At 36.2% G+C, this 127,223-nt stretch overlaps 5 protein-coding genes and 1 long non-coding RNA gene across 9 annotated transcripts; 4 read left to right on the forward strand and 2 right to left on the reverse strand.

Annotated features, from left to right (window-relative positions):
• Positions 1 to 716: 716 nt before the first annotated feature.
• Positions 717 to 23,903, reverse strand: ttyh3a (tweety family member 3a). 2 transcript variants are annotated; one of them, XM_044099433.1, is made up of 15 exons: positions 23,019 to 23,765; positions 19,285 to 19,454; positions 17,173 to 17,284; positions 16,796 to 17,016; positions 15,427 to 15,522; positions 14,724 to 14,796; positions 13,957 to 14,032; positions 10,986 to 11,041; positions 9,758 to 9,850; positions 8,997 to 9,089; positions 7,886 to 8,022; positions 6,613 to 6,786; positions 5,060 to 5,135; positions 4,547 to 4,648; positions 2,341 to 2,474 (listed from the first exon to the last, which is right to left on the reverse strand). In XM_044099433.1, the coding sequence occupies exons 1-14, from the start codon at positions 23,142 to 23,144 to the stop codon at positions 4,568 to 4,570; spliced, it is 1,584 nt and encodes a 527-aa protein (XP_043955368.1). In that variant the 5' UTR covers positions 23,145 to 23,765; the 3' UTR covers positions 2,341 to 2,474; positions 4,547 to 4,567. The 2 variants fall into 2 exon arrangements, with proteins under 2 accessions (XP_043955369.1, XP_043955368.1); XM_044099434.1 differs by lacking the exon at positions 4,547 to 4,648 and having other exon boundaries at positions 717 to 2,474; positions 23,019 to 23,903.
• snx8a (sorting nexin 8a) lies at positions 23,852 to 35,035 on the forward strand. 2 transcript variants are annotated; one of them, XM_044099436.1, is made up of 14 exons: positions 23,852 to 23,958; positions 25,925 to 25,991; positions 26,621 to 26,748; positions 27,022 to 27,142; positions 28,158 to 28,348; positions 28,493 to 28,613; positions 29,852 to 29,988; positions 30,117 to 30,197; positions 30,305 to 30,465; positions 30,596 to 30,725; positions 30,806 to 30,874; positions 32,412 to 32,561; positions 34,210 to 34,359; positions 34,899 to 35,035. In XM_044099436.1, exons 2-14 carry the CDS (start codon positions 25,955 to 25,957, stop codon positions 34,977 to 34,979), a joined length of 1,557 nt encoding a protein of 518 aa, XP_043955371.1. In that variant the 5' UTR covers positions 23,852 to 23,958; positions 25,925 to 25,954; the 3' UTR covers positions 34,980 to 35,035. The 2 variants fall into 2 exon arrangements, with proteins under 2 accessions (XP_043955371.1, XP_043955370.1); XM_044099435.1 differs by lacking the exon at positions 23,852 to 23,958 and adding an exon at positions 25,559 to 25,660.
• Positions 35,036 to 35,136: 101 nt separating this feature from the next.
• On the reverse strand, positions 35,137 to 40,802 carry nudt1 (nudix (nucleoside diphosphate linked moiety X)-type motif 1). 2 transcript variants are annotated; one of them, XM_044099438.1, is made up of 4 exons: positions 40,646 to 40,802; positions 40,355 to 40,511; positions 38,256 to 38,401; positions 35,137 to 36,736 (listed from the first exon to the last, which is right to left on the reverse strand). In XM_044099438.1, exons 2-4 carry the CDS (start codon positions 40,504 to 40,506, stop codon positions 36,564 to 36,566), a joined length of 471 nt encoding a protein of 156 aa, XP_043955373.1. In that variant the 5' UTR covers positions 40,507 to 40,511; positions 40,646 to 40,802; the 3' UTR covers positions 35,137 to 36,563. The 2 variants fall into 2 exon arrangements, with proteins under 2 accessions (XP_043955373.1, XP_043955372.1); XM_044099437.1 differs by having other exon boundaries at positions 40,355 to 40,528.
• Positions 40,803 to 41,418: 616 nt separating this feature from the next.
• mrm2 (mitochondrial rRNA methyltransferase 2) lies at positions 41,419 to 43,923 on the forward strand. Its single transcript, XM_044099439.1, has 2 exons — positions 41,419 to 41,814; positions 42,765 to 43,923. The coding sequence occupies exons 1-2, from the start codon at positions 41,526 to 41,528 to the stop codon at positions 43,193 to 43,195; spliced, it is 720 nt and encodes a 239-aa protein (XP_043955374.1). The 5' UTR covers positions 41,419 to 41,525; the 3' UTR covers positions 43,196 to 43,923.
• A 9,137-nt stretch (positions 43,924 to 53,060) lies between these two features.
• Positions 53,061 to 55,866, forward strand: LOC122821480. Its single transcript, XM_044099440.1, has 2 exons — positions 53,061 to 53,612; positions 55,122 to 55,866. The coding sequence occupies exons 1-2, from the start codon at positions 53,434 to 53,436 to the stop codon at positions 55,780 to 55,782; spliced, it is 840 nt and encodes a 279-aa protein (XP_043955375.1). The 5' UTR covers positions 53,061 to 53,433; the 3' UTR covers positions 55,783 to 55,866.
• A 4,457-nt stretch (positions 55,867 to 60,323) lies between these two features.
• Positions 60,324 to 69,923, forward strand: LOC122821481. The gene is made up of 3 exons (XR_006369027.1): positions 60,324 to 60,564; positions 69,610 to 69,722; positions 69,853 to 69,923. It is a non-coding gene; the product is annotated as an uncharacterized LOC122821481 (long non-coding RNA).
• Positions 69,924 to 127,223: the final 57,300 nt, after the last annotated feature.

Raw genomic sequence — 127,223 nt, forward strand, 5'->3', positions numbered from 1 at the left:
TATTCTGTTTCTGTGATTGTAGCCATGACATTATCCGTCCACTGTTTATTCCCAGTGATATCTAAAGGAAATTTAGATGAACCAATAAACTAGGGTTGTTTTTGAATTGTGGCAAGAGAACCATGCAAACAGTGAAGGTCAGAACTTTAATCCAGGATAGATAACAGACCTACCAACTGCATCACTGTCAAATAAATTGACCAACTTCTGTTTTTATTTATTCCTTTGTCAAATTGTTTTTTGCTTTTTTTCTTTTTACTGCAGGCGCTTTGGTGGCTAAATTCGTCCTGAAGTATTAGAGGTAAGAATGTGGCTTCACAGAAAATTAGCAAAAAAAAAAAAAAAAGTACAACGTTGAATCAGAAGGAAGCGGAAAATTCAGAACATGAGCCTGCAGCTGTCATAATAAAAAATGTTTTTTTTTTTATTCTCTGACAGTTGTATTTGTCTAAGGGGAATAAAGGAAAACAAATGAAAATGCTTTTCTATATTCACGCATGATCAGTGTTCAGGTATACCTGGGGTAAAAGAGCTTTTTTTTTTTTTTCTTTTAACTTCCAGAGCTTTAAAGCTAACTTTAAATTCGTTTTTTAAGTTGGAAAAAGAACAAAAAGGTTCATCTGTTGCACAAGAAGATTTGAGCAGAGAAGCTTTGCTGCTCCCTGGTGTTCTGCGTCAAGATTTGCTCGCATTAACGACCCCGGCAGCCTCTGCACTTCAGTTAAAGTTCCTTTAATTTCAAAACACAGCATTCAAGCTTCAACATGACCACAACCTTTACAAGAACACATTACAAAATGATGTATAAAAAAACAAGTCTATTACACAAAAGAAGAAGAAAAAAAAGACAAATCTATTCATATTTACATATTTTTTTAAAAAGTAAAATGAAGAAATGCCTTAAAATGAATCACAGGCCTTCTAAAGAAAGGAAAAAAATAAAGATTTCAGAGTCGGAAATGTTTTGTAATCATCTTTACCTGTACATTATAAAATGATCAATACTACTACTACAAAAAAGAAAACAAAAACCCAGACTGCATCAGTGAATTATCAAAGAAAAAGAATATTTTGAAAAACTCAGGCTCATTTCTTGTTTTACAGCCACTCGGGAGCTGTTGGTTGGAAAAAAAAAACAAACAAAAAAAAAATCTAAAAAGTTACTAAGATACTAAAAGATTTGTGCTTAAGTTGTTGGCACAGTCTCAACATCACTTCTTACACAGATCACATCTTAAGAAGCAAGCAGAGGCAGCTGAAATACAAAACAACTCACTCCACATTTGAAGGTTCGTCATGCTGCAACAGATTATTTTCATAAAAAGAATTTCAATTTTTTATTTATTTTTTCACAGAAAGTTGAAGATTTCACAATCCTTTCACAGCACCCACTACTTTCTCTGAGTATTATATAAATGCTAAAACACATTTGAGGCACGGCATTGCAAATGCATTACATTTCCTCCAGAAAAGCCTCTGGAGAAAAAGCCATTTTTATCAAGTCGAAACTCCTACTGGGATGATTACTGCTGCATTCCTTTTTTGTGTGAACAGTTTGAACCACAGAGAGCATTACAGGCAGTTAAGATACAGGGAACTCCCACTTATCCTTAAACCCTTGAAGTTTAAGGGCAACTTCAAGGATAACTGTGTCTTTTTCATAGTCATCTGCTGGAAAATTAATTTACAACTTGTTGTTTCATTCAACCAAATAAAACACGCGTCAGGTCAGAGATTCACAAGTGAGCAGCAACTGCTGTGAAACGGGGCACATTGTAATATATGTATGTATATTTAAAAAAAAAATCAACTAATAAGAAGAAAGAAACAAGACTGTGGTCAAACATGCAATACCACAGAAAAACTGGTCCCAGACAACAGATTTAAGACAGAATGTCACTATAAGCCAAGTGTGTTAGTGTGTGCTGGATGTGCCACAAGTACAGTACGATTCAAGCTCCAAAAACAGTAGAGTCTTAACAAGCTAAAGTTAATCTAATCAATGGAACAAGTAGATCTCAGCTGAGTGTGAAAGATCATATCTACAGATTCCAGAGTAAACACAGAGTATGTTACAGTACTTAAACCGCCATGTTTGATATCACCATGAATTATAGCTAAAAATCATTCAAGTCCATTGGATCAGCTCAGGAGTTCAGTTGCAGCACCCTTAGTGATCCGTGCAAAGATAAACAATGGAGTGTGTATCTGTACTTCTGACTCACAGTTTGCAATCTGATGCATGTCCTCTGGTTCTGCTTCAGCCAAGCAGGAGAAAGCATGTTTGGTTCAAATAAACTGATACAGAGAAAACAAGCAGGAAGCAGAAGAAATGGGACTGATCAGTTGAGGAGAGGCTTCAGAGATGTGCAGCGTTGCAGACTGGTGGAGAGTGGAGAGACTTAATGAGCAGGAGGGTTGTTGGGATCGGGTCGACTGTTGGCCAAGTACTTTGCCCGCATGCTTGAGGTGTACTGTAAAGAAGAACCAGAAGAAAATAGGTCATTGTTTTACTCTTTATACATGCATACATAGAAAAGGTAAAAAAAAATAAAAAATTTGTCTGGTCTGAAAAAAACAAACTACAAAATCTAATGTAGGACTTTCTCATTCAACAGCAACACACTGTTTTTATAGACAGAAGGAGATTTTTGGAGCTCTTATGAATGAAAAAAATGCATGAATTTAACTAAATATTAAATATTAGATTACAGGAAAGAACTCTAAAAAAACAAAGGAAAAACAACACTAAAAAGAGAAAATCCTGCACAGACCATCTTTCATTAGGGACAACACAATCACAGAAAGATTTACAGGAGACAAATAAAAGGAACAGTCAAAATAACCCTGCTGTAGTTTGAATGGTTTTGCTTCCTGTTGCGTGTAGACCAACAGAGCCAGACATTTATATACAGGTGGAACGGATCCATGCATGTACGGATGCGAGGAAAACGAGCAAGACAGGGGCTGCATTTCACTCCTATGGAGGAAACCATCTTGGATGCATTTAGGTTTAGATGTATTTTATACCAAGTAAAAAAAAAAAAAAAAAAGAAAACACCAGAACTTCCTCTTTTCTATATCAACTTAACTGCGTAATGCAGATAATGGAAGTTACTACAACTTCATGGTCTGCATGTTTTTATTACTTGCACTACAGGAAAGAGAATGATAGAATCTTGCACACATTGTTATTGTAGTGGCACTCTAGCCAGGTCTCTATTTTAGTCTCAAGACCAGATATTTAAAGTTTTGGTTTTATCTAGATATCTGACATGCTGGACTTGTATATTTTTTCATGAAATGAAGAGAATAGCTGCAACAGTCTTTTGTGTAAAACTACTGGCTGCATTCAAATTCCTCAAATAAAAATTTTCATTTTGAAAATGTCCACATCATCACCTGGGCCCCATGTGGCGAGAATGAGAAGATGAGAGGGATGACAAAACAAAATGGAGAAACACTTCTGTGTTTCTGTGTGGATGTTTTTCTCTGTATTAGAGAAAGAGTCCTCCACCTCCACTCACTCTGCCTGCAGCTAATGCCAAGTTCATTAATGGCAAAAAAAAGTCAGACTAAAGAAAAATTTTGCTGAATTAAATGTGACTTTATGCTTTCACCCATGCATTATTTAAACAAAATAAACATAACATTAAAGTCAATCATATTGAGGACCAAAAATGCAACAATTAGATCAAGAAAAAAAATCTGTATGACATGTATATTGTGATAAAAACTGAAAATACAGTAAGTTAATGAGTACTTATATTTTTATGCAGTTAAATACTCCAACAATTTATATAGCCGATAAAAAATAAAATGTAAAATCATTATGCTATAAAAAATTTATTATTCAGTATTTCATACTTGTGGTTTACAACAGTTTTTTCTCACCTATTTAAATGACTCAACAGGGAAAAAGGTGAGGGATCTGAATAATAAAATATTCAATGAGCCACAATGAAGGCTGCAATCAATTCATAATGGGCAATGGCACAGCAAAAATACAAAATAATAAAAACAAAAACTCTGCACGATTTTAATATAATTTAAAACTTAAGGGATGATTTCCACATTGAGTTATCCAATTCTAATTTACCAGAATACCAAAATAAACATAAATCCATTCTTTTTTTCTTAAGTGGAAACGCTCATTTAGTTATTAAATTGGAGCATTTTTGGCCCTCAATAAAAGTACTCAAGAAAATAAAAGTCATAAAAATGCTGGAAGGGATTTATAATTTCACCACTGATTCATACACTACAGTGACTCGGGGAAGAATTGCAGCTTCATATGTTCCTGTTGGTTTGGGAGGGGGAGGCAAACATGCAGCCCAGGGGGGACGGGATACAAACATCAGATTAGACACCAGGTATGACAGCAGAGAAGAGAGGGTGGGGTACATGAGGGGGGAGGTTTCCATAAAATCCCACCGCTGGGACCTTAGAATGGGGTCAGCAAAGCCAGAACTCTGGGAGGTGACACAGAGGGAGGACAGGCCAGCAGGTGTGGGGAGGCGGGCGGGCGGGCGGCCATGTTCTGTACCTGTTAGTAAAGCAGATGAAGTTACCAAAACGATCTTGAACTCTCCGAGGGCTTTAACTGCCAGCAGTGACCGCTGTTACTGTCCGCGGGAGTCAAATACAACTGGATGGGTTCGCAGAGAAAGAACGACAAGAAGAGAGTACAGAGCAGATGCACAAAGCAGTGTCCAGGTCCAAGCAGACACACAGACACGAGGGAGAGCAGGGTTTCTAGAGGAGGGGTCAAGACCGGGGCGTGTCGGAGCTAAATAACTCAGGTCAACTCTGAACTCTTTACCGGAAGCGAACCGAAACAATCCTGAACACAGGAGGGAACCTTAGAGGTCTGTTTGATGAAGCTTACTTAGAAAGACAGCATGGCTCATATGTTTGATGGATGTGAATGATTCCTAAGGGCTGAGGGGCAAAATACACACCACACCTGCTTAAAGGTCACTACAGTTGCTGTTACTTATTAAGATATTGGAGGATAATGATGTGTACAAAAAAAAAAAAAAAGAAAACAAAAACTTACAGAGGGAGGAGGAGACTCGCGTCCGATCAGCGGCGTGTTTTCACAGCGAGAATTCTGGAAGTTGGAGTTCTGAGCCCTGCAAAATAACACACACACACATCAAATACACAACCTCATATGGTAACCCTTAAAAATCTGAACAACTTATTTAAAATGCAGGTCTTTGTGATATGAAAGAGGAGACAATAATGCATCAGTTCAGATTTTTTTCAATTATTGCTGCTGTCAGAAACCTTGCATCTTCAAAAATATATGTTTTCAGGAAATTAAATGTAAATCCATACTATTTAATCAAAATTGCTCTTTTAGATAGCTTAAATTAAACCTCCAACATACATGATCACTAGAGCTGATTTTTATAACAATTACAAAGTTTTGTCTGACAGTAAAAATAAAGCTTTAAAACTCAGATGAAAATGCAAACATTTTAAAATGAAAAAAGAAAGCTGCAATATTTCTCAAAGACAAATATTAATACTTTGTGTTCACATTTCTCCAACTTTAATCATCATCTCAAACTACTCAGTTTTATTTAGGTGAACAATGAAAGAATGAAAACTCTCATCTTTGTGGTAGATTGCTGAAGGCTTTGAGCCAAATCAGAGCAATATTTAGAACTGCATTGGTGAAATCCTCAGTTTCATCTAAATATAAGTAAGGCCAGAGGATGATGCAGTCACCATCACCTTTTCCAGTGGGTATTGTCTTCTTTTGGTGGCACTCAATTTTAAAATTGTGGCCCAAACCTTACAACTACAGTAGGCTTCATCAGACCATGACATATTAGCCTACAAAGGTTTGAGTGAAACTAACCAGGGCTGGATGTCTTCTTCTGAAGAAAATATTTCTTGCAAACCTAATCTTTAGTTCACAAGAATAGAGGAGATTTTTACTAAACAAATACTTGGAAATCCCTGCAGCTCCTTCCTTGCTGCTGTCGCTCTCACCAGTTTCAGTCTTGCTTTTTCATCAGTTTCAGAAAGACATCCCTTTTTTTCTTTTCGCCAATTTTAGGTGGATGACTTTGGTATTAAGATCAACAAAGTATTAGTTTAACACGATGCATATTTATGCCACAAGGTTACTACTGCTGTTTTACCCTGGAGATTTTATTTTCCATTTATGCAGAAAATATAAAGTCTTGTTATTAACATCACAAAATGTCAGTAGTGTAAATTTTTGTATACGTGCACATATGGATTTTAAAGAGAAAAGGCATTAAACTTTGCTTCCACCAAGGTTTTGTACAAAGTTAGAAACTGAAATATCCCCATCCCCCAGTTTCATTAGCATGAAGCCTCAGAGAGCTTTGGGTTTCACAACCATCACAGCTGGAGAGAAACAGCTGCATCTGCTGACTATGGGGGGAACTAAGCTTCTCTCTGGGGTCACATAAACTTCCTCTCGACAACAAGAGGAAATAAAAAAATAATAAAAAAATAAATCTTTCTTAATGTGCAGAGCTAAGAACATGGCATGCAAATACATTGTCAACCACTTCTGCTTTCAGTTACAGTCGTTTGTTGCATGGCTTTAGCCAGGTGGGACCTTACATGTACTCTGTGACCGGAGCGTTGCTGACGGTGTGGGCCGTGGCAGGAATTGACGTCTCACTCCCATAGCTGCTGCCACAGCTGTACAGGCTGGGCATGTGGACCCGGTACAGGCTGTCATGGGTCTGCCGCCCGCCGGGGCTCAGAGACTCATCTACACTGTCCTCATCGCTCCTGCAGAAACAAAAAAAAAAAATTTTATAAGACCACCAGGGGGCGCCTCTGATCTACCTCGATGATGACGATAGAGTAAAAACTTGCCACACAGTCACGTTTTCCCTCCTGCGACTTTTAGCCTTTTTAGATTAAACCCCCCACCCCCAAAAAACAAAAAAACAAGCAAGGTGCAGAATTACAAAAACATCATGTGTAAAAATATACCAATGCAGTTTATTCTGTTTCAACTAAAATGATCACAGCAAATATCTTTCGCTTCTGCTAAGATAACAATTTGGAACCAACACTATTAGAAAAATAAAAATAGTGCACATCTCCCCCCTGGAGTTCATGCCCACCACCTGCTTGACTTCCACCATACCATATTCATGACATCACTGCATTTATTATACTTCCCTAATGGATTTCATCACACATGCATGTTGGGAGTTGATTCCAAACAGCATAATTATGGCTCAAAACCCTAAAGAAATGTTGGTCTTGCTTGTAAATCCCAGTCATAACTGGCCCCTGTGCTGCGACTCCAGATGTGCTGAAATAATTAGCTTCCATGCTTCATTATGACTCGACTGCTGAACAAGCTTAGTGGGGAACACTGGAAACAACAGACTGGTAAAAGCGTAAGATTTGCTTTGTGACAGGAAGCACCAGCTGAGATAAAACTGATGAACAACCCTCCTCCTTTGATAAGGAGTAATCAGTTAATTATGTGAGGAAGCTGGAACTATTTTCCAAGTAGAAACTCTGCAGTCATTCTCCTAATGGGAGAAAGAAATCTGAATAATGTTACATTTTTACTGAAGATCAAGTGAAAGGTTGTGATAGATTTTGGTCAACATGGCCCAATTAGGTGAAGAAAGCAGCTGGAGTCTACTGGGCCAGATGAATTTTTGTCTTCAGATCATTCTGGTACAAGGCTTAAAGAAAAAAAAAAAAAAACCCTAAAAAGCCAGATTTTTTTTAAACATAAATAATTAATCAGTTTTCCTTTTGAATTATTAATCACACCATATACAACTCTGAGTATAAGTTTGGCATAAAAGCTTTTGGACGGCCACGTTTATCAAACTTTCCACAAAGGCAGTAGATATCTCACCGCTTGCCGCGCCAGGTGTGAGGCACGCTGCAGACGATGGAGCTGAACATGAGCGCAGTCACGAAGGAGAAGAGCAAGAGGTAGATGAGGCCTTCCAGTCCGTCGTAGCACAGTCCTGTCATGCCCTGAACATAGTCCTGCAAGACAAATTCAGCCTACAGTCAAATCCCTACAGGAAGCGTCAAGCTCGAACCCTGTGGGACAAATCCGACCCGCCATAACTTTTTATGTAGTCCTCCAAACTCTAAAGCACGGGTGTTCACACTTTTTGTCACGTGAACCCCAAAATGGTCACCTCAAAAATCCTCGTGGGCCAAGGAAAGTATAATTTTTAAAGACTAAAATCCCCAAAATGTAGTTTTCATTCTTAAACTTACTCAACAATAAACTAAGCATGCGTTTTTAAATTGATTTCTTTGCATGAATGGAATTGTAGATACAAAAGTTAAAATGTTTTTTTATTGTTAAATGAAAAGCATCCAGTTTGCTCATTATTTTGGGGTTAACTAAAGATAACCAAAAAAATTAAAAAATAAACTAAAATCAGTCCACCGGCCTCAAACTGCCCCCGGTCCACACCTTGAACATCCTTGCTCTAGAGAGAGATGTAAATAGCCTTTAAGATATGGTTTAAGATAACACTGTTTGCCTAAATATCATTTTATTAATAAAATTAAAGCAGTTTTATCTATATTCTGCCAGACTACATCAATGTGAAAAAAGTTAAATGTTATTTAACTTTAAGAATAACTGTTAACATTAATTCATATTTTAACAGTTTAATTGTGGTTTCATTGATAGATTTTGCTACCACCTATCCTTTTAGTGTATTCATGATTTTGATGTGGCCTGAAATGAAAACTTGATATATACATGAATATACCAAGAAAGCTGTATAAAAATGGTTTTAACTTCAAATGATTTTGGATGTGCATCCTGGGACTTATGAATTGGTACAGGACACCAAAATGTAACTAGAGCGAAAACTCAGACATCAAAGATGGGTTCCTTTATACAAGTTAGCTGCTGTAAAAACTGCCTGAACGAATCAGTTTCCTGCTCAGAGCAGGGCCACAATGAGATGGTGTCTCGGCTTGTCGTCTCTGCTCACCATGTGCAGGCTGCGACAGTCCACCAGCGCTGTGAGCTGATGAAGGCTGATCTCAGTGGTGTTCAGAACCCCCTGAATCTCTTCCAAACTTCCCTGGGAAGAAATGGAGAAAAAAAAAGAAAAACAGCATAATTGAACAGCTGAAACACCAAGAAAGTCAGAAATATCCAAAGTTAACACGATAAGCTAAGAAACCTGAGCAACATTTTTCTGTTCTTGCTTGCTAAACAACTCAAACACTCAGGAATGGAAGCATAAAAGCTGCAGATGTAAAACGGAAGAGAGTCATTTCTCTATTATTTATTCACAGCACATTTATCTGGGAACAGCCTTTCATAAATATACAGCAGTAAGAGCTGAAAAGCAGATTTTAATTCATGATAATTTTAATAGACTGCCTCCATTTTTCCTCTAGTCAACATTTTATCTCCATCTTCAGCTGGAAACAGCTTGCCTGACAAAATAATTTGAACAACCTCAGCACATTTCTCTGTGCACGTCAGTGAAGAGGGAAACATACCCCACTGTGTTCCCAACGTCAGCTCTCATTCATGCCGCCATCAACAGACTAAAAACCAGCAATAGACAATACCAACGCTGTGTGGGCAAGGCCCAGTGAAAGCCTAATGCAGCTAAATGGACATAAAGCAGGTCCCAGGTGTGCCATCAGCTGATGGTTAGGATGGACAGGTCCAGCTCCCCGTCTGCAGCTCAGTCTGATTCCTTTCACCAAGACATAGTTTCAGCCCCTCATATCTTACCCTGGTCTGTTTGTATTCTCTGGTGGCAGAGCGCAGCAGCTCAGACACGTCGTCCTGCATCTCCACTAATGCTTTATGGCTCCCTGAAAGCCTCTGAAAAAGAAAATAATTGACATAGTGAGTGACGACCATGTGCAAATAAAAGTTTTACAATTCTTAGAAATATCACTAAGAACTTTCAGCGGCCATTTCCATTTTGCTTCTATAAGTTAAAAGTAGTTAAAAGCACAAAGCCATCTATACTCTGATATATGAACACTCCGATAACAATGGATGCCCTTGACATCAGAAGCACTCAAAGGTTTTGACTTATTGATGTGGGCCAAACATATAAGATCAAGATAATCCATTTTGAGAAATAAGTCTGACATCAACAGGAAGATTCCACAGAAACACGGCAAAGCTTTGAGTTGAAGGTTTTTCTCCAAAGTTAAAATATGCAAGAACATTTCTACAGGCTGAAGCTAAACATTTTCATTTAAACTTTTAGATCAGAGCTCAGTGCAGGAGGCAGCGGATCCAATGGAGACGCCATTAGGAGGCTTAGATAAGAGGAAGATCACCCTCTAGAGAATCTAAGACTGAAAGGCATGGCAGACTTCAAAGGGAACAGGTCACAAAAAAAGAAAGGGAAAATTTTAAAATGGCAAAAACAAAATAAACAAAACAAGTGTCATGTACTCAAATAGCTCACTGGAGATCATAATAAGGAAGTAGAAGTACTGCTTTCTGTTTTTGAAAAAGCTTTGTCTTTATTCTTTTTATAAACGGAACGTCACAAAATGGAGGAAATTGTGTGTTTGGATCGATGCAACACCCAACACCTAGTAGAGATCAATAAAAGTTTTCATTTGAATCAAGTTTGTTATTTGGAGGTGCTGCATTTGTTTTTCTTCTTGATCATAAAATAAAAACTATTATTCAAGAAAATAACAAATTAATTATGCTGTTCTAGAAATGTCTTTGTACAGACTGTGCTGGTGTGCAAACAAATGTTTAATGAGTACAGTTTGCACAGACTCAATCCTATTAGCATGGATGCATGCTGTGGTGCATCAGATGAACTCCCTGAGAAAGGAACGCACTGAACTGCTGCAGAGGGATGAAAAAAAAACCTTGCTAAACAAAGTAGGTTTTGTTGTCATCCCTTAGATTTGAGCTGTAAACACATTAAGCTAATATTTCAGAGTAAACAAATTCGCAGTAGTAAAATGCAAGTGCAACAAACCTGCTGGAAGGGGTTGGTTTGCTCCGGACTGCAGCTAAGGTAGTACTGGAGGATCTCTGAGAGGAACAGAGTCAAGAACATGTTAGAGAAGCATACATTTATTCTGATTTGACTGAGACAACATAATTACCATTTTAGCAATTTCTCCATTATTGTTCAGTCCAATGACTGTCAATTGGTTGTCATTAATTTACTAAACAAGCCAATTGAAGGCATTTTTCATGGTAAATATCTGTGAAAACTGCCCATCACTACTGCTATAAGTTTAACAGAAGGTCACAAAACACAGTGGAAATTCCTGAATCTACTTCAACCCACTTCAGATAGATTTCATGCAAAGGCAGAGTTGCAGCATTGATGGAGTTTAATCTGCTTGTGCTGAAACAAAGAAGGTTTTATAAATAAAGAAATGGCATGTGAGAGGAGAGGGGGAGGTAAATGCAAAACAAATGAACAGGAAGCAGAAAAACATTAATTCAGAGACTATTTTCACCTTTAATATATTTTGAGAAAATGTTACCCAGACAAGGTTCTGTTTTCTGTCCTTAAAGTTTTGTTGAAACACAGAAAACGCCCATTCCGTTATCTTGTGACTTGTCACAGCTTGCAACAAGTCAGTACCAATATAACTATGAACGAGACAATCCTGAACTCTCAAACCTTAGAAAAGATACATAAACGTTAAATGAACTACTTCAAATCCCTGTAGCTAATACAGACCCAGTGAGAAGTGCAGGTGTAATTCCTCCTACAGCACACAGCTTTGTAAAAACACCAAAACCCGTTACATCATCAGTGCTGTTATTGCCGTTTTAAGACCAAACTTGGACTCTGCTCCGAGTACAAAGTGAACCAAAGTGGATTAGAATTATTAGAGGCTAAGACTTGCGATCACCACGCACTTCCGTCAATGAGGAATCCTTCACGTCTGACTCAGAAGTACTGCGACACAGAGCCAAGCTGTGAACACCACCGTCACCAAACTGACACATAACGTTGGTGACATTCAAACTCTCTGCTGAGTCAGGAAATTTATTTTCACCCAACACAACTGAACGCCCGTGGAATGTTTCCGACACAGGAAGGAAAAACACACGCACAGGTCTCCATTAGCTCAGCTGACGGGCAAGAACATTAGGAAGAGCAGATTCTCTGATCTCGGTGAATGTTGCTTTGGACACCTAGACCTCTTGTAACTTATTAATAGTGCTGTTAATGATAAAATAAGCAGCTAAACAGCATATTAACAATGGTCCACATAATAATCCAGTGCAAATACTCACCGACTTCTAAAACTGTGCCACTTGAGAACTTCTGAGTAGAATATATTTTCAGAAAGACATTTCTTTAAGCTAATATGTAAAATGTGTATATTTTTTGTACAGTTTTGATTTAATCACTGCTCTAATTATTCCTTTAGTAACTAGCCTTTCTTTTTAGTCTATACACGCCATGTAATGATTAATCTATTACTAAAACAGTTACCAATTATTTGGATTATTGATTTATCATGATTAATCCCTAAAAGATGGACAAATGGATGGAAAAATGGATGACGTGACAAATGGACGAACTAATAGTGAAACAGACAGATGGGAACAATCTTTAGACAATAGTATTGTCTCATCGTCTTAAATTTGTTTCCGTCTTCAGAAAACTTTATTGGCTTTTTTATGATCGGTTTGCTAATCTCTGCTGTCTTTAAATATGCGGTCATTAAAAAAAACCCATCTGGCGCTGAAGTATCAAATGAGCTGGCTGAGCAACACTGAGATTCATTGGAGTAGCTGTTTAGATGATTTGTGTTTTATTTTTAACTTCATGAAATTTTTGAAGACTGGCAATCAGAATAACTAAGGAAAGAATCAGCTAAACCACCTTCATCCCAATTGTTGAAGCAAACAAATCACAAAATGCAGATAGTTTTAGGTGTATAGAGTAAGGATTTGGGTTCTTTAACCCAGATTATAAAGCTGCAAGACAGGTAGGACAAGAGAATGTGACGTAAAATAATATTTCTTGGAACACATGTTTAACAATGTGTAGCAACAGAAAGTGCTAAATCAAATAGCGTAGTAAAACACTGCTACTATCAGGGTTTCTGATGAAAACAGAGAAAAGCGAAAGCTGATGAAGGGAAGAAAAAAATATTCTGAGTTTAACACTTGTATGGCTAAGTGTTTTGTTGCGCATTGCAAAATTATAACATAGAATTAGTCCAAAAAAAAGTGTACTCTAAAAAAATTGTCAAAAACAGGAAATTATAATAGCGAATGTAGAAAAAGTTGCATGAAGCTCAAACATAATTTCATCTTGGGCTTTAGGCAGAAAACATGTAAGAGCATAATTATAATACAGATTATTGAATAAATAGCAAATCTGTTCTTATAGCTCACTTTGCCTCAACAGCACAGTAATTACAGCCGACGTTTTAATTTCTGTTTGCTTTCATTCAGCTGCTATCATATTTTAGAAGAAAGCAGGAAAGAGCTCATTTAGCTGAGCTGATGTTCAGAAGGAACATTAAGCAATTTTATTTTAAAAACACCATTTTCATCTCCTGTCTTTGATCTCCTACTTTCCGGTGCACATTTCCCTCATACACAAACACAAGAAAACCCGGGGCTCTTTTATTGCTGTCCTGTGACATGCCTCCTGTCATGGAATGAATTGGAGACATTGCTACAGTGAGATGTGTTAGAGAGGCTTTTGTGCCATTTCCAATGGCAACCCATTCCCCCTTGACCTTTCTGCAGATGTGGCAGCAATTTTGGGGGGCTTTTTGTGGATGAAGAAAAAAGATGTCATCTTGTCTAATTACCACAGAACAATCAGGGGATTGAGAGGAAGAGATGAGATTCACCCATAATAAGACTCCCATTTAACAGATGATGGATTGTATTCCTAATTTTAAGACATGACTGCATGTTGTTTGTGTGTCTGAATCAAAATATAATAGAAGCCATCATACCTTTATCAATGACCCCATATTGGTCCACTACTGTGGTAACATATGTATCAGGAGCAAAGCAGAAGTCACTCGAGCTCTAAAAACAAGAAAATTCAGATCTGAAATTAGTCAATGATCAGCCTGAACAACACTAAAAGAAATTAATGTACATTAAAAATGCGGTAAGAAAAAGCTGGATCAATCTCAGCTGAAAATAATTTATTCATGCTAATTCAGGCACAAGAGCCAAAGATTATAAAGTGAATGCATAATTTCTTAATTTGCATAAATGAAAATCTATTTGCATCAATATTAAAACTAGACGTCCATTAAAGCTAGGTAATTGAAAACAGAAAACTGGATTCATAATGCTCTATTCTGCATTTTAGAACATTATATTCTCGCAACAAACAGCTTCCCCTTTAACACTACGCCTGCAGTTCTAATAACAGCTGCGAGGCTTCAATTACAGGCCTTAATCATTATTATTAGTCTTCAGGATTTCTGGAAAAAGCTAAGTGACCCAAAAAATGGACACAGGTGTTTATTAGAGCAACACCTATAACAAAATGTTTATGAAAAATGGCATTTGAGAAACATGTATTTATTCTGAGATTTAAAGTATAACGTCCAGGTTTATTATAGGTTTAAAGAATTTAACAGTCTATCGTTTGAGTGTTTCACTTCCCTTTCATCAAGATTCTAACAGAAAACCATATTGAACAATTACAAGTGTTAAACAGAGCAGTTCCACCAGGTAAACAAGATCATTCCCTGCAGACACTCACTGCAGAAACGGCCAGTTCCAGCCCCAGGGAGACCCAGCTGATAATAAGAGCTACGACACCAAACAACCACACCCTGTGGGAGGGAAGAGGAGGTCAGGAGAACACTTCAGCAGCATTAGACCATGAACTATTGCATCAAGAGGTACACTTCCAAATAGAGGCTTAACACAATAAAATTGATTAAATTACATGGTCAAACTGAACAGTTTCTGTGGTAATCTAACACAAGCCTCCAATTTAACAAACATAAATCTAAAATGTTTCTTGACCTTGACATCTGTGAAGTAAATACCAACACATTTCCGTTCTATTTTTAAAGAAAATAATTGTAATTATTGCTTAGGTATTTTCTTTAGGTTTCTGCAAAATTCAGGGCTACAATTTAAAAAAAAGAAGACTGAACATTTTTGTGAAAGATTTAAGAAATATTGACATTTTGACATAACATAAAGAATGAACACATAATTTTCTTTGTTAGTATTCATTTATCCAGAATTTAACATTAATTTATCTGAACTACTGTCATGCTAAGTTAGTTTTTGACAATATGAAGAAAATGCTCAAAAAAAAAAGAAAAGAAAAAAAAAAAACACTTACAAAAAGGAGCCATACAACCCCTGCAGCAGCAGAGGTCTTAGAAACTTGTTCTTTGTTAAAACAGATCAACAATGTGGGGAAACATTGACCAAATTATGACACTTACACTACAAGTATTCCCTTTGAGTTGCGAATGAGACCCAACAGAACGAGAAGGCAGATGAGAACATCAAAGAGTAGCAACGTGATGTATCCCAACCACCTGTGGAGAGAGTAATTTTTTTTTAATGCATTTTATTTTATCCTTGTATGACTGAGAAAACACATTTGTTGCATAAAACTATTCCGGCACACTAGGCAATTATCAATAAATAGTGATTGGTGCTTTTCAGATCCAATTATGCCAGTCTATAAAAATGTGCATGAAATGAATTCCTTGTGTTACTAATAAAGACAAGAATAAGATTTGAAGAATCTATCTCACTGTACAAAAAAAACAACCTAAAATCTACAAACATAGTGTTTTAATGCAAACTGTTTAATTGGCATTCAATCTTCATAGTGATGGGTAACAATCAGTTCCGGCTAAATTTAGGATTAATAAGAAAGCAACATTCAGAAAGGGAGGCTAATCTCAACAGAGGCTGTAGCCAACAATTCAAACAAAAATAAAGCAAAGCGTGAATCTCTTTAGAGGCACAGACATTTACTAACCCTATAATATATTAACAATTAGTCACTATCCATTATACAAAAGAAACAAAGAAAGTCTACGTTTTGTTTTGTGTTGAAGACGTCTTACCTTCAGTGATACTGCGACTTCAAAACCACTACACAGTCCTATTCACCCCTCAAACAGATGCTTTTTCTAATCAACAGTCCAGCCTGATAGCACTTATTTTCAGCTGTGTAGTCACATTGAAGTGCGCCATGAGTAGAAACAGAACCCTAATCTAGTAATGAGAATAGATTTAATTCCCTGTATTATAAGACAATTTTAATAAAACATACAAATTGTTGGTGAACAAAGAGCAAACTGCTGGCAGCTAAATATCAGGGACTAAATTTTCCCTTGAATGTGCAGCCGAGTGCCTACAATTACATAGCCAGTCCAAATAGTGTTATTTCTATTAACAATTTTTGCTGCACTTCCATACTTTTGGTATCATGTAAATGGCATCTGGCCAGATTTCCATTAGAGTATTTTTTATTACAAAATCTTTAAGCTTGCTGCAAGCTTAATGTTGCCTAATGATGTGGTGAAGTCATTTCTTATGATTTGTGCTGAAGTCATTTCTTATGATTTGTACTCCACATAAATTCCTTCTTTAGATTTCCAATAAACATCTAAACATAAACATTAAGAGACATTAAAAGAGTCCAACCACTCAAGATCATTTCACCAAAGCATTCAATATGAAAGGCAGATTGTGTTTCCACAGGGTTGTGCATTAATGTTTCAGTGTCTACACATAACGCTTAATAATAAAAAGATAACGTCTGCTGTTCTGTGGAGTGCACTATTACGGTCTTACCTATACCAGTCATACAGTTCGATGCTGGTGGACAAATCTTCCAGAGAAATTAGGTTGTTGTCCCAGAAAGGAACCTCTACCATCTGCCTGACCAGCTCATCCAGTTGGCCCTGCAGCTTTTGGATGATAGAGAGGTAGTCTGCATGCTGAGCATACTGGCCCTCAAGCTGTTGCAGATTTTTGTCCACTGTCTGGTTCAACGACGACGTACTATCATATACCTAGCATAAAACACATGAACATATGAGGACATGATTGTGTTCAGAGGGAAAAAATATTGGATTTCACAGCAAAGTTGAAATGAAACCACAGATGCTCAGAGCAGAAGAGTGTTGAATTATTTAGACACGTCCATATGACTGTCCTTGTGGTCTTACCAGCTTTTGGACTCCAGTGATTGTGCGGTTAGCATGGCGGAGGGAATACGTCAGTCGATTCACTCCATCGCAAGTCTCGCCATTCCCATAGAAACCAACAGCTATGCCAGCACTGAGGGGAGACAAAAAAGGAGGAGGGGAGACTGGCTAGTGAGGAGGAGGGATTGGCAAAAAAAAGACACAGAGAAGAGACAGAGAAGAAACCAAGTGTGGGGGACAGCCAGGCAGGGTGAGAGGCGTGTGAACTCTGTTTTAACCCTATCAGTTCGGACCCCCGTCAACGGGCTCCTTTCAGCCGCAGCAAAAAGACCCCATAGAGAACCATGGAAACACAGAGGAATGGACCAGCAATGGCCCAAAACCCCACGCTAAGGCTGACAAAGGCTGCACTGAGGCAGCAGATCAGCTCTCATCGGCTGTGACAGGCCTCAAACGGCTCAGGCAGCTACATGGGTAGCAATTTCTGAAGGTACAGGAACAGAAAAAGATGTACTTACTTTACACAATTGTGCAGTGGTGGCTAAATTTAGAGTTACATTATCTGTTCATTTGAAACTGATTAATATTACTGGAACTTGTCTACAATTTGCTGGCTTATAGTGACAAACTTGAATGCATTTCTTTTGTGAATTTATGAATGCAGTTTTCTGGCCGATAACTGATCTTTAAAAAGCCCAACCTGCTAATTCTGTCTTTGGCCGATAGCAATTTTTCTTTTTATAACCAACAATGTTACCCAGGTCTTCAATAATGGAGAGAAAAAAAAATGTCTAGATTTGTTGCTAGTCTGGAACAATAAAAAAAAAAAAAAAAAGTCTCTCGGTGAATTTGAAAAACCACTAAATATAGGACGAAAAGTCACCAAGTTGGCAACAGTGGGTGACCGTTAACTGCCCACTTGTAGACGTGACTTGGTGGGCAGGTCCATTAGTCATCTCTCTTTCACGGCAGAGAAAAACAGGACAGTGGCTGACTTTCAGACATTTGTGGAGTTAAACAAGACTGGTGGATAAGATTAGTTTCACATGAAAGTATCGGCCAATCTGTAATCAACCAAAATTTTTTAAAATTGTGGCTGATCATCTGTGCACCCCAATTTATATTATTATGACAATATAGCAAACAGTGTATGAGCTTGTGTCAACAAATGCATTAAGGACAAGCAAATTCCTACAATCTTGCACTAACATTTATAAACTGACAGGCCAGAGGGGAGTTGGGGGTTTTCCTTCTTCCTGTATGGCTGCTAATCTCTTCCTGTCAGTATGGTGAGTAAAAATAACATTAAAAACAAATTAGATTTCCTGATGTCATATGAACCTTCAGATCATTTCTAGTTTTGGAAAGGAGTTAGGAAAATATTTAAACAGATTTTTGCAGGTAAAGAGACAACAGACTAAATGTAAAGAAACAAAATAACCATAAGCCAAACAAAGCACTGAAACTAAACTGGTAGCGTCAATCTTTTTTTTCCTCCCCCTTCCTATTTTGGCTAGAACATTAGTGCGTGGGTACAAGCGCACAGAGACGCAGAGATTGCGATGCAGTTCTTGTACTCATTGGGTCCCTGAGCTCTTTGTGCTTGTCTGAATCAACTGCAGTGGCTCCCTGGAAGCCCATCAACAGGAGGAGGAAAACAGGAAACCAACGACGTGTTCAAGGACAGAAAACATGAGCAGATGTGAAATTCTCACACCTTTTTACCCAATTACATAAAAACACCACTAAAGTAAAGAAAATGAGTGCATAAGCAAACATATAAAGCAGATATACTTGTGAAAATGACATGCATATTCTTGCAACCAAACAATACCGTTCAGCTAAAGTTCAAGTGATGAAAACATTGCCTGGTTGAAACATTTACGTCTTAATTAGAGTAGAATCTGGCAAGATGGATTCTTTCACGATTAAGAGCTTGAGAATCTGAAAATCCGACAGCGTGTTGAAAACTTGCTGTGATCATGGGGCTATAACACACAAGCATGTGGTGACATCAAAGTGCAATGTAACACAGTGAATTGCGAGCGTGGGTGAAATGAAATGCTAATTATGCTTGGCAACTTGAATTTGTGGATTGAACCGTCGCCAGCACGGTCATGTGTTTGCACTCACCTGCACACGAGTGTTGCAATGATGACGCACCAGGCCGTGCAGCAGCAGTCGGCGTTGGGTTGTTCAGAGGTTTTGCTGCGCCGACAGCAAAGCCAAATGGAGTAGAAGAGGAGAAACAGGAGGTCCAGAATCAAACAGGCAAGGGCCAAACCCCCCAGCAACAAGATGGACTGAAGGAAAGAGGAGCAGTTTTGAGAACTTGTCTTTATGTCAATAACAAAGACGATAACTTCAGAATATGTTATGAGAATGTCTCCTATGTTTAATTATAATAATTTACATTTCTTTAGTTTTATACCAGTCCATAGTATGTTTGCAGGGTCCAGTTCAGCTTCAGATGGGAGAATGAATTGTTGCTATAACTGTGAGCTAGTCAGGTCCTGCTACAGACAGCCATGTCTAAACCAGAACACCTCTTCATTTCATAGCTGATTTCAGGTTCTTTTTATTGAATACATAATGTAGTTCAAGCCTAGTTGGTGCTCGGTTCTGGTGTCCAAAGAACATTATAGTCCCGGTCTATGTTCTCTCTGGAAAACTTTATTCTGACCTTCTTCTTAGAGAACAAATGTTTCCCTCTGCACGCCTGCAAAAAAAGTTCAACTTGTGGATTGTCTCTCCAAACTTAGAGGTATACACATTTATATCAGTTCTGCATTTACATTTTAGGGTCTTGGAGACTTCTCTAAAAATTTTGCAGCATTCTTTCAGGAATACTGCAAAATGGACTTGCTTGGTCTGGCAGAACTAGGCCTTTATAGGCAGAACTAGGCCTGTAATGAACTTCCTCCACTACAGTTGAATTGGCTGATTTCAAGTTCTCATGAAACCTCTTTAAAACTTTACCAGACTCAAAGCTTCTTTAGCATTCCTTCTTATGTCCACAGACTGCTCTTTTGATCTCACCACAGTGTTCACTTTAACTTCAAAAGGCTGAGCAACGATGTTCAACTCATATGGTGTGACATCATCTAATTTTAGCTATTCAAAGTGGGAAAAATGTGAGGATAGCCCAACTATTCCTCAAATATATCGTCTTTTTTTAATACACAAACATTACAGAAGGTTTTCAGTATAAATTTGGTTACATTACTTAAATTGATAATGATATTAAATAGCCACATGTCTAAATATATCAGAAAAAATCCTCAGGCTCTCATAAGCTGGCCTATTTTTTTTCCTGAAACCAAACAAAAACATTTACAGCTATAACAATAATAGCAGTCATGTATGTACTAGCCCTGTCATGATAGCAAATTTGCTGGATTATAAATTGTCCCAGAAATTATTGTGATAAATTATGATATTGTTGATTTGAGACCATATGAAAGTCACAAAATGGTAATGATATAGTAATGCAAATTTGCCTCTTAAAAATCAATAAACTGTCAATTTGTAAGGAACACAACAGTGGAGCTAGACGATATTTCAAATAGCCCCAAAAAATAAACAAAAACGAGCAAAAACAAAACAATGGAAATAAAAATGACTGACAACAGAAATCATAAATGAAATGATTATGAAGTTTATGTAAACAAAATTGGTCTTTAAGAAAATATCAGAATTGATGTTACGATTGATAAATTCTAAATTATAATAATAATAATTTATTGAGGGTATCGCATTTAACATTGTAGATGCTAAATGTGATACCTTGAAAAATAAACAAAACAGCTAGAGGGAAAATATGTAAAAAGAACAGGATTCCAAGATACAAAACATAAAAAAGATTTTCTTGAATGATAACTCTGGTACTCATGAGACTGTGATGACAGTATTTCCATGCTTACAGTGGAGTGATGTACAGTGATACTTGGACCTCTCAGCCAACAGCAACACTTCATACAGTATGTAGGTCAGGCAGAAGGTTTCTGTGTTTGCTGCAGACTCCTGAGGATACACATCTGTGGCAGATTTCCAAAACCTTGCGTTCTCCTGCTTGCTCCATTTTTATCCCTTCAATGACTCATTGTGACTAGCACAAAATTTTAACGACAGCTGATTTCAATACGAGAACTTATTCTGTTATTAAAAACCAAGCACGGCTAACCTTTAAAGAGCGGTGACTCTGCTCCTTTTATCTACTGTGACACACGATTTGACAGATCAGATGCAGCCAAATGACTTCTTGGCTCTTGCATGCTGCTTTGTGGTGCTCAGTGAGGAGCAGAAAACGACTAAACAAATGCACAGTGCATTTGGGCACATCTCTGACACACTGCAACACAGCACTAAGTCAAGGTTGCATCATTAAGAAGTGTTTGCATCGTAAGCAACAATGACAGCTCGGCCATCTGGACGAGTTGAAACTCTTCTTAAGCCTGCGGGGGAGAGCTGCGTTAACTGTAATTAGCAAGATGTCATCACAGAAGGTTAACAATAACAGTTTATGCGATGAGCCTGTGGCAGAGTGACACTTGCCATGATAAAACTGTGATGGGAGAGAAATCACATATTTTACCAGCTAATCTACATGTACATTTAAATACTCCACAAAAATCATACACGCTGTTCATACCACATAGCAAAGTCATCCATCATCTATCCAATAACTGGCCACAGAACAGGGCTTGTATAACACAAAGAAGTGTATCATCTTGACCATTTTCACTAAATCCTGAAGGAAATAAACAGCGCTGGCAGCAAACACCAGACACCCACATGAAGTGAAGGAGGACCAAACAACAAAACAAATTGTTTCACGCCTTAAGATTAACTTTTATTTCCAGCCCGCATACCTGTACAAGATCGAGCACATCTCCATAAAACCACCAATGTGTGTCTGGGAACTATCTTCCTGTTTCTCTGTAACCATGAGTCGCTTCTCCATTTTATGAATCATTTCTTCCTATTAAAGAGGAAACTCTGAATCTTGTGACCTCGACTCCCAGAAAACCCACAAATACTGTCTGCAATCTAGATGTAATGTAAAAGATCTTTCTGTAATCATCCTGGCTCTCATCTAAGATTATGTTTTTAATTGTTGTTTTGCTCAAAAATATTTTACTAAAGCTTTTTTAAAACAAAAACTGGATAAAGTTTCTCATTTAAAAGTATTTTCTCATTGGGGCAAAAATCTGCTGAGCTGGATGTGTCACCAATCCAGAACATTTAAAAAATGCATAGTAATTAACACCATAATGAGTCAAACAGAAACTTTAGGACTTGCTGGGAATAATTTAAATTCCAAGGAATTTGAGCAACACCAAACTTTTGCTTACAGATTTCCAAAACTAAGAAAGATTTCTTCTGAACAAATCCAGCTCTCCTTTCCCCTCCCCCAGACTTAGCTGATTACCAAGCTGTGTAGACTCCACTATAACCTTTCCCATTAGTTAAAAACGCCTTAATCTGACCGGTTCTCCCTCTTCTTTGTTTGTTGTATTTACAGAGCAACTCCATATTTTCAAATATTCATGTGTGCTGTAAAAGATGTGATTAAAACATACTATCACGCAAGTGGTTTCCTAGATACTTTCAGGATGGTTTTGAATACACACCAAATAGAGCCTGCTGGCTTGTGTCTGGAAAAGGTCAAGGCCTGGATAGAACAGGTTCACACAGATGGTAACATGGATCACATGGTGAACAGAACAAACAGGTGTAAACCTGTCACAATAAACCATTAATCTTTAATTCCAGGTCGCAAACATGAGCCTTGAACTGTACGCCAAAGAAGCCCTAATCCTACTGTTCCCAATTAAATGAGGCGAGTGTGCGAAGAGGGATTTTACCTGTTGATATGTCCAGTCTTCTGGCTGGAAATCACTGCTTGTTTGCTGAAACTTTAAGTTGAAGTGGGGAAGTCTGTGCAGCAGGTTCACCCACCAAGGTGGCGAGTAGCTGACCACGGCTGCCATAGCGATGAAGAGTCAAAGAGATTAAGGCAAAAGCAAAAAAAAAAGGGATGCTTTCAGGTGTAAACAAGAAAAATAATCCACTTCATCCAGTTTGAGTCCAAGATAGAAACGAAACGCAAAAACAGTTGATGTGTAGCATAAAAGTGCTAACGAAAGCTCACTGTGGCTGTTGAGGAAAAAAAGCACACTAAAATAACTTCATTAGTGAGATATGAAACAGCTGAACAAGCGCCAGCACGAAGAGCTAACTAAAACTGATAACTAGCCAACTATTAACCTCCCCAGTCTACCTATTTAACTGTTGCTAATACTGAACTATTAAATATAGCACCCTGTTGTAATGTAACACCAAACTCCAAAGAGCTAAAGCTCACTTAAAATATGCCTTTATTGAAAAAACAAAAGCAACCGAGTCTTCAGAGCTAGTTAAGACAGCAATGTAGGTTAGCTAGCTTTTAGCTGCTAGTTAGTTCTGTTCACCAATAGACGGAAGACAAGAAGTAGCCTCTTTTGTTCCAGTTGGCATTCTGGTCGGCACTTCTTTTCGTCCAGATTTGTCGGTTTTCCGGTCTCTTAAGTAATCTTTTCCACACTTATTCCAGCGCAGATGCCTCTCACTGTCCATTCAGACCGACTTCTTCATCCAGCTAGGAATTGAGCGCAGGAGGCTGGAGCCAACGCTGCGACTGTTCACGACAGTCCCCCAGCTGGCAGTTCAACCCAACCCCGGCCAGAACTCAACAAAACCGCATCATCATCGGTGTGAAAGGGGATCTTGTAGCGACATCTACTGGCGAGCTGGCATTCAAGCAATGTGAGGTTCATGGAGTGTCGGGATTGCCATTACTGCTTGAAATTTCAGGAAATTTTGATTAGACATTTAGCATGTATAAAATGGTTGCTATAGCGACGAAGGTATACTGCAAATCATTGTTTTTTTAATTGTAGAAATAGAGAAAAATATCAACGTTTAATTAATTTTTTAATTTTTTAATGCAATATTTCAGTTGGCCATTTCCTTCAAACATAACATTTACAATCAACCTCTTGACTTGATTGGTAATTTATGAATTTTACTCCTTACAGACATGGAAAACCAATGACATCATATGTAAATTATTGTTTCATCATCTATGCTAATACAAAAAAATTATAATAATAAAAAAATTAAAAAAATACCTTAGTTGAGCAATTGTTGAGCAAAACTGATATGCTCCTGGAATATGCCAAATTTCTCCAGAAATTCCAATTACATGCCTCAGCTAAAGAGCATATTGTTGTTGATGCCATTGAAACCTGACCAATACGATCAGTTTTTACACTATAAAGATCTCCTGAAGAAGAACGTCTGAATGACTTTTCCATTAAGTCATTTTTCCTACACTGCAAAAATTGACTTTCAGAACCACAAATTAACATCTGTAGTGTTTATTTCACCAAGAAGTGCTAGTTAAATTAGCTGGGGATTCTGACATTCATTTTTCACCTGTGCAATGTTGCCAAAACTAAAAGTACACTGTCAAAGAGTGATACAGGCGAACTCCATACATTGGTTGCTTTAAACATTTTTTTATTATTTTTATTTTATCAGGAAAACCAATGAAAATCAATAAACCTTTTTCTTATGTAATTTGTAGCAAGAGATTTCATGAGAATTAAAAGGAGACATTATATTGTTGCAATTTATATTCATTTCATTTGTTCTCTGTTAAATCCAGAATATAATCAGCAATCAACACATTGTTTTACCGGTATATGTTCCCAAAAGAATCCTACACTCCTCATACAGCAGGTTTACTAACTGTCACTAAAGTTTATAAATCTTTCAGCGTTAAAACTTTACTTTTTAAGTAAAAGGACATAGCTAGTATATCTAGCGATCTCTGTGGCAATGCTACAAACTGGTCACTGTTGATCACTGTACGTCTTTCTCCCTCTACTCAAAATGGCATTAAATACATCTATATAAGTTTTTTTTCTTGTTTTACTTGTTTTTTCCTCACTGAGTCATACCAAAAAAAAAGGGTTAGACATCAGAAAGCTTTATTCGTGAAAAAATATTCAGAATACACCTGATGTTTACAATAAGAGAACTGACCAACACTAATTAATTAAACTATTAGTTATTCTTGGTAAAGTTCACATAAAGCAGGGGTGTCAACTCTAGTCCTCAAGGACGGTGTCCTGCAGTTTTTAGATGTGCCACAGGTACAAAACACTGGAATGAAATGGCTTAATTAACTCCTTCTTGAGTAGTCAAGTTCACCAGAGCCTTGCTACTGACTTAATTGTTTTATTCAGGTGTGGTGCAGTAGAGGTACATCTAAAAGTTGCAGGACAGCGGCCCGCGAGGACTGGAGCTTGACACCTGTGATTTGCAATGAACTCTGTCTTAAAAGCTGTCGCGTCTTCAGAAAAAAAATAAATACCTACGAGGTGTACGTGAATGCAACATTTGTTATGCGGGCATACTTTTGGAGATTGAGGAAGAGATTAAATCAAATAAACCTGCGCTGGTGAGACCAGGAAATAAGAAGTTATATGTAAAACCACTCATGGTTTATATTTTTGGTAGAATGTAGACTATATCATGCAATTAGGTAATGTTTAACGAAACCGAGACATAGTCTTATATTCACGCCCCCAAAACCTTTAAAAATCCCCTCAGTGGTGTCCAGAGCGTGTAGTTGGCAACTGGCTTCACTTCATCGGGACTTAGACGTCAACCAGGGTTCACTACAACTTTAAGACGCAAATTACTTGTTTTTCCTTCTCTGCAGGAAATCACATGGAGGTGCTCTTGTGCTCACATGACAACTCGAGCTATGGCAGGAGAGATCAATGAAGGTAACGTGTGAAAACTTTTTTACTCTCTCTTGAGTCAGTGATTTCCATGTGATTTTATGTTACTTTTCTCGGTGTTTTTACGAAACTCGCGCGTCAAAACGCGAGGATTTTACTACATGCTGACATTGCGATTTGAACTCACCTCATGAGAAGATTTCACTGATCGATCGGAAACAAGTTGTTCCATCTCAAAAGCTCTCATTCATGTTCTCAATTATTCCCCCCCCCCCAAACTACTGTTGCTCCTTTCTTGATCCATGACTAGAAAGATCAGGACAAGTCGTTGTTTTTTCCCTTCATCCTGAAATCCTGTCAGGTGTGTCTTGAAGGATTTACTTAAAATGCCATATCACGCATTCTTCCTTTTTAATCTCTTTAAATATTTGCAAATTATTAATTCTCTCAATTTAAGTCCATCCTCGTCATTTTAAAATGGAGCAAATAAAAGTTATCTTCGCAGAAAAGAAAAGACAAAGTCACATGATGTGTCACTATCCTTTTTCAAAATATATTTTTTTCTTTTGTTGATGTCATTTATGCAAAGTAACCTCTTGGGTGTTGTGTAGTTAATGTAATATTTCTAATTTTGAGGAGCATGTGATACAATGTAGGTGTTGTTCCCCTTTTAGGTTCAGTTCCTGCCTATTACAGAGACGTGTATGAGGCCATCCGCTGCAGGACAGATGAGAGAATTCAAGCGGAAGTTTTTAAGCGCCTCCTGGAAAGAACCGGTCTCTCCAAGGCAGCTCTCAGCCAGGTGAGGCGTTCCTCAAGATGCTGAGAAGGCAGAAAGCTTAAGTATCTTTTGTTGGAAATTAAAGATGAAATATTTAATAGGGATGTAGCTGGGTGAATTCCCTCAAGGCGCCATTCCCCTTTTTCTGACCTTTTGTAGCATATCATTCACTTTGTGTCTTGTGAGAGCTTTGTGCACACAGGAATGCAAACCACAGTTAATGTTGGATCTCAGACTGAAAAATGTTGACCTTCTCTTTCATATTGTCTCCATCCACAATTTTTTTTCTTCCAGATTGCTGAGCATATTGAATATACAGATGGATTCCTTACTAAGCTCACCCTCTATAAAGCACTAGCTTTAATTGCTCTAGCTCAACAAGGGAAAAAACCAAGTCCCAAACTCTTCATACATGGTAAGTGATTGTGTTGCAGTGACAGCAGAATAGTAAAGGTTTCTGCTTAATGAGTAGCTTGGTGTCCAAAGATGGCCTCAGAAATGCAACATTTGTTCATGTGCAAGGTGCAAATGTCACTCTTTTATTAGTTTTCATGGAAGTTTTTCTTGACACTTTTGCCAGTAGCATAAATTCAGCAGCAATTTTCCCGCAGTTAGCAAGTGATGTGTGTTTGGGAATATATTAGAAAAAGCCTTTTTTGATACACATTTATTATTCTCCATTATTTCTTCTTATGTGGGACAAAACTGCAACATGTGCTGGGAGTCTATGGTTACAGTGGCTTACAAAAGTATTTATAGCTCTTGAACTTTTGTCCTTTACAACCTGGATCTTTTATGTACTTTATATGATTGAACAACGAAACATATTTATTGAAAAGTGGATATCTTGCACAAAAATGTTTGCGCAGAAATGTGCAAACATTTCTGTTTATATTCTGTGAAATAGCCTTCTGAAAGTAAATGCCTTTGCATAACAGACTAAATATGGAGACATTCAAAGAATATAAATATTTTCTTTTGCAGTTTGCTGTGTTTTTAAGTGTTGTGTTTTCCCTCTGTGGAATGATGATAGAGGGATATTTTTTTGGTTTTTCTAAAGGTAACTATTATGCAGACTTGACTCGGATCCATCTGCAGGCTTTACTGTTGAATCCAGTTTTGTTTTTTCAGGTGTGGGCAGAATGGCAACTTGCTTCATGCCACTTCCTGTTCTGCGCCAGAACTCTCTTTGAGTTTGCCTCAGTAAATTAAATTTTATGCACAGCTGTCTTGGAATGTCCTGGAAGGAATCATAAAAGGTCACATGGATTACTGTCAGGAGCACTGTTATAGAGACAAACTGGGGAGAAAAAAAAAAAGGTTGCTTAGGAAAAAATGGCATTCTGAATGGTTTTGAAATTCTGGTCACTCCTAAAGTATTGATTCAATCACGGAGAACAAATGTTAGCTCTGAAATGTGTGATTTACAGAGTTGCCAAAACCCCAACTCGGAGAGCCGAGGGAACTGAGCGCTCTGAGGATGCAGCCGGCTCAGGACGACGTGCTCACCATTTCACAGACATTTGAACAGCTTCTCACCAAAGACACAATCCAGGTGGAGCTGATTCCAGAGAAGAAGGGCCTGTTCCTCAAGCATGTGGAATACCAGGTCATCAGCCAGGCAAGGAAATTAAAATCTGCAACATGAATGTTGAAAATACTCCACATTTTATCAAGTAGTTTGCACAAATCCACATCAGAACAGACAAAATCAATTGTGCTCATACCTGTTTTGTAATTCAGTTTCATTGTTTTTACTGTTTAGCGTTATAAAATATCGGTATACAGGCGGTATAGTGATTTCGACGTCTTCCACGAAGTTTTGCTGCAGAAATTTGCCTACAGAGTGGTTCCGGCACTGCCACCCAAAAGGATGCTGAAGGGAGGTGGGTTTCTGTGCAAACTGCACTCTTAAGTCTCTATTGGTTTTGTTTTATTTACCAGATTTGTGTTCTGCATCAGAATTTCATAAAGTTTTTATTTGTTTTGAGATAATTTAGGTTGAAATCCCAGCTTTTAAAAGTCTTTTAATAGACAAAGGCTTGGGAGGATTTTTTTCTAGTCATTTGGTTCTTCAAAGCTTTTGTCTGACAGAGACATAAACCAGTGATGTATAAAGTTAGCTTCTTTCACTTCCTGAAGACTTAAAGCTTTAGTGGTAGATATGAGTTATTCAAAAATGATTCATGGTGTTTAGCCATGGTTTTAGAAAAATAGATTTTTTTTTTTTTATGTCTCATTCTGATAACTTTATCTCTGTTCTTCATTTGATTCTGAGACATGAAACTTTGTTTTTCAGATTTGTGAAACTTGTTAAATATTTCTGTTCATTTAAAATGAACAAATCAACACAAATGTTATATGGTTGTGCTGTGTACTTAAGGTGTTTGTGTTACTCTATGTCCCATCAGTCTGTCTGTATAGAGCACATTTCATATCCAACAAGAGGAAGGGAAGGGATTAGTAACAGATTAATCCAAATGTATACTTCTGTTCTCACTCTTTCGCCCTGCCCCCTCATTTCATGTGCACAACAAGTGCTCCTAAAAGACTGATAAGAGACATAATTTCTCAGTTAAACACTATGATGTTGTTTTGATGATTTAACTACAGTGGGTTTAATCATTTCTTGAGATTAATTCTTAAGTGAATGTTTGGATCTATACTAGTTCCAGCTGTGACGGTGCTTTAGAAGACAGGTTCTGTAATTTCTCTCAGTGTTGATATGACTGACTGTATGCCCCCGATTACTGCCCCAGCTGCTTCTCCGGGAATATTTTGTTGGTTCTTATCTACACTAAACCATTCTTATCTTTTTTTTTTTAAGACTTAAAAGGTCAGGAATAATGGTATCTCTAGCAACTCTTCTTTGTGTGTGGCCATGACAAAGAAGACTTGTAAGACTGAGTTTTGGTCTAAGAATTTTGGTCTTAACTGACCATTTTCTAGCCAACACTATATGTTATGAGATCTAAGAATCTGCTGGGGAAATATTTTACATTTAGATCAACCTTATCGGATTATGAGCACTTGACTCTTGAGTTAAACTGTTCATTATGTTGCTTTTGCACACTTTTAAAGTAAAACTCCAGATATATATATATTTTTTTTCTTTTATTCACAGTTCTAACTTCTATGTCTGAACGTGAGTTCATTGAAGGGAGAAGACGAGCTCTAATCAGATTTATTAACTTGGTGGCTCGCCACCCCCTCTTCTCCGAGGATGAGCTGGTCAAGACCTTTCTCACCTACAGTGGCTCTGTATGTTTTCAAGCATTTTCTTGCACAATAAGCACTATCTTCACAACTCATGGGAGCATAGCACATCCTGTTTGATTCACACTTTGTCCTTTTCCACTCACCCACTCGTCACCCTGCTTTGCAAACAGGATGTCCAGACCAAGCTTCGTGACACTTTCAAGAAAACGGGTGATGAGTTTATGACCAACAGGATTGCAACCCAAGCTAAGGTTTGTCATGGATATGATGTCTCCAAGCGCACTTTTTCCTACTGCCTTTACTTTCATTGAAAAACTATAAACATAACGGAGGAGATTCTGTTGGACCTCTTTTGCAGGAATATCTCCCAGCAGACATTCAGGCTCAGTTCTCAACAAGCAGAGAGCTGATTAAAAATATCCACAACAGCTTCCAGAGACTGCGGGACGGAGCTGAAAAAATGGCTGAGCGCTCAATGGAGAATTCAACTGATCTTGTCCAGTTTGGTCGAGAGCTTAGGTATTTTTTATTATGAAGGATATACAGTTAATCATCCTCTAGGATTTACTGCTTTTGCAGAAGGATTCAATCCTGAGTAGCCTGGATCCTGCAATATTTTATTCTTTTCTTATATTAATGTTTTCACCAGTGCTTTGGGCTCAGATGCATCGACTCTTCCTTCCTTGGCCTCCTCCCAAAGCAGCTGGGGAACTCTGCGTCAGTCTTTGAAAAGCCTGTCGGAGGAGTTTGCAGTTTTATCCGACAAAGCCGCTCAGCAGGTACAACCTTGAGTACATGCCCGCTGTGTTTTTCCCAAACTGAAACTTTGTGATAAATGTTGTTCTGTTTATGTCTCCAGGGCAGACGGGAACAGGACGATGTTGTGGAAAAACTGAACTTCTTTCTAGATTTGCTGCAGTCATACAGAGTGAGCAAACTTAACTTTCGTTTCTTTTGTGCCGAGTTAGGAATGTGGTTTGTCTACATTGTGAAAAATTCCTTTAGTCCAGGATATTGTAGACGTAAGTAAGGGCATTCAGGAGTCAGTTACCATAATGCACAGAGAGTAAGATATCAGCAGTGATCCTAATAAAGAAATCATTGGTGTATCGATCTTCCATTTCCCCTCCAAAATTAAACTGTTCTACAGTAACAAACATTTGCATGTTGAAAGCATAGCAGACAATTACCACTGAAGTAACCATGTTAATATTACCATTGGACATGCAGGAAAGCTGAAATTGTGAAGCCTCTCAACAGCTAAATCTTACTTAGCTCCTTCCAAAAATGAAACACTGTTTCATTGTTTGGAGAGAACACTTGAACTTCCTTTGATCCTGTAAAATGAGATGTGTCTTTATCTTTATTTTTGTAGCAGACCCATTTAGGTAAAAACTGACTGGTATTTAAGCCAAGTTACTCCACTGCATGGTGCTTCCACTGTGGATATGATGCTCATTTTGTAATACACTCAATATAATTTTTTTTGTGTAATCAATTTGGAATTGCAACTCAAAAATGTATATATTTGTTTTTCCAAACTTTAACACATTATTTCTTAAGGCAGTAGTTCCCAAAGATTTTCTTCTGCCTCAGAAAGGAAATTTTCTGTAGAAGAAGAAGTCTTACAACTTAGTTCGGAAATATGAAGAATACAGAGGATTATCACATGTAGAACACAATCAGAAGTTGTTGGACATACCTCTGGTTTTGGCCATTGTTGTGACCTTAATAAACAGCTTCAGTCTAGTCTTTTTTAAATTTAATTTTGGAGAGTTTCTGGAATATCTTAGTTGTTTAATTTTCTCACATTTATGCCCAATTGTTTTTATATAGTTCTGCAGAATGTTGTGTAACACAACTGACACATTAGTCAACCTCGAATCATCTTTTCTTACCTCTGTAAATTGTCTTTTACTAAAAGATACAAATGTCAAAAATCCCAAATGATAACTTTATCTCAAGTTCAGCTGTTCTGTACATAAATACAAGTGTTAACTCAAGAAGACTGATTGCTGAAGTTGAATCGTAATTTTTAACAAAGTATTTGTTCAAAGGTGCGCACAGTTACGCAACATGATTACTGCACTTTTTTTATTTTATTCCTCAACTCACACACATATTTACATGTTTGTCAGTTGCATTGTCATGATAAAGGTGATAAGAGTTTGAAAATTATTTCCCATTATCTCCTCCTAAAATCTTTAACAGCCCAGAGTGTGTTATTATTATTTTTTAAGTTTCTCCTTTTAAGAACAGAACTTTTATTTGTGGGAATGACTTTCAACTAGATGGATTTATAAAATTGCATCTCTTGTTTGTCAAAGTACTTTAAGTTATCCATACTTTTGTCCCAATGCTTTTCCTGTCACTCGTCTGTTATATAATGTGGTGAAGTGCATCACCCTGCCACTTTCAGTCAATCAGTAAGAGCTGCTGCCTGTTTTTTTTCTTTTTCCCTCTAGAATCTCTGCGAGCGTCATGAAAAGGGCGTGCTTCACGAGCACCAAAAAGCGCTGCACAAGTACAGCATGATGAAAAGGCAGATGATGAGTGCCACTGTTCAGTCCAAAGAGCAGGCTTCTGTAGAGCAGCTCGAATCACGAATCGTTCAGGTGATTGTTCTTTCAGTTTCATTTGTTTGCCTAATTATAAAACTTTCTTTGCAAAAGCTGCTTCATCTCAGTCGTGACATAAGCTATTAAAATGGCAGTAAAAGCACTGTCATGGTGAAAGGTGACCCGTCACACATTTAATGGTGCTGTTAGGAAGCAAAGCCAGGATTCAGAGCTGGGGCAGGCTGCTGTGATGTGGACTTCAGGCCTTTTAACTCCTAAGACCCTTTTCATGCACAAAAACACTCACTCAGACTGGCTAATCCTCAAAAAGTATAGTCTCCCCTCTTTAAACCCTTTGAAAACATTTAATTTAATGTGGTAAATCGCAGACTAAAAACAAATTTTCAGACACTGGTACAAAGCTGAGTCCATGTTAAGAAGGTAATTAACTTACTTTATGCTTTAATTTTCTTGGTGTTTTTTTTAATCTTCTGAATGCAGCCAGTGTGTGTTTGCCATTTAAACACATTTTTCAGTTAATTTCCCTTACAAATAGCATTTTAGGGGAAACAAATGTGCAATTTTGATATGTAAAATGGTTGTTTCCTATGTTTTGGCATTTCTTCACTTATCAAATGCTTTAGCATTTTATTAATCTGTTTCAGTAGCGACATAACATAAGCACTCAACATTTCTTATGTTTTCTAGAAACATTACATCTTGGCCAACAAATATTAGATTCTATGGTTTTCTATCAAAAACTGTGATACCATGGTTATTTACGCAGGTATTTATACATTTGACTGTGTGGAGTGGAGATGTGCAATGTTCTACTCAAAAATGGACTCAGCCTCTAAAATCCTGTGAAATCTCCCAAACTCTTGACTGGATTTTACTCCAGAATCCTATCCAGGCACTGCTGCCATAATCCCTGTTGCTTGTCTACCCATTTTTTTTCCTTCCATTCAACTTTTCCTTAACAGAGCACTCTGCAAATGGCCAGCTTCTTTACTAATTAACTTTGTGCCGTATCATTTTTGTAGAAGATTGCCTGCTCAGCAACTGTCGAGTCAGCTGACTTTGTGATTTCTGAAGGCCATAATATTCCTACATTACAAATAGTACTGTTTTTTGGACTCCTGGTGGGTTTTAGGAGCTCCATTTTTGCATGTTATTACCCTTTTTACTAAAAGTCACCTATCAAATATGAAAATATTTTTGTCTTGAAGGAATATGTTAAAAAGAGAACATTTCAGTATTTTTAGACGTACCAATCCTACCGTACTGTAAAAATGACATTGAACATCGAGGATATTCTTTCCTCACTGTTGTGTAATGAAAAACTTTAGGGAAAGGTAAGGCTATTTACACAGCACCAATATTACATTAAGGGATTCAAAGTGCTTTACAGGAAATAAAAAAGCAAAATGAAAGATAAAACACATTTAAGTCTTTAATTCTAAACAAGGCAGGAAGTTGCAAAAAGTAATACATTCAGTCAAATAAAAATAAAAAAGGCAAGCGTTTCACAAGCAAAGTACAGGTCCAGACACTGCATTCCAAGAGTAATTGTCTGGGGAACGCGTTTTATGAAAGAACTTTCTTTTTTTAACAAAAAGATAATGGCTTCCTCTTGTTTGCATCTTTTTAATTATTATTTGACATTAATCATCAGTTTTCTGTTTTGGCATAATTCTTTTAATAGCAAGAAAGTGCCATCCAGACCATGGAGCTCCGCAACTATTTCTCCCTGTTCTGCCTTCATCAAGAGACGCAGCTTATCTTCACCTACCTTCCAATCACCGCCAACATTCTTGGTGCTTTCGTTAACTCGCAGGTCCAAGGACACAGAGAGGTAAGGCTGTATGGAAATGGGTTTTCCTCCAGCTCGCCTTGATGTCGACTCAGCACCTCTTCAGTGGGAATGGGAAATATAGTTTTAGATTGGCTCCTAACGTCTAACAAAAGATCTAATACTGAAGGATGTGTGACTGGATTAGAGCTACCGTATATTTCCCATGAAAAGGTGCATATCACATACAGCAGGGGTGCCCAAAGTCGGTCCTCTACGGCCGGCATCCTGCATGTTTTAGTTCTCACCCTGGTTTAACACACCTGGATCAGATGATGGCTCATTAGAAGGCCTAAGAACATTGACATACTGAAAAGGTTGTTGGGAGAGAACTAAAATGTGCAGGATGCCGGCCCTCGAGGACTGACTGGTACTCCTGACATAAAGCATGTCCTCTTTCTGCTTTTATATACATATATAAGTCAGTCTTTTTGTTATATTTAAGTCTGGTCGAATTTTGGGATTGTTTTTTTTTTTTTTTTTTTAAATATTCATTTTACATAAAGACAAACTTTTTTTGTTTTGTTTGTTTTCCTTATCAGATGGGTGATGTGTGGAATGAACTCCAACCTAAGCTTGGGTGTCTCTTTGGCAGTAATAATGGACTGAAGCCTCCAATATGAAAATGCATGCAAAGCAGAAGATAAACACTCCAATAGATGAAGATTACTAACTGGAAAATGAAAAGCTCTGTGAGCTAATGCTTGAAAATGTTTTAGACACAACTGCTCCTTTTTCCATTCAGTAAAATGGTTTCTACTGTGATTAACTGCATGTAAATTTGTGTTCTGTGATGTTTTTATTTCAGAATCAACTTTTCCAGATGTAAGCACAGTAACAAGGTGTTATTATACAAGGGATCTAAAATGGTTAACACTCATTTATTCTGACATAAAATTATCCGTTTACAGCTTTTCAGAAGTTGGACACTAAGATTTCAGTCTTTCTGGATGTTTTTTTTTTATCTATCAATTGCATTTTCATGAATAACTTTATTGCTGTACAAATGCTACATACCTGCATTGTTTATATTTTTGACAAACCTGTTTTTTTTTATTTTTTATGTTTGGACATGAAAAATGTGACTAGAAACAAGAACATATTTTAAAGAACTTCTTCAGGTAAATAAAGGACACTCCAAATAAACCAAAGAATAGTTTGCAAATCCTTATCTTATCAGTCATTATATATCTAGAAACAGCAAAGTTTGCAGGCACTCTAAAAGCAGTTTTGCAAGTAGAGTTTGCTAATTTACTTTGAAAATTCAGTTCAACAAATATTGAAAGAGAAAACTAGGTCTATTCTAATTCATTCACAACACCCCTTTAATTTTTGACTACTGTAATGGGTCTTTAATCCTCTAACTTTAGGTTGTCACTGTTTTTGATTCAATTTTGAACTCAGTTTTCTTTTGCAGGTCCTATATTATAAGATTATATATATCAAAAGATTTTATATTTTAATAAACAAATTGAAAGGAGACTTGATGATCACAGTTAATGAATCTGGGTGTAACAATTAGATTCATACACTAGAAATGCCTGTTAATCACACCAACAATAATGGGATGCACAAGTATGAAACCCTAGTAGATTTAGGTTTAAAGTTAACTTACTTTTTTTAGACATGTTTCTGTTGACTGGATGTAATGTTAACATTCTGGAGTGACTCTGACTAAAAAATGAGAATGGACCTCAAAATGACCTCCTGGCCATTCAAAACCAAACATATGGTTGGATGTAAGTTATTTTAAACCTATATTTGCTAGGACTGTGAATATATTGTATACATACATATGTTTTGTTGAGGACTAAGTTTAACAACCAACAATATTAAACCTAGTGAACCTATAACTCTATATTTTGTATTAAAAGCAAAATATAAATTGTACTGAATACATTTTGCTGAATTTTGTTAGTTCAGAAATAAACTTGCTTTCAACATGCTGCTGCTGCTTTGATTAATATGCTGATATTTCTAAAGAAAACCTCCAATGAAGCGGGTTATGGAAAAAAAATTTAATTCCACTTGTTACAGTTGAAAAGTGTGTACAGTAAATGCTTCTTCTTCCTATCCAAATGATCAACTCATTCCTTTCACTAAATGAACAGTGGACACCAACAGTTACCTTCAGTAATAATTGGCAATATTTAAACACTTATTTTTTTCCTCATAGTCCCAGGCATAAAACACTACAAGGTTTCACATCAAAGCTCTTGAACCTCCTCCAGTTTGTGACTGAGAATCACATCCTCACCCTGGAACTTGAAGTATCCCACAAATTTCTTCTTCTGTAGCATCAAAGGGAACCATAAAACATCATCGGCCCACATCTGACTGAAAGGAATTTTGTCACAGTCAAACCACTGAGGCCTCATTTCTGTAAAACACAATACATGGAAGAATTAATCATACTGAACAACTCAAATGTGTTCTTCAGATATATGATGATCAATGTGCAGATGGCTGAATAAAGCTCAAGCAAAAAAACAAAAACAAAAAAAACACACCTCCTACAACTGTAAAGTATGGTGGTGCCTTGCAGTCACTGAGAAGACCATAATGTAATTTTTACACTTAAGTATTCTAGAAACAAATTTGTGGCTATCTGACAGATTGATCTTTTTCTAAATTGGTCAATGATCCCAAACACAGCAAATCTACAACAGAGTGGGTGAAAAAAGAAAAGAATCAAGGTGTTGCAATGACCCATCTGATGTCCTGACCTCATCCAGATTGAAATGCTGTGCAGTAGGAGCAATGCTCAAACTTAATGAAGCGTTGCAATGCCATATACAGTTAGGTTGGCAAGAATGTTTCCACAACAATCATGAGGAAATTTATTAAAGTTGCTTAAGATGGTTCTTTGAGTTGTTGAAAGATGGGATGTACCAGAGTTGACTTAAATTTGGCAATGACCAAGTTATTTTATTATCAAAACACATGCCTGTGAATTATTTAAATCCTCAAATACCTTACATACCCATTTTCTTTTTCTAAAATAAAATAAATCATGCACTTTTTTTTAATTAGTCACATTTGAAATGTTCTTTTCTCCTTCATTTTCTGGACTCTGACTTCTATTACCCTCCAGAACTTTTACTTCAAGTGTTTCGTCTGACTACATCAGGGGTTATGCTTCTCTGTATCTTTGTACCACATAGCTGACCTTGATGTATTTCTTACAAAGCAAAGAGGACTGCCAAGTATTTAATCTTGCTACAATTCCCTCTTTGTTCTTTAAGGTGCATTGACACATTTTAAGCCTTCCTTCTAAAATAACACCTGAATCTATTTTTCCACCTGTGGTGAGCATCTTCAATTCAATCACTGTTCTTGTAGGGACTGTAAAGAGTGAGGTATCATAGATTTAATGTTTTTTTTAGGTTTTTGAAAATATTATGTGCTATATGACTTGACTGCAGTTAGTTTTTTGCATTTTCTCAAAATGTTTGGTTTTTAAGTAGTTTTCAGATTAGTCTCAATATATTAACACAATTATTTCCCTTATGAATCATACAAGCAAAAGACAGGTAGTTAACTCATCAAGGGACGAACCTGGATTGTGCCTTTGTAACATTAGTAAGCTTGGAATGCCTACTTGAATCTTCACTAACTTTTTGTGTCTACTTTAAACTTTGAAGGGTCATAGAAGACTCAAAACCAGACCTCAGCATGCCTCTCAACCTTACAAACTGTAGAAATTGCGACTGAGACTGAGTTTGTAATAACATTAAAAGGAAGTCAAGTTTAAAAGGAACTGAAACCAAAATGGTAACATTTGATTTTTCTTACATCTATTACTTGGAATGGTGTTCATAAAGGTTATTCCCCCAGTTTTTTATGAACTTCTATCTTTTAAAAGGAATCTTCTTTGGCTTCTTAAGAGAAAGTCTTACCCTCTGATTCTGTTGGTTCACCTTTATATTGGTCAGCTCTGAAGACATGGACGTCAAGCATCTCTGTTTCTCCAAGAAATTCAAATTTGATATTTCCAATCTTGTCCAGAACGTCCACTGTGAGGCCACTTTCTTCCTGAAGTTCCCTAAAGGGAAGAATAAAAAATATTGGCTATATTTGTGCAAGTGCACTTTCATATGGAGACTAAAACAGCCTAAGGTTTTAGTAGAACTCATAGGAATACAAGCAAAAGCTATGCATGAAAGCTAAAAGACTGATCAAGAAATTCAGAAACTCCACTATTATTTTATATGATATCACTTTATCTGGATGCCCTGATTTTCCACTATCTGAAGGAGCTAACAATCAAAACAATTATGAAATCTTCTTATGTTATTTATGAATGATATCTTAGACTTGGTAGACACGGCCTTGACAGCTATCAGACTCAGAGCAGTCAATATAGCTGCAAGCATCAAGTTAAGGTCACCTGTCCAGCGCTATATTGTGCAAAACTGAACAGACCAAAATGATGTGACTCATTTCAACATAACACCCCACACTGTCTCTTGTCTTGAATGCCTGCATCCCAGATTTTCCACAGACACATCCCAGTATTCAAAAGTGTAGAGTGGACCTGCATTGTTATTGCAATGGCATTGGCTTTGATGATAGGTTTAATTTAGCTGTCACTCATTGTTATGGATAAAAAATTAGTTTGATCCACAAAGCCATTGCTCCTGGATTAGAGAGTTCTTCTCTAACGGTGTGCAATATAGGTTGAGTGTATGGCTTTATTGTACTGTAATGATGAATGAGATGATGTTCTCTTGTGGATATTTTTCTTTGTCAATCTGTTCAGTGCAGCACTTTAGAGTTTAAGGAGTATGACATATCCTGTATGCATTTACACACAGATTTCAAGGTCAGGTTTTAAATGCTTTGTGTAAGTGACCAACAATTATTCCTATAAATAGTCCACATTTTGTGTCAAGTACAACATCTCTATTTTTGAGAAGCAGGAGCTTAGTGACACCCATATAAAAAATCATTCTATTTTAAATACTAAATATACTCTATTGTATCAAATTAAAAGTCAAGCATACAATTTTGTTATTTTACTGGGGCAATTTTGATAAATTACATCTAATGTGTTTTAAAATGTGCTACTTCTCTTTGATGACAACTACTGTCACTATTTCTTGAATGTGCTCAGCTTGATTCCAGAGGCGGTTTTCAAATTTAACTTTGTGAAGCTTTGGAAGCCAACTGTGGCCCAAACAAAATCTTATATAAATGCGACAGGGAGACTTACATTTTCCATTTCAAAAGCACTGAGAACAGATGCTCAACAACACAGAAGTGAAATATATTTGCATATTATGAATAATGTAACTATTAAACACCCCTGCACACAAAGCAGTTTTCTCTGTTTGTTTGGAGACAGTTTTGGAGTGGGCCTAAATGCCTTCAGGGCTGTTCTCCTTCACTTCTGGAATAATAACATATTGTCCCGACTAAAACGTTTATTCTTTTTATATATCCTAGCAAAACATTCACAATTCTTTTTTATGTTATTCTCAACAGCCTACTCTCACTGACTTTGTTTTTAAAATGTAAATGTACTGAATGTGTGATCCCAAAAGCATAAAACAGAGCAGAGTTGTGTTTTGCAAGCACACCAAAATTATGCCTCCCCTTTTAAAATTTTAAAGTATCTGTCCATTTTACTCAATCCGATCAGGGAGCTGTAGATTGCCATCCACTTTGAGCCTGTTTCTGATGGCGTTTGCTCATTGAAAGGGAGATGTTCCTCTCTACTGAGGCTTTGTGTTTGAAATTGAAGCAATTTGCTGGTTTTTCAAGATAGACTTCTTTTTTTTTTTTTTTTTACTGAATTGTTTGAATCTGACTGGAACAACTTGGACTTAACTCTGTTACACGTGTAATAAGAATACTTTTGGGACAAATATTGAACAGCTGTCTACTTATTAATTTAATACATGCAATAATTTAGATTAGATCCTATACTTACGTTACGCTTTAACACAAACCACAACATTAACCTTAAATTAAATAAATATTCTTCTTATAATACCTTCTAGCTGCTTCCTCGATGGTTTCTCCGGGTTGAACTTTGCCCCCAAATCCGTTCCACTTGCCCGCACCAAAGCCTCTCTTCTTCATGCCCAGCAGCACTCTACCTGGTTGGACTATCAGGACCAGAGTGAGCAGCTTTGAGGTCAACATCTTACCTGAGAGGAAGAAAGAACTTTCCGAGCAACAGAAAAAAACCCACAATGAGCAATAAGCAACAGTTCCAGCAATATGGGGTGCTAACCAATGTTGTCATTAAATATTTCAGAACAAGGTCAGATCAAATAAGTACCTTTTATTCAAGAAAACAGTCCACCTCGCGAAAGACTCCCGCGTGGAGAATGCAGATGTCGTCACATGATAACAAGATTTGTAAACAAAAGGATCGGTCTGACTACAGTCAGATTCAACGCATGTGGCCCATCTCTTGGTTGTACGGTCTGTTGCAAGTGTTACTTTGAAACATGTCCGACTAGAAAAATTAAGATTTTTTTTTTGTCCCGTTTTCTTATTTCAGAAACCGGTGCTGCCATATTTTGCTAAGCAGTTGTCCCAACACCCAAAATTCACTCTCTTTGTTCATGTTTTGATATTTCTAATATATTGTAATAACAGAACCAATAAAAACAAAACTAATACAAATTAAAATAAATTTAATCTATAAACAAATCATGAGGACACATTTGCCACTAATAAATCAATTCTCAGTGGTACACTTTGTTTTACAGACAATTTACAAAGTCTAATGTCAAATTATTAGGGACAATAGAAGCCATACACTTGATATTTATTCTGTGATGAAATGGCACTTATTCAGTGAATGCCAAGTATCCTAACGAGTGGTACTTCTACCAAACAGTGAGTTTATTTTTAAGAGCAAGATGTTTATTTATTTATTCAACTAAATTTCCTTTTTTGAGAATGCAATCCATAATATGCAGATATTCGCCATGTACATTAAGGTCTTTGATAATAAATGCACACAATTCAAATATGAAAATTAAATGAACGTAAATTTAATGTATGGGATGAATTTGCTCAAACATAGGAACTAATGTTTTCTCGTTCTGTTTCAAAAATAAAGGGGACCCAAGTAGGTAGCACACGTTGAGAACTCTGTTTCACGCAAGCGTAGTTGATTAAATAAGAACCTATATAGTAGAATAAGCCAAATGTGGATATTTTCTGTTCAGAGGAGATGTTTTCACTGCTCGCTGAGTGTCATGAAGAAGCTGAAGGGGAAAACTGCAACAGAGCAGCGCTGGGTGCTGCGGCAGCTGAAAGATCCGTATGTCAAAGCTTCACACGCTCAAAAATTTCGATGCAGAAGCGCCTTCAAACTCTTGGAAATAGACGACAAGTTCGGGCTTTTACAGCCCGGATACAGCGTGGTGGACTGCGGTGCTGCTCCTGGAGCATGGAGCCAAGTGGCCGTGCAAAGGATCAACTCTGCTGGGACAGGTACACATGGCAGGTTTCAGTCACATGGGTTCAACTCCTACATCAAATCCCTAATGGTCATTAAAATATAACAAAATCTCCATATATTATTAAACTAACTCTTAGATAGATTAATTTGATTAATTAGGTTATATTTCTAATTTTATGTCATTAGAAGGGACACTGGCATTAATGACAGCTAACAAAAAAGACCAGAAATTGGTATTGGCGTGTACAATCACGATCAATGCATTAGTAACTGTAAAAGATTTAGCAATAAATACATATTAGGCAGTGGATAAATATCAAGTCCTCTTGAAAATAATCTGCCACATGATCCACAAAAAAGGGTTGTTTTCTTATAGTAAACTGTCACATTTATTATGCAGGCCTGAGTGTTTCATTGCTTTGGAACCTGTAATTAATCTGAACATTAATCAGTGTCCTCAGTTATCTTTGTCACATTGAGGTTATTGCTTTCTAGTGATGCTGCTGTAAATGAAGATAGATATTATAAGTTTATCCTACATCATCACCCATCAAACATGTAACTTTGTCCAAAAAGAAAATAAAGCAGATGTGTTAATGATTGTGAACGATTGCGCAGATAAGGGATGTTTAATGTCTAAAAGATGAGTTTAAATCTCATTAATCAGTAAACCTTTGGTTTGGAAAACATAAATTTAAGTTAATTAGTCACTGTAGTTATTTGAAGTATGCATAACTTGCAAAAACAGTGTGGAATTTCTATATTAATATCAAGTAAATTTTTTGAAAAATGTATAAGAATCAGAGAGATTAAAGACAACTAAAAGGATATCAAAGATTACAAGGGAGCCAACTATTTCTTCTGCTTTTTGTTTTTGGTGGGGTTTTTTTTTTAATCGCTCAGTTTGCCACAGGCTGTTGTTTGTGTGAGCAGATAAGACATGTAGAAGGGAGATGAACTGTTTCGGTGGCTGTCGTTTTAGATCAAGGCTCACCACGTGGAACAGTTATCGGCATCGACCTGCTCTACATACCACCTCTGGACGGGGCCCACTTCCTCTCCAATCACGATGTCACCGACCCCGCCACGCACGGCAAGCTGCAGGAGCTGCTCCCCCAGGGCCAAGCTCATGTCATCCTGAGCGACATGGCGCCCAATGCCAGCGGCTTCAAAGACATGGACCACGAGAAATTGATCACCATGTGTTTGTCTCTGATAGACTTGGCTGAGAAGATTCTGCTGCCTCGAGGCTCTCTGCTCTGCAAATACTGGGACGGGGCTCTTTCTCGTCACCTCCAGGAGAAACTCTCATCTGTGTTCAGCAGTGTTCGGACCATAAAGCCAGACGCCAGCAGAAAGGATTCAGCTGAGAGATATTTCCTTGCTAGAATGTACAGGAAGCCCGTGAAGTGATATTTGTTGTCCTTTATTTAACACATGACTGGCACATTCACTGAAGTGCTTCTCTGAGTCTCGGATCAGTGAGCTGTTTGAACATGAAGAGGCTTACTTAGTGGCTGTTATCAAAAGATGGCAGTGTTGAGACATCAGTGAGGCTCGCTGCTCCTGCCACAAATGTAAGCATATTAAAGACGATAATGTTTTTCCGTTCCCTGCAAACCTAACGCAGTAGCAGCACTTAATCAGTACAATGAAAACCTATGCAAGAATCAGTGAGATTACTCAAGAGCATTTTTCTTATTATTGCCCCCAGTAGCTGTTCCAGAGTCTCTTTTTACTGTTTGCTTTGATGCAGAAAGTCGTTTAGCTCGGATGCTTATTGTAAGGTTCTGCACTTCCAGCCATGTTCAGCTGTTCCATTACAAAGAGCACATGAAGGGAAGAACTAATTTCTAAGTGTCATGTACAATGTGACTAATGAAATATGGAACAACAGTAAAGATGGCTTGTATATGTATGTGGTGCACATTTGCTGACTGACAGGGGAAACATCCAGATCCAAGATGTTGGATTTTAATTTATCCTTAAATTTTACCTTAGCGACTGCTAAAACACTTCAGAAAATAGTCCAAGTTTACTTTTATTTTCCTTCCTACATAAACGATTAATAAACAGAAGATGTGATAAAAATAATGACAAGCTTGTCTATGCAATTAAAGTTGAACACCTGGATAATAGTTTCTCCTGTTATATGCCTATTTTTTTCATTGTTTCTTTTTTCATTTGGCATTAATAGTTCTCCACATTTTATTTATGTGAATAATTTATTTACCATTTAATAAATGCCTATCCTAGTTGGATAAAGAAATGGCAACTTCAAGAACAATTAAAAGTCTTTCTACAGTTGCGTCTCAGTAAATTTGAATATCATTGAAATATAAATTAATTTCAGTTTAATTCATAACCTCATTAACTGATTACATATATATATTTGCCTCAGGTATAATAGGTTGACTTAATGACAAACACATTCAGGTTCATTGTATTTATTCTAACAAACAGGAAATCGAGTCAGTGGTTAACTTTAATCCAGCAGCTTCTGCCCAACAGTCACAGACAACAACAGAAAAAGGGGCTTAGGATAGTGGTATTTAATACAAATTAATATCATTGATCCACATAATTATTCTCATCTTTAACATACATAAACTCACACATGTAACATTCAAACAGTATCACACAATTGATAACTGAAACATTACATGTTATCAAAAATGAAAACATCTAACAAACAGAAAATCAAGTTGGTGTTAACATCAATCCAGCAGCTTCTGCTTCTATACATAAAATAAAATAAATAACCACAAATGAACTACTAAGCAATAGCTTCCAATGAGCAGTTATCAACATTTGTAAAATTAACATACAGTAACTAAAATGGATAACATCAATAATGAGAACATTATTGATGTTATCCTGTCAGTTACCGGTTACTATGTAACCACCAACTGTCAAGCACAGCGTAGCAGAACTTAAATCACCAATACATTTCTGGAGAAACAATTTTCTGACCACACAAAACAAACTCAAAGAATAAAGAAACAAATTTAGGCAAACGTCACATTCACAGCACTTCCAAAATAAAATCCTGTTACACATGCATGAGTGACAAATGTCAAACTTAAATTTTTATTTTTCTTAAGATTATGACTAGGAAAGCCCAACATTTGGTTTCAGAAACTTTGAACATTGGAAATATTTCATAAATACTGTAGATACCCACAGCCTTAGATTATTCCTAAGGCTGTTAGGAAGCAAAGCTGTTTGCAGAGTTTAGGACAGTTTTACAAAGTGTGGACTGAGCTTGAAGAACCATGACTCACAATAGTATTCAAAACATTTAGCCACAACTGAGATATTCCTTATGTCAAGACACTCCTAAAGATCAAAATTGCCTTTCATACTTGGCAAAGGAAAAAAAGAGACCGGACTGTAGCTTATGTGTTAAGACTCCTCTTTTTGCATGAAAGTAAATTTTGCAGTTCTGGTAGAAATCTCAAAGTCCCAAAGTTTGGAGGGAGAGTTTTGGGGGAATGAATTGAAGTTCCTTAAAGTCCTGTGTGAATGCTGCACAGTCCAAAGTTTGAGCAGTTGTCCACCAGAAAATTTTAAATGCTTCTGCTGACAAGCTTTATGGAAATACTGTTTTATTTCTAGAAGGACTTGGCAGCTGCCCACACTGCCAAAGGTGCATACATGCTTTAATGTATGGCAGTATGACTGATACCCTCTCCGGAGAATCTATGTAGTTTTGTCAAGAGGAAGATGAGAGATACCTGAGCCAACAATGCAGTTGAGATGAAGGTCACTATTAAAGCAACCTGGGCTTCTTTAACACATCATCAGAGCTGCAGGCATATTCAGGCATATCTCCTCCATGCCATGCTGCATTAGTCCAGTAATTCATGCAAAGGAACCCCAAACAGCTATTAGGCTTTCATTGTTACATAACAAAGCCTGAACACATCCGGCGGTGACTGTGTTGTGGTTCTCAAGCAGGCTGTCCAAATACACTTAGTATTGTATTACAAAAAATATTGTGAATCCTCAAATTGTTATTATCAGCATCAGATTGTGCTGATCAACATTTCTCAGATTATGATCATCTGGTGCCTCTAAGCATCCATGTTGATGCCGTGTTTGGAACATTACAGCTCATAGCTGTTCTGGTTTGTTTCTACCTCAGAGGAGGATCAAAGGTAAAATGTTGCTTTTGAAAAACAATTTTGCAGTGAAAAATCTATTTATTAGGAGCTAATAGATCATTTAAAAAAAATCTAAATGGCTTTGTTAAGCACTCCAGTAGTTTGTTTAATTTTCTAAATGAATTCTTGTCTCTTGGTTTAATTGGCACATTTTCATTCCTCAGAAAAACAGACTGGTTTAAATTAGTCATAAATGATCATTTTAAGTGAAATCAGATTATCCCTAAATAGATTTTTAACTCTGATAATTCAGCAAAATGAAAAAGAATAGCCCAATCAAGATCACATTTGCATTTATGCCACAAAAGAAGACCAGAATAGGCTGCTATTTGGCCTTTGTGTCTCCGGAGTGATGAGCAATACACTACTGACTGAAACATTCATGCCTCTCGGCAAAATTAACTGCACAGAAGGGGGACTGACCTCTAAAGATGATTGTTTGGAATGAAAGGGAGCAGTCATGCCTGTTGATGAAGCTGATATAGTAAAAGATGTGAACAGATGACCAATTTTATTTCTCATTACTTGTTGATTATTCTGCCCTGCGTTATTCAGATTCAAATTATTTCAGAATTACTGTGGGATCTGTGTAAATTCCATCGGCGCTGAGCGACTTGCTCTCGTGACGAATGATTATTCGCTCACAGGTTAATTCATTCTTTTCTGGCCAGATGGAGGTACAGACGTAAGAATTAGCAAATGAAGAGAAAATCGGGTGTAGAAAAACAAATGGTAAATTTAGATGTTAAACTGAGAGATTTGAATCATTTTTATGTTGAATTGCTCTGGCCTTCTGTGTCTTGAATTCTATCTCATACAGGTGCATATTTGAATGAAAACATTAATATCAAAAAAATATTTTAAGTTTTAGTGTAATTATTTGTTACCAGAGTGCCATAGTATCATGAGGTCAGAATTTCCTTGTATAACACAGTCTGTGATGGAGGAATTTTCTTCTCTTTTCATACAGGTTGAATAACAAAGTTTTCAAAAGGCTGAATTCTTAAAAGAGTAATTCACCCCTTCTAGGTTGCTGCTGTGCCAAAGTTGAACTTGTGAGTTTTACTTTTTAAAAGCCGCTGAATGTTTTGAAATCTGAGCTGATTTTATTCACCAACTTCAAGCTTTTATCAAAATCTGCCTGCCGGACAGAAGCCTGGGAGAGTTCATTGTGCAAAGATGGAAGCTGCATTCAATACAACACTAAATGCATTCGGCCAAAGAAAGAAAAAAGGAAGATTCCTTTTAGAATCTTTGCTCCATCTCAAACAACACAAAACATGCATTATCTCAAGCAATTGACAGGAAATTAAAGAAATGGTATTATCATTTTCCATCATTGTGTCATTCCCTTTGGCTGACCTGAATTGCCAGAATGTATTTCTTGTCTGGCAACATTAATCATTTCTCTCAGCCTCCGAATGTTGGAAGACAGAGCCAAACAAACATTTCTAGAGAAAAACTTTGAACTGCTATTATGATGGTAATAGCAGTCCAGTGAAAAAGAATGTTTGACTTTTGTTCAGTAAAAAGGTTCCTAGAAAACTAAAAGACTCCTGTTTGTTGCTGCCACAGTACTTCAGTGAATCCTCCATGGTGTAATAGAAAAAAGTTACATTTTTGTTGAGCTTGCAAATACATGGACTAAAACCTTTAAAATGTTTTCGCATCAATACTAAAATGATCAGACACTGTAGCAAAATGAATTTGAGCTGCTGTTAGACATATTGAAGGTAGAAATGTCCAGTTGTAAATCCTATTAGGATTGCAATAAATTCAGAAAATATTATTTCGTTTTTTTGTTCCTTTCATTTTAAACCTATGACTTTATGATGCCCTCCTAGTTGTTGATAAAATATCTCTTCCATTTCTTCTGAAGTGTTTAGGGGGGATGTTAATATTTTAATTAAGGATTGTAACAGTTATTTGTCTATGGTGGAAAGGTTATTGTAGGCTTTATATTGAATTATATTGTTAATTAATATACAAAACATCTGTATTTAATATTAAATACAGATTAAATACAGATTAAATAATATTTCACCATTAATAAGTCTATTTACCAAGTTTTCTTTTCAAAGCATAGTACAGGAGCTTACTGTAGATATTAGCTGACTGGGAGCAAAGTGATAACTTGATGCATTTAGTAGTAGCTCATGATGATTCTTCTTCTACTCTTTTCATCTGTGTTTGAAAATAAGTCATTGTGAGGAGAAAAAGATTACTTATTATTTATGACATCTTTTATAAAAGTATCCATGTTTGTCTGATGGTGGGCTTCTCTAACAGAATAGCAGAAGGGTTGAAGTTCTTTGTCCTTTCTTGCAAGTAACAGAATATTCCAACCTTGTGTCCATGGAAGCTTCGGAGTTACAGATCTCAAACTCGCAGTAAGGACAGCAGTCCAATGTTTGTCTATCTCTCTTTGCCAAAGGATTCTAGGCTGTCATCCCCACGCCTGGCCTGGGTTATGTTTGAAGGAGGAACACACTCTAAAGAGTGTTCGGCTAACAGATTTAGATGTCTGGATGGAATGTTTTGGATTCCAGCCGGTACCCAAACTCAGCATAATAGTTGAGAAATGAGGAATTATTCCTGGTTGTGTTGACAGGAGGCTCCCCAATGAATAAGGGAAGCAAATCTCTTTAGGAGTCACAAAGAATAATCTTCTCAGTAAGGGCTGGATAAAAACAATAGGCTTCTTGATTGCAGCAGAGACACAGTGTCAGAAATAATGCAGATGAGCAATGCAGGTGCTATTAGCTTCAACACAGCAAAGAAATTTCCTGTCACTTTGGCACAGTGGACCACGCTGGATGAGTCTTGATGGCTTTTATCGTGAGATGACCAGAACTTCACATGTCTCACTTGTTTTAGTGGCTTTTCATCTATTCTCCTCTCATCTTTTTATCTGACATGTCATTAATCAAGCTTTTAAAAGTTCTGCCGAGTTTCTGGACCTTCCTGCTATATTGTTGGTGACTTTTTAGGAGACACTCCATAGTTGAATTGGCGATAGCTATCAAGCCTTTGTGTGTAATTCCTCAGCCAGCTTTATCAAGGATGGAGAAATTTCCACACAAATTCTCATAAAAATCCTCCAGATAACACATATATGAGAATTATGATTTCACCCATATCAGCATTCTAAGTCCATCCATCTAAGAATAAAATCATTCAATGATAGCATTTTCATTAAAATTTGTAACTATCATATGTAGCATTAAACAATGCTGTACTAATACTTCTCAGTGTTGAGAAGTATTTCAACATCTAGATCTGAACCCGAATATAAGGGCAAAAGGAGGAAAGCAAGAATTATTTTCTGTTTATAGAGCTAAGACTCTACCAGCTCCTTATCAATTCAAAGCCTGAACTGAGTGTGAGAATAAGAAAACACCACTCCACACACTGAAATTGGAAACTGACACTCTGAATTGACCTGCAGAGAAAAATGGGAAACTGCAAGTACCACATTTGATGGCAGCCTAATCCTATTTTATACACTGAATATCTTCAAATTTTTAATTTATTTTTATATATATCACTTTAATATTTCAATAACTAATATCTGTATCAACAAGCTTCTGTTCTCATTCTGGTTAAATATTTGACCACAACTCTTTCATGAAATGCTGGAACTCATTTAAGTTAGCTTCCTACCCTGAACCCCAATATTCAGTACATTTACAACAGAGCTTTGGTTGGGCCATTCCAAAGGCTTAACTTATCCTGCTTCATTAAAAGTCAGGTCTAATGTATGTTTTGTCATGTATTGTTTTGTCAGAACACCTAACTGGATCCAAGTTTAGTCTATCTGACCCAAACTGACTATCATCCTAAGATTAAAGCAAGTGTTAGTATGAAGAACCTGGGGAATCAGTGCTCAAGCTTGCCATCAGCTGGAAACTGGAACAGCATCACCACCATGCACATAAATCAACATGAACTTAAAGGAGGCTGGCCAAGAAAGAAGTATCTGCTCCAAAATCAATATCTTAAAACCTGACTAAACACAAGCCAAATGCCTTCTGAAGAAAGGTTTTATGTTCAGACAACACAAGCAGCAAGTTATTTGGCCACTATTAGATGTTTTGTTTGGAGGAGGCAAAGTGAGTTCATTTTTGTAAAGTAAGAGGACTTTCACAACTTTAAAGCACAATGGTAGCAGCATCATGCTGAGGTTTTGATTAGCAACAATGGTTCTAGTACAATGGTACTAGAACACTGACTAAAATAGGCAAAATAATGAGGAACTTAGAACACAGTTGGTTGTTCAAACAGAGCGAGGATCTAGAGCTCACCCAGTTGTTGATTATAAATCACTGCAATTGATGTGAAAAAACAATAATTGAAAAACACTGTAATAACTTGAATTTGATATGCCAGTCATCCCCATGATTGGTGTATTTAAACTTCAGAGCAGAACTGTGTGTATATGTGTCTATCATTCTAATAACTGAGTTGGTGACCGTGTTAGGCCCTTTACACATTTTGGAAAAGGTTTAAATGGATAGATAAAATGAAAAAAAGGCCTCCTGTTTTCCTCTCTGTGGTAAAATCACGCAAAAGGACATCAGCGAATAATAGCTCTATCTCCTCTTGATCTTTTGCTTTTTTGAGGTTGCAACAGTGCTGTGGAAAAATGTCAAGAGCATCTTCAGAACACGAGTAAGGGTTAGTTTGTGGTACAAGGGTTAAAGAGAGACAGAAAAAAGAAGGAACAAAACAGCTACAGAGAACAAATAAAGTGCAGATTGCACTCAGTGGTTTTTCATTCTTGAGTCTACTGACATTTACTGGACTTAGCAAAAAAAAGCTGCAGGTGAAATCAGAAAACTAATAACTTTATATAAATATTTCTACAGAAGAGGTGGATGCCCTTTGGGTAATTTTTTACATTGTGCTTATAAATAAGCAATATATGGCAAAGATAAATGTCTGAAAAAAAGAAAATGTTCAAACCATTGAAAGGTAGGTTGATTATATCTAATTTGAATATATTGCAATGTTTGTACAGTGCCTTGCAGATGTATTTATACCCCTTTAATTTTTTCACATTTTGTCATTTTACAACCACAAGCTTCACCTTAATTTTATTAAGAATATGATAGTCCAACACAAAATAGCACATAATTTAAAGGTAGAAAAAAACAATGCATGGCCATTAAGTAAAAAGCAAAAGCAATATAAAAAAATCCAATAATTAGAGCCTCTTATCACTAATATCCCTAAAAGAATCCAAAGCAGTTGCTTGCCATTAGAAACCACCAAATTAGAAAAATAGATTCTGCTGCTGAGTAATTTCATCTCAGCTTTTTAGTAAAGGTTCTGAGAATGAAGTGAGGGGCCTCAGAGATTTATTAGCAAACAACAGGGAAGCAACAAGCACAGTGAAGCCCAGAAACACATCAGACAGGTCAGGAATAATATTGTACGGATGTTTAAAGCAGGGGAACACTTTTAAACAGTAGTCTAAATTTGAACATCTAATCCAGTGCAATGTTCAAATAATAAAATGTGGCAGCATCCTGATTTGAAGGAGTATGGGGCAAATACCAAACGAAAACATGTTAGAATGTACAAAAGACTGAAGACTCTTTGACAGGACAGTAATCACAGACTAATGGAGATACAGTGAAATAGCTTAGATCCAAATATATCCATGTGCTAGAATGGCCCAGTCAAAGTACAGATCTAAAATCAATCAATCTGATCTAGCTCAATGGCAAGATAAATACCTTACTGCTAATACAGTTTCTATCCAGTCTGTTAGTGTTTGAGCCCTTTTGCAAACAAGAATGGACAAAAAGTTCAATCTCTTTATGTTTAAAGTTGGTAGAGAGAGGGAGCTTTGGTTGGAAGTGATTCTACAGCTCATGATTTATTGGCTGAATTCAAATGCTCACCACACATTCAGATTTTATCACTCAAAACCTAAACTATTTATGTACAACTTTATGTTAGTTTAGCACATAAAAGTGAAATAAATAAGGAAGTTTGTAGTGGTATAGATAGTAACTTCAAGGGAGATACATATTTTTGCATATAAGTAGTGTCCTCCCATCATTTTCTATTTTACATAATCATTGGACATAAAACAATTTTTAACATCAGATATCCTTCAAAGGCTATATACTACTTTTCAGTTTTTTGCAACAATGTATCCATCCATTTTTATTGCCCATAAATCCTCATTAATTATCTCTTTGTAACATTTCATAACAAAACCAATGGAGGCACTGACTCATCCAAACAAGCTAAATGCTTCTTCTAAGAATAAATCCCAGAACAGCATCCCAGAACAAAGTAGTTTTTCATCCATAAATAATCTTGAAAGAAACACTGAAAGATCTGTTGATTGCAAGGATCAAATAAGACTCAATATAGGATTCAAATGCAGAGAATCTATCCATACAGTGATGCTGTGCCATCCTTTATGCTCAAAGTTGAATAAGTATTTGTCATTTTCTCTTAGATCTCAATGAAAAGTCCACAGGTTGTTAATGAGTTGGAAAGACAAAACTCATCATTAACTACATTAAATAAGTTAATAATATAAATGTCCTCTTGAAGTTATATTGTTGTTCTAAACTGAAAAAAATACATGCTGGGAAATTTCCAAGCAGGTTTTATTTTTAAATAGTAAGTGACAGAGAGTTCACAACAATAAAGAAAAGGAGAGCAACGAGTCAGGTTTGAAATGGTTTTCGTGTGACTGCACAGGCAGTTTCTTCAAATTCACAGGGTGGAATGACTCCCCGGTGATGCCATCCTTTTGGCGCTCCATTTGCAAACCCCAATTCAAAAATAAGCTTTATCTGGGCTGACAGGGATGGAATAATTTTATTTTTTTAGATTCTATGCTTTTTCTTTTGGTGTTAAGATCCATTTACATCACCTGAACCTCAAATTGTTCCTTTCTGACTGTCAAGAGTCAAAATAAGTGAAACTTATGAAAATCGTTCAGTGAATTGCCCCAGGAAGCACCTGTGTGTGATATATGTCTGTTAACAATTTTTAAATCTTAAATTTCCATTTTAAAAATATTCTGGAACTGATGACAGCATATCTTTCTCCATGACTTTTCTGAAGATCATGGGGCAGTGTTGTAGTACTCGAAAACGGTCTTGGTCTCGAGACCGGTCTTAAGACCATTTTTTGATAGTCTCGGTCTTGTCTCGGACTCGACCACATTTGGTCTCGGTCTTGTCTCGGTCTCGGACATTGAGGACTCGGTATTTTATTTCAAGACCGGTCAAGACCACAACTGTGAAAATAACGCTAAATCATCAGTATCAATTTCTTTAAGATCCTTCTTTTTATTGGATGCACTCCTGATTCAAATCCAAGCAATAACCCGTCTCATTGGTAAATGCATGTTGTTGTTTTTTTAACTGCTGTCGCCCCACCCCCTTTCACCTTGAGCGCGGACTGCAGCACTTCGATTGAAAGTTACAAGTGGTTGTCTGAGAAGGGGATAAGATGTCGGCCAAATCATCGGTTATAAAATTTGGCTATTTAAATCACAAACAATACATTTGTAAAGCAACATTGAGAAAAAAGCATACAGCGCAATGTAAGTTCTGCAGTGCTTCACTATCAGAGACGGTGGGGACTACGTCCAACTTTTATCGACACCTTGAAAGAAAGCACAAAGAAAGGTAAGCTGTGTGTAAAAGTGATATTAGGAAAGCTAGCAAGTTAACGTAAGCAATTTCCTCGGTATCAAAATTATTCTACCCGGCCATCACACAGTTCTTATTTCAATATTAGCTACACATATTAAGTTAGCTAAAGTTATATATGTATGCTTTATCTTTTAGGGTGAATGTTCTCCTTTCTTATCCGCTATTTGCCACCTAGCTTGATGCACAAGTTGTCACCTAGTAGTGTTTGTGAAAACATGTCGGACATTACTGATTTAATTTAAAGAAGTGTTGATTCGTGTTGTGCATGGACAACGCTGTTTCAATTACAGCTTTCCTGAACATGTCTCCGTATTTCTGTCGGCTTCATGAGTGGATTGCAGCACATAGGTGGAAGCAGAGCAAAAATAAAAGTCTGAATAGATAATCGTAATATATTTTGGTTCTTGTTCAATACTTCTCATGAAGGAGAAGACTGATGTGGAAGTCTCTACCTATGTTTAATAACCATAATAAGGTGACGTACGTAACCATGACAGAACAATGGTTCGTAATGGTTCTGTCAATAAGTCACCATGACAGAACGTAATGGTTCGTAATGGTTCTGACAATAAGTAACCATGACAGAACATAATGGTTCGTAATGGTTCTGTCAATAAGTAACCATGACAGAACGTAATGGTTCGTAATGGTTACGTTCTGTAACGTAACCATGACAGAACGTAATGGTTCTGTCAGCATGTGCTGGCTTGTGCTGGTGGGTAACCCCAATGTCTCCAAAGCCATCATATATAATTTATTAATGTGCCAAACCTGATATGCTTAACCTTAAATAAGTTGTATTTTCTTGCATTGGTCCTACAATTAACATTATTAAGGGAAGTAAGCAAATGCAGTTAACCTTGAGAGACTGAGTCGACTGGACATATAATAACATCCTGTTCCTAAGTTAGATTTTTTCTTTCTCATGAAAAACAATTATGAGACAGTGAATGAATTCATTCACTGTCTCATAATTATGAACTAAGGTCAATGTAAGTTACATTGACCTTAGGAGCTGGATATAGCTCCTGACATTGAAGATAAGACGTGGAGGTGATGCTCTGTTGTTTGGCTGTGGGAACTAGTCTATAGATATAAGCAGAGAGTGAAGAGACTAATATGCCTCACCTTATGAAAAATTAATAAATTAGTTGCTTTGTATGGATATAGGCAAATTACTTTTAGAAACCACATTGTTATGTTGCCATTTACAATTTCAGGTCAATAAGTAACTTTTTACCAGTTCACTCTCTATGGTTCATACCATATCAGTCATTTAACTTACTTGTTTATCCATTTCAAAAATGTGATGGCCAAAATACCATTGATTTGCATTTTGTTTATCTACATGCTTTCTAGTAACATTACATTACACATATTTGACATGTATTTGTAAAGTTCCTACTTATTTTTAAGGTTGTTTTCTTATGTAATTGATGTTCATATGATCAGATAAACTGATTTCTATGTCCTATTTATTAGGTTCCTGGAATACAAGGCAGGGCAACAGAGTGATGTCACACAGCCAACAATATCGTTATTTACACAGAAAGTGCAGCTCTACAGCCCACAATCGCCAAGGCAGCAAGCCATCAGTGAAGCCATTGTTCAAGATTTGATCATTGGATGTTGTCTGCCCCTCTCCCTCGTGGAAAATGGACACTTTAAACACTTTCTTGAAGTCCTGGACAGTAAATACACACCAATCTCTAGAAAAACAGTTTCTGAGAGACGAATTCCAGAATTGGTCAGAAAAGTCAAGGAAACTGTCTTGGAGAAACTGAAGACCCAGTCGTCTGTGTCATTAACAACTGACCTTTGGTCTGATCGCAGGCTACGCTCCTTTCTTGGGGTGACTGCCCATGTGTGCTACAAATCTAAAGATTGCTATGCACTTGAATCCTACCTGCTGGACTGTAGGCGTTTTACAGGGAGGCATACTGGAGAGCACATTGCGTCTGCCTTTGCCTTTGTACTGTTCATGAAAGGCAGAGAAAATACTATTTTGATCGACTTTGATTGTTTGAAATTCTGTGATTACAACATAGAAGTACTAAATAAAGATGTTTATGTTTATTCCAGTTCTCTGTGTAAAATATCTAGGTGTTTTTACGTGAATGTGGGTCTTTTAGATCAATTTTAGTGATTTTGATCATGTTTCACATTTTATTGTCACATACTGGCACTGGTCTTGGTCTTGACTCGGTCTCGACTTCCCTCGGTCTTGGTCTTGACTTGGTATCGGACCCTAAAAGTCTTGGTCTTGTCTCGGTCTCGATACACTCTGGTCTTGGTCTTGTCTTGGTCTCGGGTTAGGTGGTCTTGAACACAACACTGTCATGGGGCTAATCTGCTGGCTAATAGAAAGGCAAATCGGGAAATTCAACTGGTATATATACCAAACTGGGTAGAAGATAGATGGCACTAATTGTACATCATGTCAATTTAGTTCAGTGTCTGCATGCAAGATGAATAACTTTCAGAAGAACTCATTTGCAGCAAGAAACTGGAACAAATATACCAAGATGTAAAATATACAACCCTCATATAGTTTAACACAGATTTTCTTTCAGCTTTGCAATGTCTGTTAAATATTTGAATTTCACATTTTTAATTGGGCAAAATTACTTGCAAGTGTTTTACACTGGACTTACATAATTTATCAATTCCACAACTTTACTTTAAAGTGAAATCACCCACGTAGTATCTCAGGTGATGACTGAAAACCCACTGGGTTACTTATAAAGTGAGAGCTGAAGCAGGGGAGTTTGTCAGAATGGTCCTGATCATTAATCTTCCTGAAGATGCTGAAGGCGCGACTTGACATGGTTTTGCTGTGGGTGTCCCTGAGCTCATGTCAGCACTGTATCCAAGAGCTGGCTGTATGACCAAAGGCGTTGTGTTGAGTTTTACTTTTCTCCAGCGGAGGCAAAAAACAGATCATCTGAGCTGTCTGTGAGCTCCCACAGCGCTGTGCTGGTTGTTATGACAGACTTGTTTCATTCCTGGAAGGTGCAAAGCTTCACCTATTGGGGGAGTTGTCATTCTACAAAAACAAGCAGAGGAAGACAATACTGTTGGCATGTCATCTAGGACTCTCCCTGTGAGAAGAGTGCAGCAGGAGGCTGATGATGTACAGGTGAAAAAAAACCCCATGTTCTTAATGTTATGTAAGTAGAGTAAATTACGGTTGTTGTGGGTGCAGCAATTGGTTGATTCAAGCTGTGATTTAAAATATTCATACAATTTGCAAAGAACTTATGTTAACTTGAAGGACTATTCAGGATGAATTATCAGTTTCAGTGTTGGTATACAATAATAATATGACCACTGGCAGGTGACATTGATAACTGATTATTTCTGGGATATGTTAAACGGCAAGTGAACTTTTTGTCATGTGTTAGAGACAAGACGGTTAGATAAGAGTAGGGATAAAATGCTATTGCGATATTTGGTGGTAACAATAAATGTGATGTCAAAAAAGTTGTAATTGTTTTACTTTACAGCCACAAATCTATTTGCACACAAACTTAAATACTGCTCTGAAAATAAAACCTATTACCAAACAAGCTTCTTCCATACACAAGGTCCATTAAGTTGTGTAATTGTACCACTAAAGAGGATGAAATGATTGCATTCAGTAGTACTGTTACACTTTTTAATAGTTACTGATGCTCTCAAGGAACCAACAGCAGGGAGAAATGGAAGGAATAATTGCAAAATCTCAGTCATATTGTTCTTTGGGGTTTGTGAACATCATTAATTGATATAACACCATCATTCTAGGAGATTTCTCAGCAACTGACAAATCGGCGGTCGCTACTTGTCCCAAAGTACACGGCCCTTACCTGGAGGAACTAAACTCAACATTATAGGAGTTCGTTATTGTTAAAGCACTGCTAGCCTAGTTTTGTCCATTTTTTTAAAAAAAATTCTTTTATTTATTTATTTATTTATTTATTTTTACCTCTGTGCTTTCTTTTATCACTTATTTAAAAGAATAAGTGATGAAAGTAAGCTTACTAATGCTTCATTAGTAAGCTTACTCGAGCTCTGAGGGCCATGTCTCCAGTTTGCTTTTTTTGATTCTACTCACCTGATTCTGGTTCCACTTCCATTAATCACTCTCCAGCATTTAAATAATTGTTTATTTCTTCAGCTGCTTGCCAGATTTGTCTATGGGTCTCTAGTAGTCATTGGTAAGGGCAGACCCTTAAGCAGCCAGTTCATCTCAGAGTGACGATATTTATCCCGAAGTTACAGATCTGACTTGCCAACTTCCCTTAACTCCCTTCATCCAACATGCCAGAGGCTGTTCACCTTGGAGACCTGCTGCGGATAAGGGTACGGCTTGGTGCGAAATTTACACCTTCTCCCCCGTATTTTCAAGGACCAGCGAGAGCTCACCGGTGCACAGAGGGAGGGGCTCACCAGGAAAATTAATGCAAGAATCACCACTGAAGCCACCAAAAAATGCCTTCAGCAGGCTGGTAGAGTCCATAACATAAAGGGCAGGGTTGTAAAGGCCAGATTGTGGACAAACACTGTTATAGGATAGGAGGTGGTCATAATGTTATACCAGATAAGTATTGGTATGCTACTGTGTTTTAGGTTGTTGCTGAATTTCAATTTCAGAGCTCATATTTCTCAGTAGCTGAGCAAAGAGCAAAACAAAATCGATACAATATTTGTTTGCATATAAAATAATAAATTGAGAATTTAGTATTTTGTGTGTGCATGGTTGCTTTGTATATTTTACTTCAGAAAACCTAAAAAACTTCAAAGTAACTTTCCCTAGAAGAGGATTCTCATATTGATCTTTTGTGACTGAAAGTTTCAGGAGGGGTAAGTGACTTTATCCTTGGAATTGGTTTATTTTCACAACTTTACTACGTACTCTACTATATATTCCAATGTATCAGGATTCACCTGAAGAAATAAATGAAATAGATGTGTGTAGCTGTAGCAACCTTAAGGCCAAGTCAGGTTGTTCACGAGGCAAAGAGAGGTTGAGGGGTGGTCTGATGAGACAACAGGCAGCAGCTGAGTCCCATTAACTGTCTCTATATATGTCCCCATCCTTCTGTGCACTTGCACCTTAATCCCACTGCCTTGCCATATGGTGGCCTCATATTTTGCTTGTATGAGCTTCATTCTATGAAAATTATCTTTTCCTGCTGTCTTCCTCTCTTTATATCTTTTTGTGTGCAGGGTTGCCTCAGCAGGAAATGTTTTCTAACTTCAGCTGAGTGTTCAGGCTCGCCTACTCTGCAAGATGAGAAGTCCTTTTGTTTCCCATTTTATTATTCTGATTTTGCTTCAGAATTGCTCTCTCATCTGTGGCCTGCCTGAAAATGAATGAAACAAGGTGAATGGCTCTGGACCTCAAACTTTTAGGAAATAAAAAGGGTTGGAGGGCCAAGCAGACAAAAACTATTTTATAGCTAGCTTTAGCTGATTTTTGCTGGGATTGGTAATAACCGATGAAGCAAAAGGAAACAAAACCACCTGTCAATATTTAATGGTTGATGAATCAGTAATGCAAGTATTGACATTAAAATTGTACCTAAAATGCTATATTGCTGGGGATCAACCAAAATATTGTGAATGTGAATCCCCTAAATCTGCAATGATTTTCAGAAAAATGTTTATGCCAATATTGTTGTCCACCAGGTGACTCAGATTCTGTTTAGCTGTGCCAAGATGGCTGTCCATTGTGGAACAGAGTTCCTAATTAGCTGAGCGGGGAGCCAGAAACTACAGATCCTTGAGGAAAACTGAAGACTGAATCTTCAGGCGACAAAGCCTAGAAATCCCATAAACAAAACCACAAAGTGGCCCCTGTTGACATCTAGGACCTGACTAAGAAATGATTGTAGTAATTTTATTGTGGGCAGTTATTTGTTTAGCTTACTGGTTTGGTGGGTCTTTTAAATGCTTTATAGCAATTTGAACTGCAGCCTTAGTAACATAAAAATAATTGTTTACTGATGTTCACAGAATAAGCTACAGCTATTCTTGCTGTTCGGATGCATGGACACTTTATTTTTCATCTGATTGACCAATTAATCATAACTGTGGTTACATGTATCATTGTGAGGACTGATTATCTGTCTGCCTTTACATCATCCATCCATCCATCCATCCACCTGGCCATCTAAGGTTAATGTAGCAGACAGAATGTTGCTGACATTCTGGAGCAGATGTATTCAAATCCAGGCCTGAAGGGATGGTGTCCTGCAACTTTTTGATGTGTCCCTGGTCCAGCACACCTGAATCGAATGCCTGAATCACCCCCTCAGTATTCAGTCTGGAGGTCTTCCAGGTTTTAATATACCTTGACAGAAGTGTATTGAAGCAGAGAAACAACTAAAAGTTAAAGTCTTATGGTTTAGAGTTCCTTCAGTGAGATCCCATTAGAGCTTATTCTGGGTCTGCCACAGAGTTATGACCCTATGGAATCTTTAAGGGAAAACCTCCAAAGGGACATTTTGGAGGGGTTTTGGCTGAGAAACAATGTGTTATGAAGCTTCAATCTGTTTGGTGCTCAAATATCCTGAAGCAGCAAATGCACCATCCTGGAAAGTAATTAGGATGATAGGTTTTACCTGTGGGTGGATGAGGGAAACCAAGGAAACAAAATTGGGGAGAGGATGCAGTTTATTTTTCTTGGAAGAAAACCACTTACAACAAAACCAAAAGTTTTTACCTAGAGGAAGACCCTTCTTTTAAAATAAAAACCGAACAGAGAATGTATTGCTTAGTTTGCTGCCCAATGAGGGACTGAGATGTTGGATCAACCAGAAGAGAAGTTGCTTTCTGGAGGGCTAAGAAAATTGAGCTGCACAACTATGTGATTGTTTTCTCATACCTACCTACACCATTCTCTACAGCCATTACTTCAGTGCAATTCCGGCACAAGAAGGTAATTGTTTTCTCAAATCTTCTGGCATTATTCTGCTTCGGCTTGTCCAAAAGACAGGAATAATGCTAATTGTTTTCATGACTGTCTAAGATTATGTTTTGTTTATACAGCATCAGATCATAAAAAGTATCCTCATGGTACTTTGTACATAATGGAAAGATGTAACAACTCCCTTTGGGCTCTTGTTGGATGAAAGTAGAGTGACTCCTTGTTAGAGTATGCTTTACATGCAAAGAAGTGCACCTCAATTTTTGCAATATTTTGTGCCTGGCCCATTTGCAGAAGAAGAATAGGTCCCCCTGGAAATAGTGTTGAAACTTTCAAAGATGTGGTAATGGAGTTTAAATTACTTCAAAGAAATGAAAGTCTTTCCATTAGGGAATTTGTATAAAATTCCCCGAGGATGCTCCAGGCTGAAGTTTGTAAGCGTTTGCAGAAAATGTCTTGACATTTGATGGAAAATATACTTTGATTGTTTACAGTGGAAAGCTTGGGCAAAATTGGATGAGGGACAAAATACAAGTGTAAATTTGCATCAGCATCTGTAAAGCAAAGTCTGGCCATCTTGAGTCAAAGGTTTCCTAGGTGTAACAACAGTTTGTCACATTAATGTGAGTCATATTGCCAAACTGGAAAACTTCTGAGTATTGAAACTACATAATGCTTATGAAGGAATATTTTAATGTTTGTCTTAATTCTTCCATCCACCGCAGTAGGTTCTACATTTTCTTTAGCAGTGATGTTTCTCTTTTTTTATGGTCTGCTGAGATGTGTAATAGAATTTCTTTAGATGCAAACTCTGAGTGAAATCATCATACAGTGGTGATTTAAAACTAAACTTTAGTGTTCTTTGCTAAATATGTTGCATACATGGAATTTGACAACTACCACCCTGCGGAAAGAATTTTCTAAATCTAGATTTAAATTCTAGATTTTATTTGAATAAAACTCATTATGTATTTTTATGTGCTAGAATTAGTATTTATTTGTGTCTAAACACATTTCTCCATTTTATTTTGCATTAAGGAGTCTGTCCTAAATTACTGTACTAAATTCACATGTTTAAATGACTTGCAATCATGACTAGCCAAAATCTCAAACTTATTGAGCTGCAGAGTTTTGACCCTATGGAATCTATAAGGAAAAACCTCCAAAGGGACATTTACATAATACAGAAATGGTTTAAAGGTAAGGCTCTATTGTACATCTGCAGAAAGCTGTCATTACATGTAATTAAATCAAATGCAAGTTAATGCAGCGTTTTTAACTGTCACCTGGCCAGCTCTCTAATCATACACCATCTTGAGGTGTTTGATGATGTGAATGTTCACAGGTCATTAGCATATTTTCAATCACATGGTGTGAATGCAGCATAAACCAGACTAATGGCTTTTTAGCTCCAGCACGATGACATTAAAAGTGAGATTGACTACTTCCCCTCTGCTCCTGGAGCTCCTCTTCCCTCAGCCATGTCAGCAAAGAAAGTTCTTCATGGCACAGCAAAGCCGCCTGCATTTTAAATAATTCATGCCTTTTAATGTACATAAAAGCCAATTAGAGCTTTAGATTTGGCATAAAGTGTCTACAAATCTTGTTTAATCTTTTGAATGATATTAAGAGTAGCAAATGCTTAAAATTTCTAACATACTGTAGTCATTTCATTGCCTGCTCATACTTGAGGTGACTTCAAAGCTCTATGTCTGCATTGAAGCTGTGCACTATTAATGCATATTACTTTTTTTATTATTGAAGTCTAAACTTGAGCTAATGGTAGCTAATAATAATAAAAAAAATACTTAGGTCAAGGCTATCAAAATTATTGGATTTCTCATGAACACAAAAACTTTACAGGTCGCTCTGTCTTTGTCTGTGTTCCTCATAAACGCATTTATAAAAATGACTAAACCTGCAAGAATTAAAGTCACCTGCTCGTCTTAATTTTTAAGGATTGTTTTATTTGTAAGTGTATAATATTAATAGCAGTAATATGCATATATGAAATAAACATTTTATTCTATCTAAATGTTTATGAAACAACATTTCTTTTCAACTTCTAGCTTAATGCTCTTTTTCTCGTTTTTTTATTTTTTTTGCTACTTGAATTTGTGCAACCAAAGAGCAATTTTGATGAAAACTCCAGCAATGGTAGATATTCATCTCAAAAATTACATTGGTACCTTAAGTTAAAATAGATGTGTCCATAGTAACCACAAGATGGAAGTCATTTGAAGATTTTAGGAGTGTTTTTGTATGAGGCGAGATCAGCAAAATCCTCTCAATATTTCTTTCTATAATCAGCTCAGGCTCTATTATAAATGTTTCCCCTTAGCAGTGTGACCACTAGGGATTCTTGCCAATTTGGCCCTAATGTGGCAAAAGCTGGATGATCCAAGTATTTTATCTGCTGAAGAGATTTTTCTCAGTTGGACCTTGGGCATCCACCTCTCCGTCATCTAATATCCTGTTCTTTTATTTCGTTGTTTAATGCAGAGGTTTATTGTTGTGTATCAGGGATTTAGTATAAACACCTGCTTTTATAAGAAGGATTAACCAGGCATTGGCCTGTGCTTCATTAGAATACCTTAATTATATTCCTATAATTATTTCTTATTCTTTAGTTCTGATGTGCTGCCTGTCACATAGTTGTGTGAGAAAATACAACCTTGCCGTAACATGGCAATTTTTAAAAATTGCTTATGAAATTTAAAGGGTTTTGCTCCCCTCAAAAGGCCGAGCACTAAATTTGAACATCTAAAAATGGTTGTTTAACTGGATGCGTTTTTAAACAGCAGGAAACCCAACATCATATTGGATTTGTGTGAAAGACATTACCAAATGTAGGAACCCCACATCAAACATTTGAGCCATTTTTCACTTAAAATGTTTTATAGCTGGAGCAGCAACAATTAAATTATCTAACAGATACGCTGCAGCCAGGCTTTGCTTTACAGAACAGATGGATGGCTATGAAACATTTAGTTTAGACCCTAAGATCTTCAGGGGAAGATTCACCCCAGCTTGAGGGAAGATTTTATAAATTTATGATGACTAAGTGAGGAAATTTCCTGTCATTTCATGCTTTTTTTTTGCTATTTTTAGTGAAGGTTCCTGGAAATGTATAAGTGAATATCATGGTTGTTCTTCAGTCAGTTGTGACATCTTAGTTTTAGAGATTTAAACAAAATGCTTTTCCAATAATAATAGTAATTGCTTGTAATGTAATTATGAGATTTGTGGTACAATAACAGCAGAAACTTTGCAGTTATGCTAACATCCACTGAAACTGGCCATGAGCGGAATAAGGGCTGCATACTAGCTGTTTTTCTCTAAAATTGTGTTTGTGTTAAACCAACTGTGGTAATAACAGAAAAGAGAGATTTGCTTCATGTCTTTCCCTATCATTTATGCTTTTCATGTTGAGCGTCTGCATGTTTTTCTCAACAGGAGATATACTTTTGAGTGTGAATTAATGAAATCAAAGCATGACTGATAAAAGCAGAAATGTTGACCTCTGCAGTGAAAAAGCTTGTTAGTGCAGACTTTATTTTCAGTTTGCACCTGTAGACTTTTTCAAACACTGCTGGAAAGCACAACACTAATGTTTAATGGGACAGATAAAAAGTTAAATTATGCTTGAAAGTCTTTCTTTAATATGTGGAAAGATTCATCTTATGATTTGCATATAAACAGTGAGCTATTCTTGGACTATTGCCTGACTTCAGATTTTGCTGTAAACAATTTGCCCTACTTCATTTTTCAGAATTGTTTCTTATAATCATGGCATGAGGTGTGAAACGAGATATGATTTAAAAGGAGCCTGTTTCCATAAAAGAAGTGAACAATTTTGAAGTGAGGTCATGGGAATACCATTCAAAAACAGAGCACTCAAAAAGACGTTGAACTGACTGTGATGAAAATAGCTTGTTTCTTCTTTTATTTCTTCAGTTCTGCAAGCTGTCAGTCTACCACAAAGACAAAAAAGCTTTGAAATGGAAGGTTAAGGAAACAGGGATAATGTTAGACGGGCATAGTCTTCTGTGAATAAAATCTCTGGTGTGAGGGCCTTTCTATCTTGAGTTTGCATTTTCTTCCCGCTTTCAGAGTCTGAGAACATGCCTCTTAGGTTTACCAGTGACTTATTTGTCTGTTTTTAATTGACTCTTGGAGCAAGAGTAAACATGTCCCAAGTTTTTGCTTTAGATGACTGATCTTGTTGGGGATTTCTGCAAAGTCAGTTAGAATATTATGCAAGATCAATAAAAAAAAAGTGTTTCACAAACCTCACAATTCTGCAGTTATCCCTTTTCCTGTGCACAATATTCTGGCACCCTCTTTCCTTCCATTCAACTTTCTATGAATATTACCAGAAACCCTCTTCTGTAAAGAGGCCTCTTCTGTAGCAATGATCTTTTGTGGAAGGGGTCAGAGATTGACTGTCTGCCGGACATTTTGTCTTTCTTATGATTGTGCAGGGCATAAAAAAAGATCTGTTCAAAAAATACTTTTTCATCTTGTTCTACACTAATGGATTTTCATTCTTTTTGACCTAAATTACTGAAATGAATTATCTTGTCACTGATGTACGTATTTATTGAGATGCACCTTCAGAGTACAGCTGAAGTCAAATGATAGCAATACAAAATTAATTTCATTAATGAAGGACACTCTATATACACAGTGACAGATACACAAATTATGTTTCTAATGTGCTGACGCAGTCGTTTTCCACATAACATAGAATGAGCACGGCGATACAGGAAATGATTATGCTCCTGGTAAAAATATAACTCAGGTTCATGTGGCTGTTTAACAAACAGAATCGCTATTGATTGAGGTTGCTGAAACAAGCCAATGAGAGCAGATGCGGATGAAGTGAGTTAATCAACAGAGCACGTTGTAGACAGTATGTCTATAGTATTGATGTTTCATAAATAAGAAGCATATATTTTACTTTTTGACAAACCCTCCTGGCTATAAAGCCTTTTCATCTCAGAACATTTGTATGGGTGGACAAAATGTAATGCTTCTGGTACTTATTATATTTGTGTGTTCACTTTGCATTTTCATGTTTTATTATATCCACAGTGTTCTATAAGATTTGTATATCTTCGTAATAATAGTTCAAATTCGGAAGTAGGAAACAGACTTTTATCTTCATGGTAAAGGGACTTCTGCTTTATTGTCTTTTTAGAGAACAGCTTCATTCTTTTTCATAATGGTTGGAACAAGGAAGGCAGAAACCTCCGGAGCCCACAGCCTCAATTTATGCTTCATTGTTGAAAATTTTGCTAAAGCCCCCTTCAATCCCTTGGTCAGAAGAAACTGTTTCTTTGGATGTTCATTCTTGGAAAGTGGAATATTTTGGTCTGCTGTGAGCAACCTATAGCTCTAATATCAGGCACAGCAATGGTATTTGTCTGATTAAATCGAAGCGTTATAACTCAGGGTTGAAACGTTATAAAGCTTGCCGTCATTGCAAATTATACTGGAACAGTTGGAGGAGGGGGCGTCATTTATTTTCTGGCATTTACTTCAATAAACTGAAGTCCTGCAATCTTCAAATATTGTGTTTTGATTAAATGCCTGTCAACTTTAGAGGCTACAATGAATCATATACAGTTCAACAGTCTGCAACCTTCAAACTATTCTGGAAGAAAGTTAACAAAAATGTTCTCAATATGACGGACAGAATATGCTACACATGTGTTACTTACCGACAATAAATGGATAATCCAATAATTTAATAGCTGTTACTTGAGAATGAGAGCTGCTGAATTTTAATTTTTAAAAAAGGCATTGTCGGATAGAATGGCAAGAAATTAGTTAATGTGAGGGTGGATGATGTAAAGCATAGGACTAAATGGAGACAGATGATTTGCTGTGGAGTAGCTGAAAGTAGAGAAGAATATTATAGATTAATGCAATTGTGGTTGTTCTTGATTTCTCTCTCTCTCTCTCTCTAGTTTTTCCATCATCATTTTATCCCAACCACAGCTTTATTGTCTGAGTGGCCAAGATTTATGTCAGGTGCAAACAGTAAGACTCCATTCAAGTGGCCAAATTTATTATTTAAAAGGGGATTTTGAATGCATGGCACATTAATTGTCATTGCTAACCAAATATTGCAACCAAGCAAAGTTTTCACAATTGCATTATATCATATACTGATGCAAAGATGACAAATGCAATTCAGTTTAATGTGTAGCTTTTTGGAGGATTTTAAGACTACATAAGTGAAATGATTTCTATGGTAATATAAAAAACTTTGTCCATCACAGCCCCTCCTTCCTGTGGAGTTCCTCAGGGTTCAATTCTTGGACCTTTTCTTTTTCTCTGTACCCTTATGGTCTATTCAAACTCTAGCCATACTTAAGAAGACCATATGAATAGTTACCAGCAATACAATCTTTTGGTCTTTATAGCATCTAGAGCAGGGGTGTCAAGCTCCAGTCCTCAAGGGCCGGTGTCCTGCAGTTTTTAGATGTGCCACAGGTACAAAACACTGGAATGAAATGGCTTAATTACCTCCTCCTCCTGTAGACCAGTTCTCCACAACCTTGCTAATGACCTAATTCTATTCAGGTGTGGTGCAGCAGAGGCACATCTAAAAGTTGCAGGACAGCGGCCCTTGAGGACTGCAGTTTGACACCCCTGATCTAGAGGTCACAAAATAATTCTAATAAATATATTGGATCTGATTTAGAGCAATTAGACACTTGAATGCTTTTTAAAGTAGTTATTAACTTACCTGGCATGTCTTAAACTACTCCCCCTGTGCATTATGACTTCCTTCTATGACTCTTTTTGAATTTGAACAAAGCACATATGCATACCTCAGTAAAAACCCCACAAAGAATGAGTTAACGTTTAAGCTTTGCTTTTGAAAGAGAAATTGGTGTTTTGAAAAGAATGAAAAGAGATGCTTATGATGGGTAAATATTTTTAAAAGGTCTGCTGTTTATTGAAAAAATAAAAATAAAAAACACTGCTGCATGGCTCTGATGTAAATATGCAAGGCAGAAGTGCTAAAAATGAAGTGAAAATTTAATGACCTGAAATTATAAGATTTCAGAAAGAAAATGGTATCATGGGGGAATACAACTATTCATAGTGCCATGAGAGATCTAATTATCAAGCACCATAAAATTGCATAACAGTGTGTAATATCTGAAATCATACTTCAGTTTAACTTTGAAGATGAAAAGAGATTATTTTTTATTATTGTTGCTGTTGGCAGTTTTTACTTTCTCTAGTTTTTTATTAGATTCTAAATAAACCTTGCTTTGTTTGCCTCACTGTTGATGCAGCGTATAATGACTTATCTATGATTTCATAAAAATATTAATAACTTTAAATGCAACTTTGAACCTCTAGCCTTTTTACAGTCTGTTAGGAGTAAAAGTTGTAATAATGTGTTTTTAAGAAACTAGGTTTAAGTATAAAGTAATTTCTTTGTTTTAATGGCCTAATTTTATTGATGTGAATTCCTATTGATGGCCGTTTATACCTTTTTGTTTAGTTTCTTTAGTAAATTTAGTGAATTAAATGCAATGTTATGGTTGATGGTTATGAAAAATGGTTTCAAACCAAAGAGTTGCATATCCTGCACTTTTCTCCTTACAATTCAAGTAAAGCTTGAAGACTTTACACACAATTTGTAACTGAGAACATTTTGAGTAAACGGTGCTTGAGCATGCCACTCTGTCAGATATTTATTTATTCACTGAAAGCATTACTTTGTATTGTACTATCAAAAAACCCCTCAATAAAATATAACAATGTTTGTGCTTGTGATTTCACACAATAAGGAAGCAAAGAAACGTCAAAAAATTTCAGTGCTGTTAATCTGTAGTATGTGTTGCCATTTAAAATAACAAAAAATAAGTATTCTTTAGTTTTCATAGACCACACTGTGTTTATTGACTAATGCAACATAGTTCATCTTAGAGTTCTCATTAAAAGAAAATGACAAGCCCACTGATAGTGCCATGAATTTATCAGTCCACACCACAGCATAAGATGTGGATATTTCTTAGGTCCCAGTCACAGTCATGGAGTCTAACTTGAACAAACTTGAATCAAAGGAAATAATCAATAGGTCAGGCAGACTACCTTGCAATACTAAACATCTCCTCTGCCCCTGTATATACTCTCTCTGGTACCAAAGGATAGAGATAAGATGTAGCAGGTTAATTTACTCAGTTTGTTGGGTCAGTTTGTGTAACTAAAATGTGGACTCCCTTATGAATTACTCATATTAACTGTTTTGTATCAAAAAATAAATGATCACTAAAGCAAATGGCAGTGGCTCTTGTTCTTTCTTTCAAAAAATTCTTAATGCAGACCCTGATATACCAGAAATCTCTTCCTGTAAACTTTTTGTTTTGACACTGGGAAACAACTTGCAAGCTGTTGAATCACCCAGAGCAGGGACTTTTTCAGGGTCAGATTTCAGGTAAAACTTTTCTTTTATTTGTAACATTTCCTGCTCCAGCAGTTGAAATGTGCCCTCATTACCCTTCCAACCTTTGTGAGTATATACCTTCTGAACTCTTTCCTTAACAGCTTTCCTCTGTCATTTTCCCTTGGTCTGTTTCTACCATCCTTCTCATGTGGATTCTAGCTTCAATGTTTTACCTCCAAAATATTTTTTTCTTAGTCTCTTAAATGTTTTATTAAAATCAAAATGTCTTTGCCACGTGTGCCTATTGTGGTAGAAATGGCTCAACAGACTCATTGATTATTCTGCTGCCATTGCATGAAGCAGAAAATCTGTTTCCTTGCCAGTGGTGCATTGGTTTTCAGCGGTATTCTGACTCTGTGTGTTCATCCAAATAGATGAGTCACGCTGAACATTGCCTCTCATCACAGTGTCTTCAACAGACCACTCAGGAAGACATGCACAGATGCACACCACACTGCTTGTCCATCATGTTTTGTCTTCTGTTGTGCATTGTTTACATTGCTGCATGGAAAGCAATTGCAAGTTATAAAAACAATGAATAAAATGCCACTATTAATCACTGTAATTGTTGACATTGATAGAAGTGGATGATGGAGATATAACTGATGATGTGGTGCCAAATGAGGGTTGGTCGATGCCAAGCTCCAGTCAGCGTGCAGCAAAGATCCAGTGTGACTTTGCATTTAAGATTTTAGTGTGTATTTGTTTTTAATATGCTGTCAGGGATGATTTATGTGGATACTTTGGTGTTTTTTGTTGAGATTCAGCAGCATAAAATCAGGTGACATTACCCATGACAAAACTGAAATTAGCTTATTTTCCAGCATCGCACTGGATGTGCAATCAGAACGATATTGGATGAGAAAACCTATCATCATGAGGAGGGTCTCAACTGGGGGAGACAAAAACTGATTTACTCTGCTTGAGAAATTCTATGTATTACTTTAATTGCATTTCTCAGCCTTTGTGTAAGGTTGAAGTCTGCAATGAAGTTATTTCTGCTCATCATTCTGTGAATAAAGCATGATTTAAAAAAACAAACCTGTATCAATATATATTTTTACTAGTTTGATGGAATATTGATATGCTTATATTTGCTCATATTAAATATTAGTTTTTCTACTACTCAGACCATAAAAATGTGAACGTCCTTCTTTATGCCCCATCATGTAAATAATGATGGGCTGTGAATCGGCTACTATGGCAAAGTATTCTCCAGCTAAACCATGGCGCTACAGGGTGTTTGGACTAAACTGTTGTTTCATGAATGTCACAACTCAAAATTACCACATGTACAGGACATATGTGCTACCTTTGGGGAAATATCAACAAATTATATAGCGATGACATTACCTAACACCACGCAGATGCTCATTCTGCACTGAAGAAAATTCATTCTACTTCGGGCAGCTGATGTGGCAGAGAAGTTACTTATTGAGTCATTGAGCTAACAATTATTTTACCAGTCAGGGGCAATAGCAAGTTTTCAAATGGCCATTCAATAATTAAGTATGGATAAAGAAAAGTGGTTGCAAGTTGTATCATTCTCTATTCTGCTTCACTTCACCATTTAAAATTCTATCCATTTCCCTATCTTGAGATAAAACAGCAAATTTTTTACATTTCTGTAATATGGTTGGTCTCTAAATCTTTCTTATTTAGGTAGATGTTAGACTTACTATCGTGATAAATAAAGGCATGAAATGTATTGAATGTATATTGATTGGCTGATTATTTAATGGCCGAGAATCAGCCAATCAAATGGTAGCACATCAAAGAATCCAGGCATATGAGAATGGAGAGGATGGCTTGAAGTTAAAACCAAGAAACAGAATGTGAAAGAAAGGGGATTTAGATGACTTTGAATGTGTCATGATTATGGTGCCAGACTGGCTGGTCTGAGTATTTTTAGAAACTGCTGACCTACTGTGGTTTTCACACACAACCATCTGTCCGTTTTTGCAAAGAATGGTTCAAAAAGATTGAAGGTGTGTGGGCGAAAATGCCTTTTAATGCCAGAGGTCAGAGAAGAATGAACAGGTTGGTTGAAGAGGGAAGCAGTTATAACCACTTGTTACAACCACAATAGGCAAAGTACCACTTTTAAATTCAATGCTGTGGATGAACTTCCCATATGATGAGCAAAATGTGACAAAAACAAATTGGAAAAAATGTGATTTCAGTTACGATTTCAGCTTTATTCTTAGCTACAACATTCAGATAGTAGGGTCCAAATTTGGAGTAAACAAAATGAAAATATAAATATTTTCTGGTGTACTTTGGGCCCATCAGCACCAACTGGGCATTTTTTAAGTCTATGAGCCCATTTCAGCATAGATGAAAGTTGTCCATCTCTTTCTGACCTTCTTCTGCTGGGCATTTCCAACAAGACAATGATCACGAAGCTCAAATCATTGATCTGGAGTTTACTGTACTCCAATGTTCTCCGCAGTCACCAGATCTCAGATAAAGAGATGAGACGCAGTGTATTAGGAGATTGTGGATAATGACGTGATGTCACAGAATTACCACTGTGTGTTAACCATCATGTCAACATGGGCAAAAATTCAAGATCAATGTTTAAACACACACAGTTAATTCTTAAGTACAAAGAATTGAAGCAGTTCTAAAGGCAAAATGCACTTCAAGGCCAGTTCTGCTAAGAAGAACCTTACAAAGTACTTTGTGATTTAAAAAATAATAAAGTGCATGACTGAAATCAAACATAGAAAAAGAACTCTAACCATGCTTTTAATCACATGAAGAAGAAACACATGTAGGTAGATGTGAAAATGTGTCTGAAGTTTACAAAGTAGAGATGCCGATGTGAACATATTAGTTTTCACCATGAAACAAAAACATATTCATAATTGCTGTTTTTGCCTCATGAGTGGCATTTTATTAATTTAATGAGTGTTTTCATACTTTACCAGAATAGACTTTCACTGCTGCTCATTTCTATTTGTTTGCTAAAGTTATGAAGGCTGTTTGTCATCAGCTTTGGCAGAAATCTTGTAATATTGGAGTTAACAAAACAGTAATTCTCTTCTCCCTATATTTGATTTTCAAAGGTATGTGCCCAGAGGAGGTGCTTATTCTCATATTACGGAGATATATTTGAACAACTGCCATGTACAGTTATTACAACAAAGGTAATGGCCATGTTACTCCTGATTACAATAACAGAAAAAGTGTGCTTTTTGAGTTATTGGAGTTTCAAACAGTTCTTCATGGACTTTTATGTCTTTTCCAATGTAATTATTAATCTTAAGGATTTATGAGTCGATTGACAGAAGTTTATTTTTCCAATTTAAAACACTTCCTTTAATCCCCTGAAAGCAATTGTGCAGATATTGTATTTGTTGGATAATTGGTGCTACAATCACAGAGGTATGAAATGAACCAGTAATTCACTCAGTAAGGATTTAATAACTGACTGCATGACAAGTTAAGAGAAGCACTGCACTTTAAAACACATAAACAGTAGTTATTTTCATTTTAATCTTTATAGCAACACAACTAAGTATCACACAAAACATAAACAGTCAAAAAAATCTAATAATCTTTAAGCACACAAAGATAAATTCTATGTAAAATCCCAAGATGGAGTCTGTCAAGATTCTATGTATTACAACATCCTTTAGAATTGACACAACCTGCTGCTCATTAGAAATAAAACTTTGACTGGGTAAAGGCTCAAATGTCCTACAATTTTAATATTCTCTCTCAATAATGTTGAGCCTCACAGCTAAGCGCAGATTAACTCCTAAGCTGATTAAAGGTAATTAAAAAGATGCCATTCTCTAAAATACTTTATTTTGGCTTATTATATGTTGGCAGTCAAAGACTGTATGTCCCCGGTCAAAATTTAACTGAGTGAAACGCCTTCAAAGTTTTCATTTTTTATTTTTTACTGGTGTAATGGTAATGTAAATTGTGAAAACATAAGATGGAAGAGTGTAGACTGAGCTCTTAGTAGGGAGTAACACATCCTTGGGCAACCCAATTTGTGAAGACTTGAAGGAATATGGAAAATTGTTTTTGTAAAAACTCTGAGAATACGCTTATTTGAGTCTATATAATCTTTTTTTTCTGTCTCAGTTGGTCATTGTAATTCTGTAAAACCTTTTGTTTTTCAAAATTAAGTCTCTCTTTTTTTTGGGAGGGTCTGAGAGCAAAATGAAACCCATCACCAACATTCATGCACGGTTACGGTAAAATTCACCTTCTTTAAGTTTTTCTTTCAGGACACAATGAAAGATTATAAAGCTTTTAGCAGGTCAATTACCTTCAAGAGCCCAATGGCTCGTATATGAACTAGCTCAGATAAGATGGTCTCATTAAAATGTGAATATGTAGTTAATTAGTATTGCTCTAGTAGAGGGATAACTGAACCAGTGTCACAAAACGTTATACAATCCCAAGTCATATTAAGGTTTTAATTACAGTGTAGTAGACATGCCACGATGTACACTCTTCTTACACAGTAACATTCCACCTAAATTAGCAAATAAATCGTTCCCTGTCTTGCGTTGTATGCTGGTTAGTTAAAAAGAAATGTGCATGTTTAACATGTCAAAAAATGAAGGGGATTATGCCGAGCATCAAGCCTGCATTATCTTTTTGAACATGTCTTAGCTTTTTGATATTCTTCAATTGGAAATAGGGCAAATATATTGAGATCTAATGTCTTACATTCCCAGTGTTCTGCTGCAGCTGGACAGTGTATGTTGGTTTTGCTGTGAGATCACCGTCACTATAGATTTAACTCCCTTCTCCCCCTATATTTAAGGATTAACTGACCCCCTGAGGAATGGGATTTCAAAATAATCAGTGGTCAGATAATTATAAGCCATTTTGCAAAAAACTATGTCAAGTGATTACACCACACCAGAAGTGCAAATCTTCATCAGCTAAGCAGTAGTTGTGTTAATTTTGTAGAAGTGGTCTACATTTGACAAAAACAAAACAAACAAAAAAAGAAAAGAAAAATCAACAGAATCTTTATCTAGTTATTAAATTATGCATGCTATGGTATCATTATGGAGCTCGAAAATTTTTCACTTGTGTTTACACAATCAAACAACCAGGCTTTTAAATTATCTATTTTCAAAACAGATAATCATATTCATGTGAAAACCATGGAGTATTAAAATAAAAGAGCTTGAACAAAAATATGCTTCATGATGTTCTAATCTTCACCACACCAACATGATGAGCAACTGCATGATTGTGTATAATTAGTAAACAATCAAAGTAATTTGTTTACAATTAAAAATACGAATATGACATTAACAATAAGTTTTGAAACATCCATATAGAAATATAATAAAATCTTTGACATAAGATTCTCTTGGAAATGGCACCTTCAAGAAGTCTCCTGAATGGAGACTATTCACATGCAATGCTTAGATGTAGTTTTCACAAACTCGTCAGATTTGGAAGATTATCGGAACCTTTTAGTACATTTCTCTGTTTATCCAACCTTCAATATTTTTCTGTCAAAAATGTAAGCTGAAAGACAGTCTCCCACAGCATAATTTTCCCATCTTCAAACCGCACTTTAGATGTGGAAATTTTGGGGTTCAGAAGCATTTTGCTGCAAATGTGGTATGAGCGGTGATATCCAAGGAACTTAGCTGTGTCTTCTGTTCAGACTATATCACACCAGTATTTTTCTGGTATGTCCAAATCTGATGCAGTAAACTTACACAAGCCTTAACCTGTTTGTTTCTCAGGAGCAGATTCATGCATAGTGTGAGCTCAGAGAAAATTGTGTTTGAATGCATTACTCATTGCTTCCATGGTTCCAAGTCCTTCTGACGTTTTCTGAGTGTTCTCAGTTATTTTCACAATTCCTTTGACAAGTACAAAGCCTTATTCTACAAATCACACTGCTCCATAGAATAGTTTTTAAATAAAAATCATCTTTATAGATAGTCAATATTAAAACCTGAAATTGATTTGTGCATAGCACCAGGAATACTTTCTAAATACTAAGAGATTTCAGCTCTTAATTTCTGTGCTTTTCTGTCTTCCTGCAAGATTCTCCCCTTATTATTCCCCTTTTAAACACAGTTTTTTTTTTTTTTACTCGTCTTCATTTGTAGATTTCTTGCTACTGGCACTGTTAAAGTATTTAAGCTAATAAAAATGTTAGTGTTCAATACTTATTTTATCTATTATATTGACAACTGGTGTGGTACTGTGTGTGCATTGCATTTAATAACCGCAGGTTCACAGTACTTGCCTGCAATAGCTCCTGTGATTGTGTGTGTGTGTGCAGTTTCAGATGCAGTACATGTGAGCATGAATTGTATGTCTGCATACAAGTCCTCACTTGCGTAGTCCTCTTCGATTTCAAGATACTCTTTTGATCCTACGTTTTTTACAGCAATATTTGACCGAGGAATAAAAGTGCAAAGAGTTTGGAACATATGAATGCAACATTATTTGTAGTTGTGAAAAGTGAAGCCATCTTGAAGCTTTTATAATCAGTTTAAGGAACATTTAAAGATCCAACAAAATTGCTTAATTTTTTGCTTTGACAAACATAGTTACAATAATGTGTAGGCAACAAAAAAACAACAAAAAAAATCCAGAACATTTTCTCTTATTGTATGTGTGTCTCATGTACGTAAGCATGCACAGTGTCGTGTTTGTCTCTTTTTCTGAGAAATCTTTCATACTTTCTTACTTATTACATGGATTGCACTCTGCATCTTCTTACATCAATAGATACAAATACAGTTCTTGATGTGGCTCAGTCGAAAGATGATATTATTAAGCCTCCATCATCTGCATTAGGCAAAGGAGTGAAAAATCTCTCAATTGCTCAATTTGCCACTTTGAAGAACAACAATATGTAAATGACACAATTTCAAGCCTTTCTCCTCATATCTTCGTTGTAATCATGGGATGATAAACCACAGAAAATGACCAAAAAATGACATTGGTTTCAAGCTGTAGCTTTGACTTTTACTGCTCTCTTACAGTATATTTTAGATTATGTGAAAACATCTAAAAGGATAAACGGCAGAAAACCATATAATTTATGTGAGACATTATCTTCCTGTATCTCTTGTCAGAAACTGAATCATCCACTATATGCAATACTATTTCAATGTAAAGGGACGTCAATGCTGTGAAGTGAAATTATAAACATTAGTGACACAACAAGGTAGGAAACTGTCACTAATGGCTCCTGCAGAAATATTTGTACAGTACAGAGTTCAGCTGCAGAAAAACGAGGACAGCCTGAAGGATTTATTTCCATAATTGCAACCCAATTAATGAGCTAGCTAAAAAAGTATGCCTGAAGCCATTTTCTATTCTTTGCACCAAAATGTGAGCCATAATAATTGCCTTAATTTAAATGACACATGTTCTTTGAAAGATAAACATTTTCTTCTGTAGTTTATGTAACTGGCCATGTAATTTCTGCTCACTGTGGTGTGAGGATCTTGTTTGTCATTCTGCTATGTTACACAGAAATGTAGTTTTCATAATTTAAATATGCATTGACAAATATGCATATTTAAATATGCATATTTGTTAATACACCTTATTAACTGAGGTGTCACAGGAAACATGACACTGTTAATTTACACACATAGTATTAAATTCTTATTCTTATTTTTTTTGTATCTAAAATAGTTGTTAAATTCTTTTGCTAAAAAAACTGAATATGATGAGAAAAAAGTAATATTGGAATTCTTAAATGGCAACACAGAACAACATTTTCAAGGGCAACACGATTTACACTGTACCTGATAAATTCAAACTGAAACCCAGTATACATAGTCTAAGAGCAAATTTCATTATGCCACTAAAAGGCTAATATTTCTTTATGTTTATTGTGCATTCTCGTTCTCTGTCCTATATTTCTCTTCATACTTTCAGATCACTGTTTTTTCTTTTTCAGCAGTAACTGGTTTTTGCACTTTAAGAATGCAGCACAAAAGTAATAAATAACACTTGCAGCTGTAATAGTTTCATCAGTTTTACATGTTCTTCTTTCCTCTGTATTTTTTTTTACCTACTTGGCCAGATATTTGTTTACTTTTGCTTTTGATATTTGTTTTGAGCAAATATCAAAGGCACTTGTCTTTGCAGTGCCTTTTTGCTTTGTACCACTAACCATTATTTGCCATCTTGTCACATTCCTCATTTGTTGGTACCACAACTGTACCACATTTACTCTGATTAGTTCACCTGGTTCCTCTTTTCCTTTCACCAATCCATTATTATTAAAACTCCTAATTCTTTGATATTTAGCACTGTCATTTTGTTCAAAGACCCCCAAGTGTCTGTTATCAAAAACAATTGCAATTACAAAAATAAAATGCTATTTTTTTACCGCTTGCCACGGCTCCTCTAGTTAAATATGAAATACACATTCTCTAATGTACCTTTAAGTTTTCAGACTCCTGTCTTGTGAAACCGGCTTGCAGTGTTTGACCATCCTGCAAACACTCTACATACTTTCATAATGGTAACATTACATTAAACATCAAACTGATTCATATTCAAAACACCTAAAATAGGTCTGCCCTAGTCTATTGAATTTTAAGAATGATCTCTGTGTTAAATAGAACAAACCATAGTCACCGTTTCTCCTTATTTAAAAAGCTAAGGATGATTCAGTATGAAGGACAAAACCTTTAAAAGGCTGTATGAATCCTTCACAGAAAAAAACTCCACCTGAGCAGACTCCAGAGCTTCTCGCAAAACCTTCAAGAGAAATTCAGGAATACAACAGTGATGAGATGAGAAATGGTTCTCCTGATGTTGAACCCTGGGACGTCAATGACTTCATCTAATTGCTGTGCTCAGACACCCAGTGGAAGAAGAAGGAACAGAACGACTGGTAGAAAAACATCAGATGCAGGTGCAGTGGGAAAGTGCAACATCTATTTCAAATGTGAGAAAAATGTTATGCTGAATTATCATAACAGCATCTACAGTGTAACTGTAGCTACAGCAAGTGCTGTAAAAAATAGCATGTTTTCCTAAAATGATGAAGTAAGAAAAAATTTATTTGGTTGCTGATTTCTTACCAAATTTGTTGAGACAGTTTGAGATTCACAGAAGTGAGTCCTGTGAATCTCACTTGCCAAATGATGACGCAAAGAACAGGAAAAATCCTTGACATATGTGTGTAAGAATCAAGCATTCACCCTAGACCGAAGCACTAATTATGTCATCAAAAGTAATTTATATGCTGCACAGATGAACACAGATTGGCTACACACAGGGTTGTTTTTCTTTTACTCTCTGACTTCATTGCAGGGATTCATTTTGAGTTTTAAATGTTCTTTAGCTCACCTCAGCAGCTCAGAAAATTAAAACAGTTATCAGAAAGCTGTTTAAGCATTTAGATTAATGACTGAGTCCTGCAGACGGACCCTGTGGGTTCAATTACGTAAATCCATTCATTGTCTAAATGGAAAGTATCGATTGAACTAGATGCAAGGATGTCAGAATATCCTCCGGAAAATTACTTGCAGAGAGAAATGAATATTGAGATTCCTTGTGGGTTCAAAAGTTAAATCTCTACACAACTTTCCATGTAAACATGAGGGTCACCAAGCAGGCATCACTGACTGAATTAGGAGATAGTGCTTTAAAAATAATTCTTGTTTCCACAGGAGCATATCAGGATTAAAAAAAGATACTGCATAAAGATAAGAAAAAAGGTTTGTTAAACTGCAAGCGTCCCTCTAATGGGAACATGTTATCTTACTAACCTGTTAGTTTAATGAACTCAGGTTCTGGGAGAGATAAAAAGCAAGTTTTAGTTAAAGGTAAACAAATTACCGCCATCAAATTATTGATACATCTTAAATACGATACCACATAAATGATGAAACAGAAGACCATTAGGGCTTTATTAATATCTTTGACATGAATGAAGCACATCGCCCAGTTAGCATCTTCTGAAGTTGACTCATTAAAGTCTTGAGCAGTCACTTCCAGCTTGGTATGTCAAGAAAACTAGGCTTAACATCTGATGTCAGTTCATGTCAGTCTCAAAGACATTATGAATAATAACCCTAGTATTGTCTAGCGGAAAACAAAACATGCCATACATTATTTTCAAAAATCGTCAAGCTTTGTTTCTTCATAGAATTTGTTTCTGGTTTCAGTTGTGGCTCCTTGATTGCATTAACTCATTAATCTATTGCTACAAATTAACTATTGTCCTCCATTGATAGAAAAGCCCCAGAGTCCCATTGTTGTGGTTCACAAAACAAAATTAGCTACTCTAAAAATGTTGTTAAAACACATTGTGTTGAGTCTTATAACTCCATCAGTCAGTGACATGGTGCACTGTGCTTACCTAAAAAAAGAGAAAGAAAAACCTTACTGTCAACTTATGCACTTGCCTTTTTCCTTTCCTGTCTCATTTCCATTCAAGTGTCGGAGGCTTTCTTTGTAATGCATAGAAATCTGTATTTGCCGTATTTAAATATTGTTGATGCCAGCTTTTTATGCTTTATCCTAAATGTCAAAAAGGTGCAGAACAATAGCTAATTTTATCGTCACTGAGTACAAGAGGGATGGTGAGCAGACATTTAAAATGGAAAGTAAAATTTCATGCCACCAAATGGTGTTCTTTTCAGTGTCTGTAAACCTTTTATGCACAGAATCACAAGTGTATCATTAACTGGCAGGTCCCTCCAACATATTATCACACTGGTGGAGTGCTCTGAATAGATTATTCATAGAGCCTGATAACTGTGTGGGATGTCTGCGGAGGAGTTGGGGTAGAGGCAGCAGCCGTTGAATTACGACTAACAGCAGCTAATGTCTTCATCACATTCACAGTGGGGTTTTATTTGAACAGTCTCAGGTTCATGCAGCAACTTTAGATTTTACAACCATGTAAGTGCAATTGTAAATCGAAGCCATTTTGTTGTTCGGGAGTGTAAGCATGCTGCTGAAGTGGCCTGAACAATCCCTCCTACAGGCAGAAGCGTAGAAGTAAGTTTTATTCATTGCTTGAACAAAGATTTAAACTGAAGAATTTTCTAATTATTGTCAAAATATTCATTTTATTTCATTTGCCTGAGGAAGATAAAATTTAATTTCACTTAATATAACAACTCTTTTGTTTCAAAATTCCTGCGAAAGATTTGATAAACACCCACATTATTTGATCCAAATCATACTGTCATTCTGAATTTAATGGAAGTAAAATTTCCTTTTTTTAATTTTTTTTCTTGTTTTTGATCAGGGAGTTGGGAATGAAGGAACAAAAATAATTTAAATAATAATTTAGATGCTTGTCTTTGGTTTTTATTTTTGTCTGGCATTTGCTGTATCTGTATAGTAAAAATACCTCATGAATGCATAGCAAATATAATATTTGCCTTTAATTTTATGGTATGTCCCTAAGCTGCTCCTGATATGATATTATATTCCAAAGCCTATAGCCAATAATAGTTGAGCTCAGTTAAGTATGAACTGGGAACGTCTGTCCAGCACATTACTTAGGAGCTGAATTGGATTGAAATCTAAGTTAACGCTTCAAACTCACTTTTGTGCTCCTCAAACTATTCCTGGAGCATTTTTCCCCTTTGTGACAGGGTGCTTTGTCCTGCTGAAACAAGGTAATGTGTCAAAGTAAGATCTAGATGGAAGGCAAGACCCAAAGTTTCCTGGGAGAAGATTGCTTAAGGAACACTTGATTTGTGCATCACACTTCCTCCCCCAGGTTTCACTCTTCCTGCAAAGCAGACTGATGACACTTTCTAGTGATGTAAAAGAAATGTATTATTTCTCGCACCAGGCCTCCTTTTTCCTTTGCTGGCTGATGCACATCCAGAGTGATCTGTGACTAATCAGCCTTACACATTGTAGACTGCTGCACTTTGTATTCGGACACCTTTTTACCACCACCGACAGTAACTTCTCAGAACTAGAACTGCAGTAGATAAATCTGGCCACACAGGCCATCCTTCACTCCCTATGCACATTGTTAAGCCTTGGTAGTTCATCATCCCTTTGTTGGTTCACTACTGTTTCTTTTTGTGGACCACTTATGATAGATACTGACCACTACAAACTGAGAGCACTCCACAAGAGATGCTAGGGTAGGGATTGGAGGTTAGGGTACGGTTAGAGGGTTAGGGTTAGGATTAGGTTACATTATGATAGACTCTGTCTATCATAATTTTTCCCCTTATCCAATTTTCTAAAATTGTTGTACTTTCCCTTCTCCAGTTTTTGTCCAACATCCATTACCAGATTATTTTAGAATCTAATAAAATAGATTATCAGTGTTTAACAATATATATGCAGTGTTTAGCTGCATATATAGTATGTAAAGATTGTGGTGAGTCTTTTTGCAACTTACTTGACAATGGTCATTATCAGGCATAAACACATACAGCATTCATTGTTTTAGAATATTTATTGCTTAATCCTCTCTTTATGTGCCTCTTATGTTCATTTCTATTGCTTCCTTGCATACAATACAATCAATATCATTTTGACACAAACAGTTTTGATCGTGTACTTCATTCTGAATATTTATTTAGCTATTTATTTTTTGTCCATAGTTGTAAATTCCTGCCACCAGGTTTATAATTTGGCTATTTCAAAGAATAATAAAACCATGTTTTTAATATCCTTAAAGTCTTGGTATGGATATAGCCAAAGTTAAATAGTCCAAACATTTCCTGCAGCACATACTTTGTTACAGTATGGCTTGTTGAAATTCTCCATGCATTTGCTAAAGCCAAGGACTTTGTTTCAGATTTAATCACATCTCACATTAACAAAACAAAAGCTCTAGGTAGGTCACATAAAGATACTTGCTAAAGATATAACAGCCAGGTAGATGATATGGGTGACACCTTGAAAGACCATGCAGGTGCATTGTGCTTCACATCAGGCATTCTAATGCAAAATAGGTGCTGAAATTCTAATTGCGCTCTTGTTAATCAACACAACTGACAACAGACCAGGGAAGCTCTAGAGGCTTGGAAGGAAATCTATTAACATACAATACGCTGTTGGGCTTGTTAAAATAATGGGAAGGCTTTGGGGCGGGGGTGGCCGGGGTAGGTGCATTATTCTCCTCGCTGTTGCTTCAGTTAATTGCATATCCGAAGCCTTTAAAGCTGCATGGAAGTTTATGCAGTTTGACAAGCTTCGTGAAGTCTTGAACTCCACACTCCCAATGAATTGTCTCTGGGTAATCCTAATTGAACATGTATTGGCCATGCGGCTTACGCTGTTTTGGCACTTATTAATAGAGCGCCGAAGAAGAATTCTAATGCGGTTTCTACAAGTGAAATGAGAGATAAACAAAAGTCCAGATCTCATTGGCCTGCAGAGCCAATAATGTTCGACTTGTCACTACAACCCCTCTAATTGGGCCCGAGGTGTAAGCAGGAATGGGCTTTGGGGAGTGACCAGCTTTATTTTTAATCTATTCTATAAAGGCAATCTTGTTTATTTTAATGTGAATGTTGTCTAATAAAAATATCACCAACTGTTATCAACTTAAAAAAGTTGTTTAATTTGTATGTCTCTTTTAGAATAAATGCTGTAAACTCCAAATTCATTTCTGTGAGTAGAAAGTCACTAAAACAGCATTTTGTGTTTTCACATTCTTCTCAAATCTTTTGGCCTATTCCTGTTGTTAGTTTGGATTCAAGTGGTGGTAATCAGGAAGTAATTGGTCCTTTTCTAGCATCTATACTGATTGGCATTTAACACACTTCTTGCAGTTTTTAGGACCTGTAAATTTTATTTATTTTTACAACAGGTCTGACTAAAATAGTGCAAAGCCAGTCTGAACACTATTACTTTTTCACAGGAAAACTAAATTACAATACATTCATGACCTAGATAACATCAAAACTGATCCCATATTGGGATTCTTAGTGTTTACACTAAGAATTCTTAGTGTTTACACTAAGAATCTGACACTGAAACAACAAGATGTTCTAAGAGATTACACAAAGCGAAAGTGGCACTCGTTTATTTTTTACCAGATGAAACTGAAATATTTATGGATTATGAAATCCTGTGCTTTTGAATATGTAACAGAGCAACTCAAGTCCTGTATGGGTGCTCACTGCATGTGACAAAACATTCCCAAGTCTCAGGAGTGCTGTGCAGAGAGGTTTCAAATGGCTCCTTATCTTCTAAGCTGGCAGCAAAGAGTGGCAGCCCCGAGGGAAGGCATCTCCATCCTGCCTGTGTGCTGGCCAGTGCGCAGACATGTACCGTCACACATCCTTCCACTGGGTAGCTGAACTAGCATGGTTACAAGGAAGTGCGTGACCTTCTGAGCCCTTTTCTGTGTAAAAATTTGGCAGGTTTTGAAACTTTACCGTCTCTGTACTCTTGGGTTCATGGTCAAACAAAGAGAGTGTGAACCTATCACAAAGGTTGATTTGAGGCCAAGAGAAAAGTGGTGACAGTGTCATCTTAGAAAATGGAAAAGTTTCTTTGATAGGAATTCAGGCAAAGAAAAAAAAAGGTTGAATCAACAAAAACAGCAACTTGCCTTTGTATTTCTGAAAGGTAAAAATCAATTGAATGAGGCCAGTTTCAACAATTTATCTGTGAGTTTTATGATTTGTAAAAGACCAACAAGCAGCGAAGAGATCTCTGACAACATGCGACACATTTTCAATCAGAGACAGCAAATGGAGAATAAATTTAGTGTCGTAGTGTTTGTTTGGCTGCAGGGTTGGATTTAATTTCAAATCAATTCAGTTTTATTTATGTTGAATCAGTTCACAACAAAGGCTATTTTATTCTGAGCAGGCTCCAAGAAAGGCACTTTAAAAAGGTTCTTTTTCACTAAATCAACTTTTCAATAACAGTACAGATTTGTTGTCTGACAAACTAAGTTTTGTTATAAACAGTGATCAATGACAACCAAAGCTGCTAATACCAATACAGCCTTTTTCAACAACCAACTGCAATTGACTTAGATCATTATTTGCTGCAGTTCAGTAATGTTCTTTTTGTTCTACTCTGCTATTAATTAGTTAAAACAACACACATCAATCTCAAAACCCACAAGCAATATTTGCACTGAGTCCTCTGGAGTCAAATGTACAAACATATAAAGTTGAAAATAGAAGATCAAATTTAAAATGTGAGCCTAATGGAAATAATTAGGTGTTCAATTATGCTTTGATCAATTCCATGCTGTACAACAACTTGATGGCAGTAAAAATAAAAATATTTCCTGTAACATCAAGTGAGATGAATTATTATAGTTTTGGCTCTCATCATTGCCAGTCCTCGTTCTTCTCTCATTCTTATGAACAGGCAATTACTTCACTTGTATTTGGTCTGTAATGCCAAGCATATTTTTATTAGCTAAGAAGTTTTTGTTAGCTGTAATTTTGGTACAGCTATCTAATTCTCACAAGAAATGTGATGCACAAGATTTCCCTCCTTTTGAAAGTGGTGATTTCTTTATATTGTCAATACTTTGTGCCGGTTATGAAGAGGTCAAGAGACAATCCAATTATCTTTTTTTAAGATAGTGTTTTTAATGCTTGGCATTTCATGAGTTGCTGAATTGGGTTGGTTAGAAATGCATTCTCTTTAGATGAAATTGGATTGGAATGTCAATATGACTTTTGTGACTGAAAGAAATTTGATCAAATAGAAATTAGATTGAATCTGTCGTCTCTGTAAAGTCTATTGAAATAACTTCTTGTTTGAAACCAGAAGCAAATGAAATTTAACTGAAGTGAATCCATCAAACATTCTATTTTTATTTTCATCTCATGTCTTACATTTTTGATTGCTGCCCTGCACCATTCATGCCAAACATTTCAGATATATCCATTGTATTATTGTTGCAAAAGTTGATTAACTCTCTAATTTTCTGAAGTAAAATAGTTTATGGAACTTATTTCACTGCCTTGTGCAATACATTTTTGTTTAACTGTGTTAAACAAGGGCAGAAATTAATTATGTTTTTGTCTGGTGCAGCCAGTAAGCGCAGTATCACTGGCAGGAACAAACAAACCTTTAGGAAGCTCAACATGTACATTAGATTTCACACCATTACCAGCAGTGTGTTCAGCTTAAGGGTCAAAATTTGAATTTGAAGAAATCAACTACATCTTGTATGATTACATTTCGGCTGCTCTAAAGAACTAAATGTTATCTGATGTAAAATGATTCAGCTGACTTTTCATGAATAATCCAAACACCTCAGTCAGCAATGGCAGAAAGTAGTGCCGGTACAAGCTTACCATAATTATGTCAGGTTTAAATGCATTTTAATTGTGTTTTTACATTTATATTTCACACCTTTAAATCTGCAGTAATTATAGAGGGGAACAATGCCTCGAACTTAGTCAACATGCATCCTGTAAATTTTATTTTGTTCGGAGAAATATTGACTCAAGCAACATGTCATTTAGGGATTTATCAAAAATCTTTTGGCTGATGTCAATCAGAAATGCTGTCTCTTGAAAACTAATTAGCCTTCAGTAAATATACAAATACCAACTATATCAACAACATGAAACGTACCTATCAAGACATATGCCAAGACTGCTGAGTTAATTAATCCCTGCAGTCAAGAGAGATGAAATGAGAGCTGAATGTTGTTCTCTTGCAGGATAATTGTTAGCAAACTGTTAGCAACTGCCTTCAACATCTTGCATAAACCTGTAATCTAATCACAGTCCAGGTCTTCTGATTGGTTGTCAGTGCAGGGCTGCAGGGGATTGGTGTCTATCTTCAGCAGCCTATGATCTGAGTATTAGGTACTTAAAAACAGATTCTGTGAATTAGAATTTTATCTGAAAACAACAATTAATCTATAGTGTGCATTTCAAAATAGCAAAACAAGTATTTGTAGCTATGTAAAATTGAGGGTCTGCAAAATTTATATTGCATTTTTAGATATTTTTTATAAATAATGCAATCCTCTAAATTTTTTAGCACTAATGTTTGCTTAAATATTGACTTTAATTGACCATATATAAACAATACTGTTATAAAACTACAAATAATTTAAAGAGCAGCTGTTTATAGAACCAAAAGCCTGCTGCCATGCTAATGGTTCCCTTCAGTTAAAAATCCCAAAACAAAACAAAATAAAAAAAACTTTTTATCCACCAATACTTAATTATAATGGAGGTATAGATTATGAGGTAGCCAAACAGACAGTATTATGCATTTTCCAGGCAAATTGTGCCATTTTATAGCACAATTAAGTAATTTCAGTTGTGTAAAAGGATATACACATATTAAATATGACATAAAAGTAATTTGACTTCATAATTCACTGCCTTAAAATTGTGCCTTTGTCTCTTTATAAAATTCTGATTTTCTGAAATTCCACCTTTAAGAAGTCATATTTACCTTTTAATAATGCTTTTAAGAGTGTTGCACTGAGAAGAAGCTAGTTTAAAAACTTCCCAGTTGCTGCCATTGTTTTACAGTTTGTATTTAAAAATCTAAACTGAACATCCCAGTGTGCCCTGATTCTCTTCATGACCTGCTTCAATAGTTTTTATTGTCCTTTGATTCCGAGGGTTTTCTGCAGACAGTAAGTTAAACCTACCGATGGAAAAAGTGGGAATAAAAACAGAAGAAAACAAAACATTTGGTTTAACTATGTTAACCTTACTCACCAATACTCCATTCTAAAGATGTACAAAATTTGAAAGTCGGTTTGTTGTGAGGATGCATTTCATCCATTTAGATCTTATTTCATGATAAAACAAGTAAACAAAATATCTCAAAAACTATTTTAAAAACACTTTTTCTAAAGAGTGAAGAATATGTTATGAAACACTGAATGACTTTTATCACTCCAGCAGTCATTATGTGTGAGGCAGGTACACTCTGGACAGGTTACCTGTCCATCACAAGGACACACATGACCCCAGCCAGGCACAGAAAGAAAATGCTGCAAAACTGGAAAAAAAGAAAACATTTAATCAGTAAAGTTTATGATAAAAAAAAAATAAGTCTCAGAACCTTAAGTACACTTCAAATGCAAACATAAAATCATACCAAGTTTCAGTGTTTTTCAAAGTTATTTATATTTCTTCTGTGACTCAGATGTTCAGATCAGGCAGAGGTGTGGGAGCTGGCTCCATGGAGACAAATGATGTCAGAGAAGTGAATGTCCGTATGTGAATGTCCGTTTATGTGAATACAATGACCTAAAAATATCATCTCCCAATTACCTCAACACGACATAATTACAAGATAATAAAAAAATATGCTTAAAATTAGTACAATAGTTTTCTCTTATAGGTAATGTGAGGTAGACTCTAACTGTAGGAATGAATTACTGTTCAAAATAAACCAACTTTGGAGGAGTGTTTGCTCTGGTGATCTGATATTTACCTATATTTGTCTTCATTCAAGTAGCAGAACAACCACAGCACTCACCTTGTGGCAAAAGAACCTCTTGAGGTCTGGTTGTGTCCCTCAAAGGCACCTTGAAGGTATTTATTAAAAGCGGGAAATCGTGTTCATTTCTCCAGCATCATACATGTTTGCCCATTTGAGATTTGTTTCCAAAACACAGAGCTAATAAAAAAAATATTGCAAATCCAAATTGCTGCCACTGGGGTATGTAGAAAAAAAAGCCAATGGTTTATAAATGACTGTGCAGTTCTGTCTCTTTGAACAGCAATACAAATTTTAAAGTTAAATTATTGGCCCCTGGAACATTATTATAAGAGCTACAGAACGCTATGTTTAGTTTTCTGCTCCCTTAAGACAATACTTTCCATGTGTCAGCAAGCTATTATTCTGAGGATAATTAGGATCAAGGTGTACGGAGAAATCAATATTGGGTGTGAACTCTGGGAGGCGACAATAATACTCAATGAGGAACACCACAGTGATAATTGCTTATTTTATCACTCTGTTTATCTTTTTATGTATAAAGCCAGTTACTTTATTATCTTACTGGGTTTCTTGGGCAAACATGTAGAAATAAAAGAGCTGAAGCTTCGAGCCAAATCTCAGTTAAATCCTTATTCTTTATTGAGCCCTGCAGGAAAAGTCTCATATGTGAAAACACTTAAAGCAAAAACAGTCTCAAATTTATTTATTTTTTCAGACTTTCTTTTGTGTATTGGTGTGCTGTTCTTGTCAAGGTTGTTTCCTGTCTCCAAAAGGCTTTCATTGTTCACGACGTGAACCGCCTGCAGCCTGCTGATATTGTATCCTCACCACAGTTCAACAAGGGAATAGTTTCCAAGCTGTGTATCATTTTGTAAATCAGTTAAACCCTCAACTGAAGACATTGAGAGAAAGTAATAAGAAGATAACATATGATTGCTCCTCAAGTGCAGAAAATTGGCAAAGTAAAAATTCATAAAGTTGCAATCACATCCTTTTAAAAGCTTCTCAGCCAGTATTTAACCCACAAACAAATAGACTGTTGTGTTACCTCTGAAGCTCATTTCCCCTAAGCAGTGTAGTTTAATATTTGGCACAAGCTGCATTTTTCTACACAAGTCTTCCATTGTTGGTAGGTTTGAGTGGCATTATTCATCAGAGACCTAGCTGGTAAGCTAACCTTAAACTCAACGCAATTCACTATTTTGACCAAAACAGTCGAAAATGCCTTGTAGTGACAAAATTTAACTGGTGGTTCTGACAGTGACCCAATGCTATGACTATAAAACTTTTATGATGAGCTGTAAAAAAAAATCTCAAGTTATTTACATTTACACAAAACAGTGTTGCATCCCCCAGTATCGTTTCTGTTATTTTGTGAAGGAATCCATTCCACTGATTGATAGAATACTCATACCACTAAAAAGCTACTCGTATGGTTGTCCTGGATACCAACAATAAATAGTACAACGGTAAATGGTCTCTACTCTTATAGCACATTACAGTGCAGAGAACCCCAGAATGCTTTAAACTATATTCATTCATCTCCTCACGCACACATTCACACACTCATAGTGGTAAGCTACAACTCACTGCACCACTGTGCTTCAAGCATAAACAACTAAGTGAATCTCTACTGCAGGTTGTTGGAAACTGGGAAAGGTTACACCCATCCTGTTGATGGTGATGTGCTAGTGCTAGCGGTTCAGTTGAAGTAAGTGCAGTAAGAGTTGAACTGCAGATGTGTAAAGTGTCTTTGATGGAAAAACATTAAACAGAGGCAGACTTTGATATTTTTAAAAATAAAATATTTTACAAAATGCAGCCAAAATGGGAACCTTGACAGACCAGTCAAGTCATGGTGAGTCAGACAGGAAAAGAGAGAAGAGCAAACATTATCCACTCCTGCCTTAGCCAATGAGAGCCTCCCAATTACAAACACTTCAAACGCCCCTGAACATAATATAGAAATACAGCCCTATTTAGCCATGTTTCACAATGTTGCCTCCCTAAGAAAGTCAGTAAAAAACATTTGGTTAGAAAAACATTTTCTTTTGACCTTTGTATAATAATAATAATAAAAAAAAAAAAACATGCCAAAATTCTCATCAGTGGTTAGCGTCATGTGGCAATGGTAGGACAACTTGTGTGTTCCCTACTCCTGAGTCAGTGTACAGGAAAAGTAAGAGAGGGAGAGACAGACAGGGAGACAGAGATAAAAGAAAGAAAGAAATGCCTGAGAGAGATGACAGAATCTGAGTAAGAACATTAATTCTCAAATACTGTCAATCTCCCTTTAAGTAATCAAATTTAATGTTTATTCAACATGCTTCTTATGTTCACTACTAATTAATTTGTGTTAGTGTGAATACTATTGGTTTAATTATTGATTTGTTTAGTAGTCATATTCAATCTAATTTCCGGTAATACATTTGCAATTAAAACCCTATTAGTGTGATTTGGAGAATTTAAAAAAAATTGCATAATATATTACTTTAATTTCTAAATAATCTATCCTTCAATATATTTTTCAATGAGGCTCATATAATATGAATAAATGCGATGACATAGTCTGTAGTCAGATGCTACAGTGAGTGAGCTACAGTTTGAAAGGCTTTTCAAATGTACTGTTAGATAACTAGAATTAATTGGAATGTATCTGAGATTGAATTGAAATTACGTTTGATGTAAAATGCCTTGAGTTGATATTGGATCACTGTCTGTGATCGAAAAGTTTCTGACAGAACTTCATAGACTCCCAAGATGCATGGTGAGGGTCAAAGTCCTGGTGTAGTGAAGACTCAAACAACACTAAAGAACTACGAAAAGCTTTATCAGCACACCAACATGTCTTGCTGTTGGCATTGATCAGGGTCTTTGCAAATCATCAAACACTACTGTACATGCAGCTGATCTATGCACAAATAAATACGTCACTCCTGCCTGCTTCACTATGTCTTATTTGCATGGCAGTCATATTAACTTTGAAAGTGAGGTTGTGGATGGACCTTGAAATTTCCAAGACTTTGCTTTGCATTGTGCTTATTTCTCCCAACTTGGAACCTAAAAATCCAAAAGAATGAGTAGAACTAGTGGGAGGCAAAAACACACACAAGACATAAAATGGTAATGTTGTACATCAACTCAGAAGACTTCCTGCCACACTGTGATGATGCAATACGGTCAATATTTCACCATCTTTTTCTTTTAAAAGCTGAGAAAAGTTTGCTTTGCAATATATTTATGTGAAACTCCAGACAAATTGAAACATGCGATTTTATGGTAAATAAGCAGCTACTGTAGAGTCTGTGTTGTGTTGCATTGCTACCAAACCATCTTTGCTGCATGCTGGACACTACTCAAATGCATATTTTAAATAACACTGAATTAAAAATGGGTTTTGTAGAATAGCACATTAAAATAAATCAACTTTCTACTCACATATCTTCACATGCGTAATACTTGTATCCTCATATGATCCTAAAAAAATCTACTCGAATACAAATAAATGTTTCAACTTTTTTCAATGTCTGTGCTAATTATAAATCAAAGGATTTACATTAGGCAACAGCATCTTCCTCCTCAACAGCACAATAAGACACAGGACACATGCAGCTTTGTGCGTGGTGAAGATGATGATGACAGTGATGGGCTCGTGGAAGAGGAAGACCGCTGGGCTATCGATCCAGTAGAACACATCACTCCAGCTCAATTTACAGAACCAATCACATCCCCTGCTGATTGATGTGTGGATAATTGAGCTGTCGCTGGGGTTTTCATGTTTCCCCTCCTGCTTGAATCTACACTTTAGGAATTGTATTGTATTTTACTTCAACACCATTTACAACAAAAGAAATCCTGCCGTGTATTTGTGTCAATATTCTGCCAGACTGCCGTCAGAGAAACGGAGAGACGCCAAATGCTGTACAAGGCATGATAGATCACTAGTGTGTTCAAGCTAATTAACCTCAGGGGCCAGAACTCCTGCAACCCTGAGGGGTCTGTCAGTGTGGCAGCTGCTTCTTCTTGACATCACACAGTTAAAGGCTCCTGTCTGGCTCCATTTTCCACTAAACTTCTCTCTGTGCTCTTGGTCTTAAGCAAACAAATTATCTTATGTAGCCTGCTTACATTTACTACCATAAAAATAGCTTCTTTGTTATAGGCCATGATTCTCTTAAATAGATTATTGCTTGTCATATTTCCACTTTGCCAGACATATAGTCTTCTTTCAAAGCTAAGATATATACAGCAAATATAGAATTCCTTAAATTTTTAAGGAAGGTAAAAAAATAATGTCAAATCCTGCTTGAAATAGAAATCTATGATATCATGTTTTCTTAGTCCAAATTCATATGACTTGATGTGCCTTCTAACTGCTGGTTCTGCTATCATTTTCCAGGGCAGTTTTTATCCCCTCTTGAACTTCGGGACCCAGAGTCACAAAAAACAAAACATGTGGGAATCTATCTCAAAAGCATCACTGGTACAGAGGTGGGTGCTTACAAATAGACCTGAAATAAAGAGGGAGCTTTGTGGTGGGATGATAAAAAAAAGATTTTTCACAAAGTGAATACTGTCACAATTTTCTTTTTGGTTCATGTCCCAATTTTTAATTATTTGCAGTTTATATCTTTTGCTAATTTTGTTTCATTTACATGTGTACCTTTGTTTTCAAACATATTTAATTGCTGAATATTGTAATGTTTTACAATGTTTCAATTAAAATACATTGATAAAATGCACCACTCTTACTGAAAAATATTTAATTATAAGTGGAAACACACAAGATTAAACAGGTTCAGAAAACCTTAACGTCATAGCAGCTAAAGCTAAGAGCTTCTCTTGGGGTGACAACATCAGCTAAGATTATTTCAAAACATCTCCTGGTTAAAATAAAATTGTGGTCTAAATTATGCAAAAGCTATTTTACGAACCTTTAAACTTGATCACATTGTCATAGGGAAGTCGATTTTTTATTTTTTTACACAGGAAGTGCAAATAGAAAATGTTGCTTTTTCGAAGTTAAAGGTGTAGTCCATTTGGTTTCAAACATGCTGTTACTAAATCTTTGTTGACAACCATGTTCTAGAAAATTTAGTTTGACATTAATGGACACGATTGTTGCGGTTTTTTGGCTCACATCCCATATGTATCTATTAAATTCCTCTCCTCCTAATGAGTCCCACTGATTGCTGAACTAATGATCCTTAGTTGGAGCACTCTTACTGATTTTGCTGATGTTCAGTTTTTCATTATCATGCAGACAACACGCTTTCTATGATTACATGTCAAAACCCACAAAAGAAAAATACAAGAGAGGGAACACAACAAAGAAAAAGGAAATTAAAAGGGCTTTCTTGTTCGTTCTGTGTACTGATAAGTCGGACAGATGGCAGTTTACAAATATCTGGGGCATTGTTTTTTCAGCTAAAATTTACATGACTCCTGTCACAAAGATGATGAAAATGGGTTTTCTCTGTGGTCCGAGCAGCACTGCACTGCGCTGCAGAGCACATTAGGCCATAAAAACCTCCCATGGAGTCTTTCTGTCGGTAAATGGCTGAGCAGCAGGTTGACGCTGCCCACACGGAAATGTTGCTGCCAAAGAATTAATAATTAAAGACCTTCTGTGGCACTTTTTTCCTCTCAATGTTCTCTCTCAGGATGACCATAAGCAACTTGATTATCCTTGTCAACATCAACTGTGTAAGATTACCATCTACTGCCCGCTGACACCACAGCCATCTTGTCAAAGCTTGCTTGCTCTCCGACAAAATGCATCATTGCTCTCAGGCTGTGGCAGCTTCATCAGAAAACTGCACTCGGATATCTCGAGATAATCCTCACTCACAGCAGGTTTAAAACACAGAGCACTGGAGGAGAGGTGACTCTTGCATTTTGCAGGGAGTTGTTTTGTTTATGCTATAGTCGTTAGGGTACTTGCACAAATGAAACCAAACCTGCATCAAGAGGAAGCAGGAGGTAAGTCATATTCAAAGATGAAGTAAAAACAGTGGCTCACTGACTGTGACAGAAGCCTAAACAACAAATCCTGGAGAAACTCCAAAAGATAAAAATGGCTATGCCATACTTATTCTTTATTGCTTTTATTCAAAAGTTATCATAATACATTTTATTGTTTAGCAAGCAGGTTGCATTGCTATAGGAGTACGTTGGGTACAAGGACTGGAAAAAAATGTCTAATAAAATATTTACTGCCCATTTATTGGCCAATGCAATCATATCAGTGATTATTAGACAGCCTTGTAATCAAGGGCACTCTGCCTTCAGATACCTAATCCTAGGGTCTGTTTTAAACCTGCATCCTAATGGATACATTTGAATGGCAATCTAATTTAACCCTTGTAACATTTTTGCAAACTGTGACTTGAATTAAATATTGCAAATGAGCAATGGTGGGCTGTTAACAAATCACTGCTCATCCTGTCTACATACTCAATTTGTGATAATAAAATCTGACATATTAATATTCTACCCATAAACTAAATAAAAAGAAAATGTGATTATGTGTGAACAAAAAGAAGGGAAGGCTCGTAGTGAGATTTCTTAAAGAACGAACACTGAAATCCAACTTTTTTGCTTTTGAAGAGGTCAATGAACCAGAGCGTTGATAAATCCAAAGAATATTGGAAGGCCTGGTTTGAACCAATGACCTGGTCAGGTTCAACAAAGGGTGGGTATTATTGAACTGTTAGCATCAAAGTACACAAGAAGGAGTTCACTAAAAGCTGTGGAAACTTGCAAAAGGCTTCCAAAAACAAAACAGGACAAATGAGTTTCATTTAGATATGCAAAAAATATTAAAATACAATAGTAAAACAATGAATAGGTTCAATTCTAAAGTGTTGGTTGGTAAGAGATCACAGCAATTAGATAATTGAAAAACTGTAGCTGTGCAATATACAATAATTGCATGCATCACTGAAAGATGATGGAGAAATCTGATTCTTTTGTCATATGATATTGATGCAGAACAAGTTCTTCTGATTAATGTTTGTGGTGTGAGACCTCTGAAAAGAACCCTCATAATCTTCTAGATGACGAAATGATTTGTCATGGAGTGAAGCTATCCTGTAATCCTAATGTCAGCACATCCGTGGAGGAATGATATAACTGCATGTACCTTTTTCTTGAGATGACTCTCGACTGCAAAACTAAACCCTTCCTCTATTTGCTTCACTTCCCCTGTGATTTATGAAGAATACAGAGCTGCTTTCAACTGAGCCCTTTACTCTTTAGACACTTTCTTTGATTTTAAAGCCTGAACTCACATGTTTGCAAGAAAAAATGTTGGCGCTTAGAGGCAGACATAGAGAAGAATAATTTAGTCATTTGGTTCAGGTGTTGTTCAATTGCTGTATGAACTATTGTCAGCCTTGCATCAATTATGCACAAGCCAGATCCAAAAGCAAACATAGCCTCAGGGGCTATGGCTGCCTGGTGCTTGAATTTTCTGGAACAAGGCCCCGGGAAATCACAGTCCAAAGCAGGGCTTGACATTCACAGTTGCCTGGAGCCACTAAGCTCTGTGATGGAGCCAATGGAAAATCTTACGCAGAACTGTGATTGGATACATAAAAGAGATTAGACTAAAAAAAGATTGTCATAAAGCATGTTTTGATAGTAATAACTGGTGTTACACAAGCTATTTGATCAGTTTGCATTGTCTCGGTTAAATCCACTTTTCAAATTTATTGTTTCCACTAACATTTCAGCTTTTCAGCCTAAATGTTGGCAGTCAAACTCAAAACCTAACTAGAATATATATCATCTCATATTTTACAAAGGTAAAAGCTTATCATAGCTTAATGCATTCATTACAACAATTTGTAATGGTCAGACTTTGTATTAGACTTTGTTTCTCAACAACAGATAAAGATCAACAGTTATGTATGTACAATTTAGTGGTTTCTCCTTGTGTCTCTGGGATTTTAAGCTTTTACCTTTATGGTGTGAAATTGACAAAAAAAAAGCTCATATTGAAATAATATCCATTATTAGTGTCTTTAAGAGCATTTGCGAGAGCACGTGTTCATGATAGATCAACTAACTGCCTATTGTTTTTATACACAGGACTACACATTATCAATAAAGAGATCATTTCCCTGCATGAAAGGATCCTTTGGTAGTTTCACTATACAATTTTGCATGTCTTCCATTACATCACTTCAGATGACACATCAGATGCTATAGCTTGTTAATTTGTCCCTACATAATGCTTAATTTAAGTAATTTTATTTTATAAGTGTGGTTGTTGGACAGGAAACCATCAGTTACATGTGAGGGATTAAACAGATGGGACACGTGAAAACAGGCACAAGAACTGAGCGTCTCTTCATTGTTATCCCATTGTTGCTTCTAATGGTTGGAATTATATCTCGCATTCAGTGGCATTGCAGGTTTTTCAAAACTGAGGGGAATGTGGGCCACCTGTGTAAGGACAGTGGGTTTTGACGTATGAGAGGGTGTATGAGGTATGTCAGATGTAACTGGTAGTCTTATGGCTTCTGTGTCCTATTTGATAAAGACTGCTTATAATTAATTTGCAATCTGGTTGGCTGGACCTAAAGAGGGAAAGTATCCACCCCATCTGAGTTCAATGACACTACCTCTACTAATTTATCCTCCTCCTCAGCATCACTCATTCATTGTGCTCTGTCTGCTTTTTCTTCACCTCTTGCTCTTATCGTCACATATACCTCAATTCAAATATTTATATGAAATTCAGGCCCTGTAATGACCTGTCCAGGGTGCACACAACTTCTTGCCCAAATGGCAGCAAGAGACAGGCACGATACCCTTGCAACCTTAAGTTGGTATATAAACAATGGTTGGATGGACAGATAAAATTAAAAGTTTTCATAGGCCTTCAAGCATACAAGACACACAATAATTTAATTGAAATAATAATTTGATGGAAGCAATTAACTGCACTTTAGGGATTTATATTGAAAAATGGACCATTATCTCCTCTGCCTTTTTCTTTTCAGCACATTGCAGATAGTGCCTTGCAAAAATACAAAGGTAAACTTTATATTAACTTGGGTTTGGCTCACAGGGCTGTGAAACTGATAAACTGTACTTGCACAATAACATTTAGGCCTTACATAAACCCTGTTTTAAGTGAAGATGTGACACTACTCCTGCCAAGTGCACACTCTCAGTGTGAATCAGATTCTATTGGGGCTATCTTCTTTGGCACAACACTTGTCTGAACCATTACCTTTAGCTTGTTCACCTCAACTATAAACAAACACCACATGAGAGGCAGTGGTTAATCAACAGCCAGTTCTACTCAAAGCCAGTGTCTGGCTTCATGAAATGTTAGGAGTGAGAGAGGAGGCAGGCAGCCTCATCGCAGATGCCATCGATCCAGAGAAACTGAGTAACTGCATAAAGCAGTTTTGTTAAAAAAAATGTCGGTGTTGAATCCCATCACAGAGAAAAGTGTGGGTGGTGAAACACCCACATCCTCCTCGGATGTAACGCCCATGCTTTCTGCAAGAAAAACTTTCATTTTAATCAGATCCTCTGTGGTGCATTTAAGCAACTAGAGGCCAGCTGGAGCCGTTCATGACTCCACATTTATTTCCTAACGTAATCCAAAGTTGAAGCGATCTGTGTGAGACAATTAATTGGATAAATCTAAGGAAAACAGCTCTTTACTTATTTATACATGTCTAATAACACTATCACTCTTGTTGACATTGCTTTTATTGGATGTGTATGCCCCAAGTAAAGAAAGTATGCTTTGCAATTTCCAGCTGCTCCCTGGTTGCACATTACTACAGTTCAGAGATGTTTACTGCAACAGGCAAAGTAAGAACTAGCTCACTGGAGTGGAGAACGATTACAGTGTGATGTGTTGACAGTTTTACAAATTACAGGCAAGCTGTAGTCCTCGAGTGAAATCATAAGTCTGAAAGTGGATGGACAAGCAGACATCAGTGAGAACAAAATTATGTTACAGCAAAGCCTCTGCAAATACATGCTCAGAGGGAAGCACTGAAGTGCATTCAACTAGATTTTTTTCCCCCCCGAATCAATAACAGTAGCACCATGAAATGAAACGGATGGTTCATGATTGTACAGGGGCCTCTGCAAAATATAATATTTATTGAGAAGTTGGACACAAATATTCACTGTAAAAGTAAAAGGCTTAATGTATTAAATATTCACTGTAGTATCACCTTGATTTTAGAACTGGAGAAACGCACTTTAAATATTCTAATATCAACAATAATCCATGTTCAACAGGATTTGGATCTTTTACATCCCAAAGATGTATTTATTCCCCTCACAAATTTAGACTGAAATGATTCAAAAGTTTCTTTCTGATAGGAAATGAGGCAGACATCTCTCAACAGAGGGAACTGAATAATGTAAAAGGAGTATCAGTTTACAAAAGAAATTGTGATCTATCTATGTCTCTGTCTGTCTGTCTGTCTAATTCTTTTTTTATTTTTATTTTTACATAATAGTAAATTGTTGCATTTACTTAATCATGTTCAGTGTAGTTATTGTCTTAGACGTCCCTTTGTTATGGGGGATTTTCTGCAGAGGCAGCCTAATCAGTTGGACTTACCTGTTAATTGTTTTTCTAACCACTACATATGCTCCCTTCTTCATTCATTCCTTGCTAGACTCTCATCTTCAGTCCCAGTTTTGTTAATTATTATTATTTATTTCTTTTTTCCCCCCCTCCCTTTCAGGGGCTCTTTTTGTGGGCTCTAGTGTCCCTTATATGAAAGTAGGCTGACGGAGAAAGGGGGACGAAGAGGGCGGATGACATACGGTAAATGTCGCCGGGTCCGGAAATCGAACCCGCGACGGCCGTGTCGAGGACTCAAGGCCCCAAACGTGGGTCGCGCTATCCCCTACACCACCACAGCACAGCCCCAATTACTTATGTTTTAAAGGCTTTTTTTTTAATTAAAGTGTTTTGCGCTAGTTCAGAATGCTTTTCTTTAACAATGTGTGTTCTCATTAAATGAGAAGCAGTGATTACCTTTACTCTATGATGATGCACCTGAATAAGGGGCCATGAGTGTCAGAGTTGAGCTGAAATCCAAAGGAGGAGGAAAGGTGAAGTCAAAGAGCCCGATGAAACTCATGAAGCATAAAGAGAATAAAAGCCAAGGTTAAGTGATAAGGTTAAGGCTTTCTAGTAAAGCATTTTTGTTAAACAAATTTTAGGTCTTGAATCCCATCACAGAGGGCTGCACAGTGGTGCAGTTGGTAGAGCTGTTGCCTTGCAGAAAGAAGGTCCTTGGTTCGATTCCCAGCCCGGGGTCTTTCTGCATGGAGTTTGCATGTTCTCCCTGTGCATGAGAATACATACATGCGCGGCTTCTGTCCGGGTTCTCCGGCTTCCTTCCACAGTCCAAAAACATGACTGTCAGGTTAATTGGTTTCTCAAATTCTCCCTAGGTGTGAGTGTGTGGACATGGTTGTTTGTCCTGTTTGTCTCTGTGTTGCCCTGCGACAGACTGGCGACCTGTCCAGGGTGACCCCGCCTCTCACGGCACCAGCAACCCTCCCGACCCCACTAGGGTCTTAATCTGCTGATTAAGATTTCTTAATTTGTAATGTTTGTTTTATCTTTAGCACGTAGTGGATGTGCAATGACACATTCAAATCAAGTTTTATAATGACAGACTTGGTGTTTTAAGGTTGTGCCCCTAATGGGGCATATTGCATATTGTGTTTTTATTGAGGTACATTTTGTCCTTTTGATTTTGGGCCTAAGAACATGTTCTACAATAGTTACAATCATAAGTGGATATCTTAACTCAGATATATTTTCTCATTTAATTTTTCATAAAGTTCTTTTGTTATTTCTGGATGTGATTGTTTTTTTTTTGGATTACACGATCACAGTCACTCTTGTCATATTTATTTTGGTTAGATCAATCTTGTTCTTGTTTTTCTTAAGTTCTGTAATTTCTCAGTGATTCTAGTTTATGATGTGTATTTCTTGTGCCTAGTTCTTTTTAGTTACTCTAGTTTAATTATGTTTAATTTGATTTAATTTTAGATTAATTTCCTAGTCCCCTGTGTACTCTCTCTCGCTCCCTCTTCTTTGTCTACTTTTTGCTCTCTCCCCTCACACCTGCAATCAGCTGATCAACCCAGGTCTGATGTTTCAGCATTCAACCTCCCAGGACTTATGCATATCTTTTTCAGTCACTCCTTGCTGGTTCATCCCATTACTTCCTTGTTTGACTCCATAGCCTGTTTATGTTCTGCCCTGGTTCCCTGTGATTTTTGTGAGTTTGTCTTTTTCATATTTTTTTATATTAAATCTTGAAATTCACTTGCCGCTTCTGTCTGTTGGGTTCAACATCAACTACTCACCAATCTTGACATTAAGATTACAAACTTTTCTTTCATAAATGTAAAATTGTAAAAGATTTCCTCTTCTGATGCCTGCTTTTAGTGATTTTTTAAATGTTGAATTCAGCCTTAAATTTACAGCTCAAAATGAAACTTTTATAAATTTTTTTTTAAATTTTCACCAACAAAGCTATTTGCACATAACATAATTTCTCTTCAATGCATGGTTGCTTTACCCTTCACCCAGATGATCTAATTATTATTACTAATTAGATCATAAGAATAATCCAAAACCAATATGGGGATTCTTTAGTGCCAGCACAGGATGAGTATTTGTGAAGGTCATTCTTCTCACGTGGCTCAGCAGGTCATCGTGTCTGTAAATAATGATTATAAATCTTTCACAGTCAATGAGTTCTGCAAGCCAATTATTTCTATTATATTAAAATGAATGACTACTTTAACAGAGAAAAACTATGTAAAATAAATATTATTTTCTTTCCTGAAATGTGCTTAGTTTTATTAGATTTATTTTCTCTGAAATCAAAACAGAAGGGTGCACACTTCCATGCAAGAATAAAATATAGCAAGAACAGAACAGATTGCTTTGATGAAAAATATAACTTTTTAACAGGATTGTGTTGAATGATCTGTGTGCTTATGCAAGAGTAAGAATGAAATGAAAACCTTTTCTGCAAAGACCAGGACTGCAAGACATATAAAAAATAGATGAGTTGTATCACTCTAAGAATTCATGTTATAATTGTTTAATTAAAACTTGATTTGTTTGGTAAAAGGTTTTTTGGTGAGCCAGGTTTTTTGAATATTTATTGCAGTAATGTAATGACACTGACCATCTTCCGCTTTCATATATAAGTGATGGCACATACGAATGTATGCATATCTTTGCATATCTTTCATTTAATGTGATCTGCTTGTAATACACAGAATTTGGTGAGTAGGGTTTTTCAACAGTATTAGTCCTTCAGTCTTTCTTTGAGAATAATTCAGTGGATGAGACTAAATAAAAGACCTTGTGAATAATTTATGGCATTCTTTAGTGAATGTAAGGCAGAAAAAGATCATTTGGACTTTGGTGTCAACTGCTTTGCACTGAATAAATGATATAGCTATGTACTGCAGCCTTTGGTACAATGATTTTCATTCTTATTGAAGTGTAGGTAGGACTCTGGGATATAATGCACCTCCCCAGCTGAGGTCTCACACTGCTAGCTGCAAGGAAATGCCAACATGAAATGAACAACACTGTGCCAGCCTCTATTACTTTGTGCAGAAGTATTTAATGAAGGACACTGCTTTAAGAGTCAAAATGACTCAAATGCTTCTACAAACAGCAGTTGGCAAATTATTTGATCATGATTTTCATCCAAAATCCACATTTTCTGAATGTGGATAAGTTACATAATCTAAAGTATGTAGCTCTTTCTTTGTGGTTTTTATATCTCCATATCCTAAAGCATTAATGGTAGTAAAATACAAACTGGTGATTCACCAATAAAATAAATAAAAAACATGAATAATGTCTGTCATGGCATGTGAAAAGCAAATTGAGATGACAAACGAGCTCCCACAAGTTGGAGATAATTTAAAATATGTAACATTGTTTAATGGATGAGGCTCTAGAATCTCCCGAGTGACAAGATCCTGGCAAAATGATTGAGCAGCTGAGTCAGTAGCTGAGTCAACAAGAGAATAAATTGATAACTGAGGAGAGCAGCAAGTGAGCAAACAACTTCATTATGCTTGGACTAGTGGCACGGATTAATGCTTGTTTGAGAACTGCAACATGTGTCACAAAATGTCTTTCATTGTTAGGAGGGGCTTACATTAGCAACAATAACATGCTTACGATTCATTACTTATAAACTTGCATTCACTGATTAAAATATTGTCAGTTAATTCAATCACCTGAAATCTATCACAAGCAACAATGTCTGTGATAGATTTAAAGTAATTTTTTGTTGTTCTGACAAAGCTGAAAAGAATCCAATGCAGTAGGCTGCACTGAAACGTCACTTAAGATTAATCCTCAATCCTCAACACACACTTGGTGGGGGTAAACAGTGGGGAAGTAGAATTCCCTTTAACCAGCATGAGATTTCCAGCCTAAACTAGACTTATGAAGGGGAGCCATCTGCTTCAACTGGCTGGGGGCTGCAAGGAACAGAAAGAGTCATAAACCTAGGAAAAAAACAATACATCAGGGATGCTTACTATAGCGCATATGTTGGTTCCCCAAAGTGAAAAGTTCACCATGCTTATAAACTCACTTTTGCAGAAATAAGATGAAGTACATTATGGTGGAGAAATCTAGATTCTCACATCTTCATTCCACATTGCATTATTGTTTGCCTGGACCCAATTTTAGCTCTACTTTAGATGTTGAACAGTTGTGCTCAAGTTTAAGTCAAGAATGTTTTGACATTCAGAGAAGTTTTTGTCTTTCTCAGTGACAGCAAATTGCCAGAATCCTGTAGGTGTGAAACAAATCCATATTATCACATCTCCGTCTCCCTGTTTGTTTAGGGCTGAAATGAAACGATTTGAGTTAAAGAATTATCTCCATGCTAAGTTCTTTATGTATGAGGTAGAAGAAGAGTCAGTGAGTTGAATTCATGAATTCCAATTACTAATACCAAAATACAACTGATTCATTTCTCATGCTGCCTTTAGGAGGTAGCACGACAAAATGGCCTCAAGCAAAAGTTTGCCATTCTCTTTGTTAGCCTCTATTGTATCTATGCCCTAAAGAGGACATTCCCTAGTGTCTCGTTTCCTTTAACCTTAGTTTTGAGGGTGTTTCCTAACATGTCATTTCCTTTAGCTGTAGCTTTGCAACTAGCAATAAAAGATATAAGAAAAACAGAATTATTTATTCTCAACAATAGTCAACATGATTTTATAGTAGTTTGTGCTAAACAAGAGCAACTTTTAAATTTAGTTCGGCCAGTTTAAATTAATAATCCTTGTTTACAGTTAACCACCTGTTCTCCTGAACTAAGTTCAGAGTTTTAACATGAACTTGTTCTTTTTTCAATTATCATATCTTGCCTGAAATAAGCTCAATAATGTATCAAATCCAACTCATGATGTTGTCAAAATAGCATATATGTGTTATTGCTCATTGTATTATAGCTGATTTATTTTGTCCTGTTGTTTTTGCTCACATAAACTGTATTATTATGGCTGGATCCCAAAATAGCTGGGATTTTACTGAGTTTTATTTGCATTTAGGCTGTTTGTCATCGATGTGATTTTTAACCCACCAACATTTTTCTCTTTAATAAAATCCAGATTTTTGCTTCAGCGCATTAATAGAGAAAACCTCCAATAAAGTAAATTGAAGACTAAATCTTTGTTATTATTTCCGCTTTATTTGACAGTCAGTGAGATGAACTGAGGGAAACAATATGCTATCGCATTTGCCATCCCGGTTTGCCAGAAAACAGGGATGAATAACTTTAGCAGATGTAAGGGCATATTTTATATGCCTTTATTGAGAGCAAAACACAACCAAAGTCAAATACCCTGTTTGTGTGCACAAACCTGCCAAACAAAGATGATTTTGATTAGTTTTAGGTATTAGGGCATGAGCCTTCAGGTGTTCCCAGGTTAATAATGAACCCAAAGACATTATAGTCAAGTATGAATTGAATGGAGAAGTAAACACATCGGATTCCTGCAAAGAAAGCAACACCCTTCTGTATTTGTGCCAGAGCTGAACTCCATCTTTACTCTCTGCTTGTATACATGCAGATCCATCAGTTGGCTCACTTTGAGGGAAAATGAATTTTCTGGTAAATATACCCAAAGTGTACGTGGAAAAAACTAAATGCAAATAACTGGTCCACCATCACATAGAGAAGCGTTAAGTTAAATCAGGAATCTTTTTGGTTACTTCAAATTCGTCATCTATAAAGCAACATAATTTACATCAAAATGCTCAAAGAAAGGAGCTGCTCTCCTAAAAATGTTGATGTTAACTCCTTTATCCAAAACTCCCATCATTTTGGTTAGGTTTTATCAAAACAAAGAGACTTTCAATTTACAAGTCTTTCAGAACAAGACATAGGCTTGTAAAATTGTAAGATACGGCTCTTGTATTGTTTTGTTTTTTTGCATTTTGTTTTACGTCAGATCTTATTTTTTGAGAAAATTAGAAACGGCCCTCAGTGTTTTATACTGCTGAAGAAAATGACACAGCTCTTCAGACCACCAAACCATCAAAAGCTCTGGGTTCATGTAAGTTTTCATACTTGTTAATGACTGGCTAATCAAGTGCATTTGATTCACAGCTCCTGCCTTAAACCTCTGCCACTAGCAAGGGAACAACGGAATAAACAACATGCTGATTTTTCATTCTTGCTTAACAGCTTGTGTGGTTTTTGTACTCTGGAGGTTTCATTTGAATAATTTTATTACCTGGTAAAGACCATGTTTTTTTTTATTATGTCCTGATTCATAAAACCCTGCAAACAAAATAGATTTCCTTTTTATGATGATCAGATCTTTATCACAGCAGTAACAAAAGCTTGTTGGCAAAAATGTTGGTGAGCAGTCTGTTGCATCCTGGATCTTGTTGCAGTAGAAAATTGTATTGAGAATTTGTTTTTATTATTATTATTATTAGTCAACTTTAGTACTTGCAGAAGAACCATTTTGGGAGAGACTTTTCTTTTGCAGCTAAATTTCATTAGAGCAATCAATTATATGGAGATGGCTTTCAGCTGTTCTCTTTTTTCGAGAATTGTTTAAACAATTACTGACTGGTTAAAAATAACTCTTTTGAACTGAACTCAGAGAAGAGTGAAACCACTGACTTGTAAAAAGCATTGGTATTTTGATCAGGTAACATGCTGGACAATTGAAATTTGCCATCAAGCTCACTTTGAGTAAATTAAGTATTTTCATTCAATGGATTTCTCCTGAATGTCCCTCAAAATAACTTTTCCAAAAGTACTTGAACAACATTTCCAAACTAGGAAGGTGTCAAAATAGGAACTGAGTTGTTCATATCTTAATTTTCTTTAGGCTAAACGTCTGAGTGAAAATCACTGAGTGAAATTCACTATATAGATTAGTTGCACACAGATTACTCTTTTGAAAGCCTTTTTTGTTAATCATATGATTTTACAGAAAATGAAAAGATGAAATTTAAAATTAAAACATCAGACATTTTAAATACGGAAATGTAGCCTTAATGAAAAATATGTTTAATACCTGTTCAAAGATTGTCATAACTCTGACTGACTGAATTATCTGTATGATTAGTTATTTAAAGCTATCCAAAAATGCGGTACTAACAGATAAAATTCAAGCAGCTTTACAACTAAATTATATTGCTTCACCCTCTTGTTCTTTATACTATTAATCACAGTTTAATACTTTAGTCATAGTTAAAATGAATGCAGTCTCTTAGCTCATATGTACCTGAAGCAGATAAGAGCTTCTCCTACCTGATGGTGTGTTTTTTCTTTTATGTGTTTACAGCTTTGTTGAGACATTCAGTGAATATGCTGAAGAGATGATAACTGTCATATAAAAGCCATAAAACCTGCACAATATTTTTTATGGGGCCTATGAGTGTGGTATAATGGAATACAGCAAGCCTGTAGTGATGGGAAGTTGGTTGAAGCGCTATTATCCATCATGTTGTAGTATGGAGAGCTCTCAGAGCCCTTTCTAACATTATATACCAACATCTCAGTCCCCTCTGAGGTCTCAACATCCCTCTGATGTACTTTTACTGAGATACATTACAGAGAAGACAAGGGTACTTTTAAAGAGTAATTTGCGATGCAGCCTTTTTCTTATTATCTTGGACTGCACCTGCACCAGGAATCCTACCATCCACATTGTGTTCCTGTCTATGATCCTCTCTGATAACACAGGGCACTCGGTTTTAATCTAAAATTGAACAAATATTTCACGTCTCCTCACATTAGTCATCTTACTTTGAATGCTGCTCCTCCCCGTTAATCAACCTTGTTCATGCATGACGCTCCATCACTCAGCTGCTGCACCAAGATAGGATGTGCAGAAAATGGCCTCATTAAATTTTACAACAGTCTCCTATCTCTGGCAACTAATTCATGCGCATTGTAGCTTCCCCCGCATCAGAGGAAATGGCAAACATCTCTTTGAATACTGAAAACAGTTTGAAGAAAGTGTGTGGAGTTGTATGGGCTTTGTTGAGCAGCTCTACACCCTGTACCTGTTTCAAAAGTTTTCAAATTAGGATTTTGATTTGAAGATCAGCATGCCGTTTCCTCCTCCCTGTCTGTGATAATCAGATGCAGCAGGTGGTGAGGAAATGTGCATCTCAGCAATCATCTCCATTGACATGTGTTAATAGCTCATCAGGCTAGATTGTACTAATAACTGCTTACAGGGATCACGATTGCACATACTTCAAGGTCTCGCTGCCTAATAGGGATACGTTTAATTCCTGAGTCGTGCATTTATCAGACATTAGCTGATTCTCATGATGATTCACACGTAATCAGAAACACTAAAAGTGAAACTGGTGCTGCTTTTGGATAAAAGCACTTCATTCTCTCCGGCTTTCTTACTTTTACACAGTGCTCTAACAGATCGAAATTCAAGTGCTTTTATTTCCAACAGCTGCTGCTTTGGTTTTCCTGTTCAGTGGATGGACTTAAATCGAATTTGGCCTTCAACAGGCAGCGCTGGCTGTTGTTCTTGGCTGCATCCCTATGGCTGTGAATTTCACTCATGTGTGCTAGATGATGAGGAAGGAAGCTGGTCCAGCCTCATAATATCACTTTGATTGTTTGGTGTCAAACATCAATTTTTCTGCTTGGTTACAGTTTAAGCCACAAGGTGACAGGGGGTAAATTGCATTACTTTGCACACGCACAAACAGAACACAACAAAACAAAACAAAAGAACCCAAGAGTACATTTGAATTCACAGTTGCAAACCTGTAGTTATATTTTTTATGCAATTTGTTGAAAGACACACTTAATTCACAACCATATCAGACATCAAAAAGATATGTCCTCACTGAGGATCACAACTTCAGTCAATTTCATCATGTCAAGTAACAGCAATGTTCAGATATGCTTAACCTTAGCATGCTTTTCTAGCTTCTCGATTACATCTTGGCTATCTCCTTATAAAACAACAGATGGTTTCCATGCAGGTCTTCTCCCGCACCTGAATCCAAATTTAAGTGAGCTCAAGGGCAATTTGTGATTGTACTTGGCAGACTTGGTTACACCCATTGAAGACATTGTGCATTGAAAACATGTCATTATTTGACAGAATTGTTTCTTTTTTTTAGTGAGCTTTTGTATGCATCTTAGATGTGAGCTTCTGTGTTCGAAAGCATTTGTTAGGAACTGTAAATAAAAGTAAGGCTTTATCTGTTTGCCTGCATTGGATCTTGCCTCTATGAACTCTGACCACATCTATATTAGTCACAAATAAATAAATAAATAAATAGAATCAAAAGTTATTATTTTGCAGCACCACCCAATATTGTGATAGTTCAGTCGTCTCAGATCAAAACCCAGAAAATAACAGTGGTAGAAGTTTGCGGTTCCAGCCCTCATCTGTTGAAGTGGTCAAACATCACTCACAAGCCAAATAAATAGATAATAACGACAACACAAGTAAAGTCAGCATTTCTAATACATCATTTTGACATGTAACATACTTAGTTTATCACATTTAGCCCTATTTTTTGGTTGCAAATTAGCACACTTTGATCTGACACTGTAATCACAGCACATTACAGTTTTTTATCATTTGTTATAATAGCTGAGCACCATTTCCACTGCAACCTACTTTCACTTCCCTAATGCAACCTTTTAAATCAGGAGCTGAGGAAAACTGTTTAAGTCCTCAGTCCATCTGCTTTCATTAAGACAGAGTGGTGCTCTCTCCATCTGCAGTAATTGACATGTGGCTGAGCAATGACTTACAGTGGAGAGTCTCACAGACAGGCCAGCTGAAGGGAGTATCAACAACTGATCAATATCGATAGCAAATAGCCCATATTTAGAGGAGACAGTGCTTGTGTGAGTCTGGGTGTGTGTATGTGGTTGTGATAGAAGTGGGGGGTCTTCCTGTTTAGCAGTCTCCAAGCAAGGACCTAAAGTCTTTATTGGAACCACCGGGGGCTTTAATGACACCCAATCAATGAGGTTTATCTGCAAACCTTTCACGGTGAAGTTATTAATTGTAAAATGAACAATGCAAAGCTGTCACTGCAGAGATGGGGGATTCCAGCAATTTAAACAGGATCCATTTACCAAGACAGGAAAGATCCCTACATGCTTCGTAATTGTATTTTGTGGCCCCCTCTAAGCCAAGGTACTGCCTCAGCCCCTGTTCTCTCTCTCCAGATAACTGCTATGGATTTGGACGACTTTGACAAAAATTCAATTCATGGTCTCCTGTGTAGCATGTTGTGAGAAACATCCAGCAGGATCTTGTTAGTGCTTTACATGATGCAGAGTTTGCAGAGTATAGGAGCTTTGTCCTCTGTTACCCTGTCAGCTCTGCATTACTCACCAAACAACATAGTGATTTATCTCAAAATCTATTATCAAAATGAGTAGGCAGAAAGCAGGCTCATAATTCAATCGACACTTTATGGCGTTTGTTATTGGGAGCAGAGGGGCGGGAACACATACAGACACTAAAATACTGCTGCAGGCAGAGTCACTAATAGAGCTACTGGCCTGCAAAGACTCAGAGCTTTCATTTTGAAAATATCCACCTGAGAGTGAATTAGAGTGACTTAGTAAATGAGCTTTCGTTGCATATTTGCCCAGGAATATGCCAACATATATACATTATATCTCCATAGACTTGTAGTTGCAGATGTTAAACAGAGTATTTTGTCAAGCATGTTGATACTATAATGGAGTTCTGTCTGATAAAAATGAAGAATTATTATGATCTGTATTGTGCTGTATGGTGCTCAAACATATCTGACCATGTTTGAGCACCATGATCTTGTCCATTTCATTTGTAAATCTGGATTTAAAAGGCTTCACCAAAATCCCTGAAATAGATGTCCCCTGGTAAGCACCCCAAAGGAAAATAAACACTATCCTTAATGTTGAAACACGTATAGTACAGGAAGTTAAAATACAGTGGAAATTTCAAAATGAAAGGCTATGCACCTAAGGTGCTATTAGTCATTTTTCCCCTGTTTTACTTGCTATGGTTTTTTAGTATTTCTGTCTTGGAAATAGAGCACAAAGGGGATACAATATTAACCATATTACACAGGTGAAGATTTCATAAGTAAAACACTTTATGAACTTCTGACGTCTGAGGTCAACAACTGTTTTTTTAGTTCATAGCAAAATCAGTAAATTGTATATTACTAATACAGTGTACAAGAGTAGATAGATTACTCAAAATATGCTGTATTTCTGATATTACTGCACTTTTCTTTTTCTTAAAAGCTGGTTTCTGATTCAAAACTATGGCATTTATTACAACTTTGCAGTCTAAATTACAGAGCAGTTCTACTGTGTTTGGGCTTAAATGAGACTGAGGGCTACACACAAATTATTCTGCCAGGTTATTTGTCATTTTGACACAGTCATCGGAAGATTACTGCATGAAGCTGATAAATGAAATATTTATGCGCTAGCGCCTTGTTTGCTGCTCTGTAAGTGCAGTTATATGTGCTGGTTGACATTTTTGTAGCATCTGGTAAATTCAGGTTAGAAGGTAGAATAACTATAACTATAGTTATAACAGGCAATGCAGAAATAATAGTAATTGAATAAATATTAATTTAGTTCAGTTGAAAATTTTATTGATCAGTTTAATCAGATGCATGCATAGTAAATTATATGCTCATTTAATGGCCCTCCGAAAAGTGATAGGCACACTGACTGCAGGTTAAACTAATTGCACAAGACGATAAACTTGCCAGGACAAAAATCCTGTCCATCTAGAAGCATTAATGAGATGAGATTTTAAGTCCTCATTGTTTTTTGTTTTTTTTTGTTTTGTTTTTTTTCTGAGAAACTATTGGCAGAACCATAGAAAGATTGTGAATTTAAAGTAAAGGTCCACAGATTTTGACAAGGTTAAGAATGCTTTCTACTGCAGAGGTTTTTCATATGTTGTATTTTATAGGTATTGAAGATCCTGGAGACCCTCATTCTGCTGTGATTGGATTAAAGAAATGGATCAAACTCTTCACAGAACTACTCTTTTAACCTTACAGACACCAGACCAAATATGCAGATTTTGTCCCCCAGAAAAAAACAGCAACTGAAAAACAAACCAAAATAATAATAAAAAATCCTCTACATTAATCCCATAATCAAAATGCTTGATTAATCTTTTGCCTTCTCTATTTTATCAAATACTACAAATTTTAATCCATTAAGCTAATTTTTATCACTGACCAACCTGCTATAAGTGAGCCTTTAAGTATAAAAGCTATCATTAACAGAGGCAGTGCACAAAAATCCATCCAGCAACAGCTGATTATCATGCAATTATTTAAACCCTCCTCCTTTTCACACCAATTATATCTGTGATTTACATAGAATGATATACTTGGCTCATCTAAAATCTAATTCCACCTTTGCTAAAGCTGTGTAACAAAAATATAAAAATATGCTCCTGACTTTAGCTGGATGCGCAATTCATGGTCAAAAGGGTAAATCTTCCTGCCATATTTTATTGTCCTGCTGTGACCCTCAGTGTGAAGAGTTTTGATGTCAAGGTAGTGTGTAAATAGAGCAGACACATTTGTAAATCGAGCACACACAACCATCTGCGTAATTTCTGAAACCGATTATAGATCTCTTATCTCATGTGAGTTGTCCATTAAAATTACAGATGTTCTGTGATTGAAATTGCTTTGCACTCGTTCTTCTGACAGCGCAATCTGTTCACAGAGGGCTTGAGATCATTTCAAAGAGCAATGCCAGAGTTGTGTGTTTATGTTGATGTCTGCTCGTGTTGAGTCACTCTTATTGAGGTTGGGTGGGCCGTCACGCCTTGAAGCCATTAATCTTCTTGAGGACAGCAATGAGTGCAGTGTTACCAGCATATATGTTTGATGTTCAAATAATTAGAATAGAACTGAACCTAAAGTTCATGATGCTTTTCAGAACTGGCCTATTGAAAACACTGGAAGTAGTGTTCCTCACGTTTCATGAAGGCTGACACTTGGCATTTTGTCAGAGTGGCATCTTCCAATCTGGAGAGAGTGCAGGTGTTGCATAAAAATCCCTGGGATGGCAGCCGCAACCCTGTCAACTGCTGCAGGAAGCATGGTGATCTAAATGAGGTTCGAGCTTCTGTTTCTTGGCTGATGTGTTACTGAGAAGAGGAACAAGCTGATGTAAAAGGGACCTTATTCAGTATATTCAAATTTATGCCCTCTGCTTGGAACAGTGACTTAGGATGAACTAGTGTCACCATTCTTGTGGGAAATGGAAAAAAGATTTTGCCCGCAGAAAAGTGGCCAAGCTATGTAATGATAAAGCATCCTAAAGAGATAATTTACTGTCAGTTATTGATTAGAAATGCAATATGAACGTTCAGATGTTAAATACAACTTTAGCTCTTCCTGAGTTAAAACATTTCGAAATGAGTACTTGTTTTTTTGCATTATTTGCGGTCTAAAAGCACTGCATCTTTTTCTTCATTTTGACCATTTCTCATTTTCTGCTAATAATTTTTTCTTGGAATTTCAGAGGCAATCAATATTTCAATCAATATTTAGAGAATAAAAGAACAATGTTCATTTTATTCAACCATATAACTATAAAGAGTAAAACCATATCTGCTTTATAAGGCCTATACGTTTTTAAAATAATTATAAATGAAGGCATCAGTCCTGCAGCTACAAATGTATATGGAATAAATACAGACAACCTCTCTGAAATATGCAAGAATTAACAATTTTATTAACAGATGAATTCAACTTCAGAGATAAAACATTTTATTTTCTGGTCCTTTTCTGGTGTAGCATATAAGCTATTATGACACCATAGTTTCCTTCTGAATCTCATCCTCTTCCTGTTTATGGAACCGTAATTAAAGCAGAGATTATGTTGTATCAAAGGTCATACTTCACTGATCATTTATGGCTGATAATGTAATTCACAACAGCACATAAATGAGTCACAAAAGAAGAGAAGAGCACAGATTTCTAGACATTTGAGCTTTTAAGTTCAAAGCATGTCTTATTGATTTATTTATAAGTGTTTTGAGACCTTGCTGAATGCAACCTTAAAAGAAAATGATTTAAAAGTCTTCATAATTTATAAAGCAAAATCATTTTTACTCTTACATTTGCAAATTGTTTGCTCAGCTTTGTGTTCACACCATAAACATTGCATTCTTAGTTTAGTAATCATGTGTATGGGTTGTTGAACAAGCTTAATTATTTTCAAATGGGAGATTTAGGGGCCAAAAGGTCCAAAGTACACATTCAGTATAAATTATTTATCTGGAAAATGACCTCCAATCCTAAAGGCTACCATAGGTGTAGAAAGTCAAATCGACAGCTCTGAATAAATCACTGCATGCTTGTTCTTTAAAGATTATTGACTGTTTCTATCTTGACATTGATTAATGCAATATGTTTAGCTTTCAGAACAAAATCTTTGCTTTATTTTTGGGAGATAGAGGAGATTCACTGTCATTAAAGCAAATGAAACAACAACAACACAATTATGGTGAATGTCTCAATATTATCTTTTAACATGTTCCCTTTGGAGGCCTGTATCGTTTCTCTTTCAGTCCAATAGGAAAGCTTGATAGCACCAGAGCTGACAACAAGAGTAAGTACTGCCACTAAAGCTGTCATTTCTATGTGAGAAATTACTGCAGTGTGGCAGGTAGTTAAAACTGCTCTGCAACCATTTAAACTTAATTCAATACTAAATATGCCACACTCAGAAACACAAGATTTCAAATTATGGCCTAGTGATTGGAGGTGTGCTGAGTTCTTTTAGAGTACCAGGTCTTATGACTCTTAAATGTTTCATTTTTTATCATTACTCCCACCATTCTATTTTGGTGTTATAGAAATAAACTAGATTCAAGGCAAATATTTCAAATAACTTAAATTTTATGCATTTATTACTGTTAATTTGCTTTTTTTATAAATCACTATACTAACTGTGTTGAGAGACCTGGGAGTAGTGATGGCCTCTGACCTGAACCTTCAGAGCCACATAAAGACAGTTACAAAGTCGATCTTCTATCACCTGAAGAACATTTCAAGGATTAAAGGACTTATGTCTCAGCCAGATCTAGAGATCATCCATGTGTTTATCTTCAGTCGCAATGATTATTGAAACAGCGTCTTCACAGGTCTGTCCAACAAATCAGTCAAACAGCTGCAGCTGATCCAGAATGCTGCTGCTCGCGTTCTCACTAAAACCAGGAAGATCACATAACACCAGTTTTAAAGTCCCTACACTGGCTACCTGTACCTCAAATAATAGACTTTAAAATACTGCTGTTAGTTTATAAATCACTGAATGGTTTGGCACCACGATACATTAAAGATTTGCTGCTGTTTTATCAACCTTCCAGACCTCTCAGGTCTTCTGGTTCTGGTCTGCTCTGCATCCCCAGAACTAGAACCAAATGAGGAGAAGCAGCATTCAGCATCTATGCACCACAAATCTGGAACAAACTTCCAGAAAACTGTAAAACAGCTGAAACACTGACCTCCTTTAAATCTCAACTAAAAACCCACTTGTTTAGAGTTGTATTTGAAAAGTAATCAATTACAAATATAATGACGGAACCTGGTTGTTGTGTTTTGATTGTTGATTCTATGTTGCATTGTGTTTTTGTGTCTGATATGATGTAAAGCACTTTGAAATACCTTGCTGCTGAAATGTGCTATACAAATAAAATTTGATTGATTGAGAGAAACTGCCCTTTCTTTATTTATTTGGCAAAATGTTGTGAGACTAGTCTGTCTTTACATGATGATAGATTATGTTGAGTCCTGACCCTGCATGCATTCTCAGCAAATCTGAGCAGAAAAAGCTAAAGATGCTACAAGAGCATCAATACATTAAAAACAAAACAAATAAAATGAAGTAATGTCATCAACCTTTGATTCATGTACCCTTTCTTTCTTCATTATGTACTAGTGTATCCTTGATAGTAGCACACTGCTTCTTTGAAAAAAATAATAACGTTATCCAAGGTAAATGGGCAGAATTTATGTGTGGCAATAGTAGAGATGGTTGAGGAGTGGAGATTAAGGGAGGCATAGCTATTCATGGCTAAATGGCTATCCTCTGTGATCATCAGTGAGCCTGATTCTGACTAACGTTTAGAAATCTTTCTGAAAGAGTTTTGCTGAATGAAGCCATACCTAACTGAAATTTTAAATTTGAATTTTCAAGACTGACGCTGAACTTAGAGTACTTAAAAATGCTAAATTTAAATAAATAAAGTTATTGTGAGCAATAGACATTATCTCTAGTAATTCTCATACATTTAAGGCACAGAATTTGATCTACATCTGTGTTGTTTCTATGGGCCAGATCCACAGATTTTGGTGCTGTTGCACTGCTTTGCATTGCATAGCAGTAAGACACAATAGGCGAGGCAGACTGAGCCTGTGTGAGATTGGCTCTTCTGCTTAAATCAGAAAATTCTGCTCACATTGTGTGCTGTCTACTTTTTCTATTTGTAAAAGTGAGAGGAGCTATTACACAACTTGAAAGAAGGTTTAACTTTAATCTCTGTTGATGAGGCACTTTCTCTAGTACTATTTTCAGTAACACTGATGTTCAAAAAGTTAAAGAAAGCTTGTATACTATTCAAAGCTTTTAAAAAGGACCTCAACAGCAACACAAAAGTAAAAAAAGAGGACACACTAAATCTGAATATGAAGGGGAAAAAGACACGAGCTGTGCTTTGAATGTACAATTGTACCAGGAGGAGAAGAAGAAAATGTTTCCTCCCTTCTCTGCTTGTGTTTCTGGTGATGTATCAGCACATTTGTCTTTCCCATCTGCCCCTAAACATAAACATATAAAGTAACAGAGAATGATCGTTCCTCTTGTCTCTTAGGAGAGCATGGGCAGAGGGAGAAAAGAACTGCTCTACCTTATCATAAATCTGAGCAGGTACTTTTCTTCAACCAATTCCTGCTCGCTGCTCATCCACTACTGCCCCCATATATACAGCTATTCCCATCCTGAGCTTTTATTGTGGTGGGTGTTAGATTATGGTTCGAGAACACAGGGGAGCTGTGGGAAGTTGCCACAAAACGCAAGTGAGGAACAAATTCAATAGAACAAGAAAGAGTTATCCTCGCTCTACACTGGAATATATTAGACAAGAGGAAAATAGTACATCATATTCACAATGCATATTTGAGCTTTAGAGTGCATATGTTTTCCCAACAGAAGAAATATTTTAATATATAATACACAACTTAATTAAATTTTTCAAACTTATTTAGTGAGTCAATCTGATGTCATTACTAGATAGAAGTTAAATTATTTGACAAAAATGTCAAATAGTAATTTTATTACATCTAAAATAACTCCACATAACTAAATTGTGACTAAAACTAATTACATATTTGTCTAAATAATATGACTGAAACTGTTCTGTTAAAAAAACTTGGTGTTAAAATGACAACTGCTCTGTATGCTTAAACTTTGGATATTAAATTATATCTGACAATACGTCATATCCTGAAAGAAAAGTAGAAAAGTCAGTACACTACTTTCAGTGATGCATAGAGGGATAAAACTGGCTTTTTTTCTTCAAGTAAATATTAGTTTTTTTTCTTATGGCGACCAAATTTTAAGAGTTTGTAAGAGTTGCAAGGACATTCCAGCACACTGCAACACAGTCCAACCGCAGCTGCTTATTTTAGGGAGGCTGTAGCGATATAGTAAAATGTGAATCTGTGCTGCTGCATGGGGCCAGCTTTTCAAAGCTTTTCAGTAACTAACAGGATGGCCTAATCAATTAATTAGTATTCAATTGGTTTCCATAATACTGTTTTGTGGATAGTTAACATAAATACAGCTTCACTTTGTTTTGTTGTTGTTAATTAGCACAAATAATTTGATTAGTGCTGTGCTTAAAAATGTCCCTTGTTTTATTGAGGTTGCAGAACATTGTGTGTGGTGCATCTTGTTAAAATGCAGCCCTGTGCTTGATCTAGAACTCTTCCTAATTGTTTTAGACTTTAGATGTTACTGCTTCTGGGAGAACAGGGTGTCTAGCATTAATTATTCCAAGTGATTACAGTTAAACAAAAATGTGTAAAGTTCTAAATATAATTTTGAACTGCAACTAAAGTCTAATAAAACCCAGTTTGAGGTTTTGGCCAGGGTCAGGTTGCTTTCCTCTTCAAGTCACAGTTGCTGAGTCTATGCTAACAACTTGTGTGTTCAGATTTCTTTCTATTCTTTGTAAGATTATACCACAAATGTTTAGAGCTGCTGCTCTTGCTGAAAAAAAAAAAAAAATATATATATATATATATATATATATATATATATATATATATATATATATATATATATATATATATATATATATATATATAATATATACTGTTTGTGTGTGCTTGTCTTAAGTTTTGGTACCAGTTTAGAGGAGCTTGCTATTGTTTGGGTTATTTAATGAAGATTAATATATTTCATCTCAACTCAACTTAGCATTATTAATGCTGAGAGTACTTAACTAAAAAAAGTATTGTATTATTGTTTCTCATCTTTCCATACAACTCTATATCACCTATGGAATAAAAACAGACACAAATCTAAGTTAAACACTAAATATTGAAATTGTTGTTAATAAGAATGTGAAAGAAAGGTTGGCTTGTAGAATACTATTTCTGTATCCATTACATGTAATTTAGCGTCCTGATAGCTGGGTTTCATCCAGTGTTAACACAGTGTGAGCACAACCAGGGGCAGCAGAATGCAGTTCTCTCCCAGCTTTGTCTGGCACAGACAAGGTTCTAAGCAGAGATGACGAGGTTGTTAAGTATATCCACCGCCAAAAAAAAAGATGGATGGAAATCATTTAATATTCTGGGTGGTATCTGCCTTTCCCCAAGATTTGAAAAAATTGTGGATTCAGACGGGTAAAAAGCACGGAGTGGGGCATCACCCATCCTACAGTCAGCGAAATGTCTATATAAAAGCACTTTGTGTCGCAGGACAGAAAAGTGTGCCCGTTGTCATTAGGATTTATCTCCTGCAGCTCCAAAAACAATGTAATAATTTTCATCAAGGTTGTAAATTTAGTTTAAATAAACATTGCACCTTCAAACAACATTTCAGTGTCAGGTTATGGAATATAGACCAAAATATTGCTTTTTAGAAATAGTTTTGTGATGCAGCAGAAATTTATTCAGCTGGTTTGTTTCATTACACTGATTTATACTTGAGAGTGTTTGTTTAAATAGTTAAAGCATAGAGTCACTTCTATCTTACTTTTACTGCAGTGCTGAACTTTATTTTTTGTTAGAAACAAAGTCAGATTTTTCTTTAGTTAGTTAGCCTGGATCTCTAATTCAGTTGCACTTTAACGTTAATTTGGAACATCTGCATCTTAAGAATCATTCTGATCTATACTAATTATATTTTATTAATTATACTTTAGTCAACATTACGTATTTTTGAAATCATGAATTACTATCATCGGGGTTGTATCTATAATGTGATTTACAATTCTTAGTAGAAGATAGTACCCTTGAAAAGCATCATGAATATTTTAGAACTGTTACTACATACATTTTATACAAATCTAGCTGTTTACATTGATATTCTGAATGATACAGCTAGATCTGGCCATGTATCCACCAGATATTTTAGTTGTTAAAATTTAAGCTTAACAGATGAGACAAAAACAGCATAAATGAACATGACTAAACAGGATTATCATCAGCAGAATGATCATTATTATTTTTAAAAACCATTGGGTAAAGTTTATTAAGCAACTTTTAATACATTTTACAACATTTTTGCTTCTTTCTTTGAACAAATGAAGAGGTACTTCTTAAATTTTCCAAGCATTAACTATTTATATCATTATAAAAAAAATCTGGTCAAAACTTCCTAGCAAGTATGTTTATTATCTAAACCTTTTGAGATCAAAATAAGTGTCTCAGCAAAAAAATCCAAATGTGCTCATTAGATTATAAGTACTTCTGAAAGGAAATCCAACAAATTTAAAAAAGTCAATGTTTTTTTTATGACATGTATTGATTTTGTATGACAAGCCTGAGTGAAAATCATTGGATGCTCAAAGTAAATTAATGTCCAAGCAGGAGAAATGTCCCAAGAACCATTAGAGAAAGAAAGAAAAAAATACCCAGAAAGCTAAATAGTGTTTGAATCAAGCTTTTTTCTTATCTGTACACAATTCAAATCAATATGAGTAAAGTCAAACAGTGCATGTTGTGTGCACATGTTTACATGTTAAATGGCCTGTACGTCTATAGCACTTTATCAAGCTCAGAGGACCATAATTACACCACATTCAGTCTTTAAAACTTTCACACAGTTGCATGTTTATATGTAGTACTGACACACCCCTGATAAAAATATCCCACACCAGATGGATGTCTGACCCTCTCAGATGGAGGGGCTGGAGCAAAACTATATAAAAAAAGCCATAAGCAGATATACAGTACTACTTTGGAAAAGAAATGAGTGATCCTCAATTCACTTCTTCATTATTATGATTACACTCCACAGTTTAATTGGAAAACAATCAGGGTAGACAGGTCAGCAAGGGGAAGGTGGACTTTAATAGCTTCAATCATACCCTGTACCGTTGTCAAAAATTAGTTTTTGTTTTGCTAAAAAATATGTTTTCTCATAATTACTGTTGGTCTGAAAGAGATAATTACATTATTAATTACATGATTTAAAAATCTCAATATGCTTATGTGGCAGATCAATCTGGTGCTGTTCTGAAACTCACACTGGTTGATTCTCTTGGATCTCATTAGAAGGGTTTGCTTTCAGGCAATTTTGTTTGATACTTTAAATTATCTGGAAAATCTCTAGTTTATTGCATTTGCAGTTTAAAGCTAACTTTCACAAAAGGATATTTTACTAAATAAAGGCAGAAAACAATATGGGTCAAAAATCTCCACATTTTAATCCCCAGTTATGTGTTTTTTTTAGATTTGAATAGAATTTATGTCAAAAATTCTAATTACAAGATTTAAAAAATAGAAGCACAACTTTCATAACTGAATCCCTCCAGGTGAAAAACATAGCTTAGTTCAATTGCATCATTGCATCCAGCAGTGAAGTCCTGGGGGTGTCCTTTGTTACACCAGCTTAGTTGATCCTAAGGAACTTGGGAATTTGCAGAATGTGTCCTGTGTGGATTGGGTTTTTGTTTGATTGAGTCTATGGTAATGGAGTAACATTTTATTGGTGTATGCTTGTTGTGTTCCTTGAAATGGTCCTGAACAGTTTTTTGCAATGTGACAAAGTTCATGGCACTGCCACTGCTGTTGCCATGGGCAAGAGGACTTAGCCTGCAGAAAAGGTTCAAGTACATGACACATTTCTCAGAAACACTCACATAGACTCCAGGCTTCCTAGTAACTTGTAACAAGGCGACCACTGTTATTCAATTCAACTCTCAATGGTTACTTTTGTCTGATTGTGTTCTTTAACTCCACACTAAATATTACTAATAGCTCGCTAAGTCAAACAGGGCTAAGGAGAGGGGAGTTTTGCGTAGAAATAACGTCAGTTTTAACAATGAAACTCTTTTGAGTACTACAGCAATCTGGACCATAGCAAGTGACTCAATACAGCTTAGCCTTGTAATCATGGATTATTCATATGCAACTCCTTTCTTTTTACAGAAGCTTTTTCAGTCCAGCCATAAACACTTATACAGACACAGAGTTGCTGAATATATAAATGATCGATGAGTATATAAATGAATATATAAACGATCCATGAGTCATACGCGGGTATGACTCATGGATTGTTTTGTAGGCTTGCTTTAAACTACCCGATTCCACTACATTGTAGATGTCATATCTGGATTACAATTTTCAAAAAGCAATATTTTGAGGTTAATGAAGAATGCATTGCTGGCTTTTATCTCAATTTCTTGAGACAAATCCCAGTGTCTTCTATTTTATTTTCAACAGTAGCTATTCGACAGTATTATTTATTTAATTTGCTGCACTTACTATAATAATGATAATGAAAAAATTATTTCAGACAGACATTTCACCAACAAAACATACTAATAAAGACTTTTGTATTTCTAAGTTAAGATACAATACATTCCTACCAAATATACATACTTAAGTACATGTAAATACACCACTTGTTCAGTGACCGTGAGTCTGAAAAAGAGTATGATGAAGTTCAACTTATATAATCATACCCGTATAGTATCTTTTAACATGTTTTGTATCTTTTTCAAAATAAGTTACTCTTGAAAATTATTTATTGTGTCTCAAGAAGCTTTACCTGTATAATTAAAAGTGAAATAAAAGCTAAAATTAAAACAGTACTTCATTTTTTGAGAAGGATTTATTAAATTACATTCTAATAACCTTAGACAATCAAGATGAAAAATGCAATTTGCACTCTTTCAGGTAATTCTCACCCTCTCTCCAACCCTTTTCCTGTTAACAGCTGCAGTGGCCAATAAGTCTCTCCTAGCATGTGTTTGTTGGGAGCTGAGATTTACTGCTGCAGAAGTTGCCAGATCATTATAGAGGTAATACAAAGAGGCACACAAACATTCTCACTCTCACATCTATGCCTACTGGCAGTTGGAAGATTCTTTCACCTGAGCTGCATCTCTTTAAACTTTGTGAGGAAACCAAAACATTCTTTGAACACATGTAAAGCCCAACTAATGGTTAGCCAGATATATTCTAATGAACTGGTATACTTAAACACTTTGACACTGATTGTACTTGTATAGATCCTCTTTTTGTAATTGCATGTCTTTGTTCCCTTATTTCTATATTTTTTTTATGTCAGTACTAAATTTGATGTCCCATTCTACATCAATCATGCAGAGAATTCATGGATCACTGACGACACTTAATGCAAGACAATGATTTTGTTCACAGTCACCTACATGAGTTGTTTTCTTGTAGTTCTAATAGCTATGCATGCCAAGAAAGTAAACTAAGGAACAACTTTTGATTTCATACAAGACCAATATTAACAGTCTGTCCTGGTATAATGCATGTCATTCTTTATTCACAAGAAGTGCAGTTTTTAAGAGGAATAATAAAATGGCTGAGTTTACATTACTAAAAAGCTTTTGAAAGCTTTTATGTGGAATGTCATGAAAAATGTGAAATAATAATCTCTTAAATCTCTTAAAAAAATTCACTGACTTCAAGATTTGGCTAGATAAATGTTAAAATAGCCGTGACAGGATGGATTAAGGAAGTTTGAGGCAGATATAAAGGTGCAGACCAACCAGGTGTTTATTCACCAACACTGAAAAAGCAGACAAAGAAAAGCCCCTGTTCAGCTGCTCACTTGAGGCAGGCAGAACAAGAATAAACCTTATCTGCACAAAAAAGCATCTACAACATTAGACTAAAATATCCAAGTTTTTATGGCAGCAAACAAATATTATCTAGCATTACAAAATATTTAAAATGCCACTTAAATTCAAAATTTTAATCTACACATTTATATTTAAACCTCAAGGTACAAAGTTGACCTCTCCCCCTTCTAAATCTACAAAATTTAAATGCTGTTAAGATTTAGTGCACATATAGTATATTCTCAAACATAATAACAAAACAACCAAATGAGTATAATTTAGTCAGAATCAATCCACACATTTGATGCAAATGGAAAACAGTCCACAAAACATCTGTGTGCAGATGTTCCATTCAGGTTCATTAGCTTTTTTTTAATGCTGCTTTTATTACCTCAATGCATACACATTACTATGTGGAGTGATCTGTTGGTGAAACGAATAGAAATAGAAGTATTACGTTTGTGCAAAATATGTAGCATTTCTTATTGAAAAAGAGGAAACCTTCTGCTTTCTCTGTGACTTTTTAACTCTTATTATTATGAAAGACCATGCATTTTGTTGTGAATTTGTTTTGGGGTTAGCCAGGATTTGCTTATGACTTATTATTTGGGATATTATAATTTAATATAAATAATTGTTATTTATATATATATGTAATTGTTATTTCATAGATTTAGTTAGTATTTGTCGTATATCATATGCATGGTTTGTTCATCCTTTTTATTCACTAAAGTTTGTCTGAATAATCCGTCCGACTCCTTTTTGTCTTTGAATTAGTAAAATATACAACACGCTTCTAAATTATTATATGGACCACATTTAAAAAATGAAAATGTATTAAAGTATTACTGGCAGTGTAGCATTGAATGCTGTGGATTTTACATCTCAACAGTGGGACTACAATGTACTGAAGAACCACAGAATACTGTTTAAAAGGAATTCAAGGCAACTTAAATGCTAATGCAGACTTATTGTAAGCTAAGAAAAAAATTGGCACCTTACAGATTGATGGCACCATTGAAAAACATGTTTGAACCTACAAATGTTTTGTTCACATTCATTTTGGTGGGCATTTGAAAAAATGTACAATATATTTTGCTTTTTAATATGTGTGGGTTAATTCAAATCTAAAATCTCTAAACATTTTCAATGAACATGACCAAAATAATCAAATACCTGTGAACTAAATCACTTATATTCAGATTCTAATATTACGTGGCTGCATAATGAATTTACTTTTTTACTCAAGCCTCTGCTTCTCCATAGAAGACTAATTTTTAACTTCTTTTAGGAGGAGGTGGGCATTAAAAATGGTGACTATTGCTTTTCAAACTTCCCAATTCCCTACTCTCTTCCAGGTTTTGCTTTGCTTCTTTTAGCTTCTGAATTTTATTGTTGTACAGTGTACAAACAAGACAGAACATTCCTATGTGCACTAGTGTTTAGCTGTCAGGATTCTTTCTGCTTACCTTGCAGGTAAGCTGGATTCTCATCAGGTTGGCAAGATTGGATCAACCTTGACAGGATCAACAATGCCCATTTACAACCAAAATACAAACTTAGCAGAACAATTGTTGTACGACAGGCCTCATTATCTTTTTCGAGGGAAGTAATAAAGAGCACCATTGCCATGGGCAGATGTACTTGGTCAGCAACACTGTGAAAGTAATGTCAGAGTAACATCCTCCTTCCAGAAACAGGGATTACAATGGAACAAAGCAATGGAAGTAAAGTATTTATTATAATACTGATGAAGACTAAGTGATTAAAATAAAATGTGTCTTTTCTTCTCTAGCTATGTCTAATATGACACATAATTCACATTGACCTAATACGTGTCATACTTACAGTACCCAAATTACCCAAATTGCACAATAACGCAGTATTAACCATAAATGTTTACCTGCAACACACAGGTTTGTGTTGTTGTGAATGCCCAAGATCTTCTAAATCTTCTTAATCCAAATCCAGAGTTTTTACTAGCTAATCTGCTAGCCATCCTTGCATCATCTTCCTAGTTAGTTGCTGTAAGCCCTTTCTATCCAATTGTCTTGGCTAGTTACTTTAGGCTCAATCCAATCTAAGCTTGGCTTACCCTATTCTTAATCTGTCTTTTCCTGAAATTTACTGTATCCCTGAGGGATGTTAGAGGTTATAGGATATCAGGAGGTCAAGCATCAAGGTACCTTTACAGACTGGCATTGAGCATTGTCCAGTTATTTAGAAATGTCTTCAAAAGTAGCACTGGTGTTCATTAGCTTGACTGTTCCTAGTTGCAAAGCATTAAACAAGAAGATTAAGCCTTACTTACCTACAATTTCATACAGTAATTAAAAAGCACTATATATCATATTTGCACCTTGGCAAAAGTAAAGTCAAAGAATTATTCCCATATATTGCACACATTTATCTTAACTGAAATCCTGTTTAAAACCAGTCAAACCAATGTGATATTGAAAACTCAAAATGCTGATGCAGGGAGCATGAAAAAATTGAGTCCAAAACAAAAAGGACATAAAATAGGGGTTAATAAACCAACCATTCAGTGAATAATCCTCTCATTGTTTGGTCTTTTCACTGGACAACCACATCTCTGTGGGTTGGCAGTTATGCCAGGTACTTTTATTTCAAATAATAGATGCATGGTAACTGGCTTGCACATGTAAAGTGCTTTATCAATTCTAGTGGATCCCAAAGCCAAAGTGATTTACACTACATTCAGTTATTCACACATCCACGCACACACGCTAATATGCTGATGGTGGTAAACTACATTTTATCCAGAGTTACCCTGATATAAAGTGGAGCTCTGTGAATTTTCTGAAGTTTAAAATATTAGTTTGTAACTTAATTCCACCTTAAACTTCTTTGTTCTTAGGTTGCCATGAAGGTTTTTGCTCAGTAGTCTTCTCTAAGAAATCTCTGAAACCTTCGTTGAATGGCAGTACATAAAATCGCAAGCTTTTTGCTTTTCTATTGTAGCTTTCAAGTAGCCACGTGCTGAAATGTTGTTGTTATATATATATATATATATATATATATATATATATATATATATATATATATATATATATATATATATATATATATATATATATATATATATATATATATATATATATATATATATATATATATATATATATATATATATATATATATATATATATATCAGCCAATGTTTATGCTCTGTGCTGGTCTAAGAGGCTTCATCTCCGGAGCTGAAGAAAGTAAGCTCACGTGTGACCTTTGAATCTGTTTAAAAAGTTTATCTATGCCTTCTATAAATGTGTATGTTTGACTTTAAATGAACAGTGCAGAACTTTCTAGAGCGCTGGTGCTAAAGTTATTTACATTCACTCATTCACTATGTGGTTGTTACACTATGTGGTGTTTTATTCATTTCAATCAATGAGCTTATTACACATAATTATAATAACAATATATATAATAATGTCTGATTTAATGAGTACCAAATGTAATGTGTGAATGACAAAGTATGTCAAAAACTCCTAACCTCAAAATTTTGAGGATGATAGAGCGCAGTTATCTAGTCTATTTCATGTTCAAGAGCTTTCTTGCCTCTGAAATGAGCAATAACCAAATTTTACAGTGACAAGGAGGAACTACTTAAAGCCTAAGAGCTTTTTATCTGTCACATGAATGAAAAGAAAGATTTTTTTTTTACTTCAGTCTACTCTAGCATAATCACACGAGTCTCTGTTTGGCAGGGTAAGGGAAGGAGAAAAGAACAGAAGACGTGGGGAAGAGACAGGTTGGCTCATTAATCGCCAGAAGCAAGAGTTTTATGAACTAAAGTCATGTGGCCTGTGTGGGCACACGGCTTCTGTATTTTCTGCTGTATGCAGGCTCTTTGATTTACACTCGGTCTCGAATAATAATGAGCTATTCAATCTCTCTGGTCATACAGTAGTGTGCTCAGCAGTTCCCCCTTCCCTTCACTGGCAGCATCGTTGACAGGTGGTCTCTGACTTGCCTCTGCACATTGGTCATTTGAAGGATCATTCCCTTGGTCTGCTTGAAGATCACCTGGGCTTTACTCTGAATTAATGAGTGGGTTCTGTGTTCCTCCTGGCTCCAGAGTAATCTATCAGCATAAATCTCCTATAACAAGATTGAAGAGTTACAGCCCATCAACATAGAGGTGCTCATAAATAACAGGCTTCAAACCCTTTGGTAAAAACAAGAAGAAAGCACACACAATACTCTTCCTTATACAATGCCTAATTGGAAACAAACTTAATTGCTTGTTTTCTGTAACTACATTTGAATATACATGTGGAAAAAAGCTGTGAATGAAATACATATAGGGTAGATAAATAAAAAATACTCTTTATATTGGTTGTAGTAATCAAATTTTACCACATGCAGTTAGTTGGTCCCAGAAAACTGGTTTAGCCAAAAAGTAGGAGAGCAATGAGTCTTTAAGAGTCCTAAGAGGGAGTAAAAATGTGCAACGTTATGGAGCTACCTCAAATACATTTTTATATATTGTTATTCATGAAGAGTTGAATGCTGCTGGTTAATCAAAGCCCTGGAGTTTTTTAAATCCATACAGTTTGCCCTTGGCTTTCAGTTACAGAAAGCCAAGGGCAGTTAAGGTATTAATGTTAGACCTTGAGAACAAAAGCTCTGGCTGTCACAATGGAGGGTTTAGAAACGCATTAGTAATATAGATTTTTACAATATTGTTGGTGAGAGTAGGTCTGAAAGTGCAGGTCTCATAACAGTCGTCATGAACATTGTGTTTCAGACTGATATGGAAGATTTTTTGCAAATCTTCTAAACCAGTTTGAAACCCTGATTACTATAAAAACATGAAATTATTAAAATCATGACCTTTAATTTACATATATTTCATGTAATGTGTGACAGACATTCAATGCATTTGAAAGCTGAAAATTGAAAATAACAAACCCATGTCTTCTTGGATAGATGATTGATCAGTTGCAATATTTTCTTTTATGGACAAATGGTTTAATGCCCAGAGCTGCTTGATCTGTGGGGCGCTATGAGCATCCATTTTCATCTATCCATCCATTTTCTGTTTCCTCTTGTTCATGCAGAGTTGTGAGGAAGCTGATGCCTAACTCTGAGTAACAGGCAGAGTGCACCCTGGACAGGGCACCAGTACATTACAAGCCACTTTATGAACAGTTAAGGGAAAAATAAAAGACATATGCCAGAGGTACTTAGGATATGTTTTTATTGATGATTTATATGTCCCACCAGTAGTTGCTAATTTCCCTCTGTTGAAGTGTCCTGGGGCAAGACGCTTCACCCGCCTTGCTTGCTGGTGGTGGTCAGAGCAGCCTTGCTTTGCTCAGACTGCCCTGGGCAGCGGTAGCTACAATGCAGTAGCTTGCCGTCATCAGCTTGTGACTGATTTCCTGTTAAAGAGTCTTTTTAGGGTCATGAAAAGTGTGATGCAAGTCTGATGTAATTTCATTCATTTGATTCTTTTCTTTTCTATTACTAGGTAGTTCTAGAGACATACATATATATCTCAGTGCCCTCCCAATTTCCAATTTGAATCTGTCAAATGTTTTAACCTGTAGTTTATTAGCTTGTTTTATCACCCTCCAAAGCAGCTTCATTTGAGCTCAGTCTGTTAATTATACCAGTTATTTGAGCTTTGATCTTTAGAGCTGATCTCATTTTAGAGCCAACTGTAGATACACTCTTCTTCTAAGTCGATCGCCCATATCCAATTAGGCACTGAATTTGACAAGGGCTGAGGAACTTTGGTGTTTGCTGTCTTGGAGTACTTTAAGCTTAGGGTTTGCAAGCGCTGCAAACGACTGACTTTTTGATCTTCTTTACTGAACTTTGCTGAAAAGATGACAGAAAGAGTATTTGCAGGCATACAGCAATTGATCTCAAACAGATTTCACATGTTATAACA

The sequence above is a fragment of the Gambusia affinis genome, linkage group LG19, assembly GCF_019740435.1.
Source record: "Gambusia affinis linkage group LG19, SWU_Gaff_1.0, whole genome shotgun sequence".
Taxonomy (NCBI): Eukaryota; Metazoa; Chordata; class Actinopteri; order Cyprinodontiformes; family Poeciliidae; genus Gambusia; species Gambusia affinis.

Excerpts from the sequence above, each read along its gene's own strand:
- ttyh3a (XM_044099433.1), bottom strand. The coding sequence starts at position 23,144 with ATGGCAGCCGTGGTCAGCTACTCGCCACCTTGGTGGGTGAACCTGCTG. Across the intron at positions 17,285-19,284 it reads ATTGCAACACTCGTGTGCAG|TGCTGGCATAGCTGTTGGTT; the intron begins GTGAGTGCAAAC and ends GTCTCCCCTCAG. Across the intron at positions 11,042-13,956 it reads ATATGGGGTCATTGATAAAG|AGATCCTCCAGTACTACCTT; the intron begins GTATGATGGCTT and ends TGTTCCTCTCAG.
- snx8a (XM_044099436.1), top strand. The coding sequence starts at position 25,955 with ATGACAACTCGAGCTATGGCAGGAGAGATCAATGAAG. Across the intron at positions 25,992-26,620 it reads GGCAGGAGAGATCAATGAAG|GTTCAGTTCCTGCCTATTAC; the intron begins GTAACGTGTGAA and ends TTCCCCTTTTAG. Across the intron at positions 26,749-27,021 it reads CCAAGGCAGCTCTCAGCCAG|ATTGCTGAGCATATTGAATA; the intron begins GTGAGGCGTTCC and ends TTTTTCTTCCAG.
- nudt1 (XM_044099438.1), bottom strand. The coding sequence starts at position 40,506 with ATGTTGACCTCAAAGCTGCTCACTCTGGTCCTGATAGTCCAACCAGGT. Across the intron at positions 38,402-40,354 it reads ATCGAGGAAGCAGCTAGAAG|GGAACTTCAGGAAGAAAGTG; the intron begins GTATTATAAGAA and ends TCTTCCCTTTAG. Across the intron at positions 36,737-38,255 it reads TGAACCAACAGAATCAGAGG|AAATGAGGCCTCAGTGGTTT; the intron begins GTAAGACTTTCT and ends TGTGTTTTACAG.
- mrm2 (XM_044099439.1), top strand. The coding sequence starts at position 41,526 with ATGTGGATATTTTCTGTTCAGAGGAGATGTTTTCACTGCTCGCTGAGT. Across the intron at positions 41,815-42,764 it reads GATCAACTCTGCTGGGACAG|ATCAAGGCTCACCACGTGGA; the intron begins GTACACATGGCA and ends CTGTCGTTTTAG.
- LOC122821480 (XM_044099440.1), top strand. The coding sequence starts at position 53,434 with ATGTCGGCCAAATCATCGGTTATAAAATTTGGCTATTTAAATCACAAA. Across the intron at positions 53,613-55,121 it reads GAAAGAAAGCACAAAGAAAG|GTTCCTGGAATACAAGGCAG; the intron begins GTAAGCTGTGTG and ends CCTATTTATTAG.